Raw genomic sequence first — 121,896 nt, forward strand, 5'->3', positions numbered from 1 at the left:
CAATGGCGATTCCACTAACCTACTGATAAAAAAAGGTTATTAGATGAGAATGCATTCAGTGTGAGGACCAATTCTGCAAGAGTGTGGGTGAGTGGATCAAGCACTGTGCGTTTGCCCAGCGCTGGACTGTGCTTGAGGGCTGTAAGACTGTGGGGAATGACAATGTATAAATATGTGATGTCCATGGGAAAAATTTAACATTCTGTTTACATATCCCACCCATGTTATCGACAGGGCCCTCACCTGAGCCAAAAATAACTCAACAAGCAAATCTGCATGTCCATCAGCATCTGCATGTGAAAGATCTAACAAAGGGGCAAAATGTAAGTACCCTAAAAGTAAAGGTCCAAGCACAGAAACCTGTGGAACACCCAGAGAAAGTGATACAACATCAAATTTATAATTTGATTTAGAAACTTAAATTAATAAATTGGCTCCTCTTATCCAAAAAGAAGTCAATCCAATAAGGAATTTGAAAAGAACAAAACAAGGAAGAAACCAGCAATTCCTAGATCATTATCCATGTGATCTTGTAGGAAGCTCTTGTCAGAAGCTACACCAAAATCCAGAAGATGAAGAATATTAAGTGACCCAGAGTCAAAAGCATTTAGCAAATCATTAACTGTCTTTCTTCAATGATGTGTCTCTGTCTAAACCCTCACTGAAAAGTTTCAAAGAGCATATCAGATAATAAGATTGTAAATTAGTTGCTATCAAGACTTGTAGATGTTTTGAAAGAAAAGTAAAATGGAAATAGAGCGGTAGTCCTTGGAGGTCCTAGAAATATATTTTTAACATTCTGTGATAGCAGAAGACTTTAAGCCTACAGGAACAAGACTCAATTTTAGGAATTGTTCATTTAGGTACAGTATCCATCAGCATGCATACACTGCAAAGGAACAGATAGAGGTCCATTCCATGCTGAAAGATAAAGTAAAGAAAGAACACTGGCTGTAGAGCCTTCTTCAGGTGTGATACCTGCTCCTTACCTATCAGCAAGTACAGCTTGCTTCACATTTCATTTCAGAAGTAAGTGGTAATACAAAGTTCTGTCCACATCATGTTCTCCCACTGTTGACTTTTTCAAAATCTCATCTGGGAGACTTTTCTATACTTCCAATGTTATAAACAGCAGTTCATACAAAATTCTTATTCTTGCATAAAGCACTAAAAGAATTCAGGTTTAAACAGCATTACAAACGTATTCATTGTACTTTCTTGAAAAAAAAAACCTTTATATTTCTCAAACAGATCCATATTTCTTCACCCGGATCTTGTCTGTCTTCTGTTTATGCAAGTTTGGTGGAAATAGAAACGGTGATGTCTCAGCGACAGTGATCCAGCTGTTTTTCCCTGCTGCCATTATATCTATTGACAATATCATTAGCGAGTTGCTTATAACCCAACAACACATAAATACTAGCCTGTCGACCCAGGGGGTATTCCCATTGCTAACAGCCACCTGCATCTAAACACACTCATGGAAAAACAAAGAAGCAAAAAGTAAAGGGCCAAGCAGTTTTTAGTTCTTGGTCTTACTTCATTTGCCTCACTCCCCAGGAGTGTCTCTTCTGTAGCTAACTAACCCACCTGCTAATTTCATCTCCCTTTCAGCCTTTCTTGTGTCTGTAGCAGGATCCTCAGTACTGATCCTGAGGGTTTTAAAGCACCAGCACCTGAGCATTTGGGAGAAGCAGCTTAACTGATCCAATTAAGAAAATAACAGCATTGCTGCCTTGCAGCACTGGGGATCTAGGTTCAGTTCCATACTTGGTGCTATCTGTGAGGAGTTTGTACTGCATGTTTCCCCATGTACACATGGGTTTCCTCCAGGTCTTCTGCTTTTCTCCCACAATCCAAAGACATACCTTACAGGTAGGTTAATTCGCTTCTGGACAAATTGGCCTGCAGTGAGTATGTACGTATCTGTGTCAGTCTGTGCCCTGGGATGGACAGGCATCCCGTTCAGGGTGAATCCAACCTTGTCCCTGCTGCATCCCGGGATAGACTCCGGTTCCCCCGTGACCCTGTTTTGGATAAATCAGTAGGGAAATGTATGGATGAATGAACTGGTAATCACATTGGCTCTCCAGAACTAGGTACATATTTTTGTGGGAGGACAAAATTGGTTTTCTTTGCATTTCTGCATTTTCTTAGGTTATGGATAATTTTGGAGAGCTTTGAGGTGATCAAATTAGTGTTGGCATTTCTATTTTATGTAGTGGGTCCCAAATAGCTGGGCAAGTAATGTTTTCAGGATGAACTGTACAGACCTAAATATTGCAGATTGGTGCCAGAACTGTGAACCTCTTTTGACTGGGAATTTCTGGCAAAAGCTAAAAATAAGTGAAATTGCTGCATTTGCTTTGGACTGGCAAGCTCTGTTCCTAGACTTCATGAAGGACTTGGCAGGGTCAGCGGGTACTTATGTCTTTCTGTTTCCAAATCGCGATTTATGAGAAGCAAAAAAGTTACTTCCTTACAGCATGTGATCCTGAAAGCACGTGTGTTCAAGTTTCATATTTCAGTGTGTGATAGTTGCATTGGTGAGTCAACTAAGATGTACAGTATTGTGATCTGGCTAATCATCAGCTCAAGTACCTTAAGCTGACTGAAAGTAGACTTTCAAGTAGGTAGCTGCGGCAGCATGCGTAGGCTGAAATAGAACATTTTGGCAGTGGAGCCTTTTTCACACCTGAAGAAGTCTCCACAGCTGAAACATTGTGTTTCTTTTCTTCTCTTTTCAGCAAGGAATAAACCTTTACTTGTTCTTAAAAGTAGAGTTGCTAAATATCTCACGACAATCAGTCCAGAGGCTGACCAGGTCTGTGCTTCATGGTCTCTTGTTTAGTAAGTGCAAACACATATCCTTTCACTGTCATAGTCCTTGGAATTATGGAAAATATCAGTGCAAATAAAGATTTACTTTATCTTTCTTCTAGAGGCATTTATTTCATACTCCCTAGGATATCACATACAAACATCCAATTGCAGAAGGCAATGAACTTCCAGAGAATAACGTTTTTGGGGGATTTCTAAAATATAATAACGCTGTTTATATTTTTTTATTCTTTAAACTGTTGCATGCACACATTGTAGTCACTTCCATCCATTCTTCTCAATTAGTATTGAAAAGTAATACAAAAGAGTTTTCAACCGGCCCTTGTACAATGGACTGTCAATTTATTTCTTTAGCCCACATCTGTTTTAGATTATTCATACTATAGTACACTCCCTAAGGAAAAGCTCATTAGAAAATCCTGCTCTGACTACATATGTTTGAAATATTAGGGAGGGAACCTAAAATATAAAAATTTGATTATCTGAGAACCGATATTTTTTTCCTAAATATAAAATATTTTTCTTCTTAATCAGGTGCACGTTTTTCATGCATTCATGAGGCTCTGAACTTGGCCATCTTCCACGCTGAAAAGACAATTCTTTCTATCACGCTAACAGCCTTAAAAAGCCCAGCTAATAATGATATACATCTCAGTCATCACATGAAGTTTGCCAAACTACATGTTAGTCACAGCTCAACAGATATATCATTCATTTAACTCTCAACAGAAAAAAGAAAAAAAAACCTGTAGAGAATAGAGATTATGGACATATTTTATGCCAAAATATCAATTTCACTGTCATCAGACTAAAGTCTTAGCCTCCTCTAACTCCTGTAGGACTTCGATTTCCATCGACAGGATAGTACGAACGGTGCTGAAATCGCCAAAGAAAATGGCATAAATACAGTACCTGGAAGGTGGCACAGCCTTCACTCTTCACACACAGTTGTCAGAAAAGGCAGACAAAGTTCTTGGTGTCTGTAAAAGAAATCTGCTTCTGACCCAGGACAGCATGGTGCTAACATTTATCGCCACCTGGTGGCTGTCCTTTTCGTTGCACTGTCCTCCTGCAACGAATGAACCGGGAAGAATCTGCAGAGGGGAGCAGCAGGCACCCTTGACCCAAGTCCCTGGGAACTCAGCTCGTGGGGGGACAGTCCCAGGAGGGTACCCCAAGGAGGGCTCGCTGGGTCTCTTTCAAACAGGTCTGATGGCGAGTCATCAGGTAGGGCTCAAGCTGGAGGAGTGAATATTACTGAGATCCTAGAAGAGCCAGCTGCAAACCGTGAACAGGCACAGTACTGTCACAGGTGTGACTTGTTTGCTTGCCTCCTTACCAGTTCACACAGAGTTCAGCTTTACTGATCAAAGCATGTGATTTTGAAATAACATTGGATATGATCCACATTTTTTCATTATGTATTTTCTAACATGATCTGGCCTCTTAAGATTCTCATGTGCTACAGTGTGTGTTAACAGGCCTATCAAGTTTTGCTCCTTATAGCTGAATTTGAAGGTTGAGGATATTTTCTAAGCATTTTGCAATGCGAATTAGCCACTTCCTTACAGTTTTGTTTCTTTTTCAATAAAAAAATGACATGACAAAGGTTCAAAATTAATATTCACTCTAAAAGGTGACCACACCATGATTTAAAATAATCTCTTATATATGTATATACAGATCATTCAAAATTGATACTAAACACATTTATACTATTGTAACGCTTACGGCCGACAGGTACTGTGTAAGAGCCGGCGTACCAGAGCAGGTGACGTCACCACCCTTCCCTGTGATAGCAGGACTACAGCTACTGGGCTGTAGAGAGATCTCTCTTTAGCTCACGGGGCTACCTGTAGGTCGCTGCAGAGAGACGCGGGAGTCCCAGGTTCGAGCCTCAGTCGGGATGGGGCCGACCTGATGCAGCAAGGGCGCCCGCCTGAGCCCCCGATGCGTTACACTATTTATATGGGAGGGTATTAAAGAGGAAATAACCAACCACAATATAAAATAGCTGAACTAATTTTAACAGATTACTGTATCAGCATGAAAACCTATGGTAAATAAGATGAAAAGTGTATTTTATCTTTCTATCTCTAATGATTATTTAATTTTAATAGGCTATTTGAGATCTAACCTCTAAGCTGCTTAGAATTATTGGAACTTTAATTAGTCTCTGTTGATAAAGTCAACTGATAATGCTGTTAATATTTTCAGTCCTGTAGATTCCCTGATCCCCAATCTATCTCCAGATTGAAGTATAAACTTATTTGTCAAGCATAGACTAATGTAGGTTTTCTAACTAATGATGGTAAATTGTCACCAAGGGAAATTGTGCTGCATGTGAGGAACAAAGCACACAATATAGTGTATGGGAATTATGAATGATATGAATGACTTCAGATTTCCTGCTTCCACAGTTATATGAACCTTCATTGATGAAGCCGTTTTAGCATTCTTTCTTCACATGGTTAAAGCAGATATTAAAAGCACAAAGATTTGTTAACAACTCTGTCTTTATTTGTACACAACCTTTCCAAAGAGAAAACCACGTCAGTGCTCTAAGACAAGGTAGACAGGTGCAGTAAATGAGCAGTAGAATTCCAAAGTTTTATAGATGGTGCCATCAATAAACTGGACGTCTGGGCATCTGATAAATGCTGATTGCTTTAATTTTAACTGCAAAACTGCTATAAAGAAAATGGTTTGAAAAATTAAATGCTGAACTGAGTAAGGCAAACAAATATTAAAAAACATTAATGTTTGAACAAATGAACTAATCATGCAGACTGTATTTAGCTGTAACTGAAACATATTTCATTGCTTCTTGCAGTAGATTATTGGAATGAGAACAGCGCATGCAATAATTCATCAAGTTATTATTTGTTTCTCACACTGATGATAGGGATTTGCATATATTTCAGACTGTTCACACATTATGTGGATAATGAAAGCATATTATACATTGATTGTACATGTAAATGTCTGTAGATTATCCACAGAGGTTGTAAGTTTTAAAATATTACAATGAACTAAGCAGTGTGTGTGAAAATGACATTACCACACAACTTAATCTGGGAAGAATTAATATACCAGTGCTTCAATTACTGAAAATATTCAATGTTTACAGGTAGGCCTACGAAGATTCCCAATGTACATTATGCCTCAAAACTGAACATTCAAACCATATTTTTTTTGGACTGCAATTCTTAAAGGTTCCATGTGGCAAAGTGTATGAGTGAACTCTGTGAAATGTAGTTAAACAATTAACATAAACCTTCATTAAGATCAAGACAGCGATCTTCCACTCCTTGTATATTGATAACTACATGGTTCTTTTTTTTTACTAATTAAAACTAATTTAACGTCTCTTAATTTAGTCACTGAGTGCAGGAAAGGGAAGGTTAGGCTCATTATTGTCTTGTACATCACAGATAACTGGGGCAGAGCAGAAGCGAAAGGCATAGGATATTAGCTACAGCACATTTTGTAGCTAAAACTTGTAAAGTTTTAAGAAAAATAATGGCTTTAATCAAATTGACGTTTTTCTCTTTTAGTTATGTATGATTTAAAATTCTGTCTTCTATATGCAATATTTTCACTGATGCAGTTCCAGCTTGAAATTATACTAACACCGTTCACATGATTGTATTGGATTCTACACACATGCTTACAGCACTGCCACTATAGGGCAAGACTTACTTTATAGTATGGTTAAAGGACCTAGTCTGATGCTGTACCCTTCTTGATCAGAGGAGAATGATCCATTTAATTCAATCAGGTGTTTCTGTTCTATATTTTTTTGCAATTTTGTAATTTTGCATTAACATTAAATTGCCTTGGTGCATTTTTGTAACAAAGCAACCACATACAGTACCTTTATTATTTTATAAATAAACATTTTTTTTAAAAAGGTGAAATTTACAGTATTTCCTGCAGTATTTCACTATTTTATATTAGTATATTTCCAACAATAGGGAAGAAATGTGAACATATTAATTCAAAATACTATTCTTAATGCATTAGTTGGATTACTTGATTCTCTCCAGTTGCATTATTTTAAATAACCAGGCAAAGGTCACTGGACACTGTTTCCTTAGACAAAAAAAGATGTACATTGAGAAAGAGTCCCCAAATCTTCCAGGAGACATAATTCTCAAACCTGACAAACTCTGCAGTTGACCATCATGGGTTATTTTGTGTGGTTACTGGGAAACAAAGTCTACCACCTTTGCACACCAATTTCAATTGAAGATTATAACGGTTCAAATTAACACAATCTACAGTAATCCAGGACCCAGTGTATGGCTGGGGACATGGTGTGTCCAAAACAGGTTCATTTTCTTTGTGCACTGTAACACATTCCATGGAACAGAAAATAAATTTAAATGAAAAGATTCAGAAGCATTAATATTGAAGAGTGAGAAAGGAATGCAAACACACAGGCAAAAAGAACAGAAAGAAGATAAAAAAAATCAAACAAGAAAAAACAGCTCAATAGAAACTTTTTAGTCCTTTAATGCATTGTAGACAAAATCTAAAAACTAGAAGCCATTGAACTATCGGACAACTATAAAGTTTTGGAACTTCTTTGATTTTTAACTTTGACAAATGGAGAGCCAAATATAATGTCAGTAGGTAGTATTTCCATTAAAGACCAATGAGACAGACATTAGATCCAGTTGTGTGAGCTAATTTTGATTCAGTTGCTGTAGTGTCTGCAGAGTACAGCACTACTGTACTGTAGCTCCCTTCACACACACTGAATGTACAACAGTGGCTGTCCTATTTCAATGGCATACAGTAGTCATGTCTGTTCTTTCTACCACCAGAATAAATAAGGCAGCAGATGCCACTGTAGAGATCTGGAGATCTAGAGTTCAAGACCCTATGCAGACGGTATAATCTGGACGTTAATGGAGAAGGACATCAGGGGAAGATACAGCAGGATAGGACGGGTTGACAGACAGGGGGGAATGACAACAGTGATCCGGTGATGGGGGGGCGTGGCGAAGGCAACTAGTCCAGGGAAGTCCAAAACGGGAAATCTGGGGTGCGGTCCAAAGTCCAAAGTCCAAAAACTTGGTGATCCATCCAAGACAAGGTTAAAATCCGGAACAGGATCTGGAACAAGGAACAAAAGTTAAAAGAAAGTAATGAGGCCAGACGCTCCGAGCCCCGGTCTCAGACGGTCAAGACACCATGATGAAGCATGTGTCATCGGGTCTCTCCTGGTCCCGATTGGTAAGCGGGCTTCCAGGCATCCATCTTCCAATGCCGAGCCAGCGACAGCGCCAGGCTTAAATAATGAGACACAAAACAGGTGGCAGGGGCACATAATCAATTAAAATCCAAAAGGGTCAGAGCACCCTTAAGAGGAGGGATCCCGATCATGACAAAAACAGTAATGCTGAAGCGCAGACTAAGAAATATCTGTAAGCACAAGAGTTTTATTGAAAAATTAAATGTCTCAGTAATCTAGTATATGGGTTAAACTAGTGAAAAAAACTGAAAGGTCTAGTAATGAAGGAGTATGTGATAGACACAATTCATTGAAAAATGTTTTATTATACAACAAAATACAGGATGGTACAAGAAGGGGAGAATTCTCTCACATAGATTGGGAAGGTGTGAGTAGGAGGTCAGATGCAATAAGAGAGCAGAAACTAACAGTTGTTGAACCTGGTTTGTTATTGCTCTGTCAAGAGTCTTTGCAAGTGACCGGAACACAGCAAAATAAGTAAAAGAATGATCTGTTTTACAATTCATTCAAGAAACAAAAACACCAGGGAAAAGAGGACACTCCAAAAGCAAACATCTGAAAGTAACAAAGATGAAATAAAGAATAAAACAGTGCTTTTGCCAGCAAGTGCAATATAGAAGAGGCAATAGAAAAGCTAAACATGAGGTCTAAAGGAATATTGAAATTGAGGTCTCAACTACTACAGAACAATTTTATGAATATTACAGTACAATAGCAAAAATACATGTGATGGAAATATTAGATGTTAAAAAATTACGGCAAATATTTTGATTATGTTTTTAACTTATAAAGATACTGATGAAATGCCAAGAAGGCTCAAGTGGTTTAGGTACAGTATAAAGGGTACTATAAGACCAGGCATAAGTTGCCTAATTATTCTAAAAGTAAAATTTTATTTTAAAACTGAGAAATTTTATGTATAAACCATAAGCTACAGTAGGATCTGGTGTCGCTAAAAACAGGAATTGTACTAAGTGTACTCAGTGACTGGGCAATCGTAAATGTTGTATCCATTTTGTTCATTGATGCCCTGACTTCCATTTCAAAAGGGAGTTAATGGTCAGCAGTTCTGTTATGGGTGGGAACTTGTACAGAAAACTCTAATGTTCTGAAATGCCCAGGAACTACATCCATTAAATTCAGTCATACATATTATCTAAACTATAAGAAAATGAGAGGTGAACATCTTTCACATGGTCCCACTAAACTACAGGAGGTTAATTAATTGTAAATGATTGTTTCATTTTGAAGATCAAATGTTCCCTGGAAATCAAACTTACTCTCAGTTGTCTCATGTACTCATGCTGACAAATTATAAAATACAATTCTTTGTAGAAAACAGTAATACACTGTAGAATAGTTTTCCCTGTGTGTTCAGTAGATGGAAATAGAACAAGACAAAGACCAGCTTTCAATAACTAACTTAATATAATGTAATATGAAAAGTCTATTAGAAATTATTAGGATGTCTACATTTTTTAAAATTTCTAGAAGTCTTTATACACAGCATGTACTCTATTTAATCAAAATAATTACAGTCGAAGAAAATGCCTGTGAATACACTTAGAAAACACTTTTCTGTAACAAAAGTAAACAGCAAACATCTCATTGCTATGTTTTTTTTATTCAAAAGGACAATATGAAAGCCTGCATCTTCCAGCCTGCAGTCAGTGTTGCCGTGGGGAATTTAAAGTGTATCAGGGACCTCCGAGAAAAACTGTCTCTCCTTGCTCATCAGGTACAGTAAGTGATTGCTAAGGAGATTGGCACTTACAGTAACGTGTGTTCAAAGGATTATACCCAAAGGGCTCTGGCAGAGTCCTAAACAGACTTACAAAATGAAATAAGCAATTGAAATAAATATAACTACACTTAGATGTCAATGATGATAATATTAGATAATGGACTGAAAAATAGATGTACTGTGAATATAAGGTTTTACATGGGGACATCTTAGGAAAGCCGGTCAAATTTTAATTTCAAGAAAACCACCAGAACAAACAAAGCTTGATGGATGATTTTTAAGCAGAACTGTAGCTACTAAAACTTCAAGGGTCCTTGTAATTGAACTCTTAAGATTATCCTGTTTTCATTGTTGAATTGTCATTGCTGAGCAAATGACTGTGTTCCTAGTATTTTTATGGCTCTTAATCAGCCCATCCCTGGCAGTTATGATCCATATAACAGTAATCCAACTGATTCAGGCTCCTTATTATACATCCATCCATTTCCCACAACCAGATATACAGGTCAAGTACAAGCTCACGGTGAATTTGAGCTTAACCAGAGAGACAAGAGGCATAAAAGAGGATACACCCTGTACGGGACACCTGTCCATTGCAGGACACACACATGTCCTAGGTTAATACAGACAATTGTGAGGACCATATTAACCTAACGCTCAGGGTTAGAACTCATCCAGCTCCATTCTCCAACTCCCCAATCTATCTGTGATGTCCCTGGAGTGCTTCCTATGTTTAACATGCGTTTATCGTAACTTTGCAACCAAACTTCCCAGTATATTATTTGGTAAATACAATGTGTCACTGTCAGATTAGTTACCCTTCTCCCTGAGCTGGTCTCTTTTACAGTGTTAAATCAGCATGCTGACAGCTGAAACTTATTTTTCTAATATTCTCATGAAAAATGTAAACCCTGACCTTTTCCTGTCACACAGTTTTCCTACTCTCCTACGTTCCTTAATTAAATTCTGCTGTTCCACTCCTGTAGCTACAGTAGATTCCAGATCCAGATGCCCAGACACAATAAGTATATTTTAAATTCTAAAATCCTATATGAAGAAAATTTTTGAAGGTGAACTGAAAAACAAATCTCTGAGTCTTATTTAATTTGGACTCTGTGAAACATCGTCGGAAAAAAAACATCTCAGTCTAAAAGAAAACTACCTGCCTCATGCAGACTTTTCAAGCCTTCCAGAAAAAAGCAGCCTAGTTTGAAATAACATGTGCTGATCTTGAAAGAAGAAGAGCAACCAAAAAATAAGACATATATTACAGGTCAGGCTAGAAATAAAGGCTCACTGAAATCAATTAAGGCAAAATTCATTTTTAATCATTTGTTTTCGTTCCTTGGAGCATCAGCACGTCTTCTAAGTTTTTTTTTCCCTGAGATTATTGAGCCCTGCCTGAAGTTTAATTAGCACCTTGATTTGAGATGTATGTGGAGCATGCAAACCAGACATCAAAGGGCACAGCAAAATAATTACACTTCCGCCGACTTAACAGATTAAAGAAAAAAACTCCTGTGGAATTAAGCTTCAAAACTCGTTAGAGTCGCTTCTCCGTCCTGGAATTTGGTACGTCACTTGATTCATGCTCATTCAGCTCCTTACATTCCCGTTCTATATTTAACAATAAACAGCACTACAAGCTTTTGCCTTATGCGGCTTTGGCATATTGTTTCAGTTGTCTTGCAGCAATAGCATCATCTGTGTGAAGAGTTTAAAGACCACCAGATACCGCTGATTGCACAGGAGCTGATGTTTGAGAACATGGAATGATATTGTCTGCAAGGATACTCATTGTCAATGTGAAGGCTCAATTCATATAGATTTTAGACCATTGTGCCAGTAAATACAAGTCAAAGGGTTTTATTAGTGTGGACCATACTGCACACTTTGAAGTACAGTATCTCACCTTATAGAGGTCATTGGGAAGAGTGGCCCAATTTGGCAGAATTTAATGAGGGTCAAAATGACAATTTAGGAGTAGACAATGAAAATGAACTGTTAAAAATTAACTAGTCAAAGTTCAGCAACTTGGATACATTTTGGAACAACAGTAAGATCTGACCATTTAAGAAACTGGTTTTGCTGGTTTCAATAAAGGGGGATCTTTAGGTAGACCTTTAGGTAGACAAGCCCAAGGTCTAATTTAGCTAGAACACTCAAGCTAAACTCTGTAGTAGATTTTAATTTTGTCTCTAATTGTAAATAGTTTTCAAACATTATTTAATTTATTTATTTAATTCTGAGGTCACAAGTCTATTTGTGTGAAAAGCTTAAGCTGGGAAAGCTTAATTTTCAAATTAATTCTCCAAAGCAATGCCTGGGGAAATCAGAACTCTTTCCATTTTCATTATTTTGCAAAAAAGATAGGGGTGCATTATAATTGTAAAGGCAGAAGTTTGCTTCTAATTGAGAAGATGATAAATTTGCATGATATTAAACTTCAAATACACTGTCTTTACTGGCTATATTTACAAAGGCCTTGCTGTTTGAAATGTTTGACTACAAGACCATGCACTGTATATATTGTGCAATGTACTGTATCAATCTTTCTCAGTGAATGTGTGGTAGTCTGTGTAACCTCTGAACAGATGCGAAGATTAGTGAGAGTTTGTATGTGATTTCTGAAGATTCATGGCACTGAAGCAGTTAGAGACTCTTTGAAATGCAGGTGGAGAAGCAACTGCCTGAGTATGGTTATGCTGGTACAGACTGTAACCACAGCCAATAATTAGCCTTTCTCCATCATGCTAATCAGTACACATGGTGACAGAATATGCAAGCATATGCATTTTGTCAGTGGGAATGTCTGCTTTTGTGCATATGTTTGCCCAGAAGTTTGAAAAAAAAAACTAGCTGGATCTCAAACTGGATTAGTTTCCAGTTCAAAACTTTTAGTTTTAGCCCAGTGCTGACAAAGTTCATTCTTGGAGGCCTACTGGTGCTTTTGTCTCTCCTTCCAAGTCTTCTTAGTTAGTACATTTCATTCTTTGATTGCTGAGAAATAATTAACACTTAACCTTACTGGAACAAATATTTTACTGATGCATTACCTAAAATCCAGTGTCTCAGTGTCAAGATCAGCTTTATACAACTCTTGACCAATGTTTTTTACTGTATATCTAATTGAGTTAAGAAGCTTGCAGCTTGTGGCCCCAGTCTAACACCCTTGTTCTCCCTATCTAATGACCTTGTGCTCTTTTACATTTTTATTTGCCTTTGTTTTCTGGTGGTTTTTTGAGTACCTGAAATCAATGGCTACAACGGGGCACCCGGATGTGATGAAATTAAAGCTGAAAAGAGGGACAGGGGAGAACTGGGGCCTCATGGTGATCGTGAACTGCAAGACACTTAAAGGTTTCCAAGTAATTATACCTGAGCTACAGATACTGCAACTCACACTTTACCAGCACTAAATTCTGATATCAATAGTCCAGGAGATCTCCTTACATCCTTGACAGTGCAAGCCCTCAGAAAGGGGGTTAAAGTAGCTCAGGTAAGATTTTAGGGCCAATCTAACCCTCCTGAACAAGTCTGAAGCTGCAGCAGACTTAAAAAAGACCTACCACCTACCTGCCATCAAGAACTGGGACCTAGAAAAGGTAATGTGATCTTGTTTATCTTTCAGTTTCTTTATTTTCTGTGATGAATTTGCATGCAATTTCCAAAAGAGGGTGGCACTTTGAGAATTCAGAACCAATCGCAGTGTATAAGGTCTATGGCATGCATCCCAAAGAAACATTTAATTTTCCAATTCATATAGCACAGGGCAGGAGGCCAGTGAGAGAAGGGCATGGGTTGTGGCTACAGTGCAACTGAAAAACTAACAGAAATATTACTAGAATTAAAATGTGATAGTGATGCATTACTGCAGCTGTTGTGCCAGACATTGACAAAAATGCAGTTGCCAGGTATAGCTGCTGAATATTGCTTTATCATTCTGAATGGTTTATATACTGTAACTATATTAGACAATGATGATCAGTAATTATTAAAAGGCCAAGTCTAACAAGATGCAGTGGAACATTTACAGTCAAAGTATATAATGTTGTATATATATAATGTATATAAATGTTAATATTGTACTTTATGTACTTCAACGACATACTCGTGTGTTATAGAGTTTTAATGATTTCTTGATGCTTTTATTGGGAACTCATGTTAATACCAATATGAATGATATCAAACATTTGTTTTAATTTTTTAAACACTTTTGTGCAACCACTGCATTGATTTTGAGGAGCTTTGACAGTGTTATGGTTGTTATAATAAGATTATTATTTGGTTTACAAATACTACACTCAGCTTTTGTGCAACACATACAGTAACTAGAACTCAGAATATGCGGTATTCTACATTGCCATCAAGGATGGGAAATTACTGTATGCTTCATTAAATCATATCTTCAAACAACATTCTTCATTCAATTATTAAAAAATAGATTTTGGTTTCTCTGGGGAGGGGACCTGATTACCTGATAGTGCCTCATAACTATTAGGATAATAAACCATAGTATAACCTTCTCTTTTTATTACTCCAATACCAACACCTTTTCTACCAATTGACCTTCATTATTATACCTGTTAGTATCTGTAACTATATTTGGCAGTATTTAAAGATAAAATAAATCCTTTGGAAACGTTTAATAAGCCAAAAGGCCAAAGCTGCAACACTGACATTTCAGTACCACGGACAGAACCATTCACTAATGTTTGTCCTAGAATTACATGAGTATAATGAAGTTGTGTGCAGAGCCATGAATTCATAAATCTGTGCAAAAATGTCACAGTGATTTATTTTTGTTCACGTTTACTTAGACTCACATAAGACAAGGTTTCACAGCTAGACTTCAATAGCTTTTCCTGTTTTATTATGCAGTGTGTATTGTAAGTGCAGGCCAGCCAATTACCGAACAGATGAAAAGCAAAAGTATGAATCTGATTCCTGGTGATATTAAAATAAGCATATAAAATGCTCAGATCTTTAAATTCTTACATGTATCCGTGCTTTCAGCTGTGATGATCTGCAGTGCCTGGGCTCAGCAGTTTCTTTGTGTGAAGTGCTGTTAGTTTTACAGAGTAATCCATTACATAATACTTTGCTTTTTTAATTAATAAAAAGTCGGAGAAAAATGCTTCTAAGAAGGACTGTATCACTTTACATGGTAACTATACAATACATCACTGTAACTGATTACTTTGTCAAAAGTCTTTGCCACCCCCAACATCTTGTTAGTTCTACAAAGTTATCCCTTGTACATCTTAAATATAATTATAATTTTATTTTGGGGTGCAATCTGAGTGGAGTTTGTAGTCTTGTGGGTTTCCTGTGGTTGCTCCTATTTCGTCCCACAGTCCAAAGAAGAGGAGTTAGTGGGGTCAGCAGGGGGTGCTCACCCTGCTGTCTATGTGGGTCCTAATGCCCCAGTGTAGTGGCGGGGTCACACTACACTGTAAAAAGGCGACATCCTCCGGATGAGACGTAAAACCGAGGTCCTGACTCTCTGTGGTCATTAAAAATCCCAGGGTGTTTCTTGAAAAGAGTAGGGGTGTAACCCCGGCGTCCTAGCCAGATTTCCCATTGGCCCTTACCAATCATGGCCTCCTTAATAATCCCCATTTATGAATTGGCTTCATTACTCTGTTCTCCTCCTCACTAATAGCTGATGTGTGGTGAGCGTTCTGGCGCACTATGGCTGCCATCGCATCATCCAGGTGGGGCTGCACACTGGTGATGTTGGAGGGGAGTCCCCATTACCTGTAAAGCGCTTTGAGTGGAGTGTCCAGAAAAGTGCTACTGTATATACCGTAAGTGGAAGCAGTTATTATTATTATTGATAATTGTAATGGATAATTGTAGTAGAACTCAGTCATTAGGTCTCCTGACAAACATGAACTTAATGTAAATCTCCTCTGTTATGAAACCTCAGTGGGGACAGATAGAAATGGACTTATCTTCCTAATATTTCAGGACACAAATGTAAACAGTCCATAGATTGTTACATGGCTAAATAAAAACAAAACTAATAAATTCATTTTATTTTGGGGTGCAATCTTAGTGGAGTTTGTAGTCTTTTGGGCTTACCTGTGGTTGCTCCTATTTCGTCCCACAGTCCAAAGACCTGGTACTGTAGGTTAAGTGGTTTCTAGGAAAATGTGCCCTAAGTGTGAGTGTGTGTGTTCCCTGCAATGGACTCCTATCCCATCCAGGGTGCACCCTGCCTTGCACCTGTTGCCTCCAGCCTCCGGCTCCCCCACAACCCTAAATTGGAAGAAGTGGTTAAAAAACTGATGAATCTTTCCAAAATGTTTGATTCCCCTTAAGAGTATTACTTAAAATATAGCAGCAAGCTTTAAAACTTTCTTTATGACATATTATAACTCATTATATTACTGTCCTAAGTAGAGCAATATCTGAATGCACTGAAATGGAAACAAGGCAGATCTGAATCAGTGTTTTATACACTATATGTATGTTCAGGTACTGGGCTGTTTTTCAAAGATTGATCTCTCCTACTTTGGTCATCAAATTTACTGGAAAGAGAGACACAAAATTAATACCACCTGGGGAAAAGAGAGTCCCATAACAATGAAACAACACAAAGAAAAGGCAGTCATTTAAAATTCCACAAAGGATGATCTGAATTTACTTGGAGCTGACAATTCATTAGAACAATTCATGTGTATAAAACAGGCATTAATGATCACTCTAAGAAGCTCATGCTGTGTGCAGAATGGCAACACCCTGGAGTGAGACATGCAAGCTGATTGAAAGTCTCATTTGTTAAACATGTATATTAAGTGTTCCTAATACAGAAACAATTGACACAGGTTCATTATTAGCATTTGAAATTAGGATCTACTCAGCTCACCACTTTTGCAGTAAAATAGACAAGGGTTTCAAATTGTACTTGTAGATAATTACTGTATATCGAAACTGAATATATCACCTGCCTAAACTGATCCTGTTTGTTTATTCATTGAATCTTTAGGCTATTAAAGGCAATGTTTTTTTTTTTTTGGTAAATGCTGTAATAAATTGCAAACTAGTGCAAAACTATCTTTCAGGCCAACAGAATTGTCTTCAGATGGTTCTAAGGTTTTATCATTTTGAGATTTTGCTTTATTTTATTCCCTAGGAATAGCAACACCCAAAATTGTGTACGAGTGTTTTAGTCATTAATTGTCTTAACCCACTTAATGAAATCAGGAATGATTGCAAATTATTGACAGCTGATTGAACATGGCTGTTGTCATCCCTCACAAACGTTTGTAATGAACTCCATTAATGTTCTTCAATTAATAATCTTCCATTTAATTATATTGTTGTGTATGTAAGATAAATAAAAGACATTCATTTGCACCAATGTACAGCAAGTGAGAATCTACCAATGTAGCTTGCAGGCTTTCTGTACTCATTTTGAATGTGTATTGCGAAAACTGAGCACAGAATAAACAAGTAGTACAGTACCTGCTGCAGTACCTTACAAAAATTGTACCTTATAAAGTAGCAGAAGGAAACTTGGAAAAACACAAGGTGCCAGTCCAAAGAAAATCAAAGTTGAAAATATTGTAGGTTAAGCAGAATCATAATCTCCAGTTAAACAAGGAAATGCAAAAAGGGCAAAGTGAAGTCAATTACATGTTCATATATTAGTCTCAGATGAAGGAAATTATGGCATCATTCACTTTGTTAGTTTTAATTATTTTCATGGGATTTTATATTTGCACTTTAAATCTTTATATACTTTTTACTCCATTTGATCTTTCCCACTTCACCAAAATAGCTTGTTAGGGAGAACTCACATTTTCCAACATATTTCTTTTTACATTTACAATTAAAGCTGACCTCAGGAATGCTTTGTGTTCTATTTTTTTTCTGCTACAAAGCAACTTGCAGTAACTTCCCTTGATCTCGAGAAATAACATCGCTGCAAAAGAAAATGCATTTAGGAGTGTTTTCTGAAAAGTCTGGCATAAAAAAAAAGTTTGGCTTAACTCATTTGGCTGAGGGCCAACTGCCTGGCCACAGGACAAAGAAGTTAGGACCCACATAAAGAGAAAAAACTGAACCAAGGGGGAGACACAAAGGTGGAAATGGAAAGGAAGAGGAGGGATGCAGAAAGACAAAGCCAAGCAAGAGAGGCTCAAATATGGCATTTAAGGATGTGATGTCATGGAGAATTCTGAGTAAGAGCAGATGACATCCATCCCAAACTTTCTTTAAAAACACCATGTAAGATGTGTGATGTTTCATTTCCCTTAAGAAACAAGAAGGCTGACAGAGATACTGTATGCTTCATGGCATTTCTTACGAGTTTTACATGAGAGGAGTCTACTGTTTGTCCTGGATGTGCCGCCGATGTGTCTGCAGGTTTGTGAACTGCAGCAGCAGATGAAGAGCTGGCAGAAGATGTCAAATTTTTCCAATTAAGTCAGCAAGCAAATAATTTGGCCTGTTAAGAGGTAAGTTGTAATGAAAACCTGCTGACACACCAGCCCTTCAGCAATGCGATTGGACAATTGGACAAGTACCATTTTTTTTTTGTAATGAAAAATAAATAGTGAGTTTCTAAACCATGAATCTATGAATAGCATGCATGTGACTTCTTGCAGCTTAGTTTGTTCAAAAACGTAAATGGTAACATACAAAGTATATTATCCACTGTATTAATTCAAGAGTTCTTGAATTTCTTAGCAGATGTTAGGAAAATGAGCTTTTAGCTTTTGAAGAGCACTGTAGAACTATTATATATTCTGCTTATTCAGGGCAAAAATTAAAGTAGCACGAATGTGGAGACTGCCCATGCAAAGAAAATTGATCCCTGACACATGTAGAACTGAACAAAATATATAAGGTACAGTAATATCCAGCAAGTACCCTGAGAGTTAAATTAAATGTTAAGAAGAAACAGGCAATCCCTGCAACACTCTTCCTAAGATGATTTTCCCCTTTAGGATGCATTCATGTGATCCATGGCCACCCAATTTACAAATGACAACAGTATTTTTAGCGGTGTGGAAATCAACATCGGAAACTTTTTGGTTACTGTGACCCGAAGATTTTATGCTCCTGTTACAGGTTTGTACAACAGTTCAAACAAAATGCTACAGCATTATGTGTCTAATGTATTACTATTTCTGAAGGGGCTGACTTAAAGCAAAGAAAAAACAAAAACACTAGAATTTACACAAGAAAAACAGGAGGTTGTGCCAGATTTTAGTATGAAATCACTCGATTGGGATCATCCACCTTTGATCAATGATTTGTTGTTAAGAAGCAAAATTGAAGTTTTGAAAGAAGCATGTCTCATTAGTTGACTCCAATGCAGAGTTGAGATTTTACATACAGTACAACATCTTTCTAAGTGCACAAAAAACACATATAAGACAAAAAATGTTTTTTTTTATTTTTCTAGTATGCTTGAGGTTAAATCTCAGCATTTCTGAATCTGTGAACCATATTCTACCAGATTCATACCAAGGAAAAGGTAAGTGAAAGCAAGATTCCATTAGTTATCTGAAAGTTCTTGCTTTGTTTCAAAGCAAATACTTACAGGGGGCTGCCGCTACATTGTTTGACTTGTTGGAAATAATATGGAATATTCCAGGTTTATGAAACAGATTATGATCACCTTTGACAGCAATGTATATTGTGTCAGAGTAGAAATACACTCTTTCTTTTAAAGTCTGATCTGATGCAATAGAAGAGTGTTTAGAACCAGACAGATTATTTTGGAAATGTCACCTGGATCAATTGTGATGCTATTTCTTACTTGATCATAGCAAAAAAAGCATTAGTCATTATTTTTTTCCCTAGAGGATTTCTTACTTTTGATTAAGGATTGTTCCCTACAGCTGCAGTACCCAATATGTTTCGTTCTAGCTCAGTTTAATTACTTAATTGGGGATTTAATTATACTAACAAGCTGCTTCATTGGAACATTTGAAAATATGTTTTTCTTTTCAAAAGAAATTTGGAATTTGTGGTTACTTACAAAATGTAGTAGTTAAAGGCTGAAATATATGCTGTTTGTTAAGATTTATAATTTAACCTAAGAAAGTAAGGCAGCTATTCAAAGTATGTGCTGGCTAGTTTAAGCAAACTATAAACTCTTAAGGTCAGTGGATATTCTGTATAAGACATTTTATGCCATGAGGAAAATCAATCTTATTTTTATTCTGATAACAAATCCACCATTTTCATTACCAATAAAAGAAGATCTTCTTCTTCCTCCCTATTTCAAGCCTCTTTTGCTGTCTAGCCCAGATTTCCGTTACCCTTACTTTAACTCTGGCGAGGAACACCTTCCTGGCCTTTCCAATACTGCAGCCAATGCTCTTTTCAGTTCGCAGTTACTAAAATTCCGCATCCTGATGCCCATCACACTCTTTTCCTCTCCAAGTTCCGGAGATCCACAATCTTCTTTCATCTAGAATCAGATCTCCACCCAGTTTCAATTGCCACACCTACTCTTCTGCCTGGACTGCATGCACTATCTTCCGCGCATTCCACCAGCCGCCTTCATCTCCATTTTAACCTTGCTATTCTCTCTCTTTTTTTCCAAGGGCTACAAGATCTTACCTCTAGGTTTCGGATTCAGTTCCACCTCAGGCTTCAGTCTCTTCAATGTCCTCACTGCTTTCTATTCCCGCACTCCATCTTGCACTTCGTGGAATCCTGACAGCACTTCCAATAGTTTCTTCCAGGAACCCTGTCTCCTCCAACACCCTCCACATTCTGAGACAAGGCCATTTTCCCCCTTTGAACATGCACTTATGGATGCAATGTGTCTGAATGTCGTAGATTCACTAGTTTCTCTGTATTCCATTTTCCAGAATCAAGTGTTCGACTCTGTGACCTGTCTCATATCTCAGACTCTCACTTTCTTTTCTTGGCTAATCTAACCTGATCCAAGCAATAATTGTTTGTCTTGATGTTTATTTTGTGCTTGTGTGGCAAACAAGCTTATCTTAATCTAATTAGGTTTCAGTGCTGTAATATTTAAAGTGAGAGTTTTTCCTCTTATTTTTCAAAAACGAAGGGAATTTTTGTATCCTGCTATCTTCTTCAAACACTATCAGAATTAGTTTATTCACTGCATTACGAGCAGGAAAATGAAACAATAATGAAAAACAACTTCTCATCTCTCTATTATATCAGAGGCTTCTGACTAGCATTGGCAGAAAAACAGACTTAAACATTAAATCTAGGTTTGCTGGAAGGAACTACTATATATTATGCTATTTACATTAGATTGTCTGTTTTGCTGAATTGTACTATTCTTCAGAATTGCAGTGGGGCCACAAATAGAACATTTATTTATGTTTTTGTTTTTTTTTGTTTTGCTGGTCAGCATTATTCAATAATATAATACATTGTTAGAACATAATGTCCCATGTAGTAAGTCATTTTCAAATTCAAGCTTATTAACCTATACCTTTGCTCTGAACTGATATTTGTTATAGTCACAGATGTCTAATAACGTCATTCTCAAAGCCTAAATACTCTTACTGTACAAATAATTTTCATAGCTGTGCTAATTGTTGCAGCAGAGGTACAGTAAATTAGATCTGCTGGGATTCATTTCCTATTCTGGCAGCTAAGAATTGTTAGCAGCAAAGGAGATTTTATAAATGTGTAGTGTGAAATGTGGAATAAGATAGATGTTTAATATATTGTCTGTAAGTGAATGTAAATTATTTAAAAGTTTAGTTCTCACATTAGGTGAGATCTGTTTTAGATCTTATTTAGAGGAGAACATCACAGGAGAAATGTAGTTTTGCTTCAGGTTTCAAAATGATCCTAAAGTAAAATTATGCTGGGATATATAGTACCTAAAACAGTAAATTATCAGAAAATTATCTTTTGTGAGACACAATAATAGGGACTGACTGAACTAACCTTAGACCTCTCACTTTTAACTGTCATTAAATCTCAATTTGCTGACTTGTAAAAAGAAAAAGAGCTGGAACTGAGTGAACAGGGGAATAGACAACAGGCATTTTCAGTGAAGTTGATGCTTGTTATTTATCTTTCCCATGGTCAGAATTATAGTTTTACAGCTCTCAAAAGGTTTCAGTAGGAACCAGACCTTTGTTATCAAATGTAAATTACATTGCACATTTTCTTCTTAATGAGTTAGTATTTCCCCTTAATGCCATTTTGAGTGAGTATCATTAGTCAATACTATTATTTTTCTGTTGCTCACTCAATCTATGATTGATGCAGTATAATGCCAATGAAACGATAACCTCCAGTATCACATCATGCATAATCTGTGTGACCTAGGTTTTTTCAGTTTTCATAGCTAAGGCTTCACTGTCAGGTCCAGAGAATGGTTAATGTGTTTCAGCAAATGTATTTGAACTGAAAACCTAGGGGAACTTTTAGAGTGGTGAAATGGGTCTTATACAGGCCTATTCTCTGATACATTACAAGTACGTAGGTAGGGGAAAGGGAATAGCAGCAATGATCATAAAAATCAATACAAATCTGAGTAAACTGAAACCAATAATATGGTATGAATTACTATTTGTAACCTTTTAGGTAAAAGACATTAGAGTGGAGCAAGTTGCAAAGGAGCAAGCAGAGGTTAATTCCACACTGAAATGTAATGAGAAAGGAGAGAAAACATATAAATTCGGTTGGACCCTTGGTCTCATTCTTTTTACTTTCCAGAGTGGAATTAACCTCTATGTGTGCCTCATAATGCCTCATAAGTAAAAGCAGCAGTACATCATTTAAGGACAATCAGGCACATGCTGCTCATCCAGCTGCTGCTGTAGTGGTGGAACACCCTGGCAGGGTGGAAATTTAATAGGAATCCAAGTGGTGGGCGTGATTGTCTCACTCATAATAATACCCTGTATTTACAAGAAGCTTTTCATCCAGAATGATCTGGCTGCAGAATGTCTTAAGCAAAGTGAAGCTTCATTATGGGTTGTAAAGTAGTCATTTTCCTGCTGAAGGACTCTAGGCAGCAGATAACAAAAAATGCCTACATTCTTAATTCCCTCAGACATTTTACACTTCTCATCACCTTATCTGTAAAGCAGTTCTCCTGCTTTACAGGGGTAGGGAACATCAGGGCTAGTTATAAGTGGTATAACCCATCAGTTCCAATATAGCACCTGTTATTTACAAAAAATCCAGATGCCAGAACATTAGGATTTATGAAAGGCCAGAGGAACTGTCTGGCTCATTTGGTTGTTAGTCAGAATTAACCAAGAATCTCATCAAACCAGTTCCTAGGCCATCCTAAAGAGGCAACTTCAACCACATGACTAGGGTGTAGGTTCAAGGCTCCTGCAATATTCTATGGAAAGAATGAAATCTACTGCTTTGCTATTTTTGGGGTGCTTTAGGTGTACCCCAGGTTAATTTTTCTTTCATAGGCACTAATCTCGAAGAAGTCCATTGAGTTGGCTTGGTCAGTACTGTATCTTTCGGGATCTTGAATGCTTGAATCAAGTGCAAATGAAATATCCTCAGTTCCAGGCTAAGAAGAGGTTCCCTTAGTCTGTCCAGGCTCAACCAGGAATGGAATGAGGAAATGACAGAAAAGAACACACGAAGAAAAAATAATTTTAAAAATGTGTATTAACTTTTAACAAAGGTTTAAATACAGCCTGGTGTATAAACACAAAACTCTGACAAATATAAATAAGCTTCCAAGAGTTCATCCAGGAGTCCTGGTAGCCAAGTGCTCTAGTTTCTAAAAATAAACAGGTTAATCAGTGTTTCTAAACAGTCTCTAAATGTTTAAAATAGAATTTTAAAAACTTGTAACATACATAAGAGTAACATACTGTAACTTAACATTCTAATACCAGAAAAAAATAATGTTATTTTCACGCCCTCTGCAGCCAGAGGGCGCTCCTACTCTGTTCTGTCCCTAGTTTCCTGCTTTGCTGTCCTTCCGGTTTCCCTCTTTCCTTGGGCTATATATTTCCGGGTTACTTATTCTGCTTTGCTTGGCATTGACGTTCAGATGACCTGAGAACCGCCTAGTACCAGGTTGCCGCTCCGTCCTTGGCCCGGGCTAACTCCCCATTCCGCCGCCTCGCATAGGGTCTTTTCCGCTCTCCTGCCTCTCCACGGTTTGTCCCTTCCGACATCCGTGACAGTTATAACATAAATCTATGTACAAATAATTAAAAAAATATTTGAGGGAAGGCTATTAAATTAAATATATAGCTAGTGTAGGCACTTATGTACAATGTGGTATACAGTATGTCAGGTCTCAGCTGAGTGAGAACTGCTAAATGGGCTATCAGTACCATGAAAATGTTGACACAATTATGATCTTTGGGTTAGCTCTGTTTTGACAGTCACGGTGAGCACAAATGAGATGTTTTACTGTAGTTTTCAGTTTTTCCTCTGCCTGGACATTGCATCTTTAAAGAATTCAAATCCATCTTAGCCATTTTTCTTTAAATAGAAGAAAAAATCACTCTTTGACATCTGTCAACAATCTTTTGTGGGCCTTACTTTTTAAAGATAACAAGAGGATTCTTGGTCTTCTTCAGTGAGCATTTTCTGAAATAGGGTGAATTAAGTCTGTGGTGCTTGTCCTGTGCACTTACAGCACACAACACCAAAACAGTCCTCATTTTTCACCATGGAGTGTTTGCCACAGGTGGTTAGTTATGTATCAAATTGGATAATGATATTCCTTGTATTCAAATACACATGCGTGTATTTTTTTATTACAGTATTACAGTACATAAGGCAATAATGTTGCTGCATGTTGGAGCAGTGATACTGAGACACTGGTGTTCTTACTTCTTCTGCAGGGTGTGATATTGATAAGGGTAGAAACTACAGTAGACCCATGAATTAACCAAGACCTCAAGCTGAGAAAAAACTAGAACAACCTGCAGTTCTGACCTAAAACAAACAATGAGCATGATGTTTTATCCAGCATGCCCCTTATTTCCATACATTGCTGATTGTCTATAATTCTTCCCTCACTACTTTTATAAAATTAACAGTGACATCTTGATCTTTTTCATGGAGAACAAAGGAAATAGAAGTAAAGCCCCAACTGTTTCATTTTGGCTTAGTAGAATACCACATGTTCATTACTATTGGTGTTTTAAAGAATGCCAGAATCTGAAGAATATAAAAAAGTGAAGGAAATTCCTGCCTTAGCTTTATAAGGAAGCAGAAAAGTTCCCAAGCAAAAAGCAATGGAGACTATTACTATGAAACAATTCTCAATTATACAGTAAAGGTGCCATTTACCGTAAAATACACAGTAATGTTTGAAATATCAAATTGTTTTTTTTTATAAATTTAGATTCAGCAGTTCTCCACCCTATCTGGAATTGTTGATTGTGTCAACAATCTCTGTATGAAAAGGGGAAGGTTGCGGAAATGCAGAGAGCTTCATCTTACCCATCATCTCATTGGTCTATTCATCTTTTGACAAGCTATGAACTATGCCGGAACCTACAGGATCCAGCACTGATTGGAGGAGAGGCACATCAATCACTCTGACATCACTGCAAGCCTGCAATATTGGTACTCATGAGGTCTCTCCCAGAACATACTGTCACGACCACCACCCAGCAGAGATCAACACGTAAGCGAGCTAATCAGTACCAGCAGCGGATTACTATTAACAAGCGCCGACACACGAGTTAACACACCTGCAATTGCTCCACCGTGCGGCACGCCGGGTTATTTATACTATTCTTACCTGATTCCCGTTGCTCGGTATTGAGTTCACTACTTGTTGCTCTGCCTAGCGTTTCTTACCCCCTTTTGCCTTCCTGGAATTCTGCCTTCACCTTTTGCCTTCGGACTTCGGATCTCGTCTCACCCCTTGGATTGTTTGCTATCTTTGCCTGTTTCGGATTTGACCCTGCAGCCCTCTTTTCGACCACGATTCTGTCTCACATTTTGGATTGTTCACCACTCCTGCATCTGCATCGGATCCTTTTCACCTCTACAGATCAGCGTGACAGAATACCGAGCCAGACGTACAGACCCTTCGTTCCCTTCTCCCGCAGCATTCCCAAACCATCGCCCAGCTTCAATCTTCTCTCCAACTGCTCACTAACTAGGTCGCCTGGCTTTTTTCTTCCCCTGTTTCGCCGGCTCCTGCACCGATTCCTGTAACGCCTTTTTTGCAAACACCTGCTCCAACCCTCGCGGCCCCGCCCACCACTCCCTCACCCTTACCATTTGTCCTCCCGGAGAAGTATGATGGCAATCCTGCAGGCTGCAGGGCCCCTTATTGCCCAGTGCTCCCTGGCTTTTCAGCTGCAGCCTGAGCGTTTTTCTACTTCTCGGGAGCAGATCGGATTCGCACTTTCCTTGCTCACAGGCAAAGCATTGGATTGGGCAGCAGTATTGCTTGCTAGAGGAGATCAGCTGTTCTCTGACTTTCAGCTTTTTGCTGACCGTCTCCAGGCGCGTTTTTCTCAAAGCAACCCGGATTTGACTTGCCTTCGGCTTTCCTCTCTTCATCAGGGCGACAGACCACTGCAAGATTATGTGGCTGAATTCCAAGCCCTCGCCACGGAGTCTGCCTGTAACCCTGAAGCTTTGGTTTGCCTCTTCTCTAAGGGTCTCTCGGAGGATCTAAAGGACCACCTGGTGCTCATGCCTTTACCCACCTGGTCTCTAGAGGCGGCTATCGCTGCAGTAGTTGAATTGGACACTCGCATTCAGCTTCGGAGAGCGGAGAGACACCCAGGAAGCAGACCTGTGCGCCCCATGGGTCCTCCCCTCTTGGCGCCCACCCTGCCACATGCACCCCTGTCCTTGGAGGAAAAGGAAAGGCGCCGTCAGGAGGGGATGTGTCTGTACTGCTCTGCATCGGGTCACCTGCTCGCTACTTGTCCTTCGAGACCCCCACATCCACCTCGAGCTCCCCCACTGCCTACTGTTAGAGTCAGTAGTGCTGTTTTTTCACAATCCTCTTCAGGGCCTTTATTTCCAGCTGAGATTTCTTGGATGGACACACACCTTCCCCTTTCGGTTTTGGTGGATTCAGGGGCAGCTGGGAATTTTATGGATGCCTCTTTTGCTAAGAAGTGGGATATTCCTCTTGCTACGCTTTCACCCCCTATCTGCATTCAAACGTTGGATGGGTCACCGATCACTCCTGGACGCATTTCCTGGCAGACCATTCCCCTATCCATTACTGTTGGTGCCACTCACGTGGAGGACATTTCACTCCTTCTCCTGGACTCCCCTGCTTACCCTGTGATCCTGGGCCTTCCCTGGCTCAAGAAGCATGATCCCCACATCTCCTGGGCCAAGATTGAGATCATTGCCTGGAGCCATGCTTGTCGTGACAACTGTTGTCGTCCTCCACTCAAGGTTGCTGCTGCAGTAAACCCCTTGGAAGAGCACTCTATTATCCCCCCCCAATATGCACATCTGAAGCAAGCCTTTGACAAACAGAAAGCTCTATCGCTCCCCCCTCACCGCACCTACGACTGTGCAATAGATTTGCTTCCAGGAACACTCCCACTCAAAGGACGGATCTACCCTCTCACTCAGACAGAGAATGAAGCCCTGCAGGATTCTATCAAGGAGGCCCTGAATTCTGGTTTTATTCGTCCCTCCTCGTCCCCAGCCTGTGCTGGGTTTTTCTTCATAGGGAAGAAGGACGGCTCCTTGAGGCCCTGTATTGACTACAGAGGCCTGAACTCCATTACAGTCAAGCATCCCTACCCCTTGCCTTAATCCCAGCCGCTCTGGAGTCCCTACATGGAGCGTCCATCTTCTCAAAACTAGATCTACGGGGGGCTTATAATTTAATCAGGATCCGTGAAGGGGATGAGTGGAAGACGGCCTTTATGACCACGCACGGCCACTATGATTATCAGGTTATGCCTTTTGGACTCGCTAATGCCCCGGCGGTCTTCCAATCCTTCATAAATGACATCTTTAGGGACATTATTGGAAAATTTGTTTTGGTATACTTGGACGACATCCTCATTTTTTCCGCCGACCCTCAGGAACATGTCCATCACGTCCAGGAGGTCTTGTCCAGACTCATCGACAACCAGCTCTACACCAAGCTCAAGAAATGCATTTTTCATGCTTCTAAGATTCACTTTCTGGGCTACATTATTTCTCCACCTGGAGTTGAGATGGACTCAGCTAAGGTCGCGGCTATCAATGATTGGCCTGTGCCTCGCAATTTAAAGCAAATCCAACGCTTTCTAGGTTTTGCCAACTTCTACAGGCGATTCATCTGGAACTTTAGCTCCGTTGTGGTACCCATCACGGTTCTGACCCGCAACTGACCTAGCCGGGGTAAATGGAATCCGGAGGCTAACCAGGCATTCCTGCGCTTGAAACAACTCTTCAGCTCCGCTCCTCTCCTACGGCATCCGGATCCCTCCCGGCCTTTCATTGTTGAAGTTGACGCCTCTGCCCATGGGGTTGGTGCAGTCCTCTCCCAGCGCCTCGAAGAGGATCGCCTTCCTCATCCATGTGCCTTCTTTTCCAAGAAGCTCTCTCCTGCCGAGGTTAACTATGATGTGGGCAATCGTGAACTCCTAGCTATCAAGCTGGCCCTCGAGGAATGGAGACACTGGCTGGAGGGGGCTTTGTCATTATCACGGACCATAAGAACCTGTCCTATATTCAATCTGCCAAGCGCCTCAACTTGCGTCAGGCCCATTGGTCACTTTTCTTCTCCCGTTTCAATTTTATCACTTACACTCCTGGCTCCAGGAATGGGAGGGCTGATGCACTCTCTCGGCTCCATGACCCCCCAGACCTGGACTACGCGCCTGAACCAATCATCTCTCCCAACAGAATTGTGGCAGCGATTCATTGTTCCATTGAAGATCAGGTCAGGCGTGCCCTCAACGGAACTACAGTTCCTCTGTGCTGCCCCCCGGATAAGCTTTTCGTCCCGAAAAACATGCTTTCTGCTGTCTTGCAGTGGGGGCATGATTCCCGGTTTGCCAGCCACCCTGGATGCAGACGCACTCTGGCTTGCCCGGTCTGTGCCAGGAGCAAGACTCTGCGCTCTAGGAAGGCTGGCCTCCTTCACCCCCTTCCAATCCCACACCGCCCTTGGTCTCACATAGCTGTTGACTTCATTACGGACCTTCCTAACAGTCAGGGTCATACGGTAATCATGGTGGTCTCCGATTGTTTTTCCAAAGCAGCCCATTTTGTCCCCCTCCCAGCATTGCCCACAGCCCAGGAAATGGCATCTTTGTTTGTACAACAGGTCTTTAGGATACATGGTTTGCCTGACAATGTTGTCTCGGACAGGGGACCTCAATTTATCTCGGCCTTTTGGAAGGCTTTCTGTCAAGCTCTAGGGACCCATCTATCTTTGACTTCTGGTTATCATCCTGAGGCCAATGGTCAGGTGGAAAGGACCAACCAAAGGCTCCTGACCTTTTTGAGGGCCTTCACCTCCAGCTCACAGGATGATTGGTCATCACTACTTCCCTGGGCAGAATATGCCCACAATTCTCTTACCTCCTCCTCCACAGGTCTCTCTCCCTTCCTTTGTTCATTAGGTTATCTGCCCACTCTCATCCCTGTCACACCTCCAGACACGGCAGTGCCGTCAGTGCAACAATATATTGCCAAACTGCGAAGGACCTGGAGAATGGCGAGGACAGCTCTTATTAAGTCAACCCAGCGCCATGCCAAATTCGCCAACCGACACCGCAGACCAGCCCCTCGTTTTCGGAAAGGACAGTTTGTTTGGTTATCTACATGGAACCTACCTCTACATCAGCCTTCCAAAAAGCTTGGGCCTAGGTATATCGGTCCCTTCCGGATTCTCTCCCGGATCACCCCGGTTACCTTCCGCCTTGCTCTCCCCCCCTACCCTCAGAATCCACCCCTCATTCCATGTCTCCCTCCTGAAACCCTTTTACCGCTCGCCCCTTGTGGCTCCCCAACGTTGCCCGCCACCTCCTCGTCGCATTCAGGGGTGCCTGGCTTATACGGTCCACAAGATCATCGACTCCAGATGGAACCGCGGTACCCTTCAGTATCTAGTCGACTGGGAGGGTTTTGGCACCGAGGAGAGATCTTGGGTTCCAGAGAAGAATATTTTGGACCCTACACTAATCAGCGACTTTCACAGGGACTATCCTGATCGGCCAATATGCTGTTATTGTAACAGTTCTGGGAAAGTGGAGAAGGGCAACAAACAGCTTGAGCTACTGTAGTAATGACCAGCTACAGGCAGGCTTCCACCTGTGTATTGTAAGGGACTAACCTTTAAAGAATTACTAAGTCCCATTTGCACTACTATTAGTTAAACTGTTAATTTCTGCCATTATTTTCCACTCTGCAGAATAAAGAAAATGATAATGCTAATGATATAAAAGCAACCAAAAAGGGCTATATATCACCAAGGCTAAGCTTCAGAGCGTCAAAATCACATTGATTACATCTACCACCTGCAAAACAAATGTTCCCCGAAGTCTTAAGAATAGATCTTGACATTCTATTGCCTTTAAAACTAAAAATGCCCTAAAAATCACAAGAACTGCTTTCCTTCATTGCTTTCACATTCATTAGCAACCAACCAAAGTATTGAAATATATATTGCAAAATTGGATTGTGCTTGTCTGCTTACAGTATGTATCAAAAGTATGGTACTTGGAAAGGATAATTTTATGCTGCCTCATTTTCTGATTACTTTAAATTTACTGTACAGCAAAGGGGAACAAATGACATGAAGAGAGACTGAAGTTGATAAAACCTTGAAAAAGGAAAGGTAGCCAGTGTGCAAGACTTTCTGCATGGGCAAACTGAGCGGTTTATTTTGTAAGCTGATATTTTTATTAAATTTAAACCTTAAGTATTCTTTAAAAACATTCCAAATACATTTAAAGGCATGGAGCACAACTATGAGAGTTTTTGACTCTGATGATAAATTCTTAACAGTGTATTATTTTCTTAGTGAAAAAAGCTAAATGTTAATAATAACGGAAAAATACATGGGTAATGATCTGTATCCCACAGACAGATGTTTTCACACACATTTATTAAAAGAATAGGTTATGCATAACAAAATCTTCATTTTATTTACCAATGGAGTTTCTTAATTCTAATTACCTTAATTTTGTCCCCACCTGACTACAACCAAGGTCATGATTAGTTAGGAATTATTTTCTAGTAACAGCTGACAGTCAAAGGTACAGGCAATGCTCCTGTATGTGGCAGGAGCACTTCTAACAACGATAAAGTGTTCATATTTCTGAGGTATTTAAAAAAATCAGCCCGACATTAGAAAAGAAGCTTCTATGTGTACTGTACCTTGATTTGAATTAAAAAAGACTTTGTCGTTACATATTATGAACATAAAACATGTTAAAGAACATTCAATAAACATTTGATCTGTTATGACTATAATTATTATGTTACCTTGAACTTATAAACCCACCAGTTACCTATAAATGACTTTTACTGTATCTTAATGTTAATTTGAAAGACCCTAATTAAGACTTAAAAGTAAGCTTTTAAGTAAGAGAGATGGCTTTGGAGCTTTGGAGCTTTGTAAGTACTTTTGTCATTTAGGTAATTATCACAGCTGTTATGAAAATGAATGCTTGTTGTTTTCCTTGCAAGAACACAAACACAACACACACAGTGTTCTTACTGGGGCTTTAATGGGGAAGACAAATGACAGTGGGAGCATTCCAAGAAGTAGTCCTGAGGCTAAAGCAAATGGCACAGAAACCGAATAAAAATAATTTCACAGCAGTTAAGGAACACCAGCACTGCTGTGCAAATGTTTCAGGCAAATTGTATGAGCTCGTGCAGATGGACCTTTATGTTTAAGTCCTGGAAAATGAAGGGTGACCCTGTGGCTCATTGGTCAGTTATTGCTGCCTTCCAATGCTGGGGTCCTGGGTTCAGTTTCCAAGCTGCTATCTGTGTGGTCTCCCCTTGTTAACTTTGGTTTTAAACCCGGTAATCCGGTTTCCTCCCACTGTCCAAAAACATACTGGTAGGCTAACTGGCCTTTGGTCCTGGTTTGAGTGTGCATGTGTGTGTCTGTGTGTATCCTGAGATAGACTGGCATCCCCTCCAGGGTGTATCCTGCCTTGCGCTAGTTGCTTGCTGTGCTAAGCTCTGGCTCCCCTGAAGCCCTGTATTGGATAAAGCAGTTAGAAAAAGGATGGATAGATGTAAAATTAATTATATATGGGAGACTGCTGTTTTCTCTCACACTTGTTGGCAGTATCTAATATTTAATTTACTTATACTTGGGTTTTCAGAACAACTGGTTCCTGAAGGTTTTTTTTATTTTTGTTGATTTTTATTGGTAGCAAATACATTGCAAAAACATTGCAAAACTATACACTGCTGTGCAAATGTCTAAGACATTTTGTCAGCTTTACTGAGAAACAGTTCAATGTTGATCTACTACCTAAATTGTAGTCTGTTTTAAGCAAATTAAACAGTTACTGCTGATAGATCTATTTTTTTTAGTACAAACTCCTGCCTTGCTGTGGTCACACAAGTCTGGAAACAGCAGCATGGGTCAAATGGGATCATACTGCTCCATATACTACTCTAGTTTATAATATAAATGACAGCCATATAAAGAGACAGTACTGTAGTAACTCAAATCAAACATTTAAGACATCAGACACACCACAACAGAGCTTTCACACTGAAATGGATTATGTGGCTTTTACAACCTTTTACCTTTTGATTCATAAAGGTGTATTTCTTTACCTTAAGAATGATGAAACGTAAAGTTGGAGATTATTTAATGCACAATGGAAATACTGTCATCACCATGTACAGGTAAGACTGTGTGCTAAAGAGAAATTCCTTTGGAGGCCGTCTTCTGCCCTTCTCATAAGCATCAGTCTGATAGTTTGATATTTCATTTTTTGTCTTTGACCTTACAGGTTTTCCCTTTCGGTCCTTCAGGGTGTTGGCAGAAAATTTAACAAGATTTATGTGTCTAATAAACAAGAACAATGGACAGCGAAAACATTATCTTTCGTAGACAATACTGTATGTCTGATTAGGCATAGGCATTATGTCTGATTGAAAAACAACAGTACAAAAAAAGGTAAAATTCAAAGTGAGTAGGGCAGAAGAGGGGTACTGTCAAAAAAGACCTCCCAATGCACAACATGCGAGGAATTTGGACTCAATTAGTCAATAAATTAATGGATTGATTAATTTTTTTCCATGCAGTTCTAGGGTAAAAAGGTCAGCACAACACTGCAGGAAACTGCGAGATCCTGAAACTGGCGAAGAACGACCGAGTCTGGCTGAGGATGGGGAGTAGTCCTCTGCACGGACAAATAAAAAAGAACTCCCAGTGCACAACATGCAAGGAGATCATTAGCATCCAAGGAGATGATGTCAGGTTAATTGGCTTCTGGGAAAATTGGACCTGGTGTGAATTTGTGAGTATCTGTGTCTGCGTGTATGCCTCGCAATGTGCTGGTGTCCTGTCCTGCCTTGCACCCATTGTTATACTCCAGCTCCCCTGGATAAAGCAGTTAGAAAATGAACTGATGGATGGTCTTAAAACATCTGATCTCAAGGTGGCCTTGTGAATATGATATCCTGATTCCAAGGGAATGTGTTGTGCCAGGATATCACTGCTCAAGTCATTTAACAAATTTTTTTTTCATCCTGTTCCTCAAGCTATGATAAACCATATCATTCACATTACAGAAATTGTACAACTTTGTAATGTTTTCATGCAAATCCATACAGTATCAACACAGAAATATTATATTATGTTTCATAAGCTCTGAAGCTCCGTATTATTATTCTTGTCCATTAATTTAGTTATGTTTCTCTATAATATGGTTTTGGCAAGAGCCAGGGAATAATAATAATAATGAATAATTTTGTGTTCTGGCTGTTCGCCCCTTCTTCTCTGTAGCTGTCTTAAGATTAGCGGATGAAAATAGGTTAAAAATTCTCGTCAGGCTTCATTGCAAAGAATAATTTACTCTTTGTTAATAGTCTGTTCTTTCAAAACATCTTGCAGATTTTTTTCATTATTGATCCAACATATTACATTTCTATATTTCAATGAGTATTAAATATCATATCCAGCAGCCATATCACCCTGCGACTCACAACTGGCAACCCACTGAAGCTAAGCAGGTGAGAGCCTGGTCAGTACCTGGATGGGAGACCTCCTGGGAAAAACTAAGGTTGCTGCTGGAAGAGGCTGGAAGAGGCTGGAAGAGGCTGGAAGAGGCTGGAAGAGGCTGGAAGAGGCTGGAAGAGGCTGGAAGAGGCTGGAAGAGAGCCAGCAGGGGGCGCTCACCCTATGGTCCATGTGGGTCCTAATGCCCCAGTATAGTGACGGGGACACTATACTGTAAACAGGCGCCGTCTTTCGGATGAGATGTAAAACCGAGGTCCTGACTCTCTGTGGTCATTAAAATTCCCAGGGTGTTACTTGAAAAGAGTAGGGGTGTAACCCCGGCGTCCTGCCCAAGTTTCCCCTGCCTCCTAATAATCCCCATTTAAGAGTTGGCTACATTTCTTTGTTCTCCTCCCCCCCCCCCCCCCCGACAGCAGGGGGAGCGACGCGCCGGATGGAGTATTCTCGGTGGCATTTAATGGCAACTTCAGCTCAAAGATTTGGTTCAAACCACCAAATAGAGATGGGCGTGCCGACAAGCGGACCCAGGATTAACGCTAGGATGAGAGAATGAGTATTAAATGTCAGCCTGCACGATTATTGAAATAAAGCAGGTGTTTGTTTAATATCACAATACAGTATATGCAGTTTTACAGGTCTCAGGGGGATAATATAGTGAAATTAAAATTACTGTTATTAACTAAAGATATATAAAAAGAAATCTGTCTTCAAACCCAGATCTCATGTTGATATTTATACACATTCATAGGTGTAAAGTATTGTTAAAACACAAAGGCTGTGCCTATTTATGTTTTTATGTTTTATTTCATTGGAATGTCTTAAGCTTTATGAACACATACATTTGAAACATTTATGGGGTAATTTTATATGCAGTGCTGGTCTAAAACAGCACTGAACCAAGTTTCTAACAAAAAACACATACTCATTCACTAATCTTTTTCAGTCTCCCTGTTTAAGACATTGCAGTACATTCCCTAGTTTAGGGGCTGATAGTTTATCAGGATTACATAAAATGTGAGGGATATGAGAAGCATATTTTCGTAACACTGAAAGTTACAAGTCTAAAGCAATAAGAAGACTAAATTACCATATCGTAATGCAAGGCCTGCACATATTTAAATGCCCTTGAGATATAAAATATTCAATAAAATAATTCAAGTAAAATATTGTCAAATATGTATACAGTAACGTCAGTACATCACCGTACATTAAAGTACATCTCAAAATGACACAGTTATTTGATTTTGGCATGGTTCCAGAATGTTTATGAATAAGGGTCTTATCTAAGCCGAATACTAACCACTTACGAGGATTGATTAAGACATTTTTTGAAGCAGGTGTTTTTCTATGATAAGCTCATAGGAAATGGGTAGTTTTGTCTTAATTGTCTTACTCATCTGTGTTCAAAAACACTCAAACTTAATTAAGAAAGAGAGGGTGTGACTCTGTTATTTTTCCAAATACAGGAACAGATGCAAGAGACTGGAAAAATGTTCAACTGTTCTCAAGACTGAATGTGAAGATCCTCATTTTATTTGTGAATCATGTGGAATTGGGTAGCTGTTCTGGACCACATGCGTCCTCACAATTGACAAGTGAATCAATAGCAGAAATATTACGAAATGTTACAGAACTCAGGAGGCTGGACAGAGGGCATCTCAGTGGAAGCCTGAGATGCCTGGAAGATCCTGGAAGCAAAGAGAAAATTAAAGGAGTGGAATCTGCACAAATTGAAAATGTACACAAGACTGGGCTATAAAGTCAACCAGTAATGATACAGTACAGGGCTCTTTGAAGACAGTCACATAAGACTTTCCTTTTATGTGGCTCAACCACTAAAGACATTCTCCTGGGTCTGAATCCTGGATTGAACAGGCAAATGCAGTGTTGTACAGTTGACCGAGTGATTTTTATGGTAGGGTAAGAATTAGTCAGACATAAAATAGCTATTTTTCTAGGCCAGCATGACAGTGCATGCTAAATTAAGATTAATGCAATTCTTTAAATTGAAATATGTTTTTGCATCTCTCACATTAGTTTTAATAATGATATTATTCTGTCTGTAGTGTTCTGTTCTATAGTGAAGTCTGCAGTTACTTCAGATCACTTTGCAGTCCAAAACTATATATGACCATAGGCTGGAATTACTCATATTTTGCAATTTGAACTCACTAAGAAAAAGTTGAAATTGATGTGAGATTCATAAAGCATCATAGGAATATGTAGGGAAAATTTGTCTTCTGATTAAAAGCTTTAGTAGCCCTGCACTGTGTACAACAGAACAGCTTAGATCCAACCTATACTGTATCAAAAATCATCAATATGAGTTTGACTATCAGCTGTTTTTTCATTTTTTCCTGAAGGAAGTGGTTGCATTGTGTCAATATTGTCCCCTGTTGGATTGATTATTTAGGTTGTAACACATTCCAGATCGATTTTGTCCCAGTCACTTTCTGAGCAGTTATACTGCATGACTAACTACGCCTGTTCTCCAGTTTGCCTTTATACCCAAACTCTATCTCTTAGAGCCAAGGTCGAAACCGAAGGGGATGGCCTACAGTTGGTCTTGTGGAATGTGGTACAGTATAGAGCAAAATTCGCTGTGGTTAATATTAGAGTGCTCTAGTATGAGTGAGTCCCTTAATAACCCAGGGTACAATAAGAACAAATAATAGGCATGTCGGGTTACCTAGATCACTGATGATAGCATTAAGAAATGAGTGGCAGTGATTATGACACAATTATGTGAGAATTAGTTTAGGATTACAATTCAATATAGAATGTGAAAAAAAAAAATATTCCTGACATCTTCCATGGTTATTATGAGCTAAATACTGTACACCCTAAGCATCAGTAATTAGGTTTTAAAACCTTGTTTAAAAGGTAGGATCTTCCAAATCAATGACAGGCAATAACTTTTAGCTTTATATTATAATTCTTTTCAGTGTCACACTCCTCATTGATGTTTATTTCCGTTCAAGAAATATATCAATTAGAGAAGGTACTTGTTCTTGGTGAATAACTTCATTTAACACATACAGTAAGACACATTTGAATTAAATGTGAAGTGACAGTTTTACGACTTATAAGTTCATCTCTGTTTTTTTTTCATTCAAATTGCTGCTGCTCGCAGTCCTGGATGCTTTAATCCTGACAGTCATATCGTGGGATGAAATGTACTTATCTTTCATTATCTTTCGCAAACAGCCATATAATATATTATTAAACACTGTGGCATAAAAATGGTTCTTTATAACCAACCAGAATGTTGATCAAGTAGATACTAATGGAAAACATCCAGAACTGAAATGAAACAAGATGTATCATGTCATAAAATGAAGATGGCGATTTGGTCCCTCAGCTGTGAATGTTGCCCCTCGACAGCTTCTGTCATGCAGAGAGTGGTCACAAGTCACTCTGCTGATACTGAGGAATTTCCTCCTAGAATGTCTAGTGCTACTGTTATGAACCGCACCATAGCACTTAAACGTCACTGAATACTCACGAGCACTTCTCACTGTAAATGTCCACGCATTAATTAATTGATTTTCATTCCATACACTCTTCCCTATTTATACCCTCTCCCTCCACTCAGTGTCCGCTCACTAATGAGGTACCCTCTTCCAAACTCTTTCCTAGCTTTTCCCTTTGGATTAATACTCTAAATCTTATGGTTTTTCTTGGCTCTTGTAATCCTAGCTCAATCCGTGGACTACAGCATCACTTTACGTTTTTTGGATTTGGTAACCTATTTGGAACTTTCCGGAACCTTTTCCGGGATTACTCTATTACAGCCTCGCGTAGGGTCCAAACCAGCTGCCCTGCGCTAACCCTTGACAGCTACTGTACTTCCACTGCAGTTGAACATTTTCATTGTTTGTCAGAATATAAATGGTTTCACTGTATGTGAGGCCTGTCAGAAGTCTATCCTTTGATGCACACCTTTTTAAGGACAGACAAATGCACATGCAAATGTACAGGTGTGTATGAATATGATGAATTCAGAGTCTGGTGTCTGTTACCATTACATACAGTACAGTAATCAATATTTATAAATGTAATGCAGGCAATCTTTAACAAAATAGTCATTTTTCCAGTACAGTGCTCCTAAATGTTTACTATATTCTGTATGGCATTGTTTTATATTATTTAATATATTGGTTAATTTGTCTTTACAATCAATATAAGAAATTTCCTGTTCTTCCAAGTCTCTGGTGCATTTACAACCTGAGCATATGGTAGAAGACAAACACTTTTTACATGTTTATATTTTGGGTATTTTGGTTCTATCCTTGTTTTTATAATAAGGTGTGAGAGTGTAGGATTACATATGACAGCATTAAGACGTTATTCTTTTTTTCTAAATATTTTGTTGCTGATTATTTCTTCCTTTCTAAAGAAAACAGCACTGACTCTACAAAAAAGGAAATGTTTTGCTGAGAGTTCGTTGGCAGGTTTAATGAACAGAAAAAAGCAAATGTGGGGTAAGAAGAAAAACAATGCACTGTTTTAATGCTCTGGGCAAAAAAAAAATATGTTTAATACATTTAGCAAAATGCTCACTTTAATTTTGCAGTTGACATTCATCATGGATATCTGCGTGTGGGCTGAAGGAGAGAAAATTATTCCACCGTCTTAAAATGCCCCTCAAGTGTTAATACAGGTCGTACTGTAAATGCACCAGAGATTCATTCTGCATTTACATATATCCTCACTTGCAGGCAAACAAGGAGTTGGTTTTTCACATTCTACCAAAAGCATTCCAACTAATTGTCCTGAAACTAATCTCGCCTGGTACCTGTAGCAGATAGCAATGCTATTTGAAATACAAACTTTTATTTTCCCTCCTGCACCTCAGATATAGCTCTTTCTTAGTAATTCAAGGTGTATTTTTAAATTAAGAGGTTTTTTTTAAAAAAACATTTGCCAGGAAGCAGCTGCGACTGAACAGTGACTCTTATTCCTTCATCTGTAGAAGACAACTACTTAATAATTTAGATTTATACCATATAAAACCAGAAGTATTGTGTCATTTCTATCTCACCATTATAGGACAGAAGAAATAATATGTACTCCTATAAACCAAGATTATCTACGATCTGGTCCTAGAGAGTTTAGAACACAAGAAAGGTAAGAAATGAAAGGAATCCATTTAGCCCATCTAGCTCATTTGGTACTAACAGACAGTTCAGCTGAGGATTTCTTCCAGCTGTTTCTTGAATCAACTTTGACTACACAGCTGGTTTGCTTGTTCCTCACTCCTCCAGCCCCCTTTGTGTTGCATTCTTATGGTCTTTGTTCCACCGTGAGTTTAATCCAACTATGAACTCTGCAACCAGTCCAATGGATCTATTCAATGGTCTATGGATGAAGTATGGGTCTTGTTTTGGTAATAAGAAAAATATTTTACATTAAAACACTCTTCTGCAGAATACTGTATGTGCTTTTTAAAAGTGTAGTCACAATTTATATTACTGTTATTTCCCCTCTATCACCACAAAATGGAAGCCTTGGTTGCTGATTTGCTAACCTTTACAATTATTTTTCGTTTTTCTTGGAGCAGAAAAAAGATAACATAAGACGAAACATAACAAATACTTCAAAACATTCCAATTCTTAATATTGCATCTGCACATAAAGTGCACATAAAGTAATCCCTGAAAACCCACCAATATTTCCTCTATCATTTGCAGCTACAGGAGCGATGTGGCTCTCAGCGTTATCACCATGAGCTCCACAATCGCATTTGTCCCCGGAGAATTGCACGGCATTTTAAACGTCAAAGGGATATCTTATCCAACATAAGGTCATTCATACCTGATGGGTGTCAGCCAATCATTCACCATTGCTCAATGAATCTCAGTCACATTCCAGTAATCACATGGCCATGGCCACAAACAGCAATGTCCACACTGGGTTCCAGGCTGTGAAACCTCCTGACTTGCAAGACACCTTAGGATGCTGAATGATAAGTAGGTAACGGATATGTTGAAATTCTCATGGAACTACTGTACTTTATAAGATCTCAGGTGGACTTGAACAAGGTTTCTGAGTAAAGTATTGAAACGCCTGAACACTGCATTGAAATGCCTGAACACAAGCACACATTTGCATCTACACTGTATACTGTATGCATGTGTGCACCTTTCCACCCTGTGTTGCAAGTGTATTTGTTCTAAGATATACTGTACACTGTAATGTGGCTAGTGGTCTTTTTGGTTTCATGGAAATTTGAGTATCTGATTTGGGGCTACTACATCTCATTTTGATTACAAATTTAAAAAGCTAAGGAACCTGATTCCAGCAGTCTCTTACAACAGAAAAACTTTCCATATAATCTTAAATGGCCATAAATATATCCCTTTTTGCTATGCCTCAGAAATCTGAGTTACAAGTCTTGGAAAGTAGGGCAGCTATAATCTTTGCTTTGAGGGCATCTTAACTTCAAATTCAGCACATAGATTACTTCTGAAGAGTGGCTTTTGCAGCATTTAGCAAACTGTTATTAAGAATGCCATTTATGAAAATAACAATAGGGAGATGAGGTGATAAAGAGGGGCAATTTCAGGGAAATATAATGATATATAGCTCTCCAGTGTCCTATTCCCGGTATCACTGTAGCTAGCAATTTTCCTAAAGTAATATAAACTTTTTGTTAGTCAGCCACTGTCATTTCAAGACATTTTCCCTGGAATTTGTTTTTCCTAGTAATAAAGTACTGCAAGGTTAATGGCAAATATGCAAAGGAGAACTGTGTTAAGGGGAAAAAATGAAATGACCTGTTTACAAGATTGATTAATAGACATTATAAAGAAAGTATTGACCTGGTTTATGCATGAATTAATAATATAGTGCTATGTGAGTGTCTATCCCTAACTCCCAGCCTCCCCAAAGGAACATCACATATTAAAACTTTGAATGTGTTTTCATTGCCTGTGCTACCTAATTAAAAGCTGTCAAATGTGAGCATCTAGCATATCCAATATAATTACAGTTCCGTTAACAAAGTATTATTCCATTTGAGGAGAAATGGGTTCCCAACTGAAAATAAATGCTAAAGCTTCAAGTGAACTGCAGCTGAATTTCATTTTGAATGCAGAAGACGTCAGTTCTAACACAACCAGTTCTACTTTATGTAATGCACTTTATCAAACAATGTGCTTTAATCCTTGATGATAATGCATTACATATGATTTTATTTGATGTTCTACATTAGGTAGCCTTTGTTAGCAGACTCAAACATTTCTCTCTCCTGAGCAGTTTAAACAGCAATGATATTTGATCTGAGAGCACAATGAATCTTTATTTATTAGATATGGCCAGTAAGCGTCTGGGATGTGCTGTTCGTCACTCAGGACTGGGATGCCCCATGTGGCAGTGGTAAGAAAGATGGGAAAAAATACATTTACAGTTTTCATTTACAAGATTAGCAGATTAGCAGACAGTAATGTGCTGTCAAATTTACTTAGGTTTCAAATGGGGATATGCGTTACTAGACTTTGTAATGTGTACAAGAATATTGTTTTCCAAATAAGGACTGAAGGAGATACAGTACAGTAGGAATGTGACACACAGTACTGTACTGTATATCTAACATATCACTGCATAGCTATTGTTTAGCCTTGTTGCAGTATCTTTATCCACTTTTTCCACCACGGAAAGATGAATGATGTCTGACCAGGCTCTTCACAGGCTTATAAGATTTATTCAGTCATTATCCCACAGATGGTAATTTCTCACTGATGGATCCTCAGCCTGAGGCGAAATGCTTAAACCAAGTGTCTGGTATATTTGCCCAGCTACACCAAGGTTGTGTGGGTTTAAGGTATTATCTAATGATTACTGCCTATTATTGCAAAATAAAGTGAAAAACCATCAAAACTAGTGTGTGACCTTACCAAAATGTCCAGACTTTACCCTAAAGGAGTAAATACACTTCTTTTTGGTTCAATGTGTGCACTGTACAATGAGGTAGCAACAATTACTATGGAACAAGTTACAAAGTCATTTTGATGAAGCCAATAGCCTGACATCTTTCAAAAAACAGCTACATTAGATCTTTGGATAAATTACCAAATGGAGTAGGTGGGCAGAATGGTTTCCTCTTTGTTAGTAAGTGTTCTTAATGTATATTCTTAATTAGTAGGTATAATACAATGCTCTTGAACTCCCAGCTTGTAGCAAAATAAACAAATGTCTCAAGGCTAAAATTGATTCTCAGTTATTTTCTAATTCTGTTGTTATATTTTCTTGTTTAATTTTCTGGGATAGAGCAGCTGACAGAAAAAAAATCTACCACCCACTTATTAGAACTTTCTTAGCTTTTCACATAAAAAACGTTTCATTTTTTGTACTGCTTATGAAAGACATCCTGCTGGAAAAAATCAATTTGCATCTCTGCCATGGAGATGAAGTGTTTGGTAAGAATGTGATGGACTACAAAAGTAAAACAACCACCAAGATGTTTAAATAGCAACTCATGTTGTTCCTGATTTTAAAATAATCCAGTGTGACTGTGGAAGTTTCTGAATGATGGTGAATCAGATGACTAAGAAAGATGCTGAATGAGTTTCATCTTATTAAAAAAAAGCTAACCAGTATATATAAACACTATCATAAGAGATTAAGCTGTCCAAAATGTAATGAATGAATGAATGTGTCCAGATGCTTGTGTTGTACTTCAGCCTCTTTGATTTATATAGTAGGTATATCTGCTGACTATGAGATTGAAATATGTCAATGACAGGAAGAATTGCTTGGTATCAAGGGTCAGCTGTGCTTACAGAAATGGCAGTTTTCTGTAAGAGGGCTATATTGAGAGCTGGTAATCAAAAATAAGAATTCTTTGAATATACACTCCATTATTTCAGCAGATAGACCAGAGGAAATAACTAACATTCACGTTGGACACCAGATGCTGCAGTAATAAAGCTCCTCTTAAGGTCACAAGCCTCAAAGTGATCTCTTGTAATGTATGATGGTTACAGACTGTATATGACTTGTCCATTTAGTTTTGATTCTGCTGTTTTCTCCTCTAGAGAGATGTGAGGAAAAAGATTCAAAAGACTAAATACCTGTATGTCTCTTAAGGACATTGCTTTCACCTTAGAAGAGAGGGTGTTCCTTTTTTTCAGGAAATCTTCAAACATAACACAGAGGCAGAGAAGTACCAAAAAAAATAAAAGATTACAGTAACGGGCACCTGAAAAGGTCATTTATTTACTGTCATTTTTTGACACCTGTTTTTGAATTCCTTACTCTTACACTGTTGGTCAGTGGTGACTCGCAGCCCATGGTGGACGCAGGATACCTAGAGCATTCCCTCGAGGAATCATGGTTATCCTGTGGCTGAAGGATGTGGTCAGGTCGTCTCTGTCTGTTGTTTTTCCACACTAATCACTCTTTGATCCATAGCACTTGGATTCCGACCTGATCACCACACAAGACATGACTGCGTCTTAACACTTATCTGTTGAATTGGAACTCACATATCATTTAGATACCTTCTGATCTGCCAGGGAAAGTCTTTGTAAGAACAGCACACACAAGCTAAAGCTACATTTAAACTGTGGAATCTTAATTTCCTGCTGCCAGACAGCATGTAGCTTGTAGGTTTCGTTGATAAATTCCAACAAACACCAAGGGACACAGATGCATCAGTGATAACAATAAAACAAAACTGTTTCATCTCAAGTTTATCAGGATGAAAGTAGCTAGATACCAGTTGTATAAGATAGAGCTTGTACTGTAAGTGCATCTCGCGTGAAGGAGAGATATAAAGAAGCAAATCCCAAAAGGACATTTAAGATATAGTGTTTATAGGAGCATTTATAGCAGCAATAACCAAACATGTTAAAATACAGTATGTTTTCCAGTGTACAGCAGTAACTTCTGATATAAAGCTGCATCAAGCTTATTTGTAATTAAAAACATTCTAGTGATAGTGTGCTCTGGTCAGGACCCATCGGCCATTGAGTCTCTAATCTGGGGAAATTCTATAGTTTGTGATCAGTAAAAGATATTGCAAAAGCTGCTTCTTTCAGAAAATAAAGGCATTATCACTGGAGCTGATGACAGGAAAATTTTAGAAACAGATTGCAAGACAGATTATGGGAGAGCATGTTTGTATAAATTGTACAATCCTCTGTATTTTGATTTCTTCAATGAAAACAAAACATACAGTAAGCTGATCATGAAATGCTACATTAATCAAGTAATGAAAGTACTGAAACATTCCTTTAAATTCTACAGCATCGCAGCTTATCCCAAGAAGTCTATAATATCGTTATTGGTCCATTATTTATTGAATTTGAAATTTAACTTATTTCTTGTGTTTCTCGGTCATCTATCATGCCCGACAGTCACCCTGATTCACACACAACAGCTAAAGTGTGTATAGACCAAGCTGTGACTCGGTCCTATTCTTATTAATTTCATTATTTTCTTCTGTGGAGTTCTGAAAACATTTATCTGTATCCATTAGGGAACTGATGGATTTTCTAATTAATGTTCCTACAAAGTGTCTTTTCTTCCTTTCCATTAATCATTTAAACATTTTTAAATAAATTGAAAAAGTAGATCTAAGACTTCAAAACTTCAAGCCTAGAGTTTTAAATAATTCTAAATAAAAGCATTCTAAGCCCTAAGGTCTCTTTAAGGCTCCTCTCAATAATAAATTACACCATGTCATCCCAACCTTCACATCTATTACTGTTTCATATCTGAACAAAATCGAGCCAATAAAAACTCAAGGCTCTGTATTTGCCCAGCACTTTAGCAACATCAACATCTACAAGAAATCCACAAAACTACAAATTAAGGGCACAAGAGGGCATTCCTCAAATTCAATGTGTGAAATAATGTTGTAAAAACACAAATAAGCCCCTATAAACATCTAACACTTCCAAGACTGACTCTTTAAAAGAAATAAAACATTAAAAAATAATCTGTTATGTTACAATTCTGCTCTGCGATTTGCAGCAAGAAGTCTGTCAGTGTTCATGAGTCTAAACAGAATGTAGCCTTGGTGGTGAAAACACTATACTTTCTGAAGATTAGCAGCCATTTATCCAGATGTTTGTTGGTTGCCCATTTTCTAGACAAATACTGTACCTCCCTCCTCTGCAAGTTCTAAACCTGCAGCATGGTGATTTGTATTAAGAATCTGTTCTGCAATTTGCAGTAAACAGCCTTTCAGTATTCATTAATTTTAACAGAATGTTATTTTGGATAAATTTTTTTCCAGAAGATTAGCATATATATGCCCAGATGTCCTGGCTGTCCATTTTCAGACAAACACCAGCACCCTCATGTAATGCAGGTAAATTATTGATTATATTAGTCTTATTCAAGCAGATAAATAAAGTTATTGATAACAAAAGAGATTTGAATGCCGAGTGGTTAATCCATAATAAGAGAGAATATCATAAAGCATGCCTAATGATCTTTGTTTAGCTTTGGCAGTTTATTTAATAACCACTATAAGATCACAGTTATCATTGCTTTGTGTGTTGAAAAATATACTTTTTCTGGGGAACATTAAACAGCTGGGTATAGAGCTTGTTGTCATTTATATTCTTCCAAAGTGCTACAGCATCATGCTTCTGTGACTCAATATATCATTTTCTTGGTTGCTCAACTGCAAAACAAAACCTTGTCATCTGATATAAAATAGGCGTCAATAAACTGGTTTTGTCAGAGTTATGGGACAATAATGGATTTTGCGCTCACTAAAGAAATGTCGCATGTATTGGCATGCTTTCCATTTTGTTAATCACAAAAAAGGGGGAAGACATTAGTCTAAAACAGAGGACACTGCAAAAATAGAGATCTGATATAGAAGTGCAGTATTACCATCAGATAAATAAGATGACTGGCACATCATCAGTGAAGAAAGCACTCAGGAAAAATGAGAGAGTCCCATAATATATATTTTTTTAATTTCCTGTAAAAATGCCCTTTGGATTTTTAACACAATGCACATTATACATTTTTCATTGTACTGACATGTACATGGTGAATGCTTTTGTTTTTTGTAAAATGTATTATTTTAAGTGTTTTACATTGGTGTTTCCTGTTTCTGTAGACAGAAACAAAAAATGACAGGTGAATAATATGCATTATTTAATCTGGAATGAAGCATAGAAACTAACACAATAAACAACGAGAACTTTACAGGGATTTCAGTTATATGACCATACAGAATCAAATGTAACTGGAACATTTGGCTTTTACAGATTAAAAATTGTATTCTTATATTTCAAAGACTCAAAACAAAAGCAATAATTCTGTTTTTAAAGCTTTAATGTCCATTTTTAATTAAAAAATAATGTTTGAAAGATAACTTTTGTATAATTCATTGTTTTTTAAATAAGAAAGAAACTGTCAGTGTTTGACTTCAGCACACAGGCTTAAATTGTATTTAATTTGTTACTGGCTTCATGCCGTGTGATGCATGTATGTGGTGATCATGTGTTGCTATTTTGCTTTTTACCATGCTAATGAGTCATTGTACAAAAAAATCACAAAAGTACCCCTGGAGGCTGATGCTGAGAAACCACTGCAAAAAAGGACATTAAGACCATGCTCTGTGATGACGGCCATTAATGAGAGATTCTATGTTTTAACATAAAACAGAATTCACTGGGCTATCAAGTGCCAGTAGAGCATACAAAGTAAAATCTACTTTTTTATTTTAGAAAACAAGAAGAAAATAAAGAGGAAACTCCAAGTAGAGTATGAATGTTCTCTTCGTGTTTGCATGGGGCTTCTCAGTTTACTGTATGTGTGTGGCCAGGGTGCGGTCCTGCCTTGTGTCCTGCGGTGGACTGTCATTCTGTCCATGGTGCGGTCCTGCAGCGCGTCCTGGGGTGGACTGGCGTCCTGTCCAGGGTGTGGTCCTGCTTTGTGTCTTGAGGTGGACTGGCGTCCTGTCCAGAGTGCAGTCCTGTGTTGTGTCTTGCGGTGGACTGGCGACCTGTTCAGGGTGCGGTCCTGCCTTGCGTCCTGCGGTGGACTGGCGTCATGTCCATGGTCCTGCCTTACTTGCTCCTGTCTTGTTCCAGCAGAGAAGTGAATCATAATTTGAATAAATAATTAAGTGGAACAAGACCAACTACAAAATGAATCACATAAAATAAATTAAAAGACAAAACAAACTGCAATTCCATTGTAAATGTACAGTATGTACTTATTTTGTAAAATAGACTGGTGTCTTGTCCAGGCTTACAGGATAAGAACCTGTATAAAACAGCTCTAGAGTTCCCTAGAGCCGTTCGGTACAGGACTGTTCCAGCTGGTGTGTGGAGGATAATGAGTTCAGCAATCATTTTACATATCAGGGGTAAAGACAAAGTAAAGCCTTAATGTCACTGCTTCTGCAATATGTTTGCTGATTTTGTACTTACAGATCAACATTTTTGTTACTCATATGTCACATCAGATAAGACTTAAAAAAGCACCAAATGACAAACAAACGTTAAAAAAAAGCTACTGGGGGGACAATGCAAAAACATTTTGCTCAGAAATAAATGCTTTGATTTTATAGCAGCTGCTGTTGTCGAGGAGTTATTTTTTTTGTTTTTCTTTACAGGGTTCAGTTATTGTTTTTTAAACCTACTGTATGTCAGCTTATTTCTTAGCACTACTGGATTGTAATGACTATAAACAGCACACAGAACTGAAGTGGAAAAATGTTGTCAAATGTTCTCCAACCTGATCTATCTATTTATGTGTGTTTTTACATCATATTAGAATTAACTCAGTGTCCTCAGAAGAAAGTACAGAACCTTCCACTGACAAACATGAGACAACTAAGGTGAAAACTATGACTAACATAAGGATGTTTGTGCTACACATCTGCCCTGCTACTGTGTGTATTTTAAGCTCCTTTCATGGCTTAAAATTAGCCCTTCTTTCCTGTTTTTTTTATTATTACTATTACCAGTTGCACCTTCCTTATTGAAACAGCTGAGAACAAGCAACAGAATAAGAGAAAATGTTGCAATTGCTAATTATGATAGTATTATACTATTGACTAGTGAGATAAAAAAACATGTTTTTTAAAAACAACCCAGATGTTTTACACAATTAAAAAAATATTTTTCAAATCTCAGATAACTGCAATTGTCAGACATGGCATGAACAGGGACACACATATACAGTACATATCCTGTATTTATGTGTAAGTATAAGCCTTGAGATTTACAGAGGTACTGTATCTGTGACAGAGACATGTTATTCTCAAACCAGTTTAAAGGAACGGGTAAGACTGCAGCTTATTTTTGATCAGAAAGATTACTGTGTTGCTTCAGTTTCATTTAACTTTATGTAACACCATTGGGATTGAAATGGCTTTAGTCATACAGACAGATAGGACCAGTTCTGAGAGCAGGAAATGAATAAAAATGATCTATGAGAACAAAAAATACATTGAACAAAACAGTCTTGAAATGCCTTGCCTACAAGTTCTGGGAACTCTGGGAACTTTGCTGCCATTGTAATGTTTAGACTTCCTGGCAATCAGCTGACAGTGGCTCTTTGCAGGCATTATGTTTATCATATCAGATAAAGGCAAGGAAGAGTTTCCATGGCTGATCACATTGGTACCTTTTGTGTAAAGAAATTATTCTTGCTTTTCATTCCTAAATCTCCCTTAGTGTACACCTGAGTCCTCAGGACAGTGTCTTCAATAATAGTTCTCATGCCATTCTCTGGATTGGCTTTCAAAGACTAGAGAGAAACTTAAGCAATAAGGCATGAGAGACCATGCTATATCGTCAATATAGTCACAGTTAAGAGGCGTTGTTAGGCCCGACATGAAGCGGAGCACTGGCAACCCTTTTAACTGTAACTATATTCACGATATAGCACAGACCCCGAGTGCCTTATTGTTTTTATAAAACAGTTGCCAAATATATGATTGCTGTATAGAATGAATTTTAATTTAAAATTTGATTTAACACAAAAATTAAGCTTATGTTTATGTTCCTCTGCCAGAGAGTATAGTCCCTCGCTGCTATGCAAGGCAGAAACACAGGCATAAGTAACATTAACTAGCAAAAGCTAGCCAGTATGATAAGGGAATAAATGACTTGTTTTTTTTTATTTATTGTGCACTTATTGTGCAAATGTATTTATTTATTATTTGAACATTTCCATTGATCGTACAAGCATTGAAAAACTGTCCAATCCCTAGTTTGTCAGGCATTTTCTTTTTCGCTGGGGGAGCGCTCCCACTGCTGCTGGTCTCAGTCCTGCCAGGATAACACTCCAGCGCTTTCTTTCATTAAAATTGGATTTCCAATAACTCCTTAGTGAACTCTCGTTTTTATATCCACTAACGGACATAATCTCCCTTGCTTCTAACCGAGGGTTTGATCATTTCTTCACCATTGTGCTACAAAGGCAGTGGTTGGTATAAATGTTTGTTCCAGCTGCTCTACTTATTCTTGGCAACATTGTTGCAAGACAATTGATGCTCATTGGTTCCTTCACGTACCTTTGTAGCCTATGTATCTACCCCAAGAAGTCTTTAAAAGCATATGATATTGATTTGATCGACCATTATTTAATGTGCAGCACATTGATATTTATCACACAGTAAAAAGTCAAAATTGCTTCCGGGGTGTGCCTACATCAGAGATTATAGCATGGCTTCATGTTCCAATCAGCTTTCAGGACCAGAACTATCCGTTTTATAATTGTTGTTAAATCTAGAACATTATCTGAAGGCCAGAATTCCAGAATTGTTGTCTTCCTTTGAGTTCATTCCAAAGCAGCAGTGTCCTTTTTGTAATGCAGAAATCAATGTTTCCAGACTGTTATGAGATCTTACAGTCCCTTGAGAAATCTCTTTTTGAGATCTTCAAGTAACTTTCCTCATCTTTAATTATCCACTTTTCTCAATGTACTGTACTCTATTATTTTGTAAGCCTTTGTTATTTGTAGTAACAAAATCGTCAGGATAAGTTTACTACATAAAAATAAATATCCTAATTGACTAATTAAGGTCAGTGCCTTAAATTTTGGAATATGTAGCGCAGTTTTTAATTTTAACTTGAAAAAGACTTAGAATCTGGGGCTGTGCTAAATTGAAGCTGTAACGCATCCTGTATTGACTACATGTCCCATACAGCACGTCTGCTTTAACGCAACAACTCATGACGTCATGAGTAAGCGCCACGAAACATGTGTGTCATTTAATTTGCGATAGTTTCAAAATAGGTAAGTCAATAAAGTTCAGTTGTACTTGTTCTTTTTCCAGGAGCGATTGTGGTTATTATTGTACTCTGGAGAGAATTGCTATAATAAGAGGAGTGAGATGATTATGCTAAAAAATAATCATGGGTAGTCTCTTACTAACGCTTTGTACTTTGAACTATTGCTGAACGTGAGTTTATGTGAGTTTACGTTTGGACGTTTTAACCTTCCTTGATTCTATATTTGTCAAACATTTCAAATTAAATGACTTCAGGCATTCATGTTAAAAATGACATCTTAACTGAAAAGTTAACTGGAGAAAATACAATAATCGGGTACGACATTTTATTTCCCTGTACCCTTGTATTTTTCTATTTGCTTAGAAGACGCACCGCTATCTAGCGCGACATACAATTCAGGTATTCACACAGCAATAAACTTAATTGTGGTGTATTCCATGGTCTTGGATACTAATTTTAAAATAAAGACAGCCCTAAACACAACATACTAAATAAGCCCTCAAATAGAGATGCCATGAAGAACATTAATTCTCCGTTGCCATACTCTTGCAGAGACGAGACTTCACTCCCAGCATTAAAACCACTGTTAACAGTTGTCTCATCGTACTTAACGCTGGGTAATCTCCTTTATAGAAAATTAATTCAGTGAAAAGTTTGGTTAAAGCCCTATTACTAAAAGTTCTAGTTCCAAAATACAACGTGTTTTGAGAAGTACTTTCCAGTGGAAGAGCTCCAAAATCTCATTGTGTAATGACGGGGTTTCAGTTTCAAAATCCCTGCACTTTCCTCTAAATTCCAGGGTCGATTTTGGATCGACAAAATAGGTATTTTTCCTCTAACTAACTGAAAAAGGGAAGGGTAATCCTTTAAGCCATTCTTCACCCGTGAACCCTTAAATCCGGTTAAAAGGGGCTCTAGAAGTATCTATGGTCATATTATTCTAAAATTGATAACACCTGGAGTTCGATTGTACATTGTGAATCCAACTACTCAGGACAGACACCTTGGTGCCATCTTTTATGTGACCTTTTTCGTTTGAGGCTTATTTTCGACTTTATCTTTTTCTCATTGTTTTTGACAACGCTTGTATATCTTCACATCTGCAGAAACGCTGATGCTTCCTTTTGTCATTTGCAAGCTTGGTTATTTTAATGCAGTTCTTGCTGGTGTTTCCAAACATTCATAATCCTTAAAGGCATTCAGAAAGTCAAATTTCAAGTCAATATCTTAGCAAATTTCATCTTATTCATGATTCATCTGCTTGGATCTTAGCTAAAACAAAAATGTTTGAGCATATATCACCTATTCTCCACAATAGAGAAAAGCAACAACAACAAAATTAACATTTTAGTATTTTAATATTTAATACATTTCATATGTGCAACGGTGACATTTACCTTCATTCAAATTGTTCCACTAAAATGCCCAGCTGAGTAATTGTAAACCACTTTTGATTAAAGAAAAATAAAATATTGTAACGCTTACGGCCGACAGGTACTGTGTAAGAGCCGGCATACCAGAGCAGGTGACGTCACCGCCCTTCCCTGTGATAGCAGGACTACAGCTACTGGGCTGTAGAGAGATCTCTCTTTAGCTCACGGGGCTAGGTCGCTGCAGAGAGACGCGGGAGTCCCGGGTTCGAGCCTCCAGTCGGGATGGGGCCGACCAGATGCGGCAAGGGCGCCCGCCTGAGCCCCCGTTGCGTTACAATATTAATATACTAAACATAACACAGTGCTACTGATTTCATTGCATCCTGCAATAACAATGAATCAAGAACAAAGAGTGGTGCGTTGGCTTTGTGACTAAGGATCTGCGCCTGTGGCTGGAAGGTTGCCAGTTCGTATCCCGCGGTCAGCAGAGGAAACCTACTCCATTGGACCCCTGAGCAAGGCCCTTAACCCCAACTGCTCCAAGAGTGCCGTATAAATGGCTGACCCTACGCTCTGATCCCAAGCTTCTCTCCCTGTCTGTGTGTCTTGGAGAGCAAGTTTGAGTATGCGAAAAGACAAATTCCTAATGCAGAAAAATTGTATATGGGAAAATAGTACTCTTAAAAAAATCCCAGAAGTATTGTAAACCCTGTTTTTACAACATAATTGCACATACTGTCTTTTCTCTGCAAGCAACATCTAATACTAAAGCACAGTGTTCTAGATAGGAATGCTGATTGGCAATCTCATTTGGTACAGTGTGCACTAAACAGAATAAATCTTCATGAAATTACAAAAAAGTACAAATACGTTCTGCCAACTGAAGTGAACACACTTTGCAAGGAAAACTGTTTTTGTTCTAATAGCACTGAATGTTAGAATGGCAGAGGTGGTGCAAATAGCATTCAGGTCAGGGTCCAGGTAAATACAGCACACTCTAAAGGGAACTCTTGAGGTATTGTCATCATTTAGGTTATAATATGTTCTTCACTAAATGAGTTGTGGACAAAAAAAGCTTTGAGGTTCAGACTGTAACAAGCATTCAATTTCATGCTTACTAATTCATGCCTTGCCTGGTTAATGCCTAAATGGCTATTTCTCCAAGATTGCATGCAATACAGTGACCTGTGATCCTTGGGTGAGTTTCAGCTGTGCTAATTCTTCATGTCCCTCACCCAACCAGCATGCGAAAGATAGCCACCTGACAAACCCCTCTTCTTCTGCTCCAGAAAAGGTTCACTCTCAAGTGGCTTAATGTATACGTTTTTTGCTGAACCAGTTAACTTCTTGCGAACTTCAATCATTCTCCCTGTGGCATTAATTATCTTAAAGCAAAAGAGAACTGGGTCACTTACCAAATTAATGACCCAGCTGATGTATGATAATTTGAAGCATTTTAGTATGTTGTTTTAATTATGTGATGCTGAGGTTTTGAGGATGTTTGTTTTTGTACTTAGTGAATATTCAAAAGATTTTATCTTGTGTTTTGAAAATTAAAATATTTCAATGTAGTCCAGCCTGTATAATGACTTTTCTGGAGATTGCAATTTGGTATTGTTACGAATGTAGAGATGTGTGTGTGGGGTTAGTCTAATTCAGATGCCAATTGCAATAAATAGTAAGTCCCTTATGATCTCTGTTATTGGGTCAGGTTTATTGTATGTCTTTCATGGAGTAGGTTTGAAGTCATAGAAGTCTGGCCTATAAAAGATAATGCACACTTGCATAGATGATGCTTTTATCCCTGGAGGAAGCAACAGAGTTTAGAGATGGTGGAAAATTAGACGCCAACCACTCACCTCTTCGCTTCAGTACTATATTAAGGCATCTTTTATGCAAGTCTCCACCTATTTGTAATTCCCACTCAAAGAAGCATTTTGGTTCAGTTCAAGTAGTTGACTTCACCGTTTCACAGGACTCCTTTGTCTGTGTTGTACTGAGTGGTGATCAGAAAACTCAGACTCTGTGCAATAATCCAGATAGGTACTTTTAATACTGCCAAGGCTTGCAGTAACACTCATGATACTAATGTACTAACAGGTTATTTTGTATATACAGTGGATATCAAACGTCTACACACCCTTATTGAAATTTCAGCTTTTGTTGATGTAAAGGCTGAAATCAAGACAAATCTTGTCAGGCCTTGTTTCGCCTTTAAGTGAAAAACAAATTGATCAATTTTAAAAATAATTAAAAATAAAAAAAACATTCAATGTCTTGGTTGCATAAGTGTGACCACCCTTTAATACTTTGTGGAAGAACCTTTTGCTTTGATTACAGCAGTAAGTCTGTTTGGAAAGATCTCTATTACTTTAGCACACCTGGGTTTTGCAATAGTATCCCACTCTTCTTTGAGGAAGAATTTGTATTTCCAAAGCATCTGTTTTTTTAGAGGCATTTTATAGTTTAATTGAATGACTGTAAGTTTATTGATTGCTTTGTGTGTAAAGTACAACAAGCAGTTAACTTTCAACAAGGTTAGACCTAGTGGGGCTGAAAAACAATTGAATTTGTGCTATGAAAATTGAAATAGAATGTTTTTTTTATTATTTATTCATGTTTAAGTATGTGCCTATACACTGTTTACCATTGAGAACTACAGTGTTGATAGAAGAAGTGGTTTTCTTTTGGTAATGCCAATCAGCAAGGATGGTTTTCCTTTGTTTTCAAATCAGGCTAGTTTCTTTTAAAGACAATTTGCTAGAATATGAACTTCAGGATTGGCCTGATTATTCTTCACTGCATTTTAATCACTTTGTTGTTGTTTGCCCTCCTTGGTTGTGATTGGCTGTGTGAAAGGCCCGCAGATAAAAGTTGTTGCTTTGTCAGTATTGTCTGGAGTGAGACGTTTGATTTTGCTCCACTGGAAACAACCTGTTGTACCCACCTTCACTCACTGGGTAAGAGATGTGATGTACTTTCTCCACCTTGAAAAAAATAGGTTTTCCCTTTGCTCTACTGCAAAGATTTATTCTGCCTAGCAGCCCTTTCTAAACTTCTTTAAGTGCTTACAGATCGACCCAGACATATGAAAGACCTTGAGAATTGTGGATTCCCTCTTCTGTCCTTTTGCTATTTTTTTCTTCTCTTTTTCCTTCGGTTATCTCTTTCACATCTCTGGTTGCCTTTTTTTTGCCGTTCTTCCTGTATATTATTGTTGGATTTAAACATTTTGTTTAGGTACTAAGTCTGTCATGCCATGATAATTGAGCACATTTGTTCATTATTGTATACACGTACAGTGCCATGTAATATTTTTTGTTCTTTCTGAAAAACCAATTGAAAATAAACGTTTTGCCCGGCGCGCTGAAGGATTTAAAAGCACTTTTTTTTTCTGCTTGCTAGGCATGGCGTTGGCAGGGGTGCGTGTGATCGAGCTGGCTGGCCTGGCTCCAGCTCCTTTCTGTGGCATGGTGCTGGCTGATTTTGGTGCCAGAGTGATCCGTGTGGACAGGACCCGGACCACCATGGCAATGGACGTCCAGGCCCGTGGCAAACTATCGGTGGCCTTGAATTTGAAGAAGCCTGAAGGTGCGGCTGTGTTGAGGAAGCTCTGCCTCAAGTCAGATGTCGTTCTTGAGCCTTTCCGCAAAGGTACTACTGTCCTTGTCTGGTTGCCCGGCTTTTTTTAAAATCCAAAGCAAGAGCTACAGTAGGCTGGCAAATCTGCAACATTATCATTCCACCCCAGTACTCCATTATGTTAATTCAACAAGAGTCATAGTCGTTGTTTGATCCAGAGTTGTTTAACTCTGGTTCACTGCACATTCAAACAAACCCAAGTTCAAAGTGCTAAATTGAGATGTTAGAAAGTAGCCAACAAAGTGGATTAGAAGAGCTATATGTTATGTAACTACATTTCGCATTTCAGCTATCATGCCTTTGGTAAATCAGTAGTAAACATTAAATACACAGGAAAGAACTGTATTGAAATCATGTTCATATACTGTAACAACAGAGATTACGACATGGTAAGAATATAAAATATTCATTCTGTGATAGATTTTCATTTAAGATTAGATAGGCAGTTGAATTTGCTTTGCAAGGATTTACTCATGGGGACAAAGATGAAAGCCCTGTAAATATTTTCAAGAAATGTTCCGTCAGTTTGATGCATTCCAGGCATAAGACAAAATTACCTTCATTTTTATTATTTGTTAATATTACTATATTATTTACTAAGATTACATTATTATTACTGTATTTTGCATTTGAAAAAGATTCATGATTTCTCTATATATAATTCAGATTTTTGTATTTTTTTAACTCTACTTTGAACTTTGAAGGGAACAAAACAGGAAATCACTGAAAAAAACATGAACAAAGAGAAAAACAGTAACACAGGAGTCTTGTGATTAATTTCAAACATCAGAAGTGGTGAGGAGTTGCGAATTCTGCCACAGGGCTAGTTACTTTCTCTCACGGTTAAAGTCAGCATGTTCTTCAGGTTCAGCATGTTCATGGTCAAGAGTGGTAACTGAAGTACAGAATGTGAATTCTTACACAGTACAGCCACAGAAATCAGCTCCACCTACTGTTTTATACTTGGAAACAGGGTTCACTGTGAGTACAATTTAAAATAATGATAAAAGCACTACTTTGTAAAATTCCATATTACATTAATTTTCCCGAAAATACATGTTGATATGCCATCACTTTTAAATTTGTTTGTTTCCTTGATAAGGTTTCACAGAATTGTGAAATCAGGGAAATATCTAAGGGCAAATTATTTGAAGACCAAAACACCCACAAATTAGTTGGATGAAATATTTGTAGTGCAGTATTTATTTCAATCTAATGGAGACAAGTGCTTTTGTGGAAGGAATGATTGAATGTTCAGACTTGCTTGTTCATCATTTATCCAGCCACTTGCAGTTTGTTTTTCCATTTTAAAATCCTGAGCCATGTCCTATTGTTTAGCTCTGCCACTCTCTCAGTAGCTTTCTCATTTACAGGCACATCTTATTTTTGACATTTTTGCTGTACTGCGTAATATGTAACATAGAGCAAGTTTTTCCTCAAGCTCCTTTCTGCAGATTTGATGGCAGCTAAGTGTATTAGCTATGTAATGCAGGGACTATTGATCTGAGACATGCAGGCCAAAGCCAGGTTGCGACACAATATAATGAGGTACAACTTGTGGTTGGGTTGGTTGACTTTGTACTTTGTTGAGTGGTGTAATGATTTAAGTTGCTGCTGGTTGGTGGCATTAGTTACATCTGCTCATATAATCCTTTTCTCATTCTTTACACAAGATCCTTCTTGGGGAATTTTCACACCATTACAAAAGAGAGCAGTTAAGACATCAGTTCATACCTGCAGTATGGAAATTTATGCAAAATGAGAAATAATCTGGTATAAATGGCTGGATTGGACTGATTTTGAGTTAAGCTAATAGGTTTCAGCAGCAGATTGTTCAGGAGCACAGTGAGGATATCACTTTATTATGCCAATTAAGTTTTAATATTTCTCGAATGAGAATGTCCTTAACAATTAAGAGGATGGCGGGAGCTTTGCCCAGGAGGGATCTAGCTTTGAAGGATGTTTTGAAGGTCTTCCACTTAATTTCCTTGGAGAAAAGGTCACAAGTTCACTTGATCGTTGATAATGCCATTGCATGTTTATTGCAGGGTGCTTTTTATAGGTCGCATTCAAGATTGACTTCTCATCTGCAACTGTGTAGAAGAGAAGAAGTGCATCAATCATTATTAAACAAATGCAAATCCTTACTACATATATGTGTAGATTCATTTCAAAAAGGCGCATTCAGGGTTGTGCTGGACTGTAGCATGTGATTGATGACACCTTTTTTCATCCTGATGATGAAATCTGCAAATTACAAATTTGCATGTGTCAAAATTGTATAGAAAACATCTTGAGTATTACCTTAAATGATTGCTTAGTGGTTAATAGTTCAAGTGTAAAGAATGAGAAAAGGATTATATGAGCAGATGTAACTAACACCACCAACCAGCAGCAACTGAAATCATTACACCACTCAACAAAGTACAAAGTCAACCAACCCAACCACAAGTTGTACCTCATTATATTGGGTCACAACCTGGCTTTGGCCTGCATGTCTCAGATCAGTAGTCCCTGCATTACATAGCTAATACACTTAGCTGCCATCAAATCTGCAGAAACGTCTCAGAAATAGACATTAAATGGAATTAAATATTATTACTAATTACTATTACTATTATTAAGAAGTACTAAGAAGAACTTTTATTGTATGTAGCACCTTTTATGGTATATCATAAAGTTTTACATGTTAGAAATATTAATTTTGAAGTACTGAAGTGAGTCATCTCAATCTGTGGTGTGGTCATGGCCTTTCCTAGCTGATAGCTATGTTTAGAATCTGTACCTTACTTTCCGCTGGCTGAGAAAAACCTGTGGAGTGTTTTTGGCCGATCACCAGCAGATGATTGTATTGAAGCTCATCCTTGCAGGGTTTAGTTGGTTAGGATCCAGTTCAGTGCACTGCTCAGAAGACATATATGGGTTAAATTTTCCTCTCTTGCTTGTTTTGAGTTTCAGTAAGTTGAGAGAAACCAATATGAAATAAAAAGCAAATAAAAAAATGTATAGGTTAAAGCAGGTTTTATACATATTTTATAACTTTTGAATCCTTGTTATTGCAGAAGGTCATTTCAATTCACACAGCAGAATTGTCAATTTTTTTTAATATTAGCCTCTGATTGGGTTCTTATGAGTTGTTCAAAAATACACAATAAATGTGTTATATAAACAATTTCAAATAGTATGGAGAGGCTTTGGTTTCTGAGTATTTAACTTTATACATTTTTCTCCTTTTTATTGTATGTTTCTTATGTAATATTTTCAAAGCATAGAAGACAGCATACAGTATAAGCAAAAAAATGTTTTTCTTGTATTTCTGGAAATTCTTAAGCACATTTGTGCACAACAACTTCACAGTGTCTTGGTTATCTCATAATCCAGAGCCAGCCTCAGATACTTTCAGTAGGCAGAAATATTTGTTATGCTATAGTTCCACAGTTTTGAAATGCTATAATTAAAAAAAGAATGATTATTTTGACATGGATAATTCTTTATTACATTGCATTGTCATCAGCAATGGAGGACTGCTGAATTATAATAATGTCTGAGAACTTTATATTTGTGTTTTATTTTGTGTAATCAGTTGTTTTCTTTTGTGAGAGGCTACATGAGAAGCCCTGTAAAAGGGCACATATGAAGTTGAAAACAGGAGCTTTTCAATCTGTTTTAATTACACTACTTCTTTGCCTGAACTTGATTTGCTTTCAAGACATCATCAGTAATTCTGCTAAATCAAAAACCTATCTCTGGTCTTGCTACTGCTGTTGCAGGTGTACAGATGTATCTGTTGATCAGAAAATGCTTTCCTTGTGATGCAGATGTTCTCTGTAATAGCTCTCTCTATCCTTTGTTGATTAAAACACCTTAAGATCAAACATGGAATCCACACAGTCTCTATGGAATGCAAGGAAAGAAGACATCTGGATGTTTCTTAGAGGTTGTTTCCACACACTTGCAGGCACCAAATGCTTGCTCTTTTCCCTCTTTTTTAACATTTATTCAGTCTGAGCCAAAATAGTCACTTTAAATAGCCCTTAAAAAGCATTCAAATAAAATCTGGATGTTGGCATTTTGTGTCAACTATTTTATTATGCTTTAATTTTGAGAAGTGGAGAGACTCTGGTCTATTTTAGCCCTCCTGACCCACCCCCTTCCACACACACACACACACATCAGCACCTGAGTTCTATTGTGCCCTCTTCTTTTACCGTAAATAAGTCTCCCACAGCAGACCCTGCCGCTCCACTTCTTTCTGGTGGATCAAATACAAACCAAAAGCAAAATAGGCAGTTTGATATTCACACAAAAGGAACACCCACTCACAAAGTGTCATACAGAAATGTTATCGCCTAGAACAGAATTTATCACCTCCGTCCCCTTATTTTTTCCCTAACACAAGAAGCGTCTTATACATAGTTTTTTTAGATTGAGCACAAGCCTAGTATTTGCGTATCTGTCAGAGATGTCCATATTTTTGCATTCTATTTGGGTTAAGATCCAGAAACTTAATTTGTTATTATGAAAGCTAAAGAAGAATGAGTTCTTCCTGTTGTATGTGGGTCTTCTGAAATGATTCTGGAGGTACGATTGCCTAGTTTTTCAGTTTTTTACAATTAGGGCAGTGTATTTCATAGTACGCTATCCTAATTGTAATTTGGTATAATAAATACAGTTTAAATTTAAATTGATTTCTAAAGTAATGCAAATAAAAAATCCTATAGTTCAGCATATAGCCTCTGGTGATCAACTGTAAATCCCAATCCGCCCCTACAGTTTGGTCTAGGATGACACCCATGAAGGGAGTTCCGAGATGAGAGTGGGATAAATTATTATGGAGTGCAGGAAAGGGAAATTCACAGTGTATTTATCTGTGACTTGATCAGACTGCTCTGCATCTGGGTAGATGTAGGGCTTTAAATTGCATTACTCTCTGTTCAGCAGTCTTTGTACGGAAACTAAAATGCATTAGGCCCTTCTCAGAGGCTGTCAGGGAATTAATCACCTAGGCAGGGATCTAGGATCTCCTGGTTTCCAATCTAACTGTAACATCCATTGCCTGTGAAATTTCCAAGACGGACTTAAAAGCTTACCGAGTGCACTTTTGAAAATGTGCAAGCAAATGTATCGTACAGAAAGGCAAAGGCGGGAATTCTGAACCCAGTAATAAGCAATTAAGAGCATGAAAGGGGGAAGCAGTGCCTTACTTTTAACAAGCCATCCCCAGGGATGAGTTATTTGTGTACCTTTGCAGAAATGGGACTGGCGTCTGTAAAATTTTGATCATGGCACTCATTTGTTTGTTCTCTTAATTACGTGAGGTAAAATGAAATCAGGCTCCTGCAATCTTCTTTTTATCCTGAGTTCAGAACAAATTAGTGATGTGTGTAACTTTTGATTGTTCTAATGTGCCCTATTTGTGATTGTTTATGCGGATGACCGGGAGTAGTAAATAAAACTATGGAACATAATAAGTCTTGATGTTTGAAAGTTTGTTTCCCCCTTTATTTTGATTGAGCTGGTCTAATTAAAATTGCAGTGAGCGGATGTTTATGACCTCAATTAATAAGTTATAGCTCTCGCTGTATTTTGCTTATGTATCCTTTTCTCTCTGCGTTTCTAAATCTGTTTCTTTTCCTTGAGCAGAAGAAGTCTATTTGATGTCAGATTCTTGATGCCCGGTGTCCAACTGTAATATGTTTTCAAATCAAATACATAATTATATGTATCAATTTTGAAGAAAATATTTAAATATAGACATTTCTTTTTTGATCTACAGCACTTAAAAATGGCGCCCTTACAAATGCAGTGAGATAATACATATCAATAATGTTAAATAGTGCCAGTACCCAAGAAAAATGTAACTGATTTCAGAAAATGCTGAAATCTATGATGAAATGCTGAAATTTATAATGCTAGTTAAGGTCAAAATGAGCAAATATGGAGGTGTTTTTATCTTTATTCATCTGTTGGGAATATTTCAAGGAATGAAAAGGATCTTTTTATCTGAGGCAGAGTAACACAGATTTGCATTTAAAAACCGGGCTGCTCTTTTATTGTCTTTGTTGAAGGAGTTATGGAGAAGCTGGGACTTGGTCCAGAGGAACTGGTTAAAGAAAACCCAAGGCTGATCTATGCCAGACTGACAGGATTTGGACAAAGCGGATCCTTCGCTACAGCAGCTGGTCATGACATCAACTACCTTGCAATGTCAGGTAAAACAGGCTCATCGGCAAGAGAGGTAATCTCTCAGACACAGGAAAATGCACAAAAAAGTTATCTCCAAGCTATTTGCACCACAGGTACCTAACTGCTTTATTTAATACTAATACTCATGGGGGTGCTGGAACCTATCTAGACAAGCAAGGGGCTCAAGGCAAAATACACCCTGAATGATTTGCTAGTTCATTGCAAGGCACACAGAGGCACAAACACACACACTGACACCAGGGCCAAGTTTTCCAGAAGCCAGTTAGTGTACCATTATGTCTTTGGACTGTGGGAGAAGAGTGGAGGACCCGGAGGAAACCCACATGGGGAGAACATACAAAGTCCACACAGATAGAACCCCAGGAAGTGAACCCTAACCACTGTGCCACCATATCTAGCAACAAAAGAGTTCAGACTAGTTCAGCTTCTGTTGTGTACCACACACATGTTGAAAATACCTTTTTTAGTATTCAGATGGACACTGTCTGCAAGTAATATACAAATACAGAAAGACTGAAAGACGGGACTCATCTTTTTTCACAGAATTTTATACAATACATTAGAAATTGCTTTACATGGACCTGTATATACAGTATATAAATATATTTATATACTGTAACAACCAAGAAGATAACCTCCTGAAAGACTGTAAGAGCCTATCACTTAAATAAATGAACATCATATGCAAATGCTGCATGTTTTACAGCTATCCAAAACAGTATGTATAGTGAATTATCTGGAAAAAGTTGTTAACATGGTTGGAGTGATGGCTAATCCTGTCAAAATGGAATGTGCTCAATGAACATGATTATTGTATTAATTATTGAATGAAGAAATTAACAGAATCAATAACAGATAATTAAAGAATAGTTCATACTAGATATAAGCAGATCCAGCTACTATGGCGATACATAGATGGAGCTTTACTTAATTTATCTTAATCTATTTAAAATGTCCTTTTAAAAATATTATTTTAATGTTATTTGATGTTTAACTAATAACTGATATGGTACTGCACTGGTTAATTAAGAAATTCACAGAAAAACAAATATTTGCTTCTCTCATGCATTTACAGCTTGAGATGTTTTTTTTTTCTGGATAAAAAAACATTTTGACAGATTTGACCCCATTTGCCTTTACCATTTTGAAAAGGTTAATACATTTTCAAATTGTTGTACTATTCCTTTGAGCTTTGTGCTTTCCTTTTGTTTTTGAAGATTATAATTCTGTACTTTTCCGCAGCATAGTATGTAGTGTGTGTAAAATAACACTGACTGTCATCACAGTAGGAACAGTTTGTGTTACTCAGAATAATGAAAAGGGAGCTGGCTTTGTCTTTTCTTGAGCTCTCAAGTTGACACCAATGTGAGGGTGTCCCTTGAGTTTTGCTTCAATATCAGCCAGAGGGCCTCTCTTTTTCTAACCTCATTCAAAGGTTCTGACATGATTAGAGATGCGTAATCCAAAGAGTAGAGTTATAAAACTAATCGCCATATGAGCAAACAACAAACAGGAGCATCTCGGTGCATCACACGTGTATATGTGTATTGATTATTCTTAATGCTAACATAAATAAGATGGAAATATTAAGGGTAATGATATGCACACTCTTTTCAAACTATAAAGTGCCTGACTTGCTTTCACGAAAGAAAGCAGGTCTCTAGAGAGAGGCACAGAAATGTCTGGAACACATAAAGCAGCTATACCCAAAATATTAAGTAGATTTCAGATAAACAATTTACACCGTTTCATATTCTCTTAGAAACACTTGCTATCTTTCTCATTTTCTGGTCGGTTCTCTAAAATAATCTGTGTTGACTGTGTATGGAACCATTACTCTTAGACACCCATTCAAGACATCTTCACCTTCACACGTAGCTAATGATTTCCATTGCAAGAGTTCACATTATGAGCACTTACCTTTGTGAATATAAACTTATAGTTATTACAATTTAAATGTCCAGGTGGATTATTAGTTTAGTTAGAGGTTCATTTAAGCAACTGAAAGTCAAGTTAGATTGATAACTTGTAGCCCTGGACCAAATTCAAACAGTCTGTCTGGGAATGTAGACAGAGGTGTCAGTCCATTTTGGTTTAATCATTTGCATAACTGGAAGACATTAACTGTGCATTTCATATCTCTTCTCATTAGCCTTTTGAGGCTGCCTATAAAACCTGCAATACTATGGCTCGTAGGATCTGACTTGGACATTCCTTCTCTGTGCTTTTCAAAACACGGGTAAAACAAGACAATTCTCTATTACTTAGTTAATATGATTAGTTAATGGTCACATCTGCAGTTTTTCATTTTATGCTAATGTCATAAATTACTTATCTTGGGGCAATGATTCAGATCTCCTTTACAAGGTCTTCACTTTTTTGCTATGGAAGAATTTTAAAGACCAAAGCTGACATTTCTATTTTTATTCATAAAAGTAGAATTCTTCAGTTGTATTTCTCTCTGCATCGAGACAGCAATAAGAATGTGAACTCTAGAAGTAATATGCAGATGCCTCGGGTGAATTGAGGCACAAGAAGTCAAGTGCTTTCAACCATCTGTGAAGGCCAGATATTTCAGCTTAAATGCATGGCCTGGAGCATGTTATTCTTCACTTTAAAAGAAAAATGCAAAATATACATTTACTTAAAATGAAGGGGAGATTATACAGCTTGTTAAGATGCTTTATTTTTTCAAGGTTTTATTTTTCAGGTTGTTTTCTGTAATATTTTAATGACTACCATTGACCGCTTTCAATTACCCTCACTCATTTTTAATTGGAGACAGTTGTCTTATTGAAAGGAACTTGTTAGTGCTGTGAAATACTTTTTATCTTTAGATTTCAATTCTAGATTTGGATCTTAGAGTTTCATTTCATGTGTTGTTATTTAAGACATGCAGCATGCAAGGGTACACACTCCCCCTGTATACAGAGAATTCATTTGACCACAATTTGCAGCTTTCTTTATGAGGTCTCATGACTCCGAGCCTGCAGCACTCAGAAGTCAGCAGACTGCTCTTACTGTTCCTGAGATGCTTCAAAGTAGCATAATGGTGATCTTTGCCATATCCTGCTTTTCAGGATGTTTTCTTGCAACATGTAAAAAAAAATGTCAATTGATATAAACTTGGGTTAGAGATTTTTTCTTTCTCCTTTCAGATATCTGTACTACAAAAACAAAACCTTTTGCAGTGATTCTGCTGGGAGCTGAAAACAGCCCATGTCAGTGGGCCTGTTGTTTATTGAGGCTAACAAAAGCATCCGAGGATTGAAGGCAGATCTTTGTTCACTATCTGGGAATTTTTACTGTAACATGATAGATTTTTTTTATTTCTGAAATACTTTTCAGAATACTATTTTTGCCAGTCTGTTACAAAGAAACTTTTTCCTGTTTAGTAAGGCATTTGGCGGACTATATGTACTCCTCTTATCTGAATCTTGGATCTTCAAATCTGCCAACACAAAAAAATGCACTAAAATGTTGTATGTGTCATTTTATCATTTTCATTATGGTGTTGACATCTGCTTCCAGATTATTTTAAACCTTTTATTGTATTTTAAAGCACCTCAGTTTTGAATCTGCTTTGTTCCCCTGTAGCAGGGGTTTGCTGTTTTGTAGGTGAAGCTTGTAATACAGGTTTAAAGAAAGCAATGCTGCTAGCTCAGTACTTCTGATCAAACGTTGCTATGCTTTGCTAAGTATTAAGTTGATTTTTGCTTCTGCTGATACCAACTCTTCTCTGTATTGTTTTCTTAAGAATTTCTGCCTCAAGCCCACACAGCCACAATGGGCTTATTTTTTAGTAAGAGGAAATAGTAATGAGTCTGTAGCAATGGCCACTCTTCTACGATCACAGCCTAAAATGATCTGATTGTGATCCAAGTGTAACTGATGGCAAAAGTCACAGCTAGAATGCAGTGACTGAAATCAAATCTAAGCTCCTTTTCGTTTTCAATTTTCTTTAATCTTGGTCCATCTTTGCAAGCTAGTCATGCCAGAACTTCTGTGGGGACTAAAGTCACATTTGTCACAATCCTTAAAAGAAAATGTCAGGAGCATACTTGCTCTCATAATCCCCTCCTGACCAGTAGCATTAGAAAAATTTAACTCTTATACCATAAAGCAATTGTTAGACTCACTCCTACTGTGGTTTTTTTACCTTTAAAAAATGTGATAGTACTATAGGGTAGAGCACCTTTGAAGTTTTTTAGTCCACAATCATTGTAGTATTAGTGATGAGAAGTGTTGTGGGAGTCTGAAACAAACTATCCATCCATGTTGTTGAAACCAGTTCCCTGTCTTATTTCAAGAATTGGACGGATGAGATCCTTGGTTCAGTTAACTACTGAGATCCAAACAAACTAGATGGTACAAATGGCCTCCTCTTGTTTGTAATCATTCCTAGGATCCTATGTTCTATGTAAATAAAATCCAAAAATGTAATCTAAGCAATCAATGCAGTTCGTATCTGTTAGGATGGATTACAGATAATTTGTAGATCCTATTCAAACTAATATTGTGGATTACATGTTAACAACACATTAATTAGCTACTAATCACCAAACAAATTAGATGGAATGAATGGCCTCCTCTCCTTTGTAACTCTTCTTATATGCTTATAAATGCATTCAGGTTGTCCTTCCAGCAGCCACTGAAGGTGGGCCTTGCCAGTAGTTCTGTTTTCTCCTTAACTCAGCAGATTCTGCAAACGCAGGAACTGTCACTTTACTCTCCTTACACTTCATCAGATTTAAGTTTCCAAAATGATGATGATGAAATACTCTAAGGCTCCACAGTGAAATAACAAAACACAAAGTTGCATCTGGAAAATAAGAACAGGTATGCTAAAATTACGAAGTCCCTTTTTGTACAGCAATGTGGATGCATAGAATAAGCTGCTTCTGACGTTGATTCTCTGAAATCCTTAAATAAATAGATGGATGAAATTCTGGGATTAATTAGATACTGTACAACTGTAGCAGTCAACCCTTCTGCTATATATGGCCTCCTTTTGTCATGTTTACTGAGTTACAAATATCAGGGAGCCTTAAAACGATCTTGGCAGGGTTTTCTTTTTCTGATTATCGGGTTTTGATGTTAAATTACAGGTTCTGCTGCATGCTAGAGCCTTGGCTCACTTTGTAAATATGTTGATGTTTAGTCACAGATCAGCAACGGACCCTTTTTTTATCCTGGTTACATAAAAGATTTGTGTGACTCTTTGATGCGCTTGATGTGCAGGTTTAGTGCTCCTCGTCATTTGCCTTTCTCACCCTGACTCAGGTTTGCTCTCGAAGCTGGGCAGGAGCTCGGAAAATCCCTATGCCCCCCTCAATCTGGTGGCTGACTTTGCAGGAGGAGGGCTGCTGTGCGCAATGGGCATTGTCCTGGCGCTGTACGAGAGGACCCGATCCGGGAGGGGGCAGGTGATTGATGCCAGTATGGTAAGTGACTTTTTGAGCTGTCTTCTTCAGAAAAAAGAACAAATTGGTGTTTAAAATCCTGTGGACAATGGCACCATGTGTATGCCCCATTATAAGCAGCACCCAGACAATTCACTCACTGCTCAGAACCTAAGCCAGTCGTTTATGTAGAGCTCTCTAATGCTTGGGTCCATGGTACCAAGGAATGGAAGAAGGAGACTTGGGCTGCGCCAGCTGAAGCACTTAAATTGTTAACACACAGTACTTCTGTCATAGCTGTCTATTACTTATCTAAGCAGACACTTAAAGAGGATACCACTGATTATAGGAGTCTGTGCTCTTTTATTGTGTTGTATTTCTGTTAGGATACAAAAATAAGCTATGCAAGGTTTGGTGTGACACCTACTTGAACAGCACTGGGTTGTAGCATTGACCAAACTGGGTTGAGTGGAGTATCCCCTGGCAGCACAGAGTTTATGTTTTTCAGAGATTCCCAAAAATTATGTCCCACCAAAAAAAAAGATCCCACCATCAGTTTAAATCCCTGAAGTTATAAGAGGTAATATAATGCTGAGATTAAATCAAATTGTCAGTCTTGGTACCAAAAAATCTGTTTGTTGGCACACTACACCTCAATATTCAAATTCAGTGTCTTAGTATGGGAGAAGAAAATTATAGTAGTACATTTTTATGAGATTTTAACTGGCATTCTGTCTGCCTGCAGTCTCTACATACAGTGGATTTAGTTTTCTGTCTATGTGTAGTCCTGGTTGCTAAAGCTGATGTCTGCTAAAAGTCTATCCACACTGATTGAGCTTGTCTTTCCTGACATTCTCATTCCCTGTTCAGTCTGCATAATGTCAGGCTATGTGATAGTATCATGGCTATCATGCTGCTTTCCAAAGCTGGCCTTAGGCACATATCTGAAGTACATGTTTAGCCTACTTGAGTGATCAGACTATGATACTTGTTGGATAGATTTCAAAGACATTGCTGGTCTGAACTCTGAGAAATACGTGACTCTGTAACCCACTCACTACCTCAAAGAACCACTGCTCTTTACAAGACTGTACGTTTGTCAAGCAGCACTCGGTTTATTTCTGTCCGTCAAGTTAAAGACCTATAATGAGCATTGCAACACTTCTATAGTGCTTTTTTGCAGTACAGCATCAGGTTTGTGTCTCAAAGTAAGTGGAAGGAGAGATATTAGATCCATTTCAGGAATTAAATGTTGCAAAGCTGTTTTAATGCTGCAAAGTGGTTCTAAGCCCTATGTGGGACCTCAGCCTGGTTTTCTGAAAGTTTTATACACACACTACTGCCATTGTAAAAATACTTTTCCTTCTTGCAAGGCTGTAAATATTTGTTTTAAGCAGAATTCTTCTCTAACTATTGAAGATTTACAAAAAAAGGCTTTGACAGATTGTTCAGCTTGCCCTAATTTTAAAGATATAGCAACTTTTTTAGATTTACCCACAAAACCACATACTTTCGTAATACAATTATTGATTTCCATACTACTTGGTTGAAATAACTACAGAAATTACTTTTGTTTCAAAATAGTATTAACTCATTTTGGAAAAGAACATATTTTCTTAAATGTGTTTATTTTACGGACTTTATTCATTTGAAACGAGATCAAATTTTGCCTTTGACTAAAAATACCATCATTGACCAATTGTGTTACAGGAAGTAAGGGAATTTGCATGATTGTTTTTCACTACATGTTGCTTTGTAATGTTTTATGAATGCCTCTGTGGTATTTGGGAATTTATTTTTGTTTATGCTGAATGCATTATCTCAATTCTCCAGATCATTATGAACATTTTCCTGTCCTTAAAAAAAACATTGTGACTTTGAAAACATTGTAAACATTGTGTCTTAATCATCTCACAGGAGTGTCAGTGCTTTGGTGTATGTGGCTGAAGAGATTGTAATACCTACTCAGAGTGACATGTAGACATTGTTTCGGGATCCCCAAGTTGATCTACTTTTGAAGTTACAGAAATTTGCAGATGACCTCAATATCAAATTATAAATGTATAATATTAATGTTGACATTTTAAAAAATGAGGCTTTTTAAAATGTACAGCTCTTGTTGGAAATATACAGGTTCTTGCCTCAGAGTATGAAATTTGTTGATACATCAGGTGCTGGTGCTTATTATTTTGCCATTGCAATTAAAAATAAACAGTACTGTATTAGTCATTGATAGTTTCTGAGAATCATTAAAACTGCAGTCTAAGCCAGAATTTCCTGGGGAACAAGGAGTACAAAGTGGCTTCAGTGCAGAGCAATGATACATTGAATCAGTTGCAGTAATTAGATTTATTTATTTATATATTATTAAATTATTTATTATTTAATAAGAAGTTATTATTTTTTTAATCTGAAGGCATTAAGACCTATGGAAGGTGCTGTGTATGTGACGGATTTATAGTTGTACGTTTTTGCGTCTTTCAAGTCCAGACATCACATGTTGTAACATAGGTACTGTACTTGGAAGCATCGACTGCACTCCTGACATTGTCATTGAGTTTGCTATTGTAGTTTTGATAAAATAAATCATTATCTTATTCAAGCAGAAGAAAAGAAAGAATCGCCAGAAGAGACAAAACAGGGATGGCAGTGAATGTGTTTCAACATTAGACAAAGTTGTGACAGTAAAATGATGATAAAATATTAGCCATGATAGTAAAATGCAGGCCACTACAACAAAGTAGGAAAGTAGGGTTGTGACACGGAAAAAAAGACTTTGTATTCATTAGTTCAAATGGGGTATGACACAGCAGAAAACCATCTCCTCAATTAATGTGAGATAAAATTTTAGAACAAGCCGTTTTCGATCTCAAAGAATAGCTAGTGACTTCTTTTTCTCAGTGTTTCACTCAGTGTGCTAAATTTGTTTTCACCTTTGGCCATGCTACAATCACTAAGAGAGGTCCGAGCCATCAGAATGGATTTTACAGGCACTTACAGGATTTACGCTTTCTCTTCTTGACCATCTGCCAGTGGCACAGCATTTTAGAGCATTTCACATGCAATACAATAGGCATGCTAATAATAAAAGCAGTGATAAATTATACTGATATCCATTAAAAGTGTAACAAATACTATTATTTCCAAAACTCAATGGCTATTTTTAATACCTGTAGGTACGTATTATATATAGTGGTTCATGATGTCACATGAAGATAAAATATGTCTACAAATTAATTTCTGTCCTATCACGTCTGTTCTGAGGAGGGGGTCCATTTACACTTCGAGACACAGGAGTCTGACCCTGAGTGTGCTATGTCAATGCTTTGAAGAATCATCTTAAAAAATTAAATCTTCTGGGAGTTTAATGATGTGTGCATAGGACTGGTGCATTAGTGTGTGTTTGTATGCAGTTTAGCACTATCATTCCAAAGCCTGTTTGATTTCACAGCCAGGAGCAGAACGACATAAGACAGTTTCTCTCTTGCTCAATTTGGCATTTAGTTAAACCCTTGAGATCTCTTTTCTTGTGTTTATCATTTACACACAATTACATCCATATTGGAGTGTTCTACACTTCTGGCTCTTAAATCTTTTTTTTCTCTCTTCCATTCCACCAGAGCTCTTAATTAGTATAGAATTATTCACATAACTGAACCAGTTTAACCTTTTCCCAGGTTTCAGTCAGGTACTGATCTAAAGCATGCAGGATTGTGTCCCTCGAGGACTGGATCTAAAAAAGAGCCACCATGTGAGTCTAAGAAAGCTGTTCTGCAGTATACCATTCTTTGTGGGCTATCATTGTCTCTGATTGTTTGTTAAACGTCAACAGCCTTCACTGGCACTTCCCTGAAATGTCCTTTAATGTATAGTTTTGAAATTAATAAAATATTTTTGTATTCACTTCTAAGAGTCACTTCCAAGGGTGGCTGCTAGATGGCACTGAAATCTGTTTTGTGAAGTCCATCCAAAATTATAAATAAGACGTTTGAGGTAGGAGGTTTGGGATTGTCATACAGGGATGTATGGGCCAGTGTAGTGTTACCATTTAATAGGGAAATGTAAATAATCTTTATTCTATCTGGAATTGACAGGAAAATCAATAGAACAGCAGCCTATGAACAGCTGAATATAAGTGTGTAGTCTATCATCTGTTCTGTAGGTGTTTCCATAAAGGAATCCAAATTAATTGAAAACACACAAGCTGACACAAAAATATACTGTAAAATACTGTCTTATCATTCTTGAGCTTTACCACTTGCTTACCTGCAATAAAGCTTCCAACATGTTGAAAACTATGTGTGATTTCTGGATAAGTGCTGTCATTTTTACAGTTTCTACAGATTTACTCCGTGCTGTGAGAATTGGTTTTCAGTGACACACTACAGTTTGAAACACAATGGAACACAAGACTGAATGCTTCTGGCTATAAACTGAAACCCCATTTTGTTCTCTGGGCCTCGAGTCAAGATTACCAATTGTGGGTTTTCCATCTGCAGCGCAATATCAAGTAATGGCTGTAGTTGCTTTCTCAGGCAGAAGTCCTATATCAGTCAGTAGCACCTAAATGGGATCTGTGTAGTTACAGCACCAAAATCCCATTGCATAGTGCAATTATCAGAAGCGGACATATAATACATTAAACTGAAGTTCAAGCACTGATGGTCAGTTCTTTTTTTTTTCAAAACATGATTTAAGATTCCTATTTTGTTGAATTATTTGTTGAGAATTGTTTTTATTATGAAGCATTTACCTTGCATATTGTGTTGAGTATTTAAACTTATAGTGTTGATAATATTGTTATTGGTAATGATGATAATAATGCTAATTATAATAAAGATGAAGAATTAAAAACACTTTCCAAAACATTTGACTCCCCGGTGAGTTTTTTCCTATGATTTTACGTTTCATGTTTCTGATTCTCTTGTTGCACTGCAGGTGGAAGGAGCTGCCTATGTGGGATCTTTTATCTGGAAATCCCAAAACCTGGGCCTTTGGAACAGACCCCGAGGTCACAACCTGCTGGACAGTGGGGCTCCATTTTATGAGACCTACGAGACAGCAGATGGGAAGCACATGGCTGTGGGGGCTATTGAACCTCAGTTTTATAATGAGCTCATCAAAGGTGCGTTGTTTTCTGTCTCTTCTGCACTTCTTTCCTTTTGGCTGGCTACTGATGAGGTGTGACAATGCTGGTCATGATGAATATTTGATGAACAAATAAAGAACAAGTGATTGAAATAAAATCTTATACACTATAAAAAGGTACCTGAAGTGTTTTCCTCCCCGTTGTAATTATTACTTTATTCATAATATGAGTAGGTAGTCCTGTAGAATTTGGGCTCTGTTGAAAGGATACATGAATGGAAATAAATGAGTAAAAAGCAAAATTGAAGGCAATTAAGCACTGCAGCACTCCAGGAAGATTTATGGGTCTCTTTTGTGGGGTTCAGTTTTGACAACGTCTTTCATGAAATTCCATGCTATTCATGATTCACACCCTGCAGTCTTAAACAATGTTTATGGCATGGGTAGGAATTCCACGCGCTCTGTTTTTTCTGTCTTTCTTTGTCCATTTACACCCCCTGAGGAAAAAAAGAGTAGCATGTTTGAGGTCATTTGATTTTTTTTAGACAAATTGAATGCTTCTCTCTTGTATTTTAAATAAATGTTTTTAATAATAGGTTGTTTTGAACACTGTCCACTAAATAATTTTAGCTATGTACTGTATGTTTCTATGACAATAATGTCAAATGGTTTTGCCTCTCTTTTTGGCTCAGTTCAACTGCATAGCCAGGTATCAACTACACATTTAAAAAAAAATATATATATTATGCAACATTACATGGACTGCAGTGTTTTTAATATAGCAAAGTCCATTTCAAATTCCGATTTTTGGGAAGTAACTTCAGTCAGATTTGCTTCACAGCATGGGACAGAAGTTAAGAAGGTGCCTTTGAAGTTCTGACAGGTATTTTTCACTGAACCAATTACAAGATGCACTGTTATCCTCTGAGACCTGTTCTCTAAAAAAAGGCCCAAAGCTTAGGATGTACTGTATTATTGTAGGTTTTTATTCCCCAAACTGTGAAGTCAACTTGTTCATCTTCCTTTTTCCATGTGCTTACAGTAATAAAGTGTATAGACCACTAAAAAAAGAAGACTAATTGTTGCACATATGTCCCACCATCCCACACCTTTATTATTCTCTTCTCACCATTTCCCATTTTTCATAAATTTTACGAGTCCAAATGAAATTGACATTATATTGCAGATATTGATCTACCGAACTGATTTACCCTGATTTGCAAGTCAGAGAAATTCTGCAAAATATGTTGGTGTAAAGCTCTTCACAAAAAAGATCCCCACATCCAGTGATAAGGCTGTCCATTCAAATGAGGCAAAAAATATACACTGCCTGGGTATCATACACACAGAAACTCATTTCTGTCCTGTACAAATGAATCCCATATTAGAAAAATAATTAGTATGGAGAGGTCCTTAAAAATCCTCCATAGCCCTGGCTCTAACAAAGTAGTTGCAAGTCTGAATTTTCTAGGGCAGAAGTTTAAAAGGATTTGTTTACTTCTGAATACCTTTCAGCAAATGTCTTCCTCTAATTATTCCTTTTCCTCCTCTAAATGTCTTCCTTCCAGGTCTCGGCTTGGATCCAACTGAATTACCTCTGCAAATGAGCGTCTCCGACTGGCCAGAGCTGAAGAGGATTTTTACAGAGACCTTTGCCAGCAAGACGCAGGCAGAGTGGTCCAAGATTTTTGATGGCACGGATGCCTGTGTGACACCCGTGCTTTCCCTAGAAGAAGTCAGCTCCCACCCACACAACAGGGAACGGGGCTCTTTCATCAAAGATGCACAGGGAGAGGTCAGCCCCCGGCCAGCCCCCCTCCTCTCTCGCACCCCAGCCTCCCCCAGCTCCAGCAGGGACCCTTTCATAGGCGAACACACGCGGACTGTCCTGGCCGAGTATGGCTACAGCTCCGCTCAAATCGACAGCTTGCTGTCTGCTGGAGTGATAGAATGCAAGTCAAAGTCACGCCTGTAGCTCATTCTCACATGGATGGGATACGATGCCCAGCCAACAGTCTGTTGTGATCTAGGCAAAACAAATGGCACTCATTAAAATGTCCTTACAAACACATCAGTGGTTAAATGGATAGTTCTCAATATATGTGCTTCTGAAAACTGTTGCATGCAGAAATGAAAACAAATTTGGAAACAAGAATGGTTTGTGGATGACATGGTCTCTTGATACTGAAGTAAAAATGATGAAGACATTAAGATATAGAAAAAAATATTGTTCAAATGTTGATTAATTGTAACAAACAATACTTTATTCTTAAAATAGAATTTCTCTTAGTACCTTACTCTGTAAAAACCTTTCAGAATTAATTTTGACCATTTCTGTGTAATCCTGTGGTTGTTCTTTCAGTTACATTTTTAACCATTAAACTACAGTGATTCTTTGTAAGATGTAATTTTAGATTGTTTCCTGTAACTTATCAATACAATTATATGAAATTGCTTATGTGTTTTTAATACAGTATGTAGAATGAAAGCTGTCTGCAGTAAATGGGAGCATAGCAGGTCCCTTTCCTGGGAATGCGTTTTATGATACAAATTTGAACACAGTATATAATCTCAAAATAAAAATAGCAACCCAGCAGATGGTAACTACACCTTAGTTTTTTTTTATATTTATAAGTGACAAAATCAAAAGAGATGTTTTTGATCACAGGTGTACATTATCACTATATTAATGTTAAGTTACATATAAAATCCTTTGATTTGCACTACTTGATTCAAAAGGTCCCAAATGTTCTGATTGGATTATCTGGCTGTTTTACGTATTTCCCTGACATTTATGTGTTTGGAAGACATTTGAAAATACTGATCTTTCTTTTAGTTTTTCAGAATTGCAATGAGTGTGGTGAGAGTGCCTCGGTAATGTGATTTGCCAACTTCAAGCAGAATTGTGTTTTTCCTTAATCTATGTAAAGGTTAAGGATTATACAGGACAGTATCTTTAAGCATTGCAGAGGTGAATTATTTATCACCCACAGCAGTAAATTAAGCACCTAAATCACCTTGTAGGGTCATAGATGAAAAGAATTGGAGAGTTGATCACAGAGGAATGTGTACATTTTGCACTGTAAATGCAATTACGTGTTAATTGTTGGGTGGTGTGAGTAAAATGTAAAAATGCGTGGTATATCATTTGTGTCTGTTTGGGAGGTAGGTTGTGTCAGATTTTTATCTTCATCAGTGAGATTTTCTTAGGCCAAAGAATCTTTCATTTCAGACTGAGTAAAGACACAATGGGGGCAGACCTAATCTATAAGTGGCAAAAAGGAAGGCTTTTAAGTTTTTCTCTCTCAAACAAGTGCTATACACAAAGAAATTGTGGAATTAAAAAATCACCCCATTAAACATTTAGTATGTGGCTAAATTCATAACCTGCAAATAGTGTTTTATGGGGAAATAAGTTTTCTATGACAAATGATGAATTTATACATAAAACATAACAGGTGCTAACATGCAGTTTTTAATAACACATATGCACCCTACAAAACCCAGACTGTGAGTTGTAAAAAGGTTTTGAATATCCTTCATATTTGAATATTTTGTACTACCCTGATATGACTATGGTGAGACTCATGATAAAAGCATGACTTCATGCTAATCCACTGTGAATTAATCTCGAATATCAAACCCATTTTACCCCAGTGATAAAGCGGGATTTACTGTACATGATTGCCTCTAGGATTATAACTCTAGTATGACTTGAGCTGCACTGCTTTAAAATGGGTTTTTCAAACCAAAGAAATGCGTTGCTTCTAGGATAGGAGTTTTAGAAAATGATTGGAAATACAGTACATAAATTTAGTTTTGGATCTTTAGTAAGCCGATGGTGCTTTTATATTATTTCGTTAAGCAGGCATCCTAAAGTAACACAATATACTGTAGTTGCATATAGTCAATACAATGAATGTATAAGCAACATTCATATTACAATAAAACAAATTAAATACAATAAATTACGAACAAAATTGAAAACCAGTATTCAGACTAGTAGTCATGTAGTGACGATATTCTCGCAACATATTCTACTTTTAATGGCACTCAACAATTGAAGTTTTTATTCCCTTTACATACGTTTACATTTGTAATTCCTCCCTTTTAATCGCTCTCAACCTGAAATCCTCAATTACCCCAACTGTTTACTTTTTCTGATCGGTAGGAGAATGAGAATTGTCATTTGACTTTAATCTGTTCAAATTAAGTTACCATACTTCTAATTTACAGACGAATGCATCAATTAAAAACACGGGCAGCAGAAATAATCACAAAATGTATTCAGCGCCAATTATGTTTTGAATCCAACCAATAAACTGCGAAATCGAATACATACTGTACCCAGCGACAATGTGATTCATGGACACATGAATGTGTTTCAATTTTTTGGAGAAAAAAAAACTGTAGTGTTTCAAATGTGTCCTTTAAACGGACTACAGGGCCCGTTGAGAAACACTAGTTTTGTGTAAAACCTGTTGCATCGTGCGATTTTCCTGTGACAACTCACTGTCCTTATAAAGAACCTCAAAACATTGTTTCGAAGGAAAAGTAAGACATCCTAGTTTGAAAAGCCCATTTTGCAAGCAGTACAAATAGATATTTTTATCAATCTATGTGGATTCAAATCCAGATACAGTACGGGATCAGCTACATTAGTGGCATCAGAGATAACTGTTACAAAAGCAAACAAAGCATATTAAACCACAATCCTTACCATGCATCCTTCCTAACGTGATATCCCTAATCCTAAAATATCCGGGCCGCATCTGACAACAAAGAGAAATGTGTAAATTCAGCGTTACACGAAACGATAAACACGTAAAAAGAAATTATATTGGTATGACCAGTTATATAAGACTGGTGATAATATCGGTCAACTCTCTTTAATTGGTGATAGAATAGTGAACAGTTGACCAGTGTTTCACACCTGGTCCGTAGATAAACGAGAATCAATAAATTATTAAATATAAGATAAACAGCGAGGGAATAATATGGATAACTGTAAAAATACCCATAAAACGAAGTCGTAAATTATATATATTAATTTCATGGAAAACTATAGTGGTGGTCCCTTATGATACCAGTATCGTCGGTATATAATTATTACTGAAAAGAGCCGAGACCCAAACGGAGCCGCTCGTAACTTTACCAAGAAACTGGCCTTACAGGGGTCCATTTCTTGCATTCACAGTGGCGCAGCACCCTGGTGTTAAAAGTGATGCTGGAGGCATCACATGTCACATCACTTGATCTACATAATGAGTATCAGTGAATAAGTTCACAGTAAAGTCTTATGCAACAAGGTCGCTCTTTAATTGTACATTAATGTAAGATATTGATCGGTTATACTGTACGTAACAAATCAATATATGAATTTATTTTATATACATTTGTTGTTATGTTTTATCAATTACTGTATATGCTGGATTCGTTCAGCAATGCATTGAGATTTCACTCATCACTTTTGTGATTCACCCAACCAAAACAACAAAAAAGGTAGGAAACAAGATTTAAAAAAAAAAAAAACATCATTACATTATGTCCAGGCATCGTAAAAAAGCTTGATAATCTCTATCACGTGTTTTCAGTCTTCAAATAACTCGTGACATTCCGGTGCTCCAGGAGGGTGTAAGGAGAGAGGGGGAAAAAAAGTTTATGCGCTCGGATGGAAGTTAACAACCCCCCTTTCTAACAGAGCACAGTAGTTCCAAGGGTGATGTGGCTGTGACAACATTGGCAACATTGGCTATTAACAACAGGCCTGTCTGCAAAAGCAATCCCGTCCATGATGACTCTATTAACAGAAGAACAACTGGCAAAACTACCCCAAACCAGCGTTCCTATCACGACAATGGAGCACCAAAAGCTGGAGAGCCGAAATAAAGACGACCCGAACTTAATCGAAGCTCCCACGGACGTTTTAGGGGTTGTGCAGCACCCCAAAAGATCTAAAGGTAGACTGCTGATGCATGGCACGGTAATGTTTGGAAGGGAATTTTCTTATGCGGTGGAAGCTGCGTTCGTGACGCCGGTGTTGCTCAGCGTAGGACTCCCAAGAAGTCTGTACAGTATGGTATGGCTCATCAGCCCAATTTTGGGGTTTATCCTGCAGCCTGTGATCGGATCCGCAAGTGATCACTGCAGGTCGAGATGGGGCAGGAGAAGACCCTATATTCTGATCCTTGGGATCATGATGCTGGTTGGGCTCACAATGTTTCTCAATGGAGACGCGGTGATTTCAGGTGGGTTTCCTTTGCACAGTTCTTGTTTTTTTATAACAAAGCTCCGTACTTCATTTATTGTGCGTTGGTTTACTTGGAGAATTACTTAGCTACATGTTCCCCCCCTTTTTATTAGCCAATTTAGCTGCTTCTCTGTGGAGTTAAGGACTAATTTGCTAATTGGATGTCCTCAATAAGACATCCAGCAAATTTGGGAAAAAAATAAAAGACCCAATGTGTTTTTTTTTAGCAGGCTAACAAAACATTGCGGTAACCGTGAATAAACAAGTTGGTTCTAGATATGTGAATCATAAGAGTGTTGTGCTCACGAAGTGGTTAAGAGTTGTTATATGCAGATTTGGTAAAACGTACATAAAGTTGTGCTTCTTTTTAATAGGTATTTGATATTTTATTTCGTATAAAGTCTATAGGGTGATAAAAAAATAAATTTTGCTGTGACGTGTGAAACGCAGTGCTGAACTTTCCCGAAAGGAATAAATCCGTCTATGAATTTACAGTACGTCAAATGACAGCTTCTCACTACACGGGTCTACCTCTAACGGAATTCATACAAAAGCGCAATTGTGTGTCAGATATGGGACAGGGTACTACGTCTGAAACATAGTCTAACAACTGTTATGTCCTAGTTAATAAACTTTGCCCGTGTTGGAGCAGAGTACTGTATTAGTTCGGATTTTGTAATATGTTAGAAAAGGAATAAAGATTGTAACCCAGTCCACTAGATAAATCACAACTCGGGGACTGCTGTATCTGGCCTTCCTAAAATGACCCTGTACAGTAATTCCACTAGTGAAGCAGTTCTTCTCCTATCCAATTAATGTGGTTTGGGGGCTGCTGAGGCATAATAGTTGCTGTGTGTCCTCCTTTATAAGTAAAATAGTCTGGATTCCTGATATGCATCATATCAATGCAATGTATTATCATTATTAAACTGGTTATTAAAGTAGGACATTAATTTAGAGAAATAATATTATTCTGGGTCCTCGTTTCGAACTCTTTCCAAGGCAGCAACATGCTTTTTTGTTTTGTGACTGACAAAACTGAGTAGTGTTCTTAACAAGATTTTCCTGTTTCATTATAAAAAGCCTTTTTTATTGGTTTACTCACATTGTCTAGATCAGAACAATACCAAAACAAGATAAGTGGCAGGATACCAGTTCATGTTTAGTGTCAGCCACATAGCCTAGTAATATTAATACACTTTTCTTCCTCCCAACACACATCATCCAGTAAGTACAGGTGCCTTCACAACTGTCAAGCATGGTGGTACTGTAGCAGCATCATGTTACAGGTCTACTTCTCAGACCTGAATGGCAAGCTTAGTCGGGTTTGAGGGGAAAAATGGTGCAAACCTTGGGGTAGATTTTAAATCTGAGGGGAAATAAATGATAATAATAACAGCTTAATGTTATCAACATGATTAAATACATGTTCGCTGGCTTCATAAAGTTTGGTCTTTTGATTTGAAAAGTATGAGTTTTTCAATGATGACTGGAGATGCTGTTGAGCAGGAATAAATGCCACATACTGTATGGTATATAAAGAATTAAAATACTTTCCAGTGAGTCATTGCAATGCCTACTTACAGTGAAAAGGACATTTTCTATGATTTATTAAGTTAAATTGTTCAACTGTGTATCCACAAGCGCTCATGCTGTGGGAATACAGCCATATTTAGAAACATTTGAAAGCCTGTGTTTTCTTTAGCTTTATCAGTGCTTGACCATGAAAGCAACATCTTAGGAATATCAACTGCTCACTTCTATCCTAGATGAATGTCTCGCTCTGATATAGAGGGTTGCTTTTAGACAAGCTTTGCGGGTAATACTTGTCTCATTCATAAAGACATTTTTCCGTAGCAGTTTTCTTAGAAAGAAGTCTTTTATATGATTTTACCTGGTTCATTGAACTTCATTATCACTCTTAAATTTGATTACATTATGGGCAGTTAGGCTTATGGATTGTAATATTCAGCAATAATGTATTACAAATGAGCATAAATTACTGCAAAACCTTCAAAAGAAGAGAGAATACTTACATTAAAACTATTTACGCAATGTTTCACATGTTCAGTGAATGTATAATGAATATAAGTATAGTACATTTTTCCTGAAACCGGAATATTAACAATTACAAGGTATTGTAGTGGTGTCTGAAAAAAAATCAGTTTGATGATAATGCCTGTCCTGACTTATTGTACGGTACAAAATTGCTTTAGAGTACTTGAGAGGTTTCATAAATTTGATCTATAAGCATTAGGATTAAGTATCTAGAGCTGATGCAGTATGTTGTGTCTGATTCTGTTAGGCTCAGGTTTGTTTTAGAACTATACCAACTGCCCCAAAGAACTCCCTTATGGGATATTATAATAATTCTGTTTGAAATTTTTTGGGGGGTGGCATAGTGTTGAAGAGGTTAACATTGTTGTTACAACACTGGGGCTATGGTGCTCTGGGTTCAATTCCCAGGATGCATTACTGTATGCTTAGAGTTTGTATGTTCTCCCCATGTTTGTGTGAGTTTGCTCTAGGTGTTCCTGTTTCTTCCCACCGTCCAAAGATATACTGGTAGGTTAAGTGGCTTCTGGGAAAATTGGCCCTGCTTTGACTGAGTGCATTTGTTTACTCTGTGGTGGATTGGCATCCCGTCCAGGGTGTATCCTGCCTTGCATCCATTGCTTGTCATCATAGGCTCTGACTCCCCCAATATTTATTTGTCATGGATGAAGCAGTTAGAAGATGCAATTATTTTTTTTTATTACCATTTCATCATTATAAACATCCCTCTGGTTATTCATGAAAGCAAGCCTCTCCACTAAAAACATTTCTATCAGAAAGGTTGACAAAATTAATAAATAATCCCAGCTGTGTTTATCAGGTTTCATGCAGTTGTTCATAAGCACCATTCTAATTTTCATATATTCAGTTGAAAGTGTCCATTTGTTACCTTAATTATTGTATTTAAAGTGCTGATTATAATTTTCACACATGGTGCTTTAAAGCCCCTCCAGGGAACATCAACAGTAGTCAAGTTTTAAGAGATGTCACTGCGATTGCGTTGTAAGATTAATCAAAGCTTTATTTACATGCGTAGCATTTAAAAGGGGCTGACGCTGATCTATTGAAAATGAATCGATGTGTATTGTCATTGTTCATGGAGAAAGGTTCCACATGGTCTCATTTGTATGTATACCAAGTTTCATTGATCCACAGAGCACATATTACAAAATACAAATAGATAGACTGGCAAGGTGTTTAATCACTTCAAGTATCATCATTTCTAAACTGTTATCAGGGTTCTGTTGAAGGCTCACTGTAATGCACAAACACTGGCATGTGGCCCTTTTTGAATTATGAATTCAGTAATGATCCACGTATATTTAAACATACATTACCTTTGCACTGATAGGTTCCAGAGAGTCAAAAAGATTTATTGTCTACAGGATCTACATTGATCACAAGGTAGAAAGGTTGTAATTGTTTTCTCTTTTCCATGTAATAAAACCCATGCATTGACGTTGTTCGCTTAGCATTCCAGTGTGTTTATGAATGCTGTTCAATGGCTGCGTGGTCAGGGTGCCGAGTTTTGCCTGAAGCTGTTGCCATTTCATCTGTTCTGACCATTGTGTTATATCAGAACGGTCACTTTGATGTGGTGATTACACTTCTTCAAAAGTGAATGACAAACACATGATCACCACTCACTTGATTTTAGGAAATGACTGCTGAGCACTGTGGAGCTCTACTGCTTTTAGCTCTGCTATTGGACTTTGAGGCACAAAGAAAATCGTTGTTACTGTGACTGCAGAGTGCAACAGTTGTCTCAGGTTGGAGTATGGTATAGTTTAATTGATACTGTGATGAATTTTATGATCCCAGTAAGGTATTCGTAGGTGTCTAAGACCGCTTTCTTCTTCATACAGACGAATTGAATCTGAAATTCACAAGTGTTTCTCTACATGAGACAATGGGACAACCTTTTGCACATGCTTTTTAAAATATATATTTTTTTTGTATATTTCTAATCATCTTTTGCCTCATTTTAGCTTCACCCTACAGATATACAGTAACATAAATATTGCATAAAAAGGTGGAAAATGGGAATCAAATTATATTCATATTCATATCACTGAAAGTTTCATTTAAAACTTTACTGCCTTACATTACATACATTCATCCTTTTCAGATAAAAATTAGATTCTTGGTGTTTTGGGGCTTCGGATGAGCTCTTCTTGTGCTTTCGTGACAGTGAAGCCTATATATACTGTATAGGCACTACACTGTAGTACAAAGGCTACCCACAATGCAGCTCTTCTCCACTCAAGAACATCAAACAAACAATGCTGGATGAGGAACTGGTTGTTTGAGTGATTTCAAGGGCTCTTAGAACTGCAACATTGTGACTGATAAATTAAGAAATCTTTTAAAAGAAATAATTATCTTTTTTATTGTGTTTCTAACATGTTAATGTACAAGAGGCTGAACTGACCAATTTGTTGAGGCTCTTCACATTTCTGTTATTATCTGATGTTTTTTAGTTTTGTCCCTTATTGTCTCCTGAGTGCGGCAGCCCTTTTAAGACATATTGTTGAAATAAATCCCTCTTCCGTACTCCTTATAGATGCTAGTAAACTTAATCGGATTGCATTTCATTGGGTTGATTACATCCAAATTTGCATACGATTCCTACAGCTTTCACAACCTTGCCTAGGTTCCAGAATAAAATGTTCCCAATGGATCTGAGACTGGGATTTTAAAGGAGCCAGGACCATATACGGTACAGTACCTATAAGACCACTAAGCAATATAAAGGGATGTTCATTCATCTTTGCTACCTAAAAATTGGCATTTCAAAAGGTGTACAACATTTCCACGAAAAACAAAAAATGAGTCACCCATCCACTGTTTTTCCCATTAGTAGGTTTTCTGTGTCCTCTTCTGTGTGCATTGTGCCTATGTTTTAAGACATATTATGGTTAAACAATCTCAAATGCACCCTATTTCCATGTATAGAGAATAATTTTGTGTGAAGGAAACAAACAAAAAAGCAAACAAACAAATTGGTATAAATGAGCCATTTAATTGACATATTTATTAAAGCCTCATCATGCTACATTTGAAAACCCTCCTTAAAACAAGACTTTGCTATTAAGTCTAATCCACATGGTCTCATCCAGGACACAAGGAGGTTAAGCCTAATTTGCTCAAGATGGCATTAAGTGAGTGGCAGAACTAGGGCTTGAATCAAGTACCTCCTAGTAAGAGGCTGTTATCCTTTACACCTGGGTTATCAAGCTTATAATGTTGGTAAGTACTATACCTAAGTCTCTGTGCTACTATCCCCCACTGTTGGTAAATCATTAATTTTGATTTAGCAAAAGATAAATTAATTCAGTTAAGGAAATGATTAGTTTACATGTCTAAAAGCTCAAATTGAATGACATTCAGAAGGCATGAAAGACATAGCAGCAAAGCATGCTATTACAATCAACATTATAACAATAGAATTTCTTTAGAATTGGTTTTGAAAGCACTATCTACAATAGAGAATACATAATGCACATAACAGCAGCAAAAAGAAAAAAAGAATACAGTACATCAATCATACCCAAAACAACAAGGGAAAAATAAATTGTTCATTAAAAGTTGTATTATACAATTATAAAAACTGTATACATTAAATCATACTTCTTTAAACATTCTGCAGCCGTACAGTATCTAATGGATCCCAGCAATGAATACCACATATGTGGTGCTGTACAAAGGGAGTCGTTGAAACCCATTGTGTGGATCCTGGACTTCAGTTGTGCAAGAAGGCCTGAATCAGGTTAAGAGATGAATTATACTCATGCCATAAAACCTTATGATGACCTTACAGTCCACTCAAAATTTCACAGAGCCAGAACAGTTTGTATAGGAGAGAATTTACTGTGTATACTGATATGGAATAGTTATATCCAGCACATGGGATGGCACAGAATCCCTAACATACAGAAGCAGTTCAAGTACATTAGGTAGCTGTGTCAGCATGCGTAGGCTGCAGAGGAACCAGTAAAGGTTTATTCCATGCTGAAAAGAGAGCAAAAGAAAGACAATGTTTCATCTGTGGAGCCTTCTTCAGCCGAAATGTTGTTTCTTTTCTTCCCTTTTCAGCATACAGAAGCATGTTTGGATCCTTAGAAGACACAACAGTAGGTCAGGTATTACAGTGATCCAATTTTGATTATATAAATTGATATGTCAATATTTCAGCATCAGATAAAGCAAGAGCTTTAACTTCGCATTGCTGTGTAGGAGGCAAAAGAAATTCTTGTGAGATTCCCAACTGTAGCTTCACTGGATCAAATGGAATGATGATGCCAAGGTTTATAACTGCTGTCAAGGGACTGATCTGAGCACCAGCAGGATCTCTTGCAAAGCAGATATTTGGTGCCAATGAGCAAACTTCTCTTTCAAGAAAATACATTTCTATTCAAATGTTATTATCAAGTGGACACATGTAAAGTGCAGAAACCACAGCATGAGGAGAGGTACAGTAGCACTAATACTGCTGTCAGAAGTACTATTATAGATTTAAGTGCAACTCCTATACAGATAAGAACATACTGTATGTGCAGAATTCCCAGACTATCACAGTGATTTAAACTAACACTAAATTTTATGAGTATACACCTGAAGAAGACTCCACGGCCGAAACGTTGTGTTTTTTCTCTCTTCTTTTTTTCATCATGGAATAAACCTATTACTTGTTCCTTTACAGTATAAAGAGCCTGTTTTAGGATCTTTGCACTTGGCACCATTCTTCTGTTGCAGTATCTGTCATTCATGCTTTGGTGTTTTGTTCCAGCTATTGTGACAGATCATGGTTTGAAACAGACCTGGGCCATAGTGGTGGTGATGTTTGGAGTGGTTCTGTTCGACTTTGCTGCAGATTTCATTGATGGTCCCATCAAGGCATATCTCTTTGATGTTTGCTCTCATCAGGAAAAAGAGAGAGGGCTCCATTATCACGCCCTTCTGACAGGTAGGTACCAGACTTTGTATCTCTTCATTGTGTATCTGCCTGTAAATGAATGCCTGATCCAAACCACACCTTTGATCCCCCTGCTATTAAAAATTGTATATCCAGTTGCTGATTGCAGCTTTTTGTCTGCAAGAGGCATTTTCCCTGTACTCAAAAGAAATTGATGATCAAGCAGTGAGACTGAAATTTGCCTTTGGTAGGGGGATCAATGTTTACATTTGGTCTACACCAGTGTCCTTTCTGAAATGCTAACTGAGAGGTTCAGAAAAGTTGAATAATCGTACTTGCAGGTCCACATTTTGCTTAAAAGAGAGTAGACAAATGCCTATTCTCCTTTTAAATATTATTATGGTACCAAGATTTGATAAAGCAGCAAGTGAGTTATTAACTTTTTAAGTAGTGTGCTCTTGTTTCCTGGAGTGCCACAAATATTCAATAATGGTGAATGTCATTGTTAACAGAAGGTTTTGTAACCTTGGAAATTTTATTACGTAACCACAGTTTAATTCACAGCCCCAAAATAAAGAAGCACAATATCAAATAACAGGATCTCTACAATATAATTATAATGTATTTGTTTGGAAAATAATGCTAGGAAGACATAATGCATTTTAATTTTGTGCCTTTCTTAATGCATCTGTGTATAATGTATCAGCAACTGCTATCTTTGGATTTTGCACAGCACTGGAAATAGTTTTGAAAACTCTAATTTCCTGTAATCTCATCTGCATCAGCGATAAAGACAGTAGATAATTTTCTGGATTGTTTCAGAAACATTTTCTTCATACAAAGACTGTAATAGCTCTAATGATGATAAGATTCATGATTTTTTATCCACTTAACATGTTGTTTAAAAATAAACTGCATTACAGCAACACACAGGCCATAAGTATTGCTTAAGTTATACAGTATAACTGTATTATAGTTCATGCTTTAAACTTTGTTTATATTGTATCCTTAAAATTTTACATGTATGATCTTGAAATACATTGTGAAGTCTCATATTTTGCCAAGAGTTGAAAACATAGTGCTTCTAACCTGAAGGAGTGCTATAATACTGATTTTTGATGAGCAAATAAAAGATGTACATTCTTTACATTTTCTAGTAGATCAGGATAGGCTATTTTTTATCATGTTAATGATTTATTCAACCAGATATGTTAGATGAGATCAAATTCTCATTTACAATGGCTATCTGGCCAACGGTCTTACATCACTGTTGCTTTGATTAGTGGAAGGCTACACATTTCTAGAGATCATTTTAATAAATCATTAATAAGCAGTATAATAAAGCAGATTAAACCACACTGACATTTTCATAGCTTTACATTTGACTTTAAGTTGTACAGTAGTCAGAATGTTTAATGCACAGCTTCTAATCAGTTTTCATTTAAGGTGGGCTCTTAATTGCTTATTTTGGTCCTTAGTTAAATTAATAGTTTAATTCATTAGAATGGGGATTCCCAGTTTTGCTACTGTACTTGACTGAGGATCCTCCCACATGCTAGTTGTCATTCCAGCTGTGCTCTGTTACTTAACTGAACTCTTACTCTACCCGAGGGCTGGAGATTTCCCATACTCCAGAAAATGTAAGTTTAAAGTGTGAGGGGAGGCACATACAAAGAGCCTGATAATCCACTTCAGATATTTGGTCATGTGCTGAAGTCAGGAGTTATTTGCTTTGCAAGAGATTTAACTCATGATTAGCTACTTGGTATAGGGCAGGAGACAGTCATGAACAATGGAGCTTTTTTACTTTGCTTTAATACATTTTTGTGAAGGAAACTTCACTGAACATTAAATGCCAATAACCTTTGGGACTGTTGATTCAAATTCCGAAGTAAACATTAAAAATTAACATTTTCTTTTTTCACATTCATCACATACCTTTTAAATTAAGGCCATCCTGCCATTTAACTTGTTAAAGTATTTTTCTGTATGCTCTTCATAAAACACAATATATAATACATTGTGAGGCATCCTGTCAAAATCATGTTTACTATGTTCTTTTATAAGCAGTAAAGAAGATTCAGATTTGCTTCTTAGGATAAATGCAGTGAATAGTAGTTTGAGGAGGTGATGTGAACCAGAATGCCAAATACTGTTTATTCTCAATTCTAACCTAGACCCTCTGGGTATTGTACATACAGTATGTATTCAATCTCTTACAAATACTCTCTTCTCTTTTCCCACTTAATTTGCTTACCACAATATGAAGTGAGTGATGGTTTGCATTGGCTACATCAGAGCTACTGTATATGTCATGGTTTGAAATTACCTTGGCCCCTTGTAACATTCTTTAAACTACCAACAACCACTCTTTCTGCCAACCATAACAGCAGTTATATTATTTTTCTGAAGAAGGTTTCACTTGGCAATGACCAGAGATGTCAATTGTGAAACAAAAATTCTCATTATAATTCCTTGCATTTATATTAGCACTTTTCATGCCAAAGAACCTCAGAGAGCTTTACATTCATGAGGCTTAATTGAATGAAGGCAGATCTTTGCTGTAGCCAAGTTGTGCAAACTCATAGTGGAATGTACCCAGAACACACTGCGGTTACAGGGGTTAACAACTCTGCTGTTTCAGATAGTGTCATATGATCTTTAATGACCATCATTGTAACGTCTCACCAAGAGGACAGCACCTCCTACAATACAATACCATACTTTGGACACGTGGGAGGAAACTGAAGCACCTGGAATAAATCCATGTGAACATGAGGAGAACTTACAAACTCCAAGCAGAAGGGATCCCAGGAATTGAACCTAGGTCCCCCGTGCTGTGAGGCAGCAACCACGTTAAGCCCTCTATCCATGTTTAGTGTGGATGATTATAACAATATATGTAATAATTATGAAGGTGTTTTTAGTTTGGAAGTGGGCTAGAATAGGTGAAGAGTTAGAGATAGAGATCATCAGAAGTAAGATGCCAAACATTTCAATATACATGCTGAAAAGAGAAGAAAAAAACACCTGATCAAAAAAAAAACCTTGATCACACCTGAAGAAGGCTCCATGGCCAAAACGCAGCTACCCACCTAAACTATTTCAATTTACATGCTATGTAAACTATAATTTTTTAAGTGTTGCATACTGTATGGAAGTGCAAGGATGACCTTTTATTAAAGTATACTAACAGCCACGAAAACGTTTCCTATCCAAAGAAAAAAAAAAGAACAAATGTGTCAATCACGTTTAATTATATTATAAATGAAACTTACAAAATTACAGAACTTACACAGTACCGGTCACCCAGAGCCTAACTCAGCAAATAATGGGCGCAAAATATGCATCGTGGATGGAAAGCAAGTCTGTTGCAGAGAACACACATAGGGGACATTTGAGATGCAACAGTTACCCACTATGCTACACTGTCACTGTCCCCCCTTGCATTATTGGCAGTTTAAACATTTAGTATAGCTGCACTAAACCTTAACAGAATATGAGCAGAAAGGCTTAGTGCCACAATTTCTTCCTTTTTCTGCCTTCTTGAGAATGCAACTAGAACTACAGTAAGCAATTGCTGTACTTGGATTTCACGTGAAATACAAAAACCTACCGTTGCAACACTGTGAAGAGGGGTCATGCACTCACGTGTTATGTACAATTGACTTAATAGACTTACTGCTATACTGTATAGAGAATGTATCTGACTTCCAGTTGAGTGGAGTGAGTGCAATTGAAGAATGTAAGATGTAGATCCAAAGAGTTGTTGCATAGTGTTCCCTAACTGACACTGGGACTGTGAAATTTAATTAACTTGTCCATTACATCCGGCAAAACATTTTGAATTTCCAATGCCATGCTTTTCTAATTAACTGATGCTCTGCACTTGTATTGTTAGAAGGCAGTTATTTACACAACAAGGCCCACAGCCAATTTGATTAGCTAGGAAACTTGTCAAAGAGTAAATAATGGGAAACTATTTTAGACTTGTTCAGTAAAATGAAGCCAGGAAAACAAACATGGAAAAATAAACCTGGGGTGGAATCTAAGGGAAGGTTGCAGTTTTGACTGTGGATGTCCTGGCTTACAGCTCAGCTTGTGCATGACCACAAGGAAATTGTCTTTCTTGGTGAGCCAAAGAAAGAACACAGCTAAAAACAGACCAGTAAAGACACGAAATGAACAAGGATAGAGTGTAGTGTTCTCAGCTGACTATAATTATGCCTTCGCTGCTGCCACATCAGGTCGGCCCCCACGGTCGGGGACTCAAACCCAGGTCTCCGGCGTCACTCAACAGGGACCCAGCCTCTTGAGCCAAAGGGAAATCTCCCTTCAGCCCGGCGGCTGCGGTCCCTGCTATCCACAGGGAAGGGCGGTGACATTACCGCTCTGGTAAGCCAGCTCTCGCAAGCAATGGAGGCCATAAGCGTTACAATATTAATTGTTCAAAGCATGTAATATAGAGTGGTATAAGGAAAAGTTATTCAGCCAAAATAGTATGCCATAAGACACTAACCAAAGAAATCCACAAAAGTAAAATACCTCTAAATTATAGCCTACATATTTGGTACATTATGGCACCTAAGCAAAAAACAGAACAATCCAAGGTACAATGTTGAAGAAAGAGTTTTTGAACATTGTTACAACTCCAAGTCTAGCAGCCAAGTACAATATTACTGTATGTACTCTGGGTGTGACGGTCCATTTTTTTCTTTCTTTTTATTTGAAAATTGACAGTAATGTTTTAATCTGCACAAGTGTCTTTACTGGTCGAGACACACAGGAGGCCTGGGATTCTGTACTCAGTATATAGTCATGTACTGTTTTTGAAACTGTAAGATCTGCTCTTGTTCTGATATCTCTTGCTCCATTGCATTGATGCCAGAATTAACCCTCCTCAGCGTATAGTTATACAGGCAGATAAGTTCATGTTCAGTATTAAATTCAGATTTCAAGATCAATGGGAAAAAATAGTAAAAAAACATGTTATGCAACAGGTTATGCAAGCTAATAAGGAATCAAAGTATACATATTGACATTTATAAAACCTTTTTTAAAAAGATTTTATAAATCTTTCTCCTCTTCCTCAAACTGAAGTGTTATTAATGGAGTACCTCAGTGTTCTGTATTCTCCCTAATTAATATCTAAAAGTCAGGAGAAAGATGTGTTGCTGATTCCAATACCCAGGCTTCTTTCTAGCTATCCTATGTCTCAATGAGATCCTCAGATAAAATAGCTACTTACAAGTTGCTGGACCAATGGCCGCTTATGTGTAATCTTTCATATGTTCTCTTTTTGGCTGCATGTTTATGCAGGTTTAGGTGGTGCCTGTGGCTACTTTGTTGGTGCCATAGACTGGAGACACTCTGCTCTTGGAGTCCTCCTGGGATCCGAATACCAGGTCATCTACTTTTTCTCTGCAATCATCCTGTGGGTATTCCTCACCATCCACCTCTTCAGCATCCCTGAAATCCCTCTGGGGAAAGACAGCCCCCTGAACCCAGACTCTGACACCACGGGGCTTCTGAGCAACCACAGCAACGGCTATGGGGCAGTGGTCAGAGAGGCCAACCACGAGCCCGGCCTCCGAGCCCCGTCTTTCGCGGCCCTTGGAGAGGCTAATGCAGTCACGCCAAGTGCGAAACAGCCAAACAAAGAGGTAACGTGTTGTTCTTTTTTCTCACACTCTCTTACCCACTTCCCAGCTTCAAATTTATGGCTTTGTGGTCAATAAATTGACCACATCCATTTTCGAAAATCCATCCATTTTCGAACTGCTTCATCCAGGTCGTGGGGAAGCCGGAGCCTATTTCAGCAAGTAACAGGCTGAAAGTGGGATACATCATGGATGTGACACCTGTCCATAGCAAGCACACAAAGACAGACACACACACACACTCGATCCAGGGTGAATTTTCCCAGAAGCCTAATACCTACCAGTATGGTTGTGGACTGAGGGAGGAAACTGGAGCACAGGGAGGGCAGCCACATGAACATGGTGAGAATGTACAAACTCCATGCAGATAGCACCCTGGGTCCTAAATCAATGCCCAGGGCCCCAGCGCTGAGAGGCAGCAATGCTGATTGATCACTTTGCCACCCCTTTTTCTGTTTTGAAGTCCCTCACTAGAAGTCCTTCAGGCTCTTTATATTAACTTGCTGATGTCTTGAATTCATTCTCACTAAATTAAGTTGTTAAACAGAAACCTTAGTTGCACCTTTGTGTTTTAATACTGTAGTTATTTTAATAGTGCAAACATGTCAATGATTTGAATTATTGTTACTGCTGATTTTATTGAAACTCATAAATCAAAATGAGCAGTTTGACAATGCTAAATAAAAATGTTCATTATTGCTAAATAAAAATGTTCATTATTAGCCTTTTAACCTTAATTAATTCAACAGTTTCTTATAATCTTATTGTAAGATAAACTTCAATAAACAAGCTCAATTTACTAAATTACTCTGGTGATATTGCCTCTTGAGGGTGGTGCGAGGGCATCAGGATTTATTTTCGAGAAAGTGCTAACATTGTAACCTACTGTATTCAATTCAATTCAATTCAACTTTATTGTCATTAAACTTACACAGGTGCATAGTATAATGAAAAGTGTTTCTCATTAGTCACTCAGGTGCAGTATATAAATAGGACAGAAGATAAGACAATAGACAGTTACACAATAGCAATAACAGTAACATGTAATAACATAACATAAATAACATGTAATCAAGTAATCAAAACTGCAAAATTCGCAAACAGAAAAAATGTAACAGGACAAAAACAGTGCAAGGTAATTCTTGGAACAGTGCAAAAAAATAGTATGGTTAAAAGTAGTATGGTTAATTAATGAATATTAAATATTATTATGCCTGTTACAATTTTACTGGGCTATCAAGGGGACAGTACAATTGTGGCTTATATGTGTGTGTGGTGATGTAGGAGTACAGTGGTTGTGGGTACTTTTCGTTTCTGACAGAATAAAAATCAGAATTTAAAAATGACTAATGTGAATGTAATGTAATATAATATTAATTTCTAGAGAAATCACATGGTCCATTTTACAGCATGTTAAATACCAATATTGATCATGCTAAAACTCTTAGAAGTCTTGATTTAGGTTTGAATTTTTATATTTTTTAACCCATTGTTTGATGATAATTACACATGGTACGGTACCTCTTAAAATAATGAGAAGCCGGGAGCTTTCAGCATAACAATGTGTTTATTGAACAATGTCCTTTGAGAAAGATTCAGAAAGCCTCATTATTCTATGAGTGATCTCACAGGGATCTCCTGAGCTGTACTCTCCACATAAAAACAAACCTCTAGAAACTTCTTTTGTTTTTGTACAGTATCCCTCTTTGTAGAAGGAATAGAGTGTTTGCTGAGTGTTTTTAGACATTAAACATCACCTACTTTTCATCCCTCCATAGCCTTCACCCCTTTTTTGTTTTTCAGACGCATCTTAACTTCCCGTTCACGCAAATTCAAAAGCGCATTTTTTAATTTAGTTTTTAAATTGAATTGGTTAACCTATTCATCAAGGCATGTAAATATAGCACATAGAGACAGGAGGCTGCTTGAAATACCTGGATTTGTTCTTGACTGATTAGAATAAAATGTCATATATTGGGGATTTTGTAAATTATATTAATAGTTTTTTTAATCGCAGCAATTATAGTGTTCTACTTTCTGTAAATGTTTTAAAGCCTGTTATCTTACAGTAATCCATTGCCCGGTTCATCTTAATCTGTAGAAGCAGAAATCTTTACAATACTTTGCAAAATGACCAAGGCAGATATTTTCAGGTTTGAGTGATTTATTTTCTCTTGGTACATCTATGGCAGCTGTGAAAACATCACTTATGCTCAAGCTGCTGTGCTCTACTGATATCTTTATTCAACCCAAAGCAATTCCAGAAACTCAGCACAAAAATGTTTTTCCTTGAGCCTAAATTAAACACCTCAGTCCAATTTAAAAAGAAGGAATACAGACCTGAAGTGTGTGCCCCTTCCCTGAGCAACACGCAGGAATATTTTGAGTACAGAAGGCAGGCATTTTGTTAGCGAAAAACTGAATCAATAAACCTGTCTGTTCACTATTTGAATAGTCTAAACATTATGTACAGTATGTGCCAAATGAACCATTGATGTAAAACGTATACAGCTGTGTTTTCATTGTCCATCAGTATACTGTACATTATAGATATTATGCTTAATGAGCATTGCTATTATAGGACAGTTCAGTTCTACAATACTCTCATTGATGCCCAAAGGTTGGTCTGAAGACTACTGGTAAGATGACTTGTAAGAGGTCTTCATTGCATGGATTTGAGCTTCAACATTTTCTGTAGATTGTACTTTCTGATTTTCTGTAGATTGTACATCAGAGTCAATACGACATTCCAAAACTGCAGAGCATAATTAATTTCTGAGGACAAGATTGCCAACATTTTCCTCCAGTGTGTTCTGTAAAAATCTGAAATCGTAAAGCTTAATACTTCCATTGTGGTGTAACAGACTGTTGTAACTGTAAATGTAATGGTGAAAGCTTTGAACAAATGAACAAAAATCAATTCATGAAAAAATTAGAAGCTTAACAAATCGATATATTATTTTTTAGATGTACTGGCATGCAGGGGTTCCAGCATTTTAACGGTCGTTTCTACAAAAGCTACAGTACTTGCTTTTGAAAGCTTCTTGTATTGGCATATTAATCAACAAGAGATACCGACTTCAAATCTGCTTTCTTGTTTATACCTTTTTCTCTCACATAAATGACACTCTGTCTGACATAGCAGAATCTTCTGTCTTTGTCCCCTGAATGCAATTAAAATAGCACATTTTATTGTTTAAAATCATCTTCACATTTGTTCCTTAGTTATATCTGAATTTGTGTTGTTTGTTACTAATTAATATCTTTATATATATTTATACAAATAAATATCTTTATTTTTTAAATGATAATTTTATGGTTGCGCTATCCTCTTTAAGGTGTGGGTAAAGTAATTAGCCGTCTTTAATTAATATGTAGCTGGAAAAATATTTGAACTTCATTTGTTATCATCCATGGTTTAATTAAAACAATTTTGATAATACTAATTAGAGGTTTAAAGGCATTTAGAGAGGATCAGAATAAATGTCTATGCTTGGCAAGTATCCAATATATATTGACTCTTTCTTCTTTTTTTCAGCATGGAATAAACCTATTCCTTCTTCCTTTCCTTTGCATCCAATATATAATATGCATTCACAATTTTTTTTTATTTATTTGAAAAATATACCCCAGCAGTATTGACGGGATTTCCACAAACTTAAACAATTTTCCCACATTCTTTTGCCGTCAGCATTGACAAGTAGGTAGTGTATACAGTACTTCCACTTTTGTGTAAGCAATTAGTCTTGTGCTTTCTCATTAGTTCAGCTCCGAACTGCAATATAGTACATTGAGGAAATAATCAGTGAAATGACACTTCTTGCTTGGTAATGACTGGAAGGTTGACTTTAAATTACTGATTAAGGAAGGGTTTTCGCTGGATGCACAAGAAATGTGTTGCTCCCCTGTGCAAGGCAGCAGCCTACTGGCACATTTTGTTGTCAAGATCTGCAGTTCAGAAATGCTGCCTGTTCCTAACGAAGACTGTAAGAGGCAGTCATAGACAGCAGTTTACAAAGGTATTTTATTCATTGGTGGCGATTATTGTTGGAGATGTGTTCCAGTGGGTTCAGCTCTAGAGATAGGCTAGGCTGTTTTAGAATGATTCTGTCCTTAATGCATTTGGCGTGGAATCCATAGGGGCTACTAGACAGTCATAGCTATTAATATGTGAAGGAGCAATTACTTCTGCCCAAGGTTCTACTCATATATGCCAGTTGGCTCCCATGCAGACAGGCTAATAATTTTTGTATAATTGCAGCCAAGATAGTATGTTACTGGGCTACTGAAGATAGAAAAGACACACAATATAATCATTTTCCAGGACTGCTTTGTACAGGATTTGTTGTTGTAATGAAACCATTCAGGATTACTGATTGCATTCGTGTGTTTCTATGCTGCATGCATGTACACTGTACAGTATCTACGTATATGGTATAGTACATTAACAGTGTTCATATTTTGCCTGTGTTATATATGGTTCTAGAATAAAGTGATTTTTCAAAACAAGCCCACATTGAAGGAAAAAGTGTTTTTTTTTACCTTCGTGGAGTTACTGTACTTTTCTTTATCTTAAATACAGTACTTTTGTACCTTTTTGTAAATACTTTTTGTAAGTGATTGTAATTAAACTGCACAGGCTACAGACTGCGAACTGTAAACTAAAATGCCTACATTTGTTCATTGCATTATATTTACAAAGATGTTCTCTTATGAGTGTTATGTAATTAAAAAGTTTGAACTTATTTAGTTTTCACCTTCTCAGTGGTAATCAGTGCAAATGTTAAACCACTGTAATTGACTGGTCAGCAGCATGTAATCCTGAGTTAACAGATTGATCACAACTGTGGTCTTTCTGAAGATAACTGAGAGCATCTTGCTTTGTGTTATAGTAATGAATAATAATGATGTATAATCAACCTCTGAATGATTCTAAAGGCTTCTTGTTTATTGACATTATGGATATTTGGGGAATACTGTAAGTAATGATAGTCTAAATGCCTGGTTTGCCTCAGTACAGTAAGAATAGGACAGAAATATTGTAAAGGACTGGGTCACCTTCCCCTTGGCTCTTCCCCCACACTAAACAGGATCTCCTCTGCTTTCATCCCAAGGGTTTGTCAACTCTGTATTATAGGCTCTCATGCTGACGCACAGCATACAGGCAGCATACCTCTGAAGTCTAAATCCAAATTATGCAGAGGTTAGTGCTGGGGATAATAGCAGAAAAAAAGGCACTAAGCAGTTTACTTCAAGGCATCATTTTCACTAATTTATCCCTAAAGAAAGAGAGAGAGATGCTCTTTCACACTACAATATACAGACATGTTTAAGGTGATTTTTCTGACTCTTATTTTTAGCCTTATAGGATTAAGGGCCTATGTTTACTTTGCTTTTCCGTAGTGCTCAGTTATAAACAGCATCAAAGTGTTTATGAGTGTTGTTTGAAGCACTCAAAGCCTAATATTAAAAAAATCCCCAATAGCTATAACTGTTACATTTACTTCAGTCCATGTTGCTACCGTATATTGAATATATGTTCTTAGACATTGCTCAGCTCTTTATTCAGGCTGGCCTTTACACGTTACTTATGTGCATGCTGAAGATTGGGGAAATATGTGTCATATTTCCATGCTGGTGAAAATCTTCTAAGAGAAATGTATAAAAAGCATGTTAAATTAGTTTTCAAATGTATTAATATTTTGGAATTGCAATGTTTATGTATCAGGCTCCTAAGTAGCTGATGCCTCAAGGATTGTAAGGATTTTTATTTCTTCCTGCTTTTGAAACTTCTCATGCTTAAATACCAGGCAGCTGAACAACTTCATACTAGGCAGCTGTAGTGGAAAAGATAAGCCATTGAATATGTCACAAACATTGGGGTTCTGCATCAGCCAATTTGGGGGTCTGGCCCATGTACTGTATGTCAAAATCCTTTCAAAATCCTTTTCTTGTGCATTAATTGAATCGTAACTAGACAGATGTCAACAATCACAACCTTTTCACATTATGCCACAAGAGGCCAGAAAATGTCTTGAGAAATATGGCCCAAGTGACAATGCAATTGCAATAAAGTAATATATTGTATGACCGCTTTTTTCTCAAACATTGCACTACCACTGTCTTAGGAGCCGCTATACTGATTGATTTTAAACTGGTTTGAAACACATGATGAAATCTGACTGGAGGCCACACCCCGACTCTGCGCTGATAGCCAAGGAGAGAGGATATGCATAGCACCTCTCTGTATTCTCTCAGCTGCAGGTGCTCTGAGGGCATTTAAACCCAACTCAATCCATTCTTGGTGCTCCGGCATTGACTTGTCAACACTGCACTCCTGAGACTTCTTACAGCACAGCCCTTGCTATTCCTGGTATCCAGTTCTTTCAGACTCTGCCTGGGAGCTCTGCCCACAGATATGAGGTCCAGAGGACTCCGGTTGCTGAAAGGGGATCGGAGGACGGGTCTCTGCTTTGGACCCAGCCTCCGCAGATGTCTCTGTTGGCCTGGTCCAGATTGTGCCTGGAAATTTGGTTCCATACACTTCCCTGGAGGACTGCATTCCAAGAGACCACGCTGACAGCACACACCTGGCCTGGGCTATGGAGAAGACCGCCTGTGGGCATGAGTTTTGAATCAACACTTGGGACCCTCCGTACAAACCGCCCAATTTGGAGTTTCCTGCCTGGCCTTGGAGGTCAGATCCCTTTGTCCTTGAATGCCTTCTGGACAAAGCACATCTCTGGGCCTTGGTGGCTCTTCTCCATCCTGCACTAGATTTCCCTGCGCTCCCCTTCCTGCATTTCAAACCATCAGCCTTCCTGCCTGCATCCCAGGCAACTTCAGCAGGTTGTCCGCCACCCTGGGCGTCTCTTTCTTCCCCAAGAACCCAGCCACAGAAATCCGGACTGACACCCCGTCAGGCGGCCCTTGCTCCTGATTCCCTTCCACTAAGAATTCAGGCGGTCATGCATCAGCATGGATTTGTCCAGCCAGCCACTCCCCCTTCTCCCAACATCTTCACGTCACTGCACTTAGGTTAGAGTGAAGGCCAGTTAACATTGCTTTGACCTCCATGCTCTCTGAGTTGCCTTTCACAGAAGGTTGATATGATGATCCTCCATCAGCTCCAGTGGGTTGATTGTGTCATGCGGTGGCTCTGTGGCTAAGGATCTGTGCCTATGGCTAGAAGTTTGCTGGTTCAAATCCCGCAGCCAGTGGAGGAATCCTGCTCCATTGGGTTCCTGAGCAAGGCCCTTAACCCCAACTGCTCCAGGGGTGCTGTACAATGGCAGACCCTGTGCTCTGACCCCAGGCTCTCTCCCTATCTGTGTGTCTCATGGAGAGCAAGCTGGGGTATGCAAAAAGATAATTCCAAATGCAAGAAATTGTAAAGGGTTAATAAAGTGATATTATTATTATTATTATTATTATTATTATTATTATTATTATTATTATTATTATTATTATTATTATTATTATCCTGATGTCAGACACTTGATGTCTAATGGAGACTCCCTTCTCCCATCTTGGCCAAGGAAATCATAGTAGAGAAGGACTGAAGCATTTCAAAAGTGTATTTCCCAATGTTGTAAAAGCTAGCATTAAGTACAGAAATATCTATATCAACACTAAGGAGACTGTAGTTCTTAACCTAGCCAGATTGAAGAAGAATGTCTGGGAAGGGCACAGCACTCTGAGACTCAAACATTGCCAGAATAATGGGACTGGATACGTAGCCAGAATGTAAAGTACACAAAGAGATATCTTCCTAGACAATACCTAGTCAACCTGCCAGAGAGCATGTGGATATTTAAGTATTTTTATCAGTCACCTTCGGGTTTGTGGAAGACAGTTATTCTTGATCATGAGAGAAGGCCAATGAAGCATTAGTTAGAGCAGCAGGTCTTCAAACTCCTCACTGATTTTAAGTTCCTGTATGATGTTGAATGTATATAAAGTAGTTCTACTATTTGCTTAACATCTGTATGATAGTAAAGTCATATAAAGTCATAAGTTCATATTTAATCCATGTGGACATTACATAACTGTATGAGTTCTATAATGTATGTACTGGGTAATTTTAAGACTGTCAGCAGTACATACTGTAGGTGTAGGGAGCACTTTATTTGCCTATGATGCTAGTGTTCCAGTGTAATGACATTTGTATCTTACTTGTTTTGCCTGTCAGGTTCAGAAGCGGATGACTCTAAAGTCTTTGGTGAGGGCTATGATGAGTATGCCTACTCACTACCGCTGCCTGTGCATCAGCCATCTCATTGGCTGGACTGCCTTCCTGTGCAACATGCTCTTCTTCACCGACTTCATGGGGCAGGTAAGAGAGGAAGGCATTGTACTGTCCCCTCGATAGCCCAGTAAAACTGTACCGGTCGTAATAATATTTAATATTTATTAATTAACCATACTATTTTTAACCATACTATTTTTGCACTGTTCCAAGAATTACCTTGCACTGTTTTTGTCCTGTTATATTTTCTCTGTTTGCGGAATTTTGCACGGTTTTGAAAACTTAATTACATGTTATTTATGTTATGTTCTTACATGTTACTGTTATTGCTAATCTGTTGCTATCTATTGTCTTATCTTCTGTCTTTTTCATATACTGTACCTGGGTAACTAATGAGAAACACTTTTCATTATACTATGCACCTGTGTAAGTTTAATGACAATAAAGTTGAATTGAATTGATATGACAACCCTTTGATTAACAGGAAAATCATTCAATCCCAGTCTTGCTAGTGAGTTTCTAAAAAATTAAATTATCTAAAGTTTGTCTCATAAAATCTGAAGAGCTTCTGGACACGTGCAGAAAATTAAAAATTCACAGAGAAAGTTTTAATGCTTAGCATTTTAGTAGGAAATGCAGACAGCTTAACAAATGCAGTTTTTACAGATGTAAAGTAGCTGGTCATATGTAAAAAAACCAACTGGAATAAAAAGTTTATTGGCACATCCTAAGGACAGGACAATCCATGCAAACTAAGTACAGCTTCAGTGTTGCTGGCGAAATTAGAATTTGTCAGATTGTATTATCATCAAAACCCTGGTGGGAAGGTTTTTCAAGGAATGTACAAAACACTGCAGTAAAACGTGCAGGCAGGTGTCCTTTGTATAATTCATGCATTTATACAGACAGTGTGGCATATGACCATGCATGTTAATGCTTTCTCTTATTTCACCCTTCCATTTCTTTCTCAAGATCACAGAGAGAAAGGCATTCAGCTGTTCCTCTTCTTTCCACCCACTTTGTAATGCCACCCCCAAGTTTTACATGCCTGTCCAAACCTTGGTTTGATATGGAGGGAAGATGGGTTCTCATAATATACTGTACCTTTTTTATCTTTATGACATACATGTGACAGTGCTCTGAGCGAGTTAAAGAAGTGTCTGAAATCTAGGCAGTGTAAAATTCGGCGGGAGCACGTGACGAATTCCGGCAGGGACAGTAAGACCAGGATTTGTCACACAAAGACTGTATTTAAAACTTCACTTATTTTTGACTGATGCAGTTGCTTAAATATAACTCTTCTGTTTGCAAATAGATACTTGTAGCTGTCTGTGGCTGGATATAAAATGTGTCTTTTTCATTTGCCTCCAATGGTAAACATACTGTAGCAGCATCGTCTGGGATGGATCCATTGAAGAGAGAAACAGCATAGGGACTGGAAAGTTCCAATTTCGTATTAGAAAAACATACAGTAGATGATGTGATCAGGAGTGAGGAATCAAAGACAAATGGAGGATGAACCTCTAATAAGGTTCTAACTCTATGTGTAAATGGACACAAACAACCAAAACAATTTAACCCAGGGAAATTTAAGGGGGGGGGGTGCTTGGCCTTGAGAATTGCCGTGATTTTATTTCTGTTGTGTTGGTACTTGGTAAAGTATTTACAGTATTAAATGGTGCAGCAACAATGTGGGATTAAAGGAATGTAATAATGTGACTGAAGGAACCTTTGATGTTAACATACATAGACTCCAGGCACAATGAAAGCTGAGCACTTACTGTACCTGAATTAAACCAACTCTTTGAACATATAGTAATTGCGTAGGATTGCTGTCTTCGCTTACATAAAGCAGGGAAGGTGTTTGGGCAGTTTTGATTCAGGTATCATTTTCCTTTATGCTTCCTGTTTGTTATTTATGTGATTACTCATATCTGAAAATTGTATATACTGTAGGCAGGTTTAGGGTTATTGTTATAAACTTATTATTACAGTATTTACTTGCTTATTCGGTTATACTGTATGCTGTGCAACCTCTATACCACAATTCACTGTTACACAAGTAATAGTTGACTGTTATTTAATTGTAACACTGTCATCCCATGTTACAGGTTGGGTGTGGACAGTTATTTTTATTTATATTTTTCAGTGCTGCAGCTTGTTTCTTCTGCTTTAGTGGTCTGACAAATGTTTGAGCTGTTTCCTGCTGTATGTTGCTGTTCAGGCTTGTAGTTTGCAATTTCATGCTTTGGTGATTGAATGTTGATGTTTTTTCTTAAAGCATTCTCTGTAATGTGCATCAATTATTCTAAACTCTACTGTAGTTTGTAATTTATATCTGACTGTGCCCATGTACCTATAAATGATGAATTTATCAATGTCTAACTTGTGTTGTTAAGATTATAATGTGACATCAAAGTAATACAAGGGATCTTCAAAATAATGTAAAGACATACACTCAGATCCAATGATCAAGGTACTTATTTGAACACAAGAGTAGTGTTTAGTTACAATTTAGTTACGTTTTCATCACTTATTGACTAACTAGCTACACTATTGCTGTAAAATACAAAAGGTCAAATTAAAAAACAGAAACCAGTGACATATGACAGTTTTTTATGCCAGTTATAGGTAAAACCTAATAATTGTACAGTAACTTAATAAATAATAACTTACCATTGGAAGTGTTTCCAAGGTATTTCCTGCACTACATATTGCAAGTCATTCTGTTGTCTGTTCTGTTGCCTTGGCTTGCAAATGTAGATCGTGTACAAGGGGGACCCCTATGCTGAGCACAACTCTACAGCTTATGCCGCATACGAGAGAGGGGTAGAGATCGGTTGCTGGGGCCTGTGTATCAATGCCGTCTCTTCTGCCTTGTTTTCATGTAAGTGAAAAATGAATTTGAATGCCACTGTATGCTTCTGTCTCCTGCTTAATGTAATCTCTATTATTCTTTTGTCACTTGTAATTCTTAGCTTGTTTTGCTCGTGAGTATAAATGAAGTGACATGAGTTCATTTTATTTTTCCATGGCTGCCATACTATCAGTGTTTTGTGAGGTTTTTGTTTTGGTATACGTACAGTACATTCAGTTATGCTCCTGTCAAATAAATAGACTCTCTTAGGGACAGGATAAACGTGTTTGAGCATGAGTCAAATTCCTGGCCAGGGAATATTGATAGTAAAAACATTTGTGGTATTGACCAGTCTCCCTTTAACAAAGTGAGCTTTAATAGCATAGTGTGTAAACAAAATAAGTACAGTATATATCCACAGTACTGTATGTAGGAAAAATAATTTGAATGTTGCTTCCAGTCAGGGGCTGGATGAGATAGTTGGATGAATTAGGTACTGCCAGCCAAGTAGATGGTTTCTCTTGTTGGTAACCTCTCTTAAGTTCTTATGTTCTTGTTACATTATAGGCTGTACAGAGGCCACATCAATGCTCCACTGTTTGTCTAATATAAGAACAATGTTTGAAGTAATACATGCCATACTACCCCTAAAAGCAAATGTTATTGACAAACGATATAATCAGTTCTGGAACTGTGTAAAAACAAGTACTGCTTAATGCAGGATTGGAAATCTAGAGCAACTACAAGCTTTTCTACTTGATTTCAATCAAGAATCCTTCTAGCAGTTGACTTCTTTTAATGGTTAATTAAAAGACTCAGCATAAATGTTTAAATACATGCAAGATGATCAGACAAGAATAAATATTTTACCATTAGATAACAAGACTTTGTTTTTGTACAAGAAACTTGTATGTAAAGTAATTTTGTATCATTTGGTTGACCAAAGTAATATTTAATTTTGTGAGTTTTATTATACTGACAACAAAAATAATTCATTCTAAAAAGTATACAACAGCATTCATTTTCCATATAGCAGCTCTCTTCAGCTCAGTCTCTCTGTACCTGTGAGTGTGATTGAACACTGCTGACCTCGTCCTCGTCCTTGCCCAGCGAGATCCAATAGTGTGCACTGCACCAGGGCATGTCTGCTGAACTAATACCCTCACTTTAATGCAGTGATCAGGCCGGTCTCTGGGAGGAAAGATACACAATTGTACGATTGCGCACCTGCATTGATGGTTACTTTTTTATGTGTACATGTGCTTGCATACAGTACAGTAGTTATGTTTTTTCCAATATCTGAGCAAAACTATAACAGAATGTACTTTGAAATACATCTACTCATGTTTTCAGACTCATTTGTTATGTTTCTCACTGCAGAATCTTTTGTAGGTGATATGTGGAAGTGCAGGGTTTTTTTTAATCACTTTTATTATCTTAGCTGTATTAAAATGCTCTTTATTGAGACACCTGTTCAACTAAACTAGTGATAAATTTGCAATTTCATTAAAATTTGACTTGTTTTTGTGTGTCCTCCAAGGGCTCTAATTAAGCGACAGGTTGCAAAAGGTTTTTTCAAATTCATGTTTCACATGCTGTTGCCTCAACCTCCTTACTCCTGTCTGTCTTCAGTGCCTTATGTCTCTCTTATTCCTCTCCTATCCTCTCCCGCAAGACTTTCAGTTCCCTTCTGCATTTTCCTACTTCCACTCCTCAGCAATAGAATGACTCACCTATCCCAGACCTTGATCATATTCTGATCCTGCTCAAGACTGAACTGTGAAGACGGCTTGCAGTTCCATTCTTCTCTGTGTCCTTGACTCTCAAGCTGGCTCTGGGATTTACCTATTGCTCCTGTTCACTGTGGACATGGAATCTTTTCCACCAGGTAGCTTGATATCCACATTTCAGTTCTTCAGTTTTGTTTTGTTTTGTTTTTTATATTTTCAGATGTTCAGCAGTTCCTCTTGCCCTACATAGGACTGAAAGGACTGTACTTTACTGGATATTTCATCTTTGGCCTTGGTACCAGCTTGATTGGACTGTTCCCTAATGTGCAGTCCACTCTCATCTTGTGCTCAGTCTTTGGGGCGATGTCCAGCACACTCTACACTATACCCTTTAATCTCATTTCAAAGTATCATCGAGAGGAAGAGGTAAATGGAAAAGGTTTATTTGTGAATAACTAAAAAGCAGTCTTTTAGCAAATACATTACAGAGGCTAATGTTCAGTTAGTACCTAAAGAGTTGCATTAACAGCTGTCTTAGACTAGGACTGCAGCCATTTCAATCCAAACCATTGGTGATTTTATTCAACAACCAGTTCCCTACCTACTTGATGGGTAATTGGCAGGTTTAAGATACCAATTAAAGGTTAAAGGGTCTCCAAGTGAATTGTACCGTAATGAATCTTTGTTTAGTCCTGTCCATAATCATTACTTACCATGAACTCCATTTATAACTTTCTGGGCAATTATGAAATTCCATTTCAGAACATTGCTGCTATAAAGAAGGTATTCCACTCTCATACACTTCTTATACACTTAACAAAACATCCTCTCTCCCTAAATCTTTTTGTTTACTGGCTTTGAATGCCTCTCCAGGGAGTTTTAAGAGCTAAAATTGCTGAGCCGAATGTGATAGAATTGTGCAGGGGCTCCTTGGGCACAAATGAGTCCAGCAGCAGGTGTAATGCGCTTATTTTTCTCTGCTGTGTCCTGTTATCCCTCCTCCTACTCTGTCTGCCTTCACTTAGCAGCAGGGGGTAGGTACCCTGAATGAGTGCGCTCGCTGCAGGTCTCACGTTTCACCACACGGGGCAGGAAGTTCAAACACGTCAAAAAGTAAAGCACTTTGCCGATGAGCTCTGTGCTCTTTTTTTGGCATCCATAAACAACACTGGGAAAATGAAAGTGTATCTAATCCCATAAGCAAAATATATGGCTCATGCTGTTAATATTTTCTCATTTAGATTAACAGGAGAAATAGCAGGACTCGTGTTATAATGCAGTTAGAATTGGTTTTCATTTTTATAAGTGACAGACCAGCATGTGAATCAAACCCGTGAAATAGTAGTGTAAAATATTAAAATGTTTGCCTAACTACACAGATCTGCCTTTTTAAAATATGATAAGACAGAAATTCTCAAAGCCTGATGCTGGCTTAATTCTGATAGAATTATTAATGCTTTATAAAGGCCTGTGGTGTGAGCAGCTAGATATGTCTCATTTTACATATAAAAGCTCACTTCTTAAAGATATTAATGCTATTACTTGGACTTTACTGGAAATAATCATTTGTAATTTGTATCGGAGTATCAGTGGAGTGGATTGACTACATTGTTTTAAACTAAAAGACTGGCTAGTTCTCATAATAAGTCCAAACTGAATTAAAGAATGCCAAGTTGCTTTGTCTAGAGGTTAATAGTTGTCTTCTAAAATGCTGGAAGCAAATTACAGTCTTCAAGGATCACAGTGTCCCTGTTTTGCCATTTTGTCTAATATCTCAGTGACTTAAATTTAATTATCTAACAAGATAACAAAGCCTAAGACATTGAACATTGCGTGACGTTCTACTCTAGTCTACATGCATCTATAAAACATTAATTGCGCAAGACCTCTAGGGGAAGTGGAGGAGTGCACATCCCCACAGAGTCTACCAACAGAAAGAAAATCAGCCAACAGTAAAAAGGGCTGTTCTGAAAAGTTTTTGGCTCTCTTACTACTGTACTCTGTCAAGATTTCAAACAGCAAGAAAAATTGAAGAAGCAGAAGGAGAAGATCTGGCTGCCATGCAGTGAATCTCCTTTGTTTTTTGTTTCACAAGCTCTTTCCCCTGCTCTGGGTCTCTCAATGTCATGTGGCCATGGGGTTTCTAGATGATCCAGATCTTCATGGTTCTCAGCTGTTGGTTCTTCATCTTTTTTAATCCTTAAATTTAGGGCATCCCACAGGAATATTGTGGAGAACTCTCCATTCTCCCCATTATGTGCTTAAAGCTGAGCCTTGCTTAATTAAACTATACTGGGTTCTATTTTCCATCCAGATAAAAAAAGCTTACATGTAATTTTCTGGGTGAGTGAACTACTGTATGATAGTTGTTTCTGAACAATATTTTAGCCTCCATTTGTTTCAAATGTACTTTACAAACATCTGAACTTTTATTAGGGTGATTTTTTAGGCTTTTCAATTTGATTCAGAAAGTGTTGAAAGTCTGAAACTTTTTTCTGGTGTCACAGAAATGGAAGATATATAGCAAGGAAGAAGAGAAATAGCTAAAAGATAGTTGTCTTTGTTGAAGGTGGTGGCATATAATGAATCTGTTAATCTGAGCTATAGGTTCACTTGGGAATCTGAGGTCTGAATTTTCTGGTGATGTTTCATTAAACATTATATTGACCTAGATGTTATTTTTTGTTTGAGTTTCTTTGAGCCTTCTGTTTTGTTTTCCAGCTAGCTGGGAACAATTGTTTTGTTTTCACTTTGGTGTACAACTTGCTTTCTGTTAGAAGCATCTTTTTCCCATGTGGCACCATTGATTGCTAGGCAAATCTGGATACTGTAATGTTACTCCAACACCAATATAACGATCCTTTGAATGAAAAGTCATAGACTAGACTAAAAAGATTTCTTTTTTAAAGGTCCTGAACCCTTGTCTCTTGATTAGGGTAATTCACAGAGATGTTGCCTGTTGGGAAAAGCTAGAAAGCATTGTTGTAATCCTGTTATCCAAACGACTTAATGCCTTAACAGAAGAAAGTACCAATAGAGTTTTTAATGTAACCCCTTGTGTAGCATTGAATTTCCCACATACAGTAAAATGCAACCCCCACAATTGACTTAGGCTGGAATATACACTACATTACCAAGGAATTAAGTCATTTGGATTGAGTGTAATGAAGTTTTGTTTTCCCAAGGTGTGTCCATCCACTTCCTGAAAGCAAGACTCAGTGACCTGATCATGACTATTTGCATGTGTCTCTGCCCTCAGGTCCAGAGGAAAGCGGAAGGAGCTGCGGAGGCAGACTATCGGGGCACAGGAGTGGACTGTGCTGCACTCACTTGCATGGTCCAGCTGGCACAGATCATTGTGGGGGCTGGGCTGGGCGCTCTGGTCTATCTAGCTGGCAGTGTTGTCGTTGTTGTTTTATCGGCCTCCGCTGTTTCCCTAATTGGCTGTTTCTTTGTTGCTATCTTTGTGAGATATGTGGAATAGTGACTAAAATAAATCAATAATAAAAGCTAGTCTTTAGGAATCACCTTCTCAATTGCTTTTGTATTATCATGAGTGCAAAGAACTGTGAGTCTGGTATATTTTTACAGTCATTAGTTTTAAAACAACAAAAATAGATCAAATAGATGATGAATAAAATTGTAATGCAGGCATGTTTTTTTATTATCCACCCACCTGTTGGTAAGCATGTTTCTCTGGGATAGAAAAGTAATAAGGATATCTAAAAGAAAAGACAAGAATCTATTTTCATTGTGTAATCTCACAGCACCAGAGCTCAGGCATTACTGAAAAGGACTATACTTTACTCAAACAGTAGCGCAATCTGGATGTGTATGGTGAGCTAATGATGGCTTTGTTGTCCTTAAAGTAAAAACAAAAACCTTTGGCCATTTTCAAACAACTTAGGGAAAGCTTTGACACAGTGTTTCAATAGCATAACACACATCTCATCTGAATTTTTGAACTGTGCATTTTCAGGCCAAAATGGATTCCGAGCAGAAGCCTTTAGTGACTGAGACACTTGGGAAACATCCAACCTCTTCACTCAGGCATTTTGACATTTTAAATTTTTAAATCAAATTATTTTCTCGCTTCTATACCCCAAATGGGAATGTCATTGACTTACCTCACTAAAGGCAGCGTTTCTACAGTACCTAGGAGAAAAGTAAAATGAGCAAGGTGTCTATCGGGCATCGAGTGAGATGATGGTTCCATTCTGCAACAGAAACAGAAGCTGATCAAAGCATCGAAGTGTAGAAAGAAAACTGGTGAAAATTCCACCTCGAATTGAATGTGGAAGGCCGCCGGCCCCGTGGACGACCGTTTACGAGCTGGCTGGATTGGCTGAAAGACGACATGTTTCCTCGCAAAAGTCACCTGCCGAGACGCCGCAGGCTGTAGAAAGTGGAAAAATCGGTGCAAACAAGCAGACCCCACATAAGTGGGAAAATGCGAAGAAGAAGAAGATTCTGCACTTCAGAGAGAATATCCACATACGGTAGGAGAAGCCACTAAGAAACCATGCTTTAATCTTTTTAAAATCTCATACATTTTTCCCACAACATTTTAAATAATCCTATTGATTTCCCCCCCCCAATTTAAGTTTAACAAATTGCAGGTGTCTTCCCCAAACTCCATGTTAGAGAAAACCTTTGCTTTACATACCGTAAGGTTTTACTTTTGCTGCTGCTGAACCCTGTGTTACTGTATCAGCTTGGGAACTCAGATTCCACTGGTAGTAATAGACAACACACTGCTAAACTGCAGCCTCCTCTCCTTCTGTTATAGAGATCTCTCGTCTGAAGTGAGAAGGGTCAGAATCTCAGCTTCCCTAGTGTGTCTTCTAGTCCTTTAAGTACAGAGCTGTCCTTATTTTACACTAGAACAGATAATGAACTACAGTATATGAGTTAGATTGATCCCGCTTTGACTCGGATTGTGTGCTTTTTAAATGCAAGCTTCTCCTTCTCTGCAAGACATTTGGGAAAACAGCTCAGCCCTTAATATCAACGATTTCCATTAAACTACAGCTATAGTGAAAATATCAGTCACACACTTATCACCTTTTATAATAGTGCACAAAAACCAGAGTTAGCAAGTAAAATGATTGACTTGCTATAGTCAGGATGTCATCTTAGTGTCATTTGTAGAGAGTGACACATCTTGTAATACAGATATTCACCTTGCATGTTATAATATCATGAAGCAGGTGTTTTTAACTACTGTAAGTGTTTACTTAGTAGCATAATTCTCAGTTTTGTAAACAATAACGTATCATTCATTAAGGTAGTTGTAATAATTTATCAAGCATGATCTAAGTTCCTAAAAAAGGATTGCAGCAGGGAGGTTGTCACATTCTGTAGAGGAGTGAGGAACAATTCATCTTAGAAGGAATATGGTTTCTTGTTCATATTACGGTTCATCTTTTGGGTCATGCTTTTAACGTAAAGCAACTTATATTTGTACCCATTTATAGAGTTGGGAATTTTAATAGAGCATTCTGAATAGAGTACTTTGCTCAAGTGTACAACAGCATTGTCTCACCCAGGATGTGACATCACTCAGCCTCCCCTCACAAAGGTGAAAAGAGTCACGTGACTCCCCAAGAAAAGAATGCAATACCGTATATCCCTGGAACAACAGCACTTCAGATGCTACTTTTAACAGCACAAACCAGCATAATCAGAGGGTTTCATTGTTTGTGCTGTTTGTACGGCTGCTAACACCATGGAGCCAAAGAATATGTTTTCTCTTTCTGGCACACAACTCCAGATGCTCGATGGGTGTCTTCATCAGTGGTGGCAAATGACAGCTGTTCTCTCTTGACGTTTAAAACACATGGAGACTCCATGAATACTTCTATTATTCTCGAACTCTGTAAAGAGGTTTGCTAAGAAACTAGTAAAATGCCTCCAGTTTATTTTGAAATTAAAGGACCTCTGGTGGCCAAGCAGCATTACACGCGCTGTTAGTCCAAGTGTTTTAATTTCGCTAGCCTCCGTGCTGCGTTTAGTTTCTCTCCTGGCTGTTCTGTAATTAGACGTCGAGAACTGTGGAGATGTGTACACGGTCCTGTGATCACAGAAAAACGTTTTTACTTGAGTTATTTTCCTGGCTCCCAGATCTTGTGCTGAAACACATAGAAAGCTTTAATACCGTATATTGTGAACGTATCACAGTGATCCCCGTGTTCCATCTTCAGATTCTGATCAATTAACGGGCTGGGTAATCCCACAGACTAAATTTGCTTTCTAATCAATAAGGTCATTGCCTTGTGTGAAGTTCAAATAATAAGCAGATAATCTTTCTGAACCAGAATACCTGTTAACAGTGTTATAGCTACGGTAGTGGGCAAAACATTTCAATGTACAGTATGTCCAGTTATGTGTTCCAGTTAAGGATAACTGGTTACATTTTAAGAGGATTTCGCTTTGTTACCATTGTGGACATTGTGTCAAAAAGTTTAATGATAATCTGTTTTTGATGTAACTGAACAGCTCTTTACAGGACCGGATTAGCTGTTTAAAATAAACTAATGGCACCTTTATGCGCTTCGTGTAAACGTTAGACTTGACGAAGAAAATAAGACAATACGTAAATTAAAAATAAATGAATTCAAAATTGAAAATTAAAATGCTTATCATTGCCTCTTTACGTTAACATTGCCTATTGCTCTGTGGCTCCGGGTGTGATTAAAGCAGGTGGATAGTATGAAAAGGAATTGGTAACAAGGTATGAAAAACTCTTTGCTTCTGCCTGCTTCCGTCAGTTTCATTGGTGTTCTAACCAAGGAGAACGAAACGTATGCAAGAGTAATCCAGCTCATTTTGCTGGGGATTCAGGGCCTGTCACCTCCGCCATGTGTATCCAGTTATTATGTGGTTCACAGAGCGCAATGGGGCTACGGTTTGTAAGCATCTCTTTCCTGCAAATTAAGGAATGGGCATCTTTTTATGTCTTTGTCAACACAGCATGTGCGTGTAAAACCAATAGCGGAATTCGACTTCACAGCTGTAGTGCAGTGTATGGCATAAGTGTATAAAATGTTTCTTTTAATGGGCACCGATAAGGCCAATTTTTGAGACTTATAAGACAAGAATGAATTTTAGAGTTTTGCAAATTCGTAGTATGCTTAAATAAGAATTGCTTTGAATATTACCTACAATATAAACAAGTGAAGTTAGATGTATAAATACGAAAGGAAACTTTACAACTTTCTGTAACAAAATGTATCAGTCCACTCCAGCCTCGTGTGTAATTCTTGTTTTTTTACACAAAATTGCATTGCAGTTCATTAACCTTCAGAACGTGTAGATTATGCACACATTTCTAGACTTTGTCTTGTCATTCTACTTGTCTTTTTATATATCGGACGTATACAAACAGTACGCAATATTAATCAAATTTACCCCAATCCTAATACGATTTCATAACACGATTTATTGATTGACGGGCAAAACACAGATACAAAGGAAACTCCTTTACGTATGTCAAATAACGAACAGAACGTTTTTGAATCTAATCAATTCTACGTTTCCCGTGTTGATGGTCTCACTGTTCATAACTGTCCGCAAAACTTTTTTGAACTCAAAAACTGAAATCAAAGATATTGTCTTACTTCTCTTTGTATTTTGATCATTCTGGATAAATGTTTAGTTTTTGCTTTTTGACAACTGTTTTACTCCTTAAATTTGAAAATGATATACTACAAAAACGTTTTCTTGGCGTAACAGTACAGTAGAGTTCAATACTTTTCTCCTGTGATACATAATCTTGGCTTGAAAATTGAATCTTACTGTTACGAATCTATAATTGGATATGTATATGTTTTTCTGTTTAATTATCTTTAAAAAGTAATTGCAATGAATGTGAAGAAAAAAGCCATTGATCGGCATCAAAAATAAAACCATACAATATAGCGCTTTATTTCAATAGTTTTAAACAATAATTTCAGTAGCACTGTTTACAACTGGCATTACACAAAATGCTTACAGCACGTTATACTTGAAATACGACTAAATAATAAAAGCACACAATTGTTCCTGTGAGAGTCACAGAAGTGGTACAGAACGTTCTTACATGTACTGTATAAGCAATGCTGTAATCAGAAGTGCACAAATTATTGCTACAATACTACACTTATTAAAGCTTATATATATATAATTTGTGGCGAAATTAAGATCAGAATAGAAAATCCTCCAAAGACCATACAAAGTATCCGTTACATGGATATTTACGTCGTTTCTTTAAGAATATTTGTTTAATCTACACATGTCTGACTATGTAAAAGAAAGTACAAAAAAATGAACTGGGCAACCAGACCGTTTTTTAAATATGCACGGTATTTAAAATTTCGGAAAGGAAATAGTAAATAAGCATTGTAACCAAACAACAAAGTCTGGGATCGAGGATATGTTGATCTCAGATACTGCTCCATGGCGAATCAGAGATCTAGTACCTCTGCTCCGTGGTGTTATTAGGAAGGAGGTCGTACCTTCCGTTATACATTACAGCTCCGGGAGGATAAAATATCAGTGCGGGTTCCGCAGGGGTTAGGGGAACCAAAGCATTACCCTGCTCGTCCTGCTCGGGTTTGGTGGTGGCCGTGAATGGTCGCATGTTGGTGACTGACGGAGAAGTGATCTTCCAGAACAGGTTTTTTAAAACTTTTCTAAACTCTCTTCTCATTAAACAGTACAGAATGGGATTCAGACAGCTGTTGGAGTGAGCTAAGCAGACCGAAACCGGGAAGATGTAAGCCTGAGTTGTGTAGTACTCGTAACTGAAATGAACTACGTTGAGTTTTATTAGAATCCCCCAAGCCGTTAATGCCTGGTTTGGCAGCCAGCAAAGAAAAAAAGATAGGACGACGATAGTTACAGACTTTGTTACTTTGGACCGTCTTTTGGTGCTGGATGTGTTGACGTTCTTGTTGGTAATGAAGCGCAAAAGGAGCAAATAGCAGACCGTGATGATAGCCAACGGGATCACAAAGCCTAATAATACTTTCTGTGCATGATAAAGCCCTAACCAAAACTGAGCATCACCCCTCTTGTCCGGAAACTTCACCAAACACAGCTCTTCATTGGACACAGTGGATGTTGTAGAAAAAACCGCATGGGGCAAACCGGCAAGGATGGCTGCGATCCAGATCAATACACTCATCCACTTAGCGGAGCAGCAGGGCGGGCGTCTTTTGCTTTTCAGAGCAGAGGCGACGGACCAGTACCTGGCTACACTCATAGCAGTCAAAAAGAAAACGCTGGCGTACATGTTCATCGCAGTCACGTAAGATACAATCTTGCACATGGCTTTACCAAACAGCCAGGTGAAATCCAAAGCGTTTTCCACAGCCCAGAACGGTAAAGTCAAAACGAACTGGAAGTCTGTCACCGCCAGGCTGGTCACAAACAGGTTGATGGAGGATTTTTTCCATCCCTGTTTAGATTTCATGAGGTACAAGACCAGAATATTTCCAATGAGTCCAAGGGCGCATACGACAGAGTAAACTATAGAAATAATGATTCTCAGAACAGCGGATCCGTCACCCACAAAGTCAGCCTTATCCGGATCCAAGATATTAAACAGATCCGCCCAAGAACGATTTGTCCTGTTAAACATGAAACTCGTGTTGTACGCAGCAACCGGGAGCATTCCAAATATATCTCCTTCAAGCGCCGCTTGCATCTCTGATCCTAAAGCCGCATCACTGTCGTTAAAAAGGACATCCATCCCATGTTTCAGTGGAGTCTCCCTGGGGTTCCGTTACGCAGGAATCGTTTTTACTTTCATACGTTTTTGCAAGCCTTCAATAGCCTTGTGATCCTGCTACTGTTATGTCCAATTCTCGCTTCCTGTCCAGTCAGAGATCGTTCCATTGTTAGCAAAATTAATTCAAAGTGTTGTGCTATAAAACATGCGAAGCTGTTCTACACTGGAAAAGTTTAGATGCAATTCTGTAAATTTTACGTTCTATACTGGTGCGCACCTTTTTAAATGAAAAATTCCTCAATTAGAAATCCATCTCGTGAGTATGTCACCTTTGTAACGCAAAAGAGTAAAAAAGCATTCGTTTTGAAGTGTTTTTTTTTTAGCTGATCGACGTCTTCTTTCAAAAGAAAGAATTCATTACATTGCACTTAGCAAAGGATGCTGATTGAAATGAGATTCAGTTGTACAGTTTGTTTCTTTATAAGATGTTTAGCGCAGTTCCGCATTCAGCTACACGTCGGCTATAAGGAGTTCATGTGAAATCATCTGTTTGAAAGTGTTGAGCGCTACGCCTTTTATGTCAGTTACTATGCAGGGATTGGGCAAAGCGTGCCATTACGCGTGGGATGCCAGTTTCCATGAGCTCTCCGTGGTGCTGAAGTGCATTAAGTGGGTTTCTAGAGTCTGATTTGTTGACACTTTCCTGTAACACGAACGCACAGGTAAGCGCTCCCGGTGCAGGGTGAGTTGTCTTGAAATTAAACAGTCATATGCATTGTTTAGACAATGTAAATAAAATCACGTTTCTCACCTTTTCATTAATTGCTGGGTGTTGAAACTGGTTAAAAGACGTTAATAGAAGATAATAAGGAAGCTTTACCAAATGCGTGGCTTTATAAAGTATTATAACAGGATTACATTTTGCACATAAATTATTATTGGTATTAATAGTAGCATAGGTGGTGAAAGTCTTGCAATGAGGTGCGCATTTCTGTTAATTATTTTCACCAATGGTTGTCATAGCGTTACATCAAACGTTTTGATGTTTTTTTACACATTAATGGTGTTCACAATTTTTGTTTTTCCCAAGCACCACCCCATCTTCATAAAGCAAACTTTTTCCTGGGAATTGGTGTGTTCTTTCAATATCTTTATACATGGGCGGCAAAATAATAAATTAACGTGGTAATAAAGTGGACATTTTCTTCAGCTGTTCAGATTCAGTTCTTGGTCAAGAGTATTGATTTTGGTAAAATCTGACACTATCCTCAGATCAATGCTTTTTCTAACAGCCACCGAGTCAGAGTATGATCATTAAAAAATAAAAATGGAGTAGTGGCATTCTTTTAACAGTGATTTTCATCACATAAACAGCTGTTGAAAGCGTAGCAGGGTAAACAAAGCAATGGACTAGTTATTATGCAAAGTCCATTGCTGAAGTCACCTGTTCGATTCCCTAATCCTCTTTTTTGAGTTCAATGGAATTTAATATTACTTATTTGCAAGATGAAGTTCAGACTAGGTTATTCGATTGGACAACTATGTCGATATTGTAGGCAATTAACGATACCCACAGGCTAGATTTACGTGAGGGAGATTGGGTCGAAACCGCTTCAGTGTTTCATTCCTCTGAATGAGGTCTTCCTTTGAACAGATGAATACTTACTTAGAATGTTATTTGATAATCGAATTTTTACCTCGAGTTTAAAGGTACAGTTTTGCTCCAGATGATGTCTTGTATGTCCGAGGTAACGAGAGGGACGGGAGAGATGAGGATCAAGTCAAGCTGCTGTAACGCTGAAAAGAGAAGAAAAGTACTTTTTATAAAGGCTGAGGAGCATAAGCTTTTCCAATGAAGGAAAACGGAGCCCTCTACTTCACGCTCTTGGGTGACTGCATCATTTTCACAATCACGTACCCGTGTTATTGTCTGGTATATGAGACATTGTATTATTGAGTTATAAATATGTGTAATGCCGGCAATCGTGTAAAAATGTCTCAGAATGGCACTCGGTGTAGGCAATGCTTGTGAAATTTCATTAACATCAGCCACGTGTTTATAGAAAGGGGTATTTGGTGTTGCAAAGACGTTTGGAAATGATCAGAACTAAAAGCTTAATGGAATAATACTAAATGGAAAAGAACTGTTGTGAAACGGTAATAGTAGTATAGTAAAACCGAGTAATTTAATACAGCCTTAAAAATTTTTTTCAGCTTTAGCAAGTTTTCAGCTAGTGATTGAGCCACTACTAGCACTTACAGTGCACTCAAACATCATGATTCCTCAACCCTCCTTTAGCTTTTTAAGTCTCGGGTTCTTATTTATGGAAGAATACACACAAAATATCTGATTTAGTATAAATCCAGCAATATAAAGACTGTAAAGGTGATTTGGATAAACCTGAACCCGATTTTCACTACAGGTAATATAATAAGTTGTTTTTAAAACATTTAACTATGTAGGTTCTTAAATATAATTTCAAAAACCTCAAAGTGGTTGTGCGATGGTATTGAAGCATTGGCACCTTTTTAAAATGTCCTCACATTGCAGATGCAAGCAACTTAAATCCCTAAGTGTGACCTTTCTTATAACAGAAGATATGAGTACATTGAAAACAATTGCCTTTCTCATAAGTAATTTAAACCATCATCACTGAAAGAGCAGCCCAGATCAGTACTATGCAGGGGTCCACATCTCAATAGAAACGATGAGAAGTCACCCACAACGTGCAAATTTGGGCACCCACTGACTATAATTAGTGCCACCCAGGACAGCCTGGTATCTACAATCCCAGTTGTAGTAGTATAGACATCAAAGATGGATTTTGATCAGCAGCCAAGAGAAATGTTCTCACATGAATCAAGGCTCACAGCAGAAAATGTAGGCAACTGTACTAAGATGTGTTAGGGTGATTCCATGGCTGTGAATTACCAAGACAACAGAGTTGAGCATCACATCATGCTCTTTGCTTGCCATCCCTGACTGTGGGTTAAAGATTTCAAAATGATTCTTGCATCTGGGTTCACTTGTGAGCCCAATATGGTACCAGACTTCTAGAACACCCAATAACATTTAATTGTCATGTACTGTAGCTGAAAGTTGGACATTTACCACTGTTTGGATGAAGTGCTCTGTAGATCTGAGCTGGGAATATGCCTGAAAGACAGTAATTGGATCCCAGCTCTTGGTTCTTGGGGTTTCGGCCCTTGCTGCTCCTGCTCTGCCAGTTCCCTCACTGCCTGGGCGCGAACCCAGGTCTTCAGCATCACGCAACAGGGAACATGCCAGCTGAGCTAATGGAGAACCCCTGCAGCCTGGGCGGCTGAGATCCATGTTATACACAGGGGTATATTCGTTACATTCTCCCCCTGCTTATTTTGACGTCCTCGGCAAAGAGCCATCCCTGTACGAGCCACCATTGTAACGGTTCTTGACGTTTTCCGCCCTACCCACTCCTGCCCTGCCTGTTCGTCGCTCACTGTCTGGGTGCGAACCTGGGTCTCTGGCATCACGCAACAGGAAACTTGCCAGCTGAGCTAAAGGAGTACTCCTTTTTTAAACTGTTAATAATTTTCCCCAGAGGACATTCACTGGATCAATGAGTGTCACTGCAGTGGCATGCCACTTTTCAAAAGTAATTTATTACAGGTACAAGTTACATGTGCAAGAGGTTACTTTTTAAATTCACATCTAAGGACATTTTCTTATCATCTGTGATTCTCCTACTTTTCCTTTCCAGTCTCAAGTGTATTTTGCTTTGTTTTTAGTGTGCCATTTTAGGATTTAGAAGCTTATGGATTTTTGTAATCAACCATGTAATAGAAGAACTTCATGCTGTGTATTAAATTTAGAGAAATGCAATGAATCATGAACAAAAATGAACAATTTGATGTTATGTTCAGGCTAAAGCCCAATCTTTATGGATTTTATATTTATTTTGTGACTACTTATTCAGATTCATTTGTTTAAATAGTAAAAAGGATGATGTGCTGTTTGCATTATAGGGCAGGGCAGATATGCATACTGGTTGAATTGTGTATTGTCTGCCTAAGGCTCTTGATTAACCGATTTTTTCACTAATTTGACTAACATAAGACTCTAGTCAAGGGTACTGTATCATTCTCATTACACATGAATGAATCAAACAATCATTTGGGTGGAATCTGACAGGTGTAAGGCCAAAGTAGAAAATTTTACTGTAGTTCAGAATAGATGCACTCCAGGTTTTACAGAGAAGTCTATAGAGTAATGTCCAATGACTCCGTAACTGTACCAAATGTACATGTAACGAACTATTTTGTTTAACAATTTTTTTTACTTTATAAAGTAAAGTGCCTTTTCAGTAGCTCTGAACAGGACCAGTGTTTTTTATACAATTTTTTTAAAACCTTAGTAAATGGCAATATATCCATTCAAACGTTTTCATCGTTGGTACCAAGGAACCAAGGATCTGGTATCCTGTCTCCTTAATGAGTGTAGAGCAATGGATTCCAACCCTGGTCCTGGAGGAGTGCTGCATCTGCTGGTTTTTATTGCTCCTGAGATCTAAATCTAGGGTGCTAATTGAAGACTTAATTGATCTGCTTGCTTGTTTAGGTTTTTATTTAATTTGTTTCTTAAGTCAGTCCTAAGTGTCAAAAATGCCCCTTTCAAGAGAACTATTACCAACAATGTCAGGGCACAGAAGTTTACACACGATGATACTAATTAAAAAATCCCGTTTGACCATTTAACAGTTGAAAGGAAGTTTTTATGTACAGTATATGCCCCAAATTAAAAACAGAAATCAATTCGCCAATGATTAAAGACTCAGATGGAGCAAACATCAGAAGACAAGTTCACCAGGATCAGGGTTAGGAACCACTTCATTAGATAACTACGATCACTATCAATTACACCTGTGAGGCAACTCAGGATGGGTTATCTCTGAATGGACCTTATTGATACTCTGTTAAACAATAACACATACAGTACCAAAAAATCAAATCTCTTAAATTACTAAGGTGGGCAAATATTAACAAAAAATGTGCTGAATACAGTGCCAGAGGTATAGTGTGGTTCAGTGAATCAACAGTTGCAGAGGTGATGTTAATTCTGATTCCATCTCCCTCTCAGTAGTACTTCTTTTCTTATGACTGTGATTTAAGCACAGTCCAAAACACAAAAGTAGTCTTTGATATTCAGGCTTCAGTCCAGGGATGGACAGCCCTGGGCCTGCAGAATCCAGTACAGTGTATTTTATTGGTCACCTTTGAATCATCATTTTCTAAGCACTTTAATATTCACCTTTGAAGTGGGTGATTTTTTTTTAGATGACTGGAGGTGAAAACACTCACAAGGACAAGGAGTGAATATCACTGCTGTAGGCTTTCAAACATCACAGGTGGTGATTCCTGATTTGATTTAACTAATTAATTTAATAATTAGTAAAAACTCGCATGCCTTCAAAATCTTTACAAATTGGTGATTTCAGGATGATCTAGAAGACTGACAGAATTGTGACTTTCCAAGACTAGGATTCAGCACTTGTACTTCAATGTTGTTTTCAGTGATTTCCTGCTGTTGTCAAAACGTTTCATGAAAAAGTAAGATTGATTACAAATGGGAGGAGGCATTCTGGCCCTTTGAAAGAAGCCAGTGTATTGGCTTGAGGAACATGAGTGGGTAGACTCCCATTCCCAGTGTTAAATATGCTTCCCCATATTTCCCTCATTGTTTTAATGGCAACAATATGTGCATACAGGAAGGTATTTACTTAAGAAAATTACTTTTCTTTTTTTAAGTGTTTACATGCTTTTCACTGAAAGGCTTTCAGTGACCAGACACCTCTCATAATGTTTGCTTCCTTTGCTCAGTAAAAATGATGGTGCTGTGATTTTTTTCAGATGAGAAAATTTAATTGTTGAACTACTGATCTACCTAGAGGCGTTTGGTGCTTTTCAAAAGGTTTCTTGAGAAGCAGTCAGGAAAAAAGCAGCTCTTCTCTAAATGCATTAGTGTAAGGTCAGTGCAAGGACAATATCAGGTCTGTTTAAATTCACTTCAGCCTACAAAGATGTTGCACATCTTAATGTCTTTATGTGTATTTGTGCATTTAAAACCTGTGGAATATTAAAACATGACAATACATGGAAGGTTATCCAGGTTATCTTGTTTATTTGGCTGTTAGTAGCTTAATGATCATAGACTCCCATCAAACTGTTTTTAAAGGATCCCACAGTGAAAAATTCCATAACATGGAGAGGGATTTACTCCAGATTCCCACAACTCCCTATGTTAAGAGGTCAAGAGTTTGTTCTTCTTTTCTTTTCAACAGAGGCACAGAGGGACTGAATTGGGCTTTTATTTCCAGTAAACATGTGTTCCAAGACTCCTGTGCTCCTGGGAATGTATTTACAGTATATATATATACAGTATAGTACATACAGTGTATGTACTGTAAAGGGGGGATCAGCAACTAGGACATGATTTCTCAATTCCTGATCTCTGTCACTTCAGTGTCCGTTAGTTCCTGTTTCATTCTCACCTGTAATTGAGTACTTTCAGTCAATAAATCATGTCTCATGGTTATTTTTTAAATGTTGGAAGTTGCAAGTTACTTATAAAATTTAATAGTAAGACTGCGAGTGTCCTGAGGTGTAACAGTGTTCTATCCAGGGTCTCCCCATAGTCTGCTAGTTGAGTCTCTCATTCACCATAACTATGTATTGGACTTAGTGGATAGTAAAAATGGGTGGATGGAGATCACATACTGTACTGTTTGTATCAGAAATATCATTTTTAATTTAAATAAGAGGGCTACACAAAATCAGTGAAATTTTTTTTTATTTAAACGGTAAATATGTTTCTAGTGTGTTACTCAGGCAATGCTTGTATCTGAATGTTGTGACTCATCTGTGCATTCTCAGAACAAAGATTTTAAGAGTTTATGAAATTCAGTACAAAGGCTGGGAAAAACTGGGATTTGCTATTTCCTATAAAGGTCATTTTAATTTAAGGGCATTTTATGGGTGGAACACATAACACCATCAACACTCATCAACACCCTGTTGAGCTCTGTTAGGAAATGAAAAATCTGAAATCTGAAACAAAGTGAGATCTTTCCCATCTTTCATCAGCTTACTCTAATGTGGCAGCAATATTCTAATGAGGCCATAGGACCATTTTAATTTGCACGATTTCTTCACAAATTATTCATGTAACAAGCAATTTATAAAGAAATCTTCTGCACTTTCGGAAACCAAATGCTAACGGTAATACAAGGGACCAGCAGGTGGCAATCGGTACTCCCACGTTGCCAATAGAAGGTTTTCGTTTAGGACAAATTTTATACTGCTGCGCTTCAGATAACAAAGTAACTAACAAAGTACTAACAGGGGTGTCAGAGATAATTTCTGTGAAAGGTTATCTCTGAATTGGCCTAAATTCCGTCTTCTTCCCAGATGCAGTGTTTCCCTTTTCCTTTCCCAGGTTGTTTCCTGGGGTGAGCACAAACAGAAATCATTCAGCTACTGCAGTTCAAGGCCCACAGGCGGTCTAGGCTGAGAGCGATGCGATGTGACTCAGAATCTGAGAGAAGACTTTGAATAAAAGACAAAATATTCAACGTCTACACATGTTTTGTTTCCGTGTTATTTTTGGTGCTGAAAGGGAGAGTTATGATGAGTTATTGACTACACATGCAGATGGAGTTTGTGCTGTTAACACACCACAAAAAGTAAAAAGCCAGATATTCACAATAACCTTCTTTTCTCAGCGGTAGAAACATCTACAGTATATGTAATATGGAGATGTGAATACTAACTAGCTCTGGTCATTTTATAACAATATATAGCAGAGTTGTCTACACCAGGGATAGTCAATCTTGGCCCATTTAATTTATTTGCAAGTCTTTGGTCCATAATCTTCAGTACCTAGATTAATTAAACAATTAAGGTACAATCCAGTATTTAATTGGAAGTTTCAAAGTCCTGTAATGACCTTGAATGGATGTGCCAAAAATGACTGCCCCTTGTCTAAATTGATTTCTGATATCTAATTCTAATTAGAATTCAAATCCTAGCAATGTAAAACAGAAGATGTAATTATCACTTTCCCATAATTCACTTTCTTTCATAACTCTTTATAAAAAAATAATAATACTGTAACCCCTGAATGGTGTTCCTTGAAAGAAACAGCTGTATGTTTCTGTATTTAGTATAGATACTTATTTTCCCTGCAGTCTAATTTCTCATTACAAAACGTTTGGCCACTTTCTGTCATATGTGACAAATCCAAGCCTATTACTAAAGTAAATAAGGAGCATTTATTTTTTTATTTGCACTATGAACAATATTTATATTACCTAATAAATAGTTAAAATCGGTCTATTTTCTTTCCGGAATGGAGAGAAAGCAGTTACAGAAAAAAATATCCCCAATTTTGAAATTGCTCATGCCTACAACCCCCACACTAGCCAAGCAAACAAGAAGACAGCTCATCCATTCTCTGAAATTTGCTTTGTCAGGCTGCTTGCAGTTTTTTAAAAATGCTGAATACACATCATAAAAGACTAAATGGCTTTCACTGATAACACA

At 37.8% G+C, this 121,896-nt stretch overlaps 3 protein-coding genes across 4 annotated transcripts; 2 read left to right on the forward strand and 1 right to left on the reverse strand.

The window, feature by feature from the left end:
• Positions 1 to 50,117: 50,117 nt before the first annotated feature.
• Positions 50,118 to 75,034, forward strand: amacr (alpha-methylacyl-CoA racemase). 2 transcript variants are annotated; one of them, XM_006627236.3, is made up of 6 exons: positions 50,118 to 50,184; positions 54,959 to 55,207; positions 61,264 to 61,407; positions 66,686 to 66,846; positions 71,743 to 71,929; positions 73,461 to 75,034. In XM_006627236.3, exons 2-6 carry the CDS (start codon positions 54,961 to 54,963, stop codon positions 73,865 to 73,867), a joined length of 1,146 nt encoding a protein of 381 aa, XP_006627299.2. In that variant the 5' UTR covers positions 50,118 to 50,184; positions 54,959 to 54,960; the 3' UTR covers positions 73,868 to 75,034. The 2 variants fall into 2 exon arrangements, with proteins under 2 accessions (XP_006627299.2, XP_069043056.1); XM_069186955.1 differs by having other exon boundaries at positions 54,959 to 55,144.
• A 2,481-nt stretch (positions 75,035 to 77,515) lies between these two features.
• Positions 77,516 to 107,149, forward strand: slc45a2 (solute carrier family 45 member 2). The gene is made up of 7 exons (XM_006627244.3): positions 77,516 to 78,140; positions 84,987 to 85,163; positions 90,432 to 90,775; positions 98,964 to 99,107; positions 101,784 to 101,907; positions 103,828 to 104,033; positions 106,867 to 107,149. The coding sequence occupies exons 1-7, from the start codon at positions 77,684 to 77,686 to the stop codon at positions 107,089 to 107,091; spliced, it is 1,677 nt and encodes a 558-aa protein (XP_006627307.2). The 5' UTR covers positions 77,516 to 77,683; the 3' UTR covers positions 107,092 to 107,149.
• Positions 107,150 to 111,509: 4,360 nt separating this feature from the next.
• Positions 111,510 to 113,846, reverse strand: rxfp3 (relaxin family peptide receptor 3). The gene has a single exon (XM_006627245.3). It carries the CDS (start codon positions 113,338 to 113,340, stop codon positions 112,060 to 112,062), a length of 1,281 nt encoding a protein of 426 aa, XP_006627308.1. The 5' UTR covers positions 113,341 to 113,846; the 3' UTR covers positions 111,510 to 112,059.
• Between the last annotated feature and the right edge of the window lie 8,050 nt (positions 113,847 to 121,896).

Source organism: Lepisosteus oculatus, chromosome 3, assembly GCF_040954835.1.
Source record: "Lepisosteus oculatus isolate fLepOcu1 chromosome 3, fLepOcu1.hap2, whole genome shotgun sequence".
NCBI classification, from domain to species: domain Eukaryota; kingdom Metazoa; phylum Chordata; class Actinopteri; order Semionotiformes; family Lepisosteidae; genus Lepisosteus; species Lepisosteus oculatus.

Coding starts and splice junctions, on each gene's coding strand:
- amacr (XM_006627236.3), top strand. CDS start 54,961: ATGGCGTTGGCAGGGGTGCGTGTGATCGAGCTGGCTGGCCTGGCTCCA. Junction 55,208..61,263: donor TCTTGAGCCTTTCCGCAAAG/GTACTACTGTCC, acceptor TCTTTGTTGAAG/GAGTTATGGAGAAGCTGGGA. Junction 71,930..73,460: donor TTATAATGAGCTCATCAAAG/GTGCGTTGTTTT, acceptor TCTTCCTTCCAG/GTCTCGGCTTGGATCCAACT.
- slc45a2 (XM_006627244.3), top strand. CDS start 77,684: ATGATGACTCTATTAACAGAAGAACAACTGGCAAAACTACCCCAAACC. Junction 90,776..98,963: donor CGAAACAGCCAAACAAAGAG/GTAACGTGTTGT, acceptor TTTGCCTGTCAG/GTTCAGAAGCGGATGACTCT. Junction 104,034..106,866: donor AGTATCATCGAGAGGAAGAG/GTAAATGGAAAA, acceptor CTCTGCCCTCAG/GTCCAGAGGAAAGCGGAAGG.
- rxfp3 (XM_006627245.3), bottom strand. CDS start 113,340: ATGGATGTCCTTTTTAACGACAGTGATGCGGCTTTAGGATCAGAGATG.